Genomic DNA, 144179 nt, shown 5'->3' with positions numbered 1-144179 from the left:
TACCTAGTATAATAACTAGTATAAAAATTGAAAAAACCTTCAATTTCCGCCAAAAAATATTACGATTTGGCCTAATTCGGTCCATGCGCATGCGCGGGCCAGTTTATGACGGTGCGTCCGCGTTTACTACGCGCGACTCGCTTTCGCCTGCAGACGCACGTCACTAGCTTCTGTAGACCGCTTTATTACGTAATGATCTATTCTTTGACCGCCTAGATTTTTGAAGTGTTTCTTTTCTTTTTTTGGGTAAGCATACCGATGGACAATCTTCGTTATATCTCCACGGAAATTAAGGGTGTCCTTGGGATCGATGATTCTGACTTTTTTTATTAAAGTTTGAAAAAAACGATGATGAACGCATTTTTCGGAGCTGGCTTGCTGTTGAGTAAGAGCATTGAAGTCCATTGAATTGGACGTAGTAGTAGATCTTAGGACAGAAATTGGTCGTGGTGTTGCAATCAAAGGAATTTCTATTTCATTGAAAGTCAAGTCCATGTTGTCATCATCCATAAAAATGCCTAACGGCGATGTGGATGATGAAGGGTCTTCTTCCGTTTGATATAACTCTCGTTGTTTGTTCGCAGACTCTCTTTGTTTATGTTTCGTGCAGGCAAGTCCGCGCGGACTTGTTTACCTTTTTACACGCAGGCCCAAGCCGTGTGGGCCGTGCGCAAAACAACACAAGCGTCGCCTCTCACGTACACATTTGTGTTCGAATTCGCCGAAATTGACTCCGTATTCTGCGCTCACAATAGAACGGCAGGTTCGAACGCGCGACTGCCTCGACCGTTCTATTTACTTTCTGTCGAGCTATCGGGCTTGGGCGCCTATCGCCGCATACCACGGATAACCGACCGTCGATTTTCGGAAGCAAGCGGTATTCGGATAAATTAGCAAATTTAGCTAAGTAAAATTGGAACGAACTCACCTTGTTGATGCAAGTTCCAACCTCCCCCACACCTAAGATGCCGTACACCTCGGCTAGATCGAGCTAGACCGAAATTTTTGACTACTGTTTGCAGGATAAAAAATTTTTATCCTGTTTTCCGGGAAAACTACCCGATGAAATTGGCTGAAATTTGGTGCACTTGTTCACAGCAACTATATGGAGGGCTTCACAGAGCCGTTTTTAGAAAATCGGCCTAGTATAAAAGTTATTTGAATTTATACTTATAATGCTCGGTCGGTAAAAATCGGGGCTTCGGCATCACCTTAAAGAATTAAAAATTCAATGTTAAATGAAATAAAAGCAAGAAAATTGATCAATCAAATAAGTGATAATAAAAAAGTCAAATAAGTAAAAAATTTAAAAAAACCAAAAACACGAATCAATAGTCAAAACAAAAAAACCAAACTAGAAACTAAAAAAATCAAGAAACAAGAAAAAAAACTCATAAATCCCAACACAAGCATCGATGTTTCACATCTGGTGCAATTATGCTCAAGAAACTACTCTGATTTTAAGAGTAAGCACTCATTTATTATGCACCAGATGTGGAACATCGATGCTCGTGTTGGAATTTTCTGAGTTTTTTTCTCTCGAACTCGACGAGTCGAGTTTTTTCGAGTACTCGCACAGCCCTAGTTGTTTGCCCTTTGAAAACAGAAAAAGTTAGAAAATCGTATTTGGAAAATCATTTGATTCTAAAGGAACACACAAAAACCCTTAGGAATTATCAAAGAAAAAATAAAAATGTTTGTTCCTTAGCGGAAATTTTTTTTTAAATAAAGTACATAATAATGTTGTGAACTGTAATAAAAAGTAAAAAAGTGTACAAAAATGTAAGATTACTAACGATTTCGGACATGTGATATGTTTTTCTACACTTTTTTACTTTTTATTACAGTTTATTAGATTTGTTTACCTATAATTTGTTTACCTAAAAAAGTAAAAAAGTGTAAAAAAACATAAAATTCTGTAATAATAATTTTAAATGTTACAATTTTTACGTATGAGTTTAAAATTCCAGTCAAGCCCGCATGTAATCGAATTGACCGCAACAAGTAATTTTCGTGAAAAAAGTGAACTCACTCTAATGCAATAGAAAGCCTTATAACATCATCATAGATGTACTGAGGAGTACTGAGATGACTGAATTTGGTTTATATACATATGGCCAATTCTCTGTGAAATCGATTGGTCAAAAAAATTTTTTTTCTGTAAATATGAAAAACTTGTTGTATTTGATGTCAGAAATGTCCCCAAATTTTATTAGAATTTTTGGGGCCTTCTATGACACTTTTTCAGAGGCCCAAAGTTGGCCATTTTAGGGTTTTTTTGAAATTCATGAAAAATCACAAATATTAAAATAATTCCTGGATTAAAGTAGAATGATTCAAAAGTAAAAGTGCCCAGCAACTTTTTTGTTGGAAATTGTCCAAATTTTCAGAAAAAAAATATGCCAAAGTGATTGGAACAATCTAGGTAAATGTAAAGCAAAAAAACTGCAAAAAAAACATAAAACAAGAAATCTACTCGAGTTCGAACCGGACTTTCATTTCCTAAACTATGTAAAAAGCTTCCCAAAGATGTCAACTACTGCCTGATAAAGTTTTGTAATGGGTCTTAAAGTTTAACTCAATGTAGACAACAATGTGTGGCGAAAAACGTGCAAAAAAGGTCAAAAATGGGCCTAAAATGCCTAAAATCACCAAAAACAGCCATTTTCAGTCCTTTTTTGCACGTTTTTCGCCATACATTATTGTCTACATTGAGTTAAACTTTAAGACCCATTACAAAACTTTATCAGGCAGTAGTTGACATCTTTGGGAAGCTTTTTACATAGTTTAGGAAATGAAAGTCCGGTTCGAACTCGAGTAGATTTCTTGTTTTATGTTTTTTTTGCAGTTTTTTTGCTTTACATTTACCTAGATTGTTCCAATCACTTTGGCATATTTTTTTTCTGAAAATTTGGACAATTTCCAACAAAAAAGTTGCTGGGCACTTTTACTTTTGAATCATTCTACTTTAATCCAGGAATTATTTTAATATTTGTGATTTTTCATGAATTTCAAAAAAACCCTAAAATGGCCAACTTTGGGCCTCTGAAAAAGTGTCATGGAAGGCCCCAAAAATTCTAATAAAATTTGGGGACATTTCTGACATCAAATACAACAAGTTTTTCATATTTGCAGAAAAAAAATTTTTTTGACCAATCGATTTCACAGAGAATCGGCCATATCCATCATAATTTGTCATAATTTATTCATAAAAATCAATACTTTTTTTAACGAAAATCACTTGCTGTGGTCGATGCGATCACGCGCGGATAGCATATTGAAGAAAATGTAAAAAAGTGTAAAAAAATGTGATTTCATGCTGCCTTTTTTAATGCATCGGCTGTCCGAAATCACTAGTAATTTTATATTTTTTTACATTTTATTACATTTTACAATTTAATATAATGGTTTCAGTAACTACTTTTACTTTTTTTTTGAACGATTTTTTTCCGTCGGGGTTTCATATAAATTCTTTTCATATGATTAAAAATCTATTCGCAAAATTACAATTTAGGGCGTTGAATCGTTAATACAAATGGTCTTGTACTTGCTCGAACGTGCTCAGGACTATGGTGCTTTAAATTAGTAAGATTGTATATCAGTGTGATGAAACAATTATATGCAGTTGGTAGTAGCATTAACCATTGTAATGACGAAAACGAAAAATTTTTTACCGAAAAATTTTTTATCGAGGGGATAGTTACTTTTGTTATGATAAATGTCAATTACAGATGTATCTTGTTGTTAAATTTTTATGTACGAGACAAGTATTTTAAAAAATGTATATATTTTGGAATTATTTACTATTCAAACAATATCTAAGTTGCATTATCTACAATTTTCTTCATTCTCATATTCGATAAGTACAATCTTTTGTGATTAGATTAATAGATAAATTTGATCTACGTGATCAATGTCTTATGAAATATATTCTTGCTTCGTATTTGATTCAAATGCACCGCATTTGTAGTCTTATAGTTATCGAATTAGGTACTCACAACCAAGAGTATAAAATTAATCATTGTTTGCGTATTATTTTTTGTAAGTGAATCGAAATGTTAAAGTTCTGGTTTATTTTTGGTGCTATAATTTTTACCTGCATTGATGCAAAATGTAAGTTCCAGTTTTAGAAATAATTAATTTAAAAAATAACTTTTTATTTTAAAATTGGTGCTACTTATCATAGCTCGTTCGAGGGGTCGAATGCTTCACGGAGTCGATGCGGAGAAAGATGAATTTCCATACATGGCATTCATAAAGCATCGCAAATACAATGAATTTATATGTGGCGCATCTATCATAGGAAAACGATTAATACTGACTGCAGCTCACTGTGTTGATGGGTAATTTAAAAATAACATTTTTAATTGGATGAAAAGTATTCAATAATAACTCGAGTTTGTCAGAGGAAGTCGAAAATCTTTTCAAGTTGTTGTTGGAACGCACAATCGTCAAGACGGAACTGCTGTTGCTCATAAAGTAAAAAAAATTTTCGTTCATGGAGATTACAAATCTAGCAGTGGTAATTTTATCGAGAACAATAACGTTTTTGAAAAAGATGAAAAGGTACCTTCATTTTCCACTTTTACCAGCCGTTTACTTCATCTTAAACTTTTGATGTTTCATATAAATTAATGCTTAATATGTCATTTTTATACTATCTGTAATTTCTTTTCTAGTTAGAAAGTGATATAGCTATACTATTATTGAAAGATGATGTTATTTTTAATGATAAAGTACAGCCAATCCGACTGGCACCCGCCGATTATAAAGTAAAAAACGTTACTGAAGCAGTAATTAGTGGTTGGGGTTATTATGTGAGTTCTTTTATTTGAAGTATACTTTATTCTTCACTACTAGTTCAAACAGTTTTATATGTCTTTATTCCAGTCCAAACGTGAAAAATTAGCAAAGACGTTACAAAAACTTAAAGTTACAATGGTACACCACGACATATGTAAGAGACAATGGGAAAAAATATTACCATCAACAATTGATGAGGGTATGATTTGCACAAGTAGTATTAATTCAGATTATTTAGAAGGAATTTGTAATGTAAGGATATCTCACAATTTTTGAATATCAAAAATGTATTCCATCTTTGATTTATAAACCACTGTACAACTTTTATCAAATAATTTTTTCACAGGGTGATTCAGGTGGTCCACTTGTAACGGATGATGGTTATCAAGTAGGCGTCGCAATAATATCTTACAAATGTGGATATTCTTATGTACTCCCAGATGTATACACAAGTGTTATGTATTATGCTCATTGGATCAATCGTATCCTCAATAAATATAGTTAATGTTAAAATTTTTTAAATCGAGTATAGCTAAGACAATTGTAATTCAATTATAATAAAAAAATTAAAAAAATATAATAAAAAAGGTGAATTGGTGTACAATTTTTCGCAAGAATGATGTTATATTTCTTTTTTTTTATTATTTCAAGTTTTTTTTTAATTTCATTGTATTTCTATTAACCTCTCATCTTTTTAATCAGATTTGATAAGATTTTTTCGAATACTTTTTTTTGTAATCATAAATATACGAGGAGAAACAATAGATCTCAGGTATCAAAATAACGAAGACAACAGTTTACAACATTTATAAATGTTTTAAATATATTTTAAACGACACTTCAGGTGGTTGAATGACAGATGACGAATATCGAATCGGTGTCGACTATCAGGCTTTTGAATGTGATCATTTTCACTCATTTTCAGATATCTATATTTGTGTTATCTACTACGCTAATTGGATAAATCAAACAAAACAATTAAATTCCACTCAAAAAATTCTACTATCGAAATCAACAGAAAATCAACAGAAAGTTGAACTTCAATTTGAGACATCGGGAAAATAAAAGCGGTTCTTTGTTTATTTTCCGAAATTTCAATTTTAGAGTTGTACAGAGTTTAAATGGTTTTTGTAACATATTTGTAGTGATTTTTAAAGATCAGTTAAAATTAAATTAAGTCAAAGAACTGTTAGGACTTGTTGATGAGTTTGAAAATAAAAATAAAAATTAATATTTTTTCGGTTTTTCATAATTTTCATAATAATGATTTTAAATACTGAATTGCGAATTATAAATTGAATAAAACCATATCGTTAAAATGAACTTAATTTATGTGAAGAGTGGAAAATAACCTTGTAAATTAATAAAAAAATTATTAAATCAGCATTTTTAACTATAAATAGGTTAATAGGTAATAATTTTATGATGAGGAAGCTCGTAGCCAATGAATCTGTCACAGTTATTATCTTCATCTATGTGCAAGTTGACACAAACACAAACATTAGCATTTGCGTATAAGTCGAAATTCTAATATCAATTAAATAGCTTTTTAATGAAAACATTTGATTTTAAGTTTTTGATTCATTAATTTAAAAGCTTATTTAACAAAAAATAAACTAAAAATTAAAATAAATGTGTAAACAAGTGGCAACAACTGTTGTTAAAGCTGAGCGAACAATTTATTTTAATAACTGTGATTAAATACTATACTTATATAACAAATGATAAATTAATTTAATCAACTTACGTATATTATTTGAAGCATATAGAAAAACAACATTTTCTCATCTTACCGAACATTTTTATAATCAAATTTTTTAGAATATAATAATTCCAAATAATTGTTTAATGAAACATAATATTATTAATTAATTTAAATAAATTAGTATATTTCAATCTATAAGTAATAACTATACAAATAATTTTTCTTGAATTTTTCAGTATTATCATTTTTAATTGTTTATCGCGTAAGATTTCATACAATTAAAACATAAGTGTTTACGATTGAGTTCAATATTTAGCACGTATTAAATATTAAATACACTTGATACAGGGATGATTATTATTTTTCAAGTAACCAAAAGCGTTTCTTATTCCCCAAATAACCCAGGATTTTTCACAAAAGAAGGAAGGTTTTACACAATTACGAAGAAATTAATAAGAGTTTGAAATACTTTATTTTTTAAAAATTGAATAATATTTATGTGAATGAATTTCCAAAATTATACAGGATGCTTTTGTAATAGCGTCCAAACGCATCGAAATCCAAATACAAATGATCTACAGTATCAGGTAACAAATTTCTGAAGACATTTTTGAAGACAATAACGGATGATAAAACTATCAACGCATTTTAAATCTTTTTGGTTCTTTGCATTTTTTTGTATAAGTGCTTCCAACTCGATCTAGATCTAGAGCATCATATAGATTTAAACACAATTCTGAAGACATTTCTGAAGATGTTAACGGATGATGAAACTGGTTTCTGATTGATTTGATAGTCCAGATACATCAATCATCATTTAGGTGTGGGTTGAATGTATTAATACAAAAATTCTGATGAATATATCGCGAGCATCCGCTAAAATAATTTAAGGGTTGGCAGAGGAGTTAAAAATGATCGTATCGATTCCAAAATTTATTCAGCACATCTTCGGGTCACTACCAAGGCATCATAAAAATTTAGACGCAATTGGTTGAACGGTTATTGAGATACCGTGTTTACAAGGCTTTTTCAATGTAAATTAAATCGCTGATTTTAAATATAATCTGTGCAACTTATAACGATTTGATTAGATAACAGAATTTTTATTTACAGAGAATTACCTATTTATATGAAAATGGAAAAGAAAAATTTGCAAAGTGTTATGGGAATCTACACATAAAATAGCTGGTCAATTGTCAACAAATTCAAGTTTTCTCTTCTTATTTGTGCCATAGCTGTACGATGCACGTATGCAAAACGTACTGAAAGCTTTTTCATGCATTAAAAACAAAAGTTTCAAATTACATGAAGTAAATTGAAAAAATTGTTTACTTTTTTAGCTCATGAAACAGCGCGTATGGTTAATGGTGTAGATGCAAAAATAGGTGAATTTCCATTCATGGCATACATAATCCATCAGAAATCTGGGAAGGATGAAGTTATTTGCGGGGCATCTATCATAGGAAAGCGAATGATTCTTATAGCTGCTCATTGTGTATACTTAGACTGATTATTACTCATTGTGTATTAGACTGATTCAAAAAAATCGAAGGTTTTTAATGTCTTCCATAAGCCATAAAAATGAAGCCCAAAAAAATTGTAACCCATTTAAATAATTTTTACTGGTCGCTCTACGAGCATTTTGATTTCAGATTTTAACAAGATTTGACAGTTAATTTTTTTTTTCTTTGAATGTCTGAGCCAACCCCAAAAAAATTGACAACTATTAGCGACACGTATTTCGATGCAAAATTTAATCACTCTTCAGAATCCGGCGTGAAAATTGAGATTGGTGCATTATTTCAGATGTTACGAGCAATTTAGTACCAAAAAACGTGGTTTTTATGTAAATCGAGAAAAGTGCATTTGTTTCTTTAAAAAAACGGCTCAGCCCGATAAACTGTTGAAAAAATGTCAATGCATTGTTTCATAGGTTTTTGTCTCACCTTTCCAACGCCGTATTCAGATTTTAAAACGACCTAAATTTGCCAAGATACAGCTGTTTAGTGTAGTAAATTTACGTTAATTTTTTGGAGTAACTTTTGCAAAATTTTGGCTTAAATTTCGTTTGGCTTAACTTTGCCGCTAATTTTAGGCTCTCGTAGGAAAAAATAGTATCATCAACTGGTGCAGGTATAGTTTTTTAACAAAACTTCATGCAGTACTCGCCTTCGGCTCGTTCTATAATCCCCATTTTTGCTAAAAACCCGTAGTGCACCCGTTAAGAAATATACTATTCCACACTTACTTATAAGTATATCCTGAAATGTTTCTCGAGAAATATAAAAGTAACTGAATAAATTTCATATAAAAATTAATCACTAAATAATGTAAAAAAGTATTTATGATCATCTGCATAAGTTCCTGTCAAATAACTATATGATTTCAAATATTAGAGTTATATTTTCTTAAAAAGGGTATTTTTAAAAAATTACAGATCAAAGTAATGTACTATTGTAATTAGTTTTTATTGTAATGTCATGCATAATACTATCGTTGCAATAAGCAATATACAAATAGTTAACGATTAGTATTTTGTTGATTTCATAATGAATATTAACAATTTCAGAGTTTTTCAATTTCGTTTTATCAATATTTTTGTTAACAAAGGAATTAATGTTAGCTAACATGTTTAAATTACAAATTTGTAGTATGTTTAGAAAAAAATGTTTGTTATTCTCTAATACTATTCACATGATTTTCTACTGATAAAAAATTTTTTTATTGTAGTGGAAACAGATATTTTTCAAGCATCATATATAGTGAACGATTTTAAAGTACGCTATCTGATTAAACCTAGTGCTTACTTTTAAATATTACCAAATATCACATATAATATTGTGCACTTACAATTTAATATAATTATAAGCGTTTCAAAATATCGATCCAAACCAACGTTACTGAATAATGCTTAACGAAGTCTTTTTGCATTTTTTATTCGCGTGTGCAAAATCTTTTCTTATTTACTTAAATTATTATTTCGAAAATTGACATTTTCAAGAACATTTTTCTCTTGTAGTTGTTTTGTCTCATAGTTTGAGTATCATTTAAGATGCGCATTTAAGAATGCATAAGATTCGATAAATCTTTCAAGTTTTACAAATAAAAAGAAAATACTAACGTCATATTATACAAAATTTATGTACAGTTATAATACTAATGTAAATACTATTATCAAACAATTAAAATTACAAAGCTAATTTTCGGTCAAATTTGAGTCTCCATATATATACAATCGATTATAATCATTAATGTTTTAAAAAGATTTAACATCTTGCAGGCAATATAATGCAATATGATCCCTTGCATTTTGGGTCGAGAAATCCAAGATTGCTCTCGTTCAAAAAATTTCGATTAAAGCCATAATTTTTTCAGGGGTACATATTCACAATATATGAACTTTACTTGACTATAAATGTTTTACTTACAAGAATTTCACAATTAAATGATAAAACAGTAGCAAGTATAAGAACATAGTAATTTTCCCTGCCATTAATCCTAACTGAATAAATGCATTTCATTTACCCGATTCAATTTATAAAAAAATAACTTAATTATTCTTTCAATGAGTTTACAAAAATGAAAAAGGCATTCTCTCATGAAAACCGAGATCGATTATCGCAATGAATCCGTCTATTTTCTTTTCGAAAATTTAAAAGCGGAGTTCAGGTGCGATCAACAATTCTCGGTGCTCGTGTCCTCAGCAAATCGTTTCCAATGGTACGGCTTTGGTGCTTGGATTCTGAGTAATACTATCTCCTATGCTGGGCATCCCATGACTCGTCGTGCTATGACCATTACCCTGTAAATTGGTATTGGTCCTGGGATTGCGAAACCAGCGCTTGGCTGTCGCTCGAACTTGTGGCTGGCAGCCAACGACGACGAAGATGAGGACGCCCTGAGCAGCGTTGCACAAGTCGGTTACGTACCAAAGGGCCTCTGGACCACCTGCCATCCACGAAATTACGTCAAATATCCACGGCACTCCCATGACGATGACAAGCTTTAGGCATACTTTGCCTAGGGCCGCTCTGCAACGTAATGATTACCCGAACTTCGATTAGTTTGGCAGTTTAATGAATGCATGAGGCATAATTCATGATGTAAAATTGGAAACTGTCAAAAGTTTTGTAAAGTCTATAATAGACTTGTCTTACAGTATAAGAAGATCGATAGTCTATTTGATAAACAAACTTTAACATCCTAAACAAATTATCTTCATAAATTTGAAGAGTACTTTTTTTAATTTGTATCATTTCATTTTATTACTTGCAATTCCGGTATCATATTATTCGAAAAGTTTTAAAAAAATTTTATTGTTCACGCAGTCAAAATCTTTCATTGACTCTGTAATCGAAAATAAAGCCAGTGTCAAGAAGCCAGTGTCGCAGAGTGCGTATATATGCGTCCCATCGTAAATTCAAGCGCGTGTCGTGAAAAGATTAATTCGCGTCAATGACCGAGGATAAAAATGACTTGAAATTAAACTCCACGATTACAAATTTTATTTGTTAATACAAGTTGAGCGTAAAAGTTCACTCAGTTTTTACATTTTGAAAATAGAACAACGATAAATATTCTGAAGAGCGCCAGCCAACTTACGTGAGAAAGAAAGAATCCACCATGCTCAAAGAATAATTAATCAAATGCGAGAAAATTGCTTGACAAATGAAAATTTTCTCTGCTCGTAATATAAAAATATGGAAGGCTGGTGCATCTTGTATATGTAAACGAGTGAATGACATTCAAAAGTATGATCGTGAAATAAAAATAATCAAAGATGAATGAAATTCCCAGGATATTAAAGTATTTTATTTTTAATAGCGTATTTTTGTGAATCTATCAATTTCGCATTGATTAAAAAACTTAAAACAAATCTCAAAGAATTAGCGACTATCTATTTAAAAGGTTTAAAAGGTTTCTGAACTTACCGCTCGGTAGTACTCTTAACGATTTCTCCTTTCCAAAGGCCACAGGTTAATTCGCGAGCCGTTGCGGCAAAAAATAGAAGATTGATGAGCAAAAGTAAACCAATAGGTCCAAAAAAGTAAGCCAGAATCTCCGCATTGCCTGAAAAAGTAAAAAAATTTATGATTTTAACACGTCTATATTAAAGTAGGTCAGAAAAGAGAGCAAAAAGAAGATCTCCACTAACTATCTCTGTACTTGAGAAGCAAGAAGATAGTTCTATGAAACCCCGAAAGAAAAGCGACTCATTTCATAAACAAATTAAGAAATGCTAAATCTCTCAGACTTTTTTCGTACGCCCTCCATCCGCAAACCATTAAAAAAAAACAAACAAAAGACAAAAGAGGCAAAATAAAATTACGCAGTTAACAGGCTCATTAGTTGGTTTTATGGATGATGTTCACAATAAACATGGTCAAAATACAGGGTGCACCAAAAGTATTGGAGTCCCTGAAAATATCACAGAGTAAGCTAAAAAGAAAAATCAAAAATCCTCTAAGTGTATTTTTGGACGAAGAAATTGGTGATATTGAATTTGGCCTTGAATTTGATTGAGATTTACTATGCGTAGAAAAGAACCAACCGATAAAAAACGATAAAAATCCAATGTTTTTCCCTTTTTTTTGTATGTTCGTATATTAAAATAAAATTTCTGAATGCTGATAGGCTTCTATAGCATACTTGACATTTAAACTACTATACTATAAAGCAACTTTTTACCATTTACTGATGAATAAAAAATGCTGAAATTAAACACTTGGTTATATAATGGGGTTTTTTCTCAAAATTACGATTTTGCTCTGGTGACACGAATGAGAATTTTTTTTTCAGATTTTCAACTACTGAGAGTATAGTTTTTCATAATACACTAACAATGTATAATGTCCTCTGCAAAAAAAATCGAACTCAAAAATTAAGAGACGCCTGAATGGTATCCATTCAGCATTAACTTTCATTTACGCTTTGCATTAGAGTATACTATCGCTTTATAATTGCATGATAATACCTACAACATTGAGATTATAATAAACCATTATTTTAAATATAAGTAAAGTTTGTTTCGAAATATTAGTTTATTTCTCAGAATAAAATTTTTATTTACAATAACAAATTTACCGTAAAACCAGCACTGCTTCTCTCCAAAACCTGGGCGTAGAAAATTGTATTCTGGTGAAATAGGCAAATGATCAAGTACAGCCGCTAGTCCAGCGACAACAAGTGGCCCTCCCCAAGCATAAGCACCGTAGAATTTCAGACGTAGCATTTCTTGTCCTTTTTCAAGACTCGCTGGTCGTAGATCTCTGGAAAAGAAAATTCCTGTGAGAAACTTTTCAATATCACATTTATCAAGCAGTAGAATTAGGATCTAAAAAAATAAATACAAAAAAACGTGGAGTTTTCTATTATTTTAGAAAAAAACGTTTTATCATTCATTTGTCGCACAACATTAAAGGCTAATTAAAGTTAGAAAAAATGTCAGTAAAAGATTAATAAATTTTTTTTGCAAATGAAAATTCATATAAAAATGAGTCAAGCTAATGCAGAAAAAATTTTCCAGGACACTATAAAAATGAAATTGCTGAGGTGATTCTAACTTGACTCGAGCGCTCTCTTCTACGTAGGACTAAGAATAGCGAATAGTTCTCGTTTAACGTCTCGCTGAAGTATCTCGGAAAAAACGTCACGTGCCACAAACACTAAAAGGCTTTGTAAAAAGTATCCCTGCGAGTATGTATCGCTAACCTCGACACATACGCACAATTAGCTTCGGCAAATGGAAAATTCCAGGTCGATCACTTTGGCATTCGGAGCAGCGTATAAGATGCTGTATAAGCTCAATTTCTCTCTCTCTCTCTCTCTCTCTCTCTCTCTCTTTCTCCCACAACGTGACACATTTACCTTTTTACGAACTACCTCATAATTACAGAGGTGTTTTTTATTCAAAGAAATGCATTTTCTTCAACGCATTTAATCCGATCTCGCATAATTTTTTTTCAATTAAAATTCAATCTAATGAATTTGTATTCCAAATATACAGGAACTCGGCTGCTTTGTCACGCACAGGGTACAAGATGTTTACCAATGGGCTGCATTGGGAGAGCTCGTTAGTGCCGTATGTATATATTAACTTATACGGGTTACATATACGTATATAATCATGAGAATGATCTGCGTTCACGTCATTGATTGACTACCTGATGAATGAGTGAGTCAATATTATCGGTGCGCTATGGCAAATTCTGATTAAATGACGACTGTGCACACACGTAATGTGCAATCAACGAAGTGTAGTAAGAGACATTTTTTTAATTATATTTTTCTTGTAGAGATTTTTTGACAACATAATTAGAAGAACAAATGTTTTACCATTTTGAATAGTCGCTTCTTTGAAGTAATAAAAAATTAAAAATAAAACAGGACAATAGCTAACTAATTTACGGACTGTTTGCATGAACCGAACAGAGAAAATGCTTCAAAAACAAAAGGTCACTCTTCGCAATGGGTGATAACGTGCGTGAAACAATATTTCGAATTTAGTTGGAGGAATTCTCACTATCGTTTCCTCGTAACTTTGCTCATAAAATCCGCACTATGCGCGCACGCCAAAACGAAGTTAAAGTTCATGCAATTCATGCAAAGATCCTTTCTCTCTTTTACGGAATTCAATCGTCGCTAGTTTATGAATGAAGTTTTCGAGCAATTTTGATAAAACTTTCAAAGAAATATGTGTCACCACCTCGTCTAGTCGGATATTTTATACTCGTTCAAGAAGATTTTTTTCGAAATTTCGTGTAGATTAAGGATTTGCCTTCAAATGAATGGAAATGGCAAAAGTTAAGGCATTGAAGATTATTTATTGAAGGAAAAAACATAGCTTCAAATGTAAATATTGGAAGTCTGCAAGCTGGATGTAGAACATTTTTTTCCAGCACGTAAGTTGCGAGCAAAAAATTAAAAAAACAATGTGTAAAAAAATTGTATGAGAGCATAATACAAAAGTCGATCAGCGAGTACTACTACAAGCAGGGCAAAGCTGTTCTGGCCTAATCGAGTTAACTTTTAACGGGACACATGCCAACGATGATCGAGAGCAGAAAGAAACAAACGAACGCATTCTCGCTCTGTGCAGAGTAAAAATACAGTCGAGTATCGATTGTTGATTTACAGCGGAACTCTACATATGCTAGCTCAGTTGCCGTACGCAGGTATGTATGCAGCTATTTCACGCGTACTTTTTCCGTACGTGTGCGCTCGACACATAATATGCAATACGAATACGAACAAGCGTCTGAACTTTTGTGGAGACGCAATGTTCTACTCTTGTCAAGATCGCGAGGAAAGAAGGTATAGGTGTACTCGTGCAATGACAAAAAACGTCACGCTTAGATGAGAATTGCGCGCACACAGCGCAGCGATGCGGACTGAATAGCGGAAAAAAACAACGATGATGAGAAGAAAGTCAAGGTTTGTGAGTTCATTGACAGAACAGCAGTAGTGTCACGCAGTATGTTGGTATGCAAACTGCCTTTAATTTTAGATGAAAAAATAGAGAAAAGAAGAGGGAGTGAGAGTAAAAAAGGGAGAGAGAGAGAGAAGTGGCACGTGTTTGAAAAAAAAGAGTATATTGTTCAAAGGCCCCCAAGAGGAAATGTCGATTTTCAGCTGGTGGCAATTGACGCTCGCTCAGCAGCGGCCCGACAGAGATCCCTTTCAGAGGCGGTAATTAAACGACATCCCTCGGCTCGCGATGCTGCGCACAGCCATAGATGCGCGTAACGCACCCCGTTAATTTGCCATCGTCGTCGGCGGCGGTGGCACGACGTAACGGCAAAGCGACGTCGTCGTCGTCGTTTCTCATGCGCAGCGTTTTCAAAGGCACCTCCTCGCACCTTCCTAGGCAACAATAGCGACAAAGGATTTCTGATACATAAAGAGAGACAAGAGTATATCGTATCAGTGGCGTTACAGCGTCGTACTCTCTTAGACTTCGTTTGTAATGGCGAAAATTCAAGTAGGAAATCAAATTTCCAAACTGAATAAAGTCTCTAAAGAGAATATAGTCAAGGTAAATTACACATGCATAGCCTAGTGTTATCGAATTAGTCTGTAGGCAAGTTAGAAATAATCAAAATGTTCATACTGGCAGGGAGTCGGTGAAAGTATAATATTTGAAATATAGTTGCCATCCTAATTGTTCACAACTCAAATGGTACCAAGTTGGCAAAGCCTTTTGCTATAACTGCGACGTACAGAAGCCATACGTACAGAAGTTGTGCGAGTAAAGAAACTGACCCCTTTTCATGTGAAAAGAAAAAAAATCGCTGGAAATAAAAAGCAACTCTTTCTCTGACATTCTCATTCAGATGCAAAGATGGCTTTTATAAGTAGAGAAAGAATGAGAGAGAGAGAGAGAGGAGGAGAGAAACTTTCTATGCAGCCGCGAAGAATATAAATCCCGGCCTTCGATTCCTAGCAGCGGTGCGTAGATATGAATGGTGGCCGTACCGCCCGGCGCTATACAACCCTCCAGGCTAAATTCTCCAAGCTCGTTGCCAGACGTTATATATAGCTAGGCGCGCACCTATTGAGCGATTCTATAGAATATATGGTTCAATCAAAGCTAAAACTAAGACGACCGTCAGCGGCTAAGATAGAGAGCCGAGATGCTTTAATAATCCCGCAATGTTTGTTGTGTCTGTACACCGAGAACTGCTGCTGTTGCAACCTTTGATGCGTGCTAAGATGTCTTGTACACGAGTTTACGAAGATGGTATTTGTACGATGTATAAACACGAGGACCGGTTTATTTGGATGGCCCTACACACATTTTTGATTACAAATGCTTGGTTAATCGTAGACGATTGTCTCATTTGGAAGCTTTGATATAAAGCGAATCGTCAAAATATGTATTTATATGGACTGTATTCGTAGAAATGTATTTGTTTTCAAAATATTCACAAAGAAAGTTTTACAAAGGTACATATGATGAGCAATCGTAGGAATCATAGCAAAACAAAGCAGTTACTAAATATTATTTATTTTGTTTTTGTGGAGTACATGATCAAATTATTTTGATTTTTTAATGATAGCAATGCGTCAACACTAACATTCGAAATAAATCATCAAACAATTTATAAACTAAAATCCATACAACATTTTACCTTCATAGCTGTTACGTAAGAATATGATGGTAGATTTCGAAAATTTGTTTTGCAAATCCCATACAAAATGTTAGCTTCAATATTTTTTAAACGAATAATTGACGAAACTTCAATTTACGATTATGCTTTGAAAGTGACGAAATAATCGAAGAAGCAAGCTCATAAAAGTTACTATAAAAGTATTTCGCCTTCACAAAAACCGATCTTTTCATTTTATTCCATGGAAATCACAAAGTGTTTTATGGTCCAAGTATATCTTTACATCAAATTTCATCATGGTCAGGCTGTTTGACTAGAGGCCATGCATAAAGGGTCAAACTCATTAATGCAAACTACTGGAGAAAATCAGCGCTAACGTAACCCAGTTTGAAATTCAATTTATCGCATGAAATTGTCAAGTCAATCATTCAAGAAGCTGCTCTGGTGGAATTCATAAATCTACTGCTCTTCGTATAGAGAAACACTTTTAAATTGGAAAGCAAATTGAATAGTAAATTTTTTGGAATTAAATCGAGACTGAAGCTAGCTTGCGAAGGATCGTTAAAAATCAAGACGCACATCCAGTCGCGTACAGCTTTTACGATACCGCAGCGGGTGCAGTACGCAACTCTAACTAGACGATGAACTTATTCTTCAAATTTTCTTTACACTCGTATACACGCACATAACGATGGAAATTCCTGAAAATGTCCAAAGCCACGGATGAGAGCGAGTCGCGCATTGTCACAGATCGATCGAGGCGCATCGATAGAGCGATTACTCGCAGCTCGCTCGAGACGCGAGTTGGTCGCAACACTTACAAACGATCCCTCGTCGCAGCATGTAAAAGGCGCATCGCCAGAAGCGCGTCTCAAATAGCTATGCACGGCTAGGCTCTGTACACGCATAATGTACGCGTGTACTCGAGATAAGAATTTTCATGCTGCTGCAGCGAACGCGCGTCTATAGGATATGATGGGGCGCGCGAGCATAACATTGATCGATTATACAGGAACTCTGGTTTTATAGATGCTCATGATATCGAGGTGCAGATTACGAAGATAAGCGTATAGGCTCGAACCTCGCGCGTCGGTACAATTGCGAGTCTTATGTAACAGTGCAATGTACTCTTCTAGTCTCTCTCTCTCTCTCTCTCTCGTTCTCAAACCGGTTGGTATTTGCCAGCGTACACAAGCATCGTGATTTTTTTCACGACGAAAAACTACTGTTGCTGGCTTTATGCGAGCGGAGAGATCACTCGTCTATCATCGCGCATAGTGCGTTATGCTGCATATACGCGCGGATATGCTCAGCATGTATACGAAGCTGGTATTAATACTATACACTCATACAGACAACTAGAGACTCGGTGCGTATGTATGCTGGTCGTTAAACGTTTTCTTTCGCCGTGGCAATGTACGCTTTGCTGAGCCATATACACCATATGAAAAAGCCAAGCGCGTTCGTGTTGTAGCGAGGTGCAAAAAATGTATAATAATCTAGCGCGCGCGCCAGATGCGAGATGGGCACTGCGCATATATACGAGCGCGCATCAGCCTGGCCTCTATGTATAAGCAATTATACCATCGACGTGTTTGTGTATATGTCGCTCATCTCTCCTTCTCTCTCTCTCTCTCTTTCTGTGGCCAACGATGATCGCGCGAGCACAAAAAGCTCGCGCTTGTGTGTGCGTAGTTCATACGCGGCCAACACTGCCTGCGTGTATTTCTCGCACGTCGATGCGAGCTTTTCCCGCGGGTACATATCGATTGAGAAAAACTTGGTTGTTATTCCGCGTGCGCGAATAATTGAAATTTGTAATGGGACTAATGCTTTTTAATTGAAGGCGACGCGACGCGCTACATAAAAGCTATTCTCGCAAGTTATACAAGATTGAGAAGAAAAAAAAGGAGTAAGCGGTGGCCGTATACTTTTATACGGAGTGGCTTGTACATCGCGCCGTTTATCGGAACGAGCGCAATCTTTTATCCGCCTATCCGTGCAGCATCTGCAAGAGGGAAAGAGAGAGAGAGAGAGAGACGATAACGGCGAGCGAACGTGTAAGATGACGTTGACCATGAACTTTAGAATAAGATAGCGTAAGTATACACGAGACTGCCTTGTACAGTCGACGTGCAAGTGAGAAAGCGAGAGAGGAAGAGGAGAGGGAGAGAGAAAGGATAACTGGTCATTAGCGGTAATTATACACGTATGACATCGATAAGAAAAAATTCCATCGAACTATTTCTCGCAACTGCAGTATAACAGATAAGCTGAGCGAGACGACCGTTACAGTTTCTCGTCGACGACTCATCTGCCTCGTGTATTATACATACTCATTTCTTTCGTTCTTTCTTTTTGCTTGCTTCGTAAGAGCTAAATCACTCCGTGCTTACGTTATAGAGTACTGAGAAAATTCGCGGTTAGAATAAACTTGAACGTATAATTTTAGGTCGAATTAAAATTTTTATTGCAAAAGTGTCTCAAGGTTCACCAAAATTATGCGAATAAAAATTAAGCGTCAATCGTGGCTGAAATTACGCTCCCACGTAGTGGCCCATCTCTCACGCGTCATGATCTAATCATAGAAATCGGAGGCCGGTAGTAGATTTCGTAAATAACTCATCAAAATAATTCATCCACTCGAGGAATTTTATAAGGCGCATTGTTATGAAATTATGATAAATATCGCACAGCTCTGTGGTCAATATGAAAAAATTTTCGATTTCACGATTGTGTACCGATGCCATAAACTTTGCTAATAAAAGCACTATAAAATGGAGGAATTCATCGGGATATTAATAAATAAACGAATCGCTAAACCACGGGTATAGATATTCAACCGGTTGTATTTTTACCAATATACTGTAGAGGAGTTTTGTTCAACTTTCACCGTACCGACCGTCTGATCCCGATCAAGAGCACTGCGGCTTTTATTATTATCAAGTCCACAAGGTCATTGCGTTTTGTTCTCGTTTTACTGTAATACCAAATCAGGAAATGCAGTAGAGCTCGATATAGCAATGCTAATGTGAAGCAAAGAAGTCCAAACGACAATTTTAAGCGACGTTGATAAATTAGTGACTTACCTAAATGTCCACCAAATGTTGAAGCACATCGTGTTCAGCCAGAAAAACGTTGCCAAGAAAAAGAAGTGAGCCATGATTGCTGCAACAGAGAATATTTAACCTTACAGTTTTTTTAAAATTGACTGATAAATTCGAATTTTTAGGTTGTCGAATTTTAATAAAATTATGATAAGTCGTCACCGTGAAATATTAAAATTTTTTCGCAATTACGTTTATAATTCGTCCGCACGAAATTTGCTTGCATATCTTTTTGATAAAATATCAGCATTCAACAGAATTTAATCTAATGCCCATAACGCGCAAAATGTGTTTGGAATTATGAGGCGCTCGAAATTCTCATTTAAAATTTTGAATTGCTTATGTGTGCCGCTGTTGTGCACAAGTGGATAACATGCACTGGTTCGAGTAAAATACTCGAAATATACACAATTATTACACGATGCACACGCACGCGGCCAAATAATTGTATAAATGCGGTATGTGAATTATTTGTAATTTCAACGCACTCGAACGCATCATCGAAAGCAAATGTACGCGCGAAAATAATTCTATGGCCGCATGAAGCTTTACGATCTCTCGAATGGTACTGTTAGCTCGTTGTATGGGGCTTCACATAATCGATCCTCATGACCCTTTTGCGTAACGGCGCTGAGTAAGGGTTGTTATGTATTACATGTACGAGTGAGAGTACTCTCTTCTACAGCACGCTGCCAATTACGTTCTTCTGTCTCACCTTAGCGATATATGCATTATATTTTAAGTTTAAATCTGTTTCGACGCGTGCATATAAGCCTGCAAGTTGAAGCATAACGATTGATACTTGCCATCAGGTACACATAGTTCGGATTTCGTTTTGACGTTCGACTGGCTGGACAATATTGTTATTACCGAATTATTCGATATGCACAGATGTGGAAAATCACGAAATTCGCAATTATCAAAGGTACGGCAGATTATTGCGCTGCGGCGCGACAAATTTTCATTAATTATAAACGTAAAAGCCAAGTGTGTGTATGATACGATACAGGGGCGACTTTTTTATGGCTGCATCGGTGCCCGGAGGAAGCTCCGAAAATCGAAAGGGGAGTATCCCACGCGGACACTGCTGTCTTCAGCAGCTGTGGCTTAAATATGTATACGCAGGACTTTACCGAGAGGGTTAGAGAAATTAGATATCCCGTATATACCGCACGACTGAAATTAACGCCTCGTATACTGCGTCTATGCAACTTTTGCTATTTTTGCCCCTGTCGCGTTCATATATATATACGCATTCTCATGAGTGCTATTAAAGTGCTTTATTGCTTTCACAGAGATGAGGATATCTCATCATAAAGTTTCTTTCTCTCGCGGCATATTAAAAATATTTTCAAGCCTTACGGTGATAACTTTTACATTTTCTAGCATCTCGGGAACTTTTGGACACAAAGACATTTTCAGATTGCACGGACCATATTATCTATTTTAAACTTTTCTATTTTTACCGCTGGAAGTAAAATACGACCAATAAACAATGTCATAATAAAGTAATATAAAAAATGCTTTAGAAATATTCTCGATCATTGTTTACTCGATTTTCGATTTTATTTTGCTTTTTCAATTCGTCGACTATTAAAAAAACCTTAAACAAGAGAGACACAGATAGCATATTTTTCGTAAATGTATATAAAATTTATTTTTTGAAATACCTCTGAAAATTATAGACATTATTTGCGTCTAATTTCACTTAAACTGTCGGATAAATATGAGCCTCCCAAATTACTCATATAAAGACAAATTTTAGTCTCACATATTCAATCAAACTATTGAGGAGGTCAGATTTTCAAGTGACATCGCCGTAACGTAATCTGTGAACTCGTGAAACTGCTCTCTCACTCAGCAAAGAGCTGCATGATATTGACAAAAACAGCAGTTGTGCTGCTGAAGCGCGCACGGCACCAAGCATATTACACGCGCGACATATGAGTCAGAGATCAGAGATTTTTCGTGGATTTTGATGCTGCGGAGATGACTCTCTCGCGCGCGCTCGTGAACATAATACGAAATTTTAAACGCAGCCGATACATCTCATGGCTGTATAATATTCGGAAATGAAATGCAAAAGGGCGTGGTATGTATGTACGCAGTAACGTCTGCGAAACTCATGGGATTAAAATTAAGTTCAAGATTGACAAGTATGAATAATTCAGTAACTCGATGTATTATACGCACGTCCGCGCACGTTCGAGAACAAAATACAAGCCGCAATTGATTTTTCCGTGCATAAACGGAAGCTTTGACGAGTAGAACCTCATCCAATATAACAGCAGCACGCTCGTATCAGACACAAAAATTATTAAGAATTTTGAAATTTTAATGTAAAAATTCATGTAAAACGACTCCCTCAATTTTGTCAATATGCTATTGAGTTATGTAAATGCCGTTCGCCTTTGATGTTCAATTGACATTTTGTACGAGTTGAGAGTACAAAAATCAAAACAGTATCGATCCCAACTCCAATTGCTCGTAGAAAACTGATCCACAGCTGACAAAGTTACACTATACATGTTGGTTTGGTTGCTTCGGCACAATTTTCGATCGCGACATAACAAATAGTTTTCATTTTTTGTCCGACCAGGGCATCGTTTAATTGCAACACGCTCGCTGTTTGCTCAGTTGTCAAGGATCGAACGGCAGACAGAGTCATCGTTAGAAAAAAAACAAGTTATGAACAAAAAACTGTTTTATTTCATGCTTGTATACACGTTTGTTTGCGTATGTTGTATACTGTGTGTCTGTGTGGGTTGCGGGTTTGGTCTACACGCATTAGAAAGCTCTCAGCGGAAGTAGATGAAGGAGTAGAGGAGCAACAAAAGCATCTACAGAACGAAATAAAATTGCATCCAACGCGCACACATATATATGGATGACTCTCTGTGAAATAGAATGACCAAAAATAATAGTTTACTGATACCATGAAAAACTTGATGATTTTGTTGCCATACATCACTTTCATCACTTTTTTTTTAAGCCAAAAGTTGACATTTTTCCAAAATTTAAATTTTCTTTTATATAAAAAAATCACTCGGTCAATCCACTTCTTACTATAGAGAGAAACACAAAAGGCAAAATCCAATAAAGTTCAGACATTAATCTCAAATAATTCTCAGAGCTTCCTTCGAATATCGGTGAACATCTCGTAAATTTTTCTAATGAGTCACAAAAAATCGAATATTGATAAAATATCCCTTTTTCGACGTTCTTCCCTGCACCAAGCTAGGCAATATTTTTTTTAATATTCGTAACAAACATAAAATTAGAAAAAATGCTAATTTCCCGCTATCAAAAGGCCTCTTAAAATGGATGACGTATGGTCCCAAAAACACACCAAAATGTTGGGACATATTTAACACCAGCAAAAAGTTTTTCATGGCAGTAGAAAAAACATTTTGTTTTATTCGATTTCATATAGATTTGGCTGTATACACCTACGCACAACGGGTTACTCGTGGCGTGACGATAAAAAGAAGGGAGAAAAAAAAGCGCGAATGATACACGAAGAAAAAAGTTAGCAGCCGGGCTACATGACTCGCAATAAAAACATCCCGTAAAAACGAGCATGATACAACTACATACAGCGCGCGCTTTCCATACACATGCGGATGTTTTATTTTACCAGCTCGTAGTTGTTTCTTCTCTACCCCCTTTTTTATTTGTTAAAGAATTTTGTCTGGCAATTTTCCTTTCGAATTCAAATCCGAAAAAGTTTATTACATTTAACAAAAAGTAGTTTAAGCTCTGTGGTCAAGCTATTGCGATAAAATGTTGATGTATGCGCACTAGTTAGAGTGCCGAGAGCAGAGTCAAGTCAAATAGTGATAAAACAAGCAAATTTGAAGTATCTGTTCACAAATGCCGTTATATATATATTATACGTACGTTTTTCAGATGCTTGTATAGTCGTATTCAGCAAACTTGAATAATGTTGAATTTGGTGAAGCGATTTGACCCATGGAGAAAATACATTTTACACTTTCGGGCTTCTTTGTCACAATATTTGTTTTGAATTTTGAACAATTACGTGAGATAGAACGAAACGAAATAGGATTAGACAACGATGTGCCCTACATACGAAGCAATTTTCGACACAAAGGATCTTAAGGATAGCTCAGATGGATGAGAGTGTGCAACTATGTGTGTGTTATTCAATGTATTTCAAGTATTTCAAGTATTATTACTTGAAATTTATCAAGGAAAGAGACATAAGTTTCAATGCGAACAAATTGTAGCAATAATTCATTATTAATAATCTCATTAGAACTAACTTGGGCATAAATAAATTTTAAAAAATGATAAAACGAATTTAGCATTAATATACGGATTGAAAACTACAAAATCATGCATTTGTATTACAATTGTACAATTAATGGCATCTCTGAAATTTGAGCATGCCAAAAATAAGCCAAGTTAAGAACGTATTTAACAGAAACTGTACACATCCGATTTATGTTTGAATTATTCACGTTCTAAAATACCGTAGAAAAATAAACGCAGTTAAGTGCAAAGATGTATCAATATATAATCAACGTGCAGTATATTTGAATTAAAGATTTTCGGTCATTTCGAATCGATTGATCATTAAATGAGATCTGATCAACTGGTTCAAAGCAAATATCCTGCTACTGATAAGCTTTACGACAAAATTGCCCTACAAGAAAAAGTTTCATACATGTCAAGTTCAAGTTAACAATAGAAGGCCAAAAACCAAGCGAATTTTACCTCAGTCGTTTAATTGCTCAAGTCTGAGCGCATTTAACCACATCGGAAAACGCAACGTGACGGTTTCGGTAACCGCTACTATCTCCAAAATTCGATTTTTCTACTCCAAGCCTGATAAACCGCGAATCAATCCTAAATTCTCTTTTTTCGTATTACGTTTTGATTAATTGAGTGTAAGGATTTACAGACTGAATTAATCACTCGATGTTAGAAACACCAGACGGTATAATGGGGTGGGTTTTTTTTTGAGAACAAAAGTGCAGAAGATTTAAGGTTTATAATCCAATGCGAAACTTTTCTCTGACGAAATGCCAATATTTTTTGAACTTTAGCTGGCATCTTCTGTGACACATTTTTCAGTTTCAATACATAAAAAAGCTGAAAAATGCACAAGGAAACGTATCCATGGCAAAAGGTGATAAAGTATTTGCTCGCCCTCGTTGGAGCCAACAAAACGTCGATTGCATATAATTTTCCCAGTGGCAGAGAAATTCAGATTACAAAAACGCACGTTGGATCTGGTGCCAAAATAAAAACGATGTTTTTACCCTCTGGCTACATATATTTTTTTCTCTCTCTCTCTAGAAAAAAGCACACTAGAGTAACGAGTACGAGTTAGCTTTTTGTTACTTTGTTACTGTATTGCAAAAAAAGTAAAATCGAAACAAGAGCTAGAGAAGAATATTTTCAAAAATTGAAATAAACTGCCAAAATTTGCATGCCTGTTGTATAAGATATGGCTGCATGTATGTGCTTCGGCAGCAGAGCAAAAAGTAGGATGAACTGGCAAATATTCTCTCTTTGTGTGTATTTGTGTCTTACAGTGGCAAGCCATCATTTCATCCTGTATACCCTTCTTTCTTTTTACTTTTCTTGTTTATATATGATCAATACCCTGTGAAATAGAATGACCCAATTTTTTTGTGTTGTCACGAAAAACAATCAGTTTTTTGTCAGCTTTGACCATAATAATATGCATAAATAAAAAGATACCGCATTACAAAAAATTTAAATGCACGTGATTAGTAATTGGAATGAGAAAATGATATATAAAATTAAAGACAAATGTCAAAATTTCTAAGATTTCAATTGTAAAATTAAAACAATTTTGTTTTTCATCGTAATGCTATGCTAAATTTCTCAGTTGATTACGGCTGCTATTTGGAAATTAATTTGTTTTTTACCATTTTTCAAAGGTGAAATAAATTTAATTTACAATTCAGTATAAAAGCAAATCTACTTCTGCAATAGATATTTAACTATCATAGATCTTTTTTGACAAGCACGCACACAATAAGATATGGTGTAGATATTCGTGTTTCATGAAAACGAAAACGTACTTACATGAAATTATCTAGTCTTAATTTAAAATCTGTAAGTTTATAATTGCATTTCTTTCTCTTATTAAAGTGATGAGTATTCGACGATTTTTCATTGCTTTATTTAGGTTTATCCAATGGACCACATGAAAAGACAAAAAAAGAGAGGGCGCATTCTATCCACACGTGTTTAAAAATAAACTTCTCTGGAAAGAACGATCTCCTTTTTTCTTGCTCTCTCTTTCTCTCTTCCTTTCTCTTGAAAGTTATATATGTGGCGCCTTTAAAGCACTGTGCGAAAAGTTGCATGACGAAAACTTATTCCGGCGCGAGCTGGCGCGCAAGAGTTTGCAACTAAAAAATCGTATGGGCGATGTTTCACCAGGCAGACCAAGTTGGCTAAGGAGAAGAAAAAAACTATATGTATATACGTGCAAAGGCGATAGAAAACGACTTTTGCGGATGGAGGTAGCGTCTGAGAGGAAGCTTACCTAATGCCTCATACTCTTCTTATTGCCCTAAATGACCGATTCTCTACAAAATCGAATTTATATCGATATTATAAAATTTTAATCGATATTGATAATATGGAAAAAATCAAAGAGTATTGAAAAACATGAAAATAACTTTGAAAAATAACAAAAATAGCAAAATTAAAAAAATCAGCTTGTTTTCTGGTTTTTGATTGAGCTAGTAATTTTGAACACATTTTTTCTGAAAGTTTAGAACATTTTCAGTGGGTAAGTGGAGATTTAATGTTAAGTCACACTACGGCGAATATCGTTCAGTACCTTCTTACCCAAATCGAAATGGTTTAATCTTTCTATTAAATTTTAAATTAAAACTTTTACTTTTATCTCGCACCATACTAATGCATAGTATAAGTCTTTGTTCTCTCGAACACCCACCGTATATCCGGATGTTGAAATTGAAGAGGCTGAACGTATATTATATTTCAAGGCAGATATAGTATAATAGTTGCAGCTCATTCAAGGCACATAGTGAGATATTTTACATCGTGCAGGTCCTGCGTGTGAATTTTAAAATGTTTCCAGAGTAATCCCGTATAACATGGCCAGCCACTTGCAATGGTATTTACTTTCAAAAGATTCGCTCGTTTACTTTGCTTTTGTTTCTCTCGTTATAACGAAGAAGAACAAGGATTTTTTGTTTTAGCTGGTCGTGGTAAATTTGTAGCAGAGATGAATAATTTTATACGGACTGATTGTAGAGTAAACAATGTTTCTTTAGTTCAAATATTGTTGTGTCCAATTAAAAGATAATAATTTTTTTATTATAAATCTAAATTCATTTTTTGTTCATAGCATTTGAACAATACCGAACTAAAATTCAATAACATGAAAAATGTACCACTTTTTTGTGAAAGAATCGATAAAGTAAAACCCAGAAACGATTGCTTACTTTTTCCAAGCTTTTACCGTCCGAGAGATGTAAGCCAATAATACGAGATTGAGTACACTGCACTAACATTTTTTACCCTTCAGAAGCTGATAGAGGAGTATATACAGCAATAGTCAAATTGAATTATGGCAGCTCTCTAAGCTGAAATTTAATCTTATATTGTTAAAGCCGTTCAAATTGTTTGTGTAGACCAGAGTAATATTTTCATTATTTTGGGTTTTGTATCGAACAAAATTGTCAGCATCGATAATTATCATCATTTGAAAGCAGCTAAGTTCAATTTGGGCCTATTAATGTAATAAATCGAAGAGAACGCGACAAGTCGGTAGTCCGAGTGATAGGCAATCGAGAAAACAAACGTGCCGTACGTCACGAATTCAACGGCGTAACTGACGGTGTCGCTGCTACTGTTGCTGTCGTATAAAAGCTCAAAGTCCGAGGCCCTAGATTGTTACCAGTGTTCATATACGCAGAGTATCCGTATATCTCGTAAATAAATACATGCGGCGGTGCGATTAAGACACTGCAAGCTGTTACGCAGGCTGGAAATAACGATAAAGCGACGTTGGTAAACATAGTTGTGTACTAGAAGAGAGCGAGACTGTATAATAATAGGATATCGATGCTCCATTTAACTCCTCCTGCAAGTTCGGAGCTTTTAATGGGCAAACTATCGATTTGTTGTGCCCACCTTAAAAACGTCGTGGCAGTTGCATACGTATATTCGGCATTGCGCTCGATTCGCTAAAAGGCTATGCAGATGTTAAATGTTCAGCTTCGCACCGTAGTTGGCGTCAAATGTCGCGCGGACTTGTTCCGTGTCAGCGTCATCGATCGATAATTTCAAGCTCTCGTCGACGTTTATTCACAATTCATCGCTTGTCGCATTATTTCAGCTATAGCAACGAGCTCGCGTCAGGATCAGAAAGAAAAAAAATATAATTGATGGAGTTGAAAAAAAAAGCTGAAATATAATCGAGCGCGAGAAATTCCATCAAGTACCTGTCAATGTATAGTTATATATACGGGAGTATAACTGGGAGTAAAATAACTTGACTACAATATATATAGTAGTGCCAAATACCATTCACTGAGCTGCTCCACGAGGACACGTATGTAATTGCAATTAGAGTCTCTAATTAAAGGTAATTCACACACAGCAGTAGCAGCAGCAACAGCAGCAGCAGCAGCGGCGGCTTGACGACTTGGCCTCGTCGCGCGGATAGAGGTTCTCACAGCTTCGAATATACGGGATAAAGGGTAGATAATTCGAGAGCTTGACGTTCGCGTTGTTTCTGCTCACGAATCAGCAGCAATAGTATAGTAGAAGTAGTAGCAGCAGCAGCATCAGCAGTAGCGGTGGCGAGTATTCATACGTTCGTGTACATATACGGACAGAACGAAGTCGAGAGAAGTTTGAATGTCTGGGCAAATACATACATCTCGCCATGTACGCAAGTCTATAGATGTATAGGTCTCGGGACACCTTCTCGCTTCTCCTAGTCTCTGGCTACAACTGCACGCACACGTGTGCCATCGATATATATGCTCTTCCGATGTATACGCGTGCACACGCGGTGTTTGTGCAGCTACAGAGAGAAATGATATAGAGAAGCTGGGGGGGAGAGAGAGCAGATGTATAGTATAGCTTGCGCAGTCGGAGTCGCTGCGTACGGCACGCACACACGTGTGTTCAACAGCCAAAGTGCCTATACGTATCTGACGCGCAGTTGCTCTCTCGGCGTATATACAGCATACGCATAGGTATGGTGTACATGTAGGTACTCGACGGCAGAGAGATGCGAGGGTGAACTCGAGCATGAACGCAACAGCAGTTCGATAAGGCAATACGACAAACAGGACCTAGCATAAATGCCGTAGAGCAACGCCGGGTGCGCGCGGAAAATATTTATGCACTAGACGACGACCAAGACGACTTTGGAGCGAGCGTGAAATTCGGCACGTGTGTAGGAGGCAGTTCGTCGTATAATAAGCCGGCCATTAGCCGTGTATAAACGACCTCGTTAAATCAAAACAATGCGCGCGGCTACCACAAATCGGCTCGGATACATGCACACAATTCACACGCATAACGCTTCGAAGCGTTAACGGCGAGTGCATAGCGCGACTGCGCCGGAATTTCGAGCAACCATGATTACTTCGATATTTGTCTTTGCCCATTGGTATTCGATCATAGATCACATCAGCTCGTGTGTAAGAGTGTGTATAGAGGAACGTATCACGTATATAAAGCTGCGCGTAATAATCACGTCGTTCGCACGACCTGTGTACCGCGTACACGTATACCACGTTTTGTTATTTATCTCTGCCCCTTCCTCTACCACTGCGGCTTCGGATTAATCTCGACGCGTTTTGGCAGCTGAAGATTTATGGACTGGGTGTATGCGTGCGTGTGCGCGTACATTTCCACCGTGGATGTATGCGCACTAAAAGCTGCGTCGCGCTCAATAATATAAAGGAAAACAAAAAAATCCCCAGGCGGATGCATTGTGCAGTGTGAGTAACCTCGACGCGAAGACCAACGGCTGCGAGGACTAAAAAATACCGGATAAACTTTTGAACGGGAATTCACGTTGTAAATAGTACACCGCGGATCTGTATCCCGCGTGTCGTACGTGTATCGTTGCAGTCCTATGATCAGCTTTGGATAGAATAACGATTCCCGAAACAGCCTTTAGCTGCGTACAACAATTGGACACTTGCTAAACTGATGTCTGTGCTTTGATACGTGTTTCGTTCCTTCGATTCACTTTTTCTTGCGCTTCGCGTTATATATAGCTGTACCTATTTACACGATGTTTCCACATTCCTTACTTACATATACCAAAGTATATATCACGAGAATTTTTCTGGAGTCTTTCTCATACTGCCCGTTACTTTCCAAAAAATATAATCAAGATGACACTTGAATAAGAAAATAAAAAAAAGAACGAGACGCAGCGGCGTGATAAGTACATCTCTTGATTTCTTTCATCGAGTTTACACGAGTGAAAGAGACGCAGGGAAAAAACGAAAAAAAAACGACCGCTGCAGCGAGCGGCATATATGGGTAGGCGTCTCCACTCGGTCTTGCTCGAATAAACAAGAGAGCTGCAGAGAGCAAGATAATATATGGAGAGCGAGGGTCAATGACATATAATACTTTCGGTTTCACGCATTATATACGTATTATGTGCTTCCTTGTGTCTTAAAAATCCCACACAAGGCTACATACATCCGTGCATACGAGCTTAAAATGCACATTCCTTTGGTTTCAACCAGTGATAAGTACTATCGCGAGCATGTTGAGGCTTTTTTAAGTGAAAACCGTGAAATATTTGATCGATTTCCGCTCTCGACGCACTCAACGCCGATAATGGCAGTTCGGTCGAGTTTGAATTTTTTTCAATTAGGAGTTTGCTTACATTTGGAATGGGTTTTCCCTTAATTATACACGTTACCTCACTTACGTATCATCTAATCAAAAGAGAAGGAGAGAGAGGAGGTTGTGTTACGTAAAATGATAAAACTTGTCAATTGTATATTGAGATACTTTTGCAGTAGTGTAATGCGAGAGAAATGTATTACTCATTTTCGTGAAAATGCTCCATCAGCTTAGTCTTATAATTGTAATAACCATACAATAGAAAGCCTACGCAATTAAAACTTTTTCGACATTCGTTGTCAAAGTTTTTAGCCGACATGTGAAATAAGTTTCGTTAAATGAGTGGCGAATAGTGCAGAGCAACTATATATACAGCCTGTATCGTCGAGCATACAAGAAGGACTTGGCTGAAAAAAATGCAATAAGCACGTGAGCTCATAACGGACGCTTGGCAAGAGATGTATAAAGGGTAGGAAAGAGCCTCTATGCGCACTCCCTTCACACGAGACGGGGCTTATACGAATCTCTCTCTCTCTCTCATGCCCTATGCATGCAATAAGACCATGTGACGTTTAGTTTTTATTTTGTTTTTTCGCACCATTTCCCGGAGTAGTGCACAGAACTTTGCTTTTTATTTTATTGCTTTTCAGTTTCAAGAGTTGCAAGTATAGTTGAGTCACAAAAAAAAAAGAAGAAGTGAAAAATTTACCCAGAGCACGGCAGAACTCGCCCTGAAGTGACGTTCCGCCCAACTGAATGATGGCCATGGTAATGTCGCCGAGCATGAGGCAGGTAACGTGGTACGTTTGGCATCGCCAGTGCAGTAGGTGATGCGAGCTCGGCAGCAGCCATCCACTTGCCAGAGTCGCTGCTAGAAATACTGCACTAATGATGAAGCCGACCGGATATAGAGTGAATCTTATGTCTCGTACTGCGACTCCCATTCTGTAAGAGCATGTGTAATTTTTATTTACTTTTTTTTCGTTAGGTTTCAAAGCGTCAAATACATGTTTGACAAACTTGACATTTTGTAACTTTCTATTGAAGTTGACACATAGGAAACATAAAAATTTTTAAAAAACAAATGGAATGATTAGGAAACATGTTGTTACGCATTGTCATATTGTAAATGATTATAAATCGATGGTTCTTGTATTTTTTACCACGTTTTTGAGGACAAAAAGAGACGAAACTTGGCGTTCATTTGATGGTGTGCCCGTACGTTAAAAAAATGTCCAAGTAAATACGTCATTCGTTACGCTCACAATCCAACATAAGCTCCGGTTCTAAACATGTCATTATTTATATTATGAATTACGTCAGATGAAACCAGTTTGATTCTTTATATACCGTGAGTTTTTCACGAGCACAGGATTCTTTGGCTATGTCCGGCTTCGCCTTCGTACGTAAGTACACCGTGTACACATTTTGTATATCTATATGAATGAAGCGACTGGCGCGCGGAATTCGGGTCAGAGAAAGTTTCTTGGGGATATATAGACTGCGTCGAGAGAGCAGGCGTACGCGCGTCTGCAAGCGGCGAAAGCGATATTTTTCAAACAAACGCGCCAGCCTCGCGCATATATATAATGCATGCGCGTTAGAGCCTGCTCCTCTCTGCACAAGTTTTAATTTTCCCAGCTTGACGTCAATAGGACACGCGCACGCGATTTCTCCGCGCTGATCTGCGCTCTGTAAGATCATTTCGTGGACTGAATTTTAGAGCAATGATTCGAATCGCGAGCGCTGACCATGAGGCTTGGAATGCAGATACTTATGTTAGTTACTTGTTTCTAATGGTGATTGTACCTTTAGCATCAATTCGAACTATTTCAAATTTATTACGATGATGATCGTACAATTTGTAAGAGTACGATTTCTTTTATAGATAATTTAATTAATAGAATATTCAAGAACTCTCGTTAATTGCTGTGAAGAATCATTTTTAAAATAAATATTCAAGTTTTTAATTAAAGTTTTTTTCGTTCGCGAAAATGCGCATTGTTATACAAAATTTAATTAACGCAACAAGTAAATGTATTAATGAAAATATGAAAAGGAACTGGTTATTTACATGAATTAATATTTAACAGGAAAAAAATAACGTTACGGAATAAAAGTAACCGAACTTTTGCTGAACCGATGGACTTTGTCTCGACTAAAACCTTCACGACGAGATTCTCTTTGTCACGGCTTTATTAATTTACTTTGTTTCTTATGCAGCATTACAGTAAGAAAATCCGTTTTCATAAAAATTAATTAGCAAGCGATTGTGAGCACTAAGCCGACAGAATAAAAAGTCATAAGGCAGCTGGGGGTACTTTTGAAAAGAGGATCATCAACTGCAGCAAGTACCTGTCATCCAAAATTCATATAATCGGGAAAAGTTGGCGGCAAGCGTTTCGCCAGCCACAAGTTGGGACTCGCGCGCGATGTGCCCCCCGCTGAAAATTAATAATTCAAAGTTGCGCGCGTGCGAGCGGTATATATGCGGACTATGGCAATGAAAGTTTGATCGCTTATCCGCTCGGCCGGCGCGTGTGCGGCACGGCAAAAGATCGCAATGTTTGGACTCTCTCTCTCGACTTTTTGGACATGTATTTTTGCAAAGTTGCTTGGCAAACTTCCGAAACGAGAGGCGAACGATTTTATGTGCGTTTTCTGTGCGAATACACCGCTTACCTTTCAGCCGCGTGCTCCGAGCAAGCGAACACTTTGACCGGCAACAGATGCTCGCTGTCCACAGCTTGAACGCTCTCGATGCAGAACTCCTCGGCCGGCACCAACTTGTGTTTGACTTGGAGACTGCCATCCGCCTGGAGCTCGGACGCGTACAGCTCGTCGATCAGGGTGTAATCGTTGGGGCATTTGGTCGGGAAGCCGCCGACCATCTCGACGATCGCCGCCATTTTTCGGTTGTTTTCGTTGCTGCCTACGAGCAGGGTCTGCTCGGTGATTATCGACGTTTTCCCATCGTGGAAGCAGGACTGCCTGAAAATCGCAGACATCAAAATAAGCAAACGGCTTCGTCGTACTTTCCACTCCGACTTTTCAATTTATTGTTATTGCGGCTTGAGATATGAGTTTTTCGCTTTTAATTGGCGTCGCACGCCCGCGCATTCATTCGTCGCGGCAAATAGCAAAAATATTTGTTTGAAAATAAACAATGATTTCAGCACGGCATAGCCGCTAATTTTGGCCGGCAGTGCGGCGATCCGCAACTTGATAAAGTAAAGCGACGATTTTTTCAAGGTTAAAAATATTAGCGGTGGGGAAGAATTCAGTACTATTTCTGTATCGCGTGAATAGCACTGTCATAAACTTGCATTTAATTTAAAATCGATTTCAACATTTATTCGCTATTGAAAATTCTGATTTTTACACATCCGTAGGTTTGGCTAATGTTTATTATTGATCGGATTGTGCAAAAAACATTTATAAAATCGTTAAAAAGCATAATAACTTCGGAACTTGACATTTTCGTTAAGTTGTGTTCCTCGTTCAGTTATTAATATTATATGTCATCCGCGCAGTTCTACAAAAATTGAGCGAAATCTTCAGAATATAAGTTTAGAAAAAAATAGTTATTGTATGCTCCTTAAAACTCATTGATGCATCGATAATAAAAAGTTCGAAGATGGGACAATTCAAAAATATGTTTTGACCAAAGTTCGACGAGAATGTGCTAAAGCCAAGTGAGATAAAAAAACTGAAAATAAACGTAAAAGACAAATAACTGTTGATTTATGAATTTTTTAACCCTTCCAGGTTCAATTAAAAAGTGCCGTATAAATTTGGCAAAGATTACAAGAATTAGTGATGCATTAGTCCTTTTACCGCAGTTTTTAATTCGACACATATCGGTTGATTCATAATTTTAAATAAAAACACGATGGAGATTAAAAGTCATCACTTGCGAAAATCCACAAACAGATCGTCTGACATAAATAAGGGATTTGTTTGGCGAAAGCCACAATATGAAGCGGCGACAGCGAAGAGCCAAGCGAACGTTCTCATACGCGAACTCGTCCCCGGAGTATTTAAACTCATTAGTATAAGCTGCGGAAACTTAATTGTTTGCAGCATTGCGGGCCAGGCGCTCGCGTGCGTAAGTTAAGGAGCTGAAACACCTGTCACTCGACGCGCCGTCCCAAATTGCAGGATGTATAATAACAGCCAAGACGACTCGGCAGTTCCATCGCGATTCTCGACTCACCTCTCGACGTCGTAAATGGCGTTCTCGCCGCAGCACTTCCTTATTTTGGGCCGCATGGTGGCAGCTGCCTGGAGGCTCTCGTTCTTTCTCGGCATGCAGGCCAGCAGAGTTCTCGAGCCCAGGCAGTATTCGTCGGGCGCTAGGCTCGTCTCGCTACCCACTTCGACGTAGACGTTGCCGGACGACAGCAGCACGAAGGGATTGAATTTGTTGCGCGGAATGAAGCGCAACTGCTGGGTCGGCCGGCAGACGGGCCTCGTGTTCTCGAGGAATCGCCAGGAGATCGGGGGCTGGGGCAAGAAGTTGCCGATCTCCGGCGAGTAGACCTCGGGATTGAAGGGCTCGGGGCTGGGCACGCATCGCGGCAGGCCGTCCGCGAGCTTGCCCGGATCCTCGAGGTCCTCTTGGAGGCGACAGCAGCGGCGTATCTCGAGCGGCTTGTCGCTCGCCGCGTCGGAGTCGTTGACCTCGACGGCGCGACCGCAGCTCGCTAAAAGCTGCGCCAGCACGAGCAGCAGGATCGTCGTCCACGCCATGGTTCTCATTCTGCGGCGGCACACTAGTTAACGTTTTCACACTCTGTCGCACACAGTACACAGCACAGCACAGCACACACACACGCACGCACGAGCACGAGCACGAGGCGCACTAAGAGCGCACTTGGGAAACTGCACGCATCACTTTTGGAAGCACGCACTAAGCAGCAAGAAGCATAACGAATCCACTCTCGCGCAAAAACGATGTTCCAGTTGGAATTGGTCGGTCGCGCGCACTCGCGATGCGCCTACGAGAGACTGCACGGGGCGGCAAACGCCAGACTATTAATAGATCGAATGTCGAAAAGTGCGGGCTCGAAGCGCTCAGAGCCGCGGTGGAGGCATCACTGGAGGCTCGGCGCGCTCGGCTCGCTCACGGAGCCGACAAGTTGCCGCGCACGCGGTTCGCCGTTGCTCCCCTCGCCTCTCTCTTTCTCTCTCTTTTTCTCTCTTACTCTCTCTCGCATGCGAACGACTCTCTTCGCCATATGCAGTGCAGCAGCAGCAGCAGCAGTTGCGCACGCATCGAGCGCGCCGCGTGCCTTTGCCTCTCTCTTTCTCCTCTTTCTCTCTCTCTCTCCCTCGTCGTTCCCCTTTTGTACGGATGCTGCTGCAAAAGCCGTCTAAGCTACATCCACACGGAAGGCACCTGCGCTCGAGTCTACACACGTAAGACTTGGGCCGGCAGCACCGGTGTGTAATACATAATTATATGTTTGCCCTTCGCCCGTGCGATAATGGCCTCCGCGCAGCCAGTTACATTCCAGCTTTGATTCCTCGAATTGGCAAATTAACTGCGTCTTTAATGAATAGCTAAGAATATATTTACAAAAACTCGCCCAAAAATCTTCCAGCTTACGTTTTTTTTTCATCAGAAGTTATTGCGTTCCCATGGCTTTTTACCTTGACATAGGCTTGCTCTCTAATATAAGTGTATCATAATACGTATATTACTTTTTGCGGTATTCGTATCATTGTAAATTTTAACCGCGAATAAGTGACTTTCTTTCTCTCTCTCTTGCACGAAAGCTTAGCATTCGAGTTGTGCAGTTTAAAATTTCCAGCCGACACGGATGCGTGACTCTCTCTCTCTCTCTCTCTCACACACACACACACTAACTGCCTTCGATATAAAGAGCACGAAAATGCGGGAGAAAATGCAGTGTGTTGTGTGCAGTAGCGCGCTGCCACCCGAGCTATGTATATAAGGTAGTTTTATTATGCTCGCGAGTCTTTTGTCTGCGCGACAAAAAAAGAAACTTTCGGCATTTTTCAAGAGGCATATAGCGCTGGAATAACCCTGTGCGCACACTCAAGTGAATTTCGAGCCAAGAGTGTGTATATAAGAAATATGATTTGCATTTAAGAAAACATAAATTTTTACTCGCGCGATGCATTGACGTTTGCATGGGCATATATTGGTCATTGAAAAAATATAAATCATGCGTTTAATAAGCTGCAGTAGGCGATGCTGCGACGAGCGCCGAAAAAAAAGAAAGTGAGATCAATTGCCGCAACTTATATACGTATTTTTGTGGGTTGCATAACTTTAGTGTTCACCCGCGTGTAACCAATTAATGCGTGCATTTATTTTTTACGAAATTGAAGATGATGTTTTCGAAAGATGACATTTCTGATGATTTTAAATACGTTGTAAGCAACTGATTTTCTCTGCAGCAGCCTTCGCGTATTTTTCGTTGGGCACTGATTTACATAAATACGACTGTACGTCAAAAAGTGTCTCAGAAAAAGTGAAAGTTGGGCTCTCGAAGCCATTAACGGCGTTTACGAATCGCCCGCTCACAATGCATTCAAGTTCATCTTCTTTGGACCCTCTTTCTTTTTCTTCGTTTTTATTCTGACTCTCGGTCTTTCCGCGAACCTTTAAGCAGTCGATGAAAAAATGATAAATGCAGAATATTAACTTCCAAGAAGCTTACACAAGATTCGATAACAATGAGCGCACTAATCAAGAGAAACCCCTCGTCGATGACTATCTTGCTATTTTTTCTTCTAACTCTCTCTTTCTTTAATCTGAGATGCAGCAGTGCCTGTACAGTGCGCTCAGCGTGTAATAACGTATAGGATAAAACCTTTTTCTCTATCCTTAACATGCACGTAGATATATCTTTGGGAGCGCAGCAGCAACAGCAGCAGCAGTATAGACTTGGCAACTTTGTTGAATACAGTCCCCCTTTTCTTAGCCGAGCTGCTAGCTGCAGAGTCTACCTCTCGAGCTCGCTCTTCCTCTTTGCCATTATTCCTTTTTATTTCAGCAAATACGCCTCTGACTATTATACGTTATATAGCGCAACAAAGCCTATATAGGCTCACGCGAAGGCACATCGTACATACGGCCTTAAACCTACCTTTATAACTACACACACTGGCACAGACACACTCATACAGACCCACACACAGCTATATAAAACCCCATAGAAAAGGGCTTCGAGATAAAATCATTCAGAGCCATGCGCTCGCGCGTTGCAACCCATTGGGCTGTACGCTCGCGCACGTGATGCAGACAGTATTTCGTGACTCGTATAAAGCCATAGCTTTAAGATGGAACATCGCAAGTTGTGGAATGATGCGGCTTTTTAGTTTGCTTGGATGCTTTAGCAATACTCTATAAAGCTCTATTTTTTCGGTGCTTTCGTGAGTTGCGTGCTTGAAGGTCAAGGCTGCAAAAGCACCCAACCTTGCCGAAAAAAAATACTCGCGAAAGCGAAACTTTGAGCAAGAAAATGTACTAATCGATCGATTGTTGTACAAACTTTTAAGAGTTCCAGATGACATCACATTCTTCTCGTACGCGATAATATTTAAAATTTTTACCTAAATATAGCCATGCTAATATAAGAACAATTTATAAATAATATTTTCATCAATAATTTTTAATAATTTCGACGGCATTCTTCTGTCTTATTCAAATACTTCATTTTGCTCTCCAATTGTATCAACTTATTTCAATGTCAATAATAAATACACCATCGGGTCCAAAGGCTAAAACCCAAAAAGTTGAGTTTATAATGTAAGCTTAATGGCACGTCTGCATAATTAAAAGCTTCGTTTAAAATTCTACAGGATATTAAAAAATTGTTTCACAGCTACATAAGCGGATTTCGTTAAACATTTAATAGTGACTACTTTTGATTTTTATGAATTTTATACGAATTTTTTTTCATATATTGCAAGAGCTCTCAATTTTTGACGCTTTACTCATTCGTCCATTGAACAAAAATGTTCGATCAATGAAAAAATTTTATTTTTCGTTAAATATTTAAATTCCATTGTTGCAATGCAGATTTCGAATGAAAAAAAAAAATAACGAATTCGAAAAGAAATGCATGATTCTGCCGATATATTATTAAGAACTAGTGATTGTGCACCACGTAAAAGACCTACCAGTGCATGGACCATTTAAAAACAAGGTGTGCTTAAATACGTCAGAGCGCTTGTGACATAACATTATCTATGTAAATTAAAAACACCAACTCCAAAATTCATCTTGCTCCAAACAGATAAATCCATAAAAACATTAAAATTGTTGATAAAAATTTATTTCGAGATTTTTTTGCTACATTATCGTAAAAAATTCATGATATAGCATGATCAGGGGCAGTAATAAACTAAAGTAATTGTATTTTAAAAAAAACAAATGATTTCCGAGAAAACATTTATACAATAAAAATATCTAAGAATTAGTACAAAATTCTTCTTATTTGTTTAATCGTTTCGATGGTCGAAACGGACGATATTTCTATCAGTGCATATAAACATGTTTAACAAATTTGCATCTTATTTGATTATTGGTATTAAGTTTTGATCCTATCTAAAAAATTCAAAGTTGAGTGAAATAGGGACAGACTTTTTATCACAGAAAGCAGGAAATCGATTTTAAGATTTTCCCACACGCTGATAATATATGAGGTTTCTTTTCCATCACCATAAAATAATAAAATCAGTCCTTGATTACTCAATGCCATCATAATAAGGCATTTATAATAACATTTACCGCAATGAATTATTATTATTGCACGCCGATATTATGTATATAACTCATGTAATAATAAACAACCAAGTTTCGTCAAATGATCAATACCGCAAAAAGCAATCAATATACAAGGGGTTGAGTTTGAAGCTCGAATCGATCTCTCGCGGCGGTAGCTCGTTGCTCGCGAGGACGACGACGAGTTCATCAATCTCGAGCGTGTATAGTTGCGAACTTTCTCGATTGCTTTCCGCGCTCTTTGCTAGACACCGTACATACATACGTATAAAACCCATATGCAACTGAGGCAAAATAATTTCAAAGCTTGGTGCAGTGGTTTTTCTTTATTTTTCGCAATCATGTGCAGCTTAATGTTAGAGCGCAGCTTTCTGTATTCCCTATACGTTCGAGTCATATGTGTTTTATAGGGGAGCAAAAAGACACAAGGTAGATTTAAACTTTTGCGATCATGGCTATACGTTATCGCAGCTGTCTAATTATATTTTCTTGCTTTTCTCATGTAATATAACCAACCAGCAGTTCGTGGTTTTTTTCGAGTCAAAGAGATATGTTTTCGTGAATTGGCTTGCGACAGCTGCGATGTGCGTGTACGCACAAATTTAACTTGCATATTCAAATGAACCAACCGGATCTGGCTTTGTAAGTCAGTAATTTGAAACATTTTAAACGAACAATTCTCAATTAAAAATTGTTTTCTGAAAAAAATTAACAAATGACAAATAATAATTGTTGTAAAATATGCACTTGTATGCCATCTCTGAAATTACTATTCATTTATTCCGTAGCAATGCCATAGCTTTCCAATCGGCAGGGATTTCAAATTTGAGGGAGAAAATGAAGCTTTTTCTACCCTTGGCAAGAATACACACTTCTGCAAGAGTCACGTGCAGCATTGCGAGCATACACGAAGGGTCAAAATTCAGGCATGGCACGCAGTTGCACCGTACATACATCGGTTTGAGATACAGAGGCGATGACACAGATAAAGCACGTCTATTCCCCAACGTGGATCCCCGCACGGGTACGATCAACAAAAATATAATTAAACGGCCCAACGTATCACCCTTACCAAAATTTGCTTTGCTCTAACTTCGGACGCGAGCTCGCGTGAGCAGCTGCATCCTATTCCAAAGGCTGCCGTTGATGCAACTCAGCTGCGGCTCGTTATTTACATACGTGCGTTTCTCTACGTAACGTGTATAGTACACTTGTAAGCATTGTTTTAAACCAGGAGTTTGGAGTGAATCACCTTCTTTTTCAAATATAGTTAATGAAGCGTTTGATTGATCGTGATTTTTTCAGATATTCATTGTTCATGGGGGAGTTATTGTTGCATGCATATGCCTACCCCATATTTGATACTCGTACACTGCTATATCGATTTTTTTCTTCACTGAGACAAAGCTTTTGTCCGAGATAATATTCACAAAGCATAAAGAAGCGTGTGAATGATTAAAATGTCGTTACAGCTTTGACTTTCATTATTCTTGGCTCTTGAAAAAGCCTGTAGCTTTTGGGCTCAGGCGTTTTGTCTTCAAAGGAATAACAAAAAACAATGTGACCCGGAAAAATAGATATGAATTTTCGATTAATAACATTTCAGAATTCATTTTTTTTTTAATTTTTTGTAATAATTTGATTTTTCACTGTAACAAGCCGTGTTCTAAATTGTACGTGTCTTTCATTTCTTAATATGTTTGAACTACATGACAACCTTGTAAACTACCATTTGATTGTATTATACAATTGAACGTTAATGCGTATCAATAAAGAAATTATTAGTAAATTAGGTGCAAGTCACAATGCAACACATACGATGTATCAAAATTTCAGATAAAATACATTCGAATGATCGGACTTCTAAATATCTCCATCGCATGAATTAAGCCAAAGGGACGAGTTCGAGAAAGGAGACGATGCTATGTAATGCAATATCCAAATGCTTGTAAAAAAATTGTTCATCAATCAAGTATCGCAATTATTAGCATATTATTGAGGTTTTTTTATGCACCCATACATAGTTACAAACAATCCTCGTAAGGGTTTGAAAACATCATAGAATCCAACTAACTCGTAACATGTTGTTTCATTTCACCCCAAAAGCTCAAACACAGCGTTTAATACTTATTTTTACTATTATTATCATTATCATCATTGAAAATTTCCGTAAAATTATAGTTTAGACCGTCAACGTCGCCCTAATTAAAATGGTTTAATTAAGCCTTATAAATTTAGTAACAAGAGTAGTAGACAATAACCATCAGCTCATCAGTCACGATCCCTTGACACTCCATTTTATATTGGTGTAAGCCTACAGTACAAGTTTCAGGGGTAATGAGGCAATACCAAATATTGGCACGTTGATATAATAGAAAAACAACATTTGACGATCAAGAAAGTTATGTTTAAGAAATTTGTTTAGAAAATGAAATTTTATTGCTAAAAATCTAGAAAATTCATGTATATTGATTAAATAATAATGTCATTAATCATACTCATTAAAAATATAAAAATAGAATATATACAATCTGTCAGTTTTTCAGAGATTGATGTGTTTTCAACAAAAGTCGTCACACCTCCAAGATGAGTTCAATTTTTTTTATATGGATATTTCATGAAGGTTGGAAACCAATTATATTCTTACTAAATGATTTCAAAGTTCGATTACTTCGCTCGATTACTCGATAAGTCGTTGTATCCAGACCCAATGATAATCGAAAAAAGTTTGTGGTGCTGTGTTCGAAAAACCATTTTAAGAATAAAGGTTTTTGAGTACTGAGAAAAATTTAGAAAGAACAATACAATTTTTCAATATTAATCATTATATTATTTTTTATTTAAAAGTACTTTTGAAGTACTTTAAACATATCTAGATAATCACAGAACTGTAAAATCTGTGATACAACTTTGAAAATCGAATAGTTTCAAGTTGTATAAAAATTATAATATTCTACAAAATTTTTTGTAGAACGCTTCAATTCACTTTCAGCGTAACTAAGCTTTTTATTAACTGTTGATAACTGTTTCTATTGACTATTGACCATTGATATTGATAAACATTAGAAAAGCAAATTTATAAACTGTTGTTTAAGCTAAAATTGAAACTGAAAATCATCCACTAGATACAAGAAAATGTTTTATGATACTAAGTATTTAAATTTAAGCTGGTTCTTCTTACACCATTTCCTAACAAAATAATTGCTCTCGAGATTTTAAAAGTTGACTATAAAAGACAGACCTTACAGAAATAGTGCTTCTTTTAAGATAACAGAGCAAGCAAGAGTAAACAGCGTCTACTCTCTCGCGGAAATTCGGTTGTTAGTGGTAAATTGAGGAAGGTATGAAGAGGAAAGTCTACCATCCAACCTTGGCCAAATTCCTTCTTGCTTGTTCTAAATGATTGTACAGCTTGATAATGAACTTACGTTCATCAGCTTTTAATGAGTTTACAGCGAATAATGCGTTTAATACGCAAATCTAATTGTAACCATTAGACGTGCTTTGCGATACAGTATTTATTGAAACTAAAGTGACATTACGTATGATTTAATTATTATTTTTATAGTAAACAGTTTAATCAAAATTAGTAAAATTTTTTAATTGGTGTTCACAAACAAAATTAAAAATGTTCTTAAAATAAAACAATATCCTGCAATTCAAGACAATATCCACAGCTCATAAAATTATTAATGCTGTGATGAAATGAAAGTATCTGTTGTAAAAATTTGAAACAAATAATAAGATTTTGTGAAGAAACTTGTATAAGATATATATATTTGGCCATTAATAATTAAACTTATACATACTAATAGACTTCTCAGGTCAACAGAAACATTGATTTTGGTGGCTTTACTGATGTACGTAAAATTTAATAACATTATTAGCATACTTGTTTGTTACGCTTCCAAACATGTTTTGTGACATTATTGTTTATTAGTTATCAGTACTCATTATACCGATCAGCAAATTTAAAAATTTCCAACATTACATAAAAATATTTCAACCAATATGAAAATTTGAAAATTAAACACAAAGCTTTTAAAAATGAAACTATTTTATTGAAGAGATATATCTTCAGTTTCTATGACGATCGATTCCCCTTTTACAAGTAAAGGAACTTTTGTATAATAGTCAATGTTAAAATCGAAAGTGAGATGACGGTGATGTTGATGATCATTACCGTAAAATTCGAAAATGTCTTTCGATTTTTCTGAAATTTCTGGTTCAACAATAATAACCACTGGATCTTTTCTGGTTTCCGATCTTTTTTGATAATTTCGATCATTTTCCTTGTCAGAATCTGTATCACTGAAATAGGAATGATCAGAATCATTTTCAATTATCCTTCGTGGTATATAATCTATGCCATTATGAGAATTCACGCCACCCTTATTTTGATCATTTAATTGGTCTGATTTCGTGTGTTGTTTATTGAGATGCATTTTGAGAGCAGATGAGTGTTGAAATTCTTCTTTGCATGTTTTGCATGAGTATATTCTGCTATCGCAATCATGGTCATGGTCCATATTGAATATTTAATAGAATTCACTGACAGAAAATGGACTTAATGTTCGTTGTTTTACGTATTCGCCTTTCTTTAACTTTGTAATGGACACAATGAGTTACAAAAATGATTAAAATATCAATGCCAGCGGTAGCACCTAGCCGGCAAAGTATAAAGAAAACAATTATAAAAAAATTATTTTCAAAAAAAATATGTTATTACTTCTGAGATAAATTTAGTACTAATATTAATACCATTCACATAATTCTTTCAGATGATTCGAGGGCAGCAAATACAATAACAAATTTAATGTTTACATTTTATTATAAGTTATACTTTGTTATTGTCTTTGAAAAATTAGATTATATTACGATAAACTATTAAATTATGTAGTATTTACTGTGAAAGTTTTATAAATTAAGTTTCAGAACTTTAAAAAAATAATTTTTCAAAAAATAGTAACTAATTTTAAACTCAAAATTGGTCAATTTTTCATGATTTTTATATATACGATGAAAATATGAATCAATAATGATACTTTCATATACATTTTTAGATTAAATTAAATTATTTTAATTACTTTGCTGTCACATATTTCGACCATAATGAATAGTATGGGAGAGTCATGCAACAAATTGAATTCCGTCTTTGACAAACAAACTTGAGAATAATAAACAACCGAGTTCGTTTTTTATACTAACGTCATGATGTTCTTATTCTTTCACGGGGTACACAGGTTTTATTCGATATTCCCCCTCAAAAATATGTGTCTTGACGGGTAAGGCTTTTCAATCCTACCGAATTGATTTTGCCAACTTATACTGTGTATGCACATCAAATAGAGTGTACGTTTTTGTTTGGCATTGCATTTGTGTATGCTCATGCCAAGCTTCGAACCCGCTTATGTCCTAAGATAGTATTTCACTTTTTTCGAGGCTCTGCCCATTGTATACGGTTCGCTATATCTCTACGAGTGTGCTCAAGCTGCTTACGTAATTGATGTAATAATTCTAAAGTATGTAATCAAGCTTCTTTTCGTCGTATATATTGTAAAAATGTTACTTCAATCATGAAAAATTTATCGAACATTTCTTATAGAGTTTAATTTTCATAGCTCGGATAGAGTTAAAACAGAATTTACTTAATTTCTTCCTAATTTTTAAACGAGATTTTAATCTTATTATTGATTATTATTTCATTAATAAATTATTTGATAATTTTTCGTAGAGATTTGATAAATATGGTGAAGTATATCAGGCTACATGTTATGACACGGATATTTAAAAAGATTTTACTAGTGGATCGGTTAAAAATGGTATCTTATAAAGTTAATAAGATTAACATTATTTTGCATGAATCAAAAAAGTTTGTATTTATGCATGCAAAATAGAAATACGATTTTTTTAAGTCTATCTCGTGCAGCTTCATCTAATGAAAAAATTGTTTTATCAGTTGCTACAATATGATTTTGGATAAGAACTGAGCTGTACAATGACAAGTGATCAAAAAAAGTTCTTACAAAATAATTTATTCATAACATCATTTATTAACTTGTATATGATAGATTTGAGGAATAAATATACAATTATTATGACATATATTTACACTTACAATTGTAATAATTTTTAAGAGGTTAAAATCTAACAAATATGTACCAAATACATAATACAGCGTTTACTTAACATCGGACTATAAAGTAGAATCTACTTTAATTTTTCTGAAAATATTTTTCAATTGTTCAGATACATTATAGAATAATTTTAAAATGTTAACTTTTCTATGATTACACTGTAATAATTTGCACGTAATATAATTGCCATTTACGTTTCCCTGAAAGTAATGGCCAAATTATTGGATTGTGCATTATTTGATTTTGGTATTAAAAATGGCGTCAAAGCTATTACGATTAACGCACTATACCATTCATTCATTAATCCGTATGGATTCATAAGATGTATGTAGAAGTATCCAAAGTAAACGTAAACTATCATAGAGATAACTATGCAATAAATTTGCTTCGTAGAGGGCTCACGAGGCCACTTTCGTACCTTTTCTTTTTTAGCTTCTGGACGATAAAAAGTTTGATTCGATAACACTATTTCTTCATCCTCCATATATGAGATGATTCTTTGACCACAATGAATGGGCATCAGTTCGGCAAAGGTTTCCTCTAACCTATACTTCATCGATTTTAAAATTATGCTTTTGGCCATGTGACCTTTTATAAAAGGACCGAGAAATTTAAATTTTCGATCGAAGGCTAATTTCCGAACCAGCTGATGGTAGTACGTGTCATGAAGAATATTGTATGTATCTTCGTAGTTCATTTTACAAATATCATACAACGAATATTGGCTGCTAATTTTTATTCTTTTAGCAAGTTTAATTTCTTTGTCGAGAATATAATTCTCTTTGTCTGGAAAAAAATAATTTATGTTTTCTTTTGGGGGATTGTTGACTTCATAAAATTGACACTTGTTGACGATATAATCTGTCGTTTCTCGACACGAGTGAAACTCCACACAATCCAATATTTTCTTATACATGTGCATGTCGTAAATATAAGATGGCCATTTTTCCAATGAATCGAATATCGATGTGTTTTTGAAGATTAAGTCAATATTGTACTTGATTTGCTTGTTATAACCTAGTGAAAAAATGTCGTCATTGATTATTATTATGTATTTTGCTATTGAAAAAAAAAAAAAATTAAAATGTTTATATGGCAAAATGTCTTACAGCCATGCAAGATGCCCTTCATTAGGTCGCAATTTTTATGCGAGAGAGATCCAAGCAAAAGATCCATCATCATCGGGTATGGAGTAAAGTCAACGAGTTCTGTTTTAGAAGATACCATCCTTAAAATTTGATCAATTGCTAGAACATTCATTGCAAATTCTGGCAAAAAGAGCGAATTAATTGGAAATTTGGTGAATCGTCTCAAGTGTCTGCGGGTGGCTTTATATTTCAAAAGAGTTTCTGTTATTTCCAAGTTGTAAGCACATAGTGCAGTCTGTAAAGCGTTTTTATTCCAGGGGCTTTTCATGTTAACATATATTCCTTTTTCCAAAATTAGTTTGATCATGTCAGATCCTATCTTATCGCCAAAGATCATGTATACAAAATTGCCATCGGGAGTGCACGAGCCAATTATTACATCAAATATATTTTGATGGTGATTGTTGAGTTCAGTTATTTGAAGTTCTTCTTGCCTTGTCAGCAACATTTCTAGGAGAGTCAATTGAATATGTCGAATGTGGTCCGTGTGACCGGCGGTGTATCGCTCGAAATGCTTATAATTAAATAAGTAGGCCAACGGCGTATCGCCGTGTTTGTCCTTTGCATTGATATCGCATTTAGATTCAATAAGAATTTTCGCAATGTCACACTTTTCAAAGTGAGGCGATCTTATTACCGTAGGAAATAAGTTATCAATAAGCAGATGCAAAGGTGTTTTGCCATCCACGTCTGCTAAATTCACGTCAGCTTTATGTTGTAATAGCAATCTTACAATGTTCTTTTGACCATATTTAACCGCTTTGTGCAGAGGCGTCTGTAGATTATCACAAGTATGGTTAACGTCGATACCCTTTTCTATGAAGCCAATCACCGAGTCCAATTCACCAAGTGCGCAAGCTATGTGAAAATGCGAGACTCCGTTCATATCGACGAAATTGACCGAAGGGTAAATTTGGAACAAAGAATCGAAGGGCGCATCCATGCCATTTTTAAATGCCACATGAATTGGCGACTCACTTCGTATCCGAAATTTCAATGGTGCTACTACTTCAAGAGCTGCTATATAATCAATTACAAAATATAATTTTTGTCTCAAAGCTTCGAGTAATATGAACTGAACTAGATAAGATTCTTCTGTCATCTTTTTTTTTATTTGCTGGGCTACTGATGCTTTAAAATTCATATCTTTATCACTTGTCTTTTCACGATTTATCGTATTAACAAGATTTTTTATTTTTGCCTCTTCCACGAACAGACTCTTCCACGCATTTCGCAGCCTCGAAAACATCTTGTGACAAAACGGTATTTTTCATAAAATTCACTTTAAATTTTTATAAACTAATTGTTTCTTAATATTTGTCAAATTTTTTTAAATAAAGATTTTCACCAAAATCCTAACTGTTCACTATGATCTGTAAATTTCTTCAAAGATCAGTGTGAACGCACGTAGACAAACTCATGATTGTAACTGTACGTATAAATAGGCAACCTACAAATTTGAATGTTGTCTGGTTGATTTGTTTACATTATAAATTAAAAGTAACTTACATATTTCCATTCATTTGTATGGGTATAGATTACTTTCCAATACTATACTTTTCAGTTTTAGCAATAATCATGATAAAAAATATATTTAACAAAATTTATAATTTTTAAAATATATTTTTAAAGAAAGTCATTATTCTATTCTCATATAGATATACTGTAATACCCAAAAATTTATTATGAGTTCATTATTACTAATTGCCAACCTGTACATAGTACTTAATTGGAAAAAGTAATTTTTTTAATGTAACAAAAACTATGGAATGCTAAATTATTTTGATTGATAATTAAAGTACACTCATTCTATCCGACTAACTCTATTCACATCGTTTTATTATTGATCGGAGAAAATACGATTAAAGTTATTGATTCTGTAAGTTAAACAATTCCATAAATGTATTTAAAGTCTAAAATATACATTAGAACATTCATGAACACTTTGGTAGCTGTAAATATATCAATCTTTATGTTCAAAGTATTTTCTCCTTTATTAGTTTAATTGATGGGAAGACATTGTCAGAGCAACGATGCGACCTTAAAAAGTAAAAATCGAAAGAGCCGAGGAAATTAAGGTACTCGCTTATGGAATTAGAATATACTCACTTGTCACAGAAATAGTTTAGTTTCGCGTATGTACTTGAATGACAGCATCCTGATTATACACCGTTGCATCTTTCTCTTGTTTCTAAGCTGTTGACAATTAAGTAATTATCTGAAACAGTGTGGTAGGTCTCTAACTTCCGTTTAAAACATTAATACACTCGTTTTAGAGTAGTTCATTATATAAAAATAGAATTGAGTTGAACATCGCTCGATCCTCTTTAAATAAGTCACCGTCAAAAAACAATCCTTAAGCTTTATCAACCATTTCAAAAATGAACATGAGTGAAAAATCTATTAAAAACCCTGCATCCAAAGATCTTTCTTTTTTTCGTCAAATCAAGTGGATAAACTTAAAATGATCTTGGTTCGTCTACTGCTTTTGTCGTTTTCTTTGATACGTCTTTACATTGCAAAAATTAAAACATAAAAAGAGTAAAAGGCGGGTTAAAAACTCGTAGGGGGTGAGCATTACATGATAAAAACAAACAGATTGAGTCTTGCTCGCATTCTGTTGGCAAAGTTATAGGCTACACCAAACCTACCTAAGTTTATTTATCGTTTCTATGTGTTTTTTTTTATTTATAAGTCAATGTTTATTGCTCCAATAAAAGTTGTTTTACAAGTAGTAATAAACAAGAATAAAAAATACTTTTACACGAAAATTTCGGTATGAACCAGAATGGTTCTGATGGACGCTGGCCGGCTAACAAATATGTGTATGCTACTTTGGTTTAAATGTTATTAAAGTATTACAAAAAATTTTATGATGCCTCTTCAAAAAATGAGTTTTAAAACTAAGAATTTGCTTACATGTTACTTTACAAGGAAAATATAGTAAGTAACTGATGAGGGATATCGCTTTTGCATACGAGAGTAGCTCACATGAATACTCCTCGCTCGTTGAACAATATTCAGCGAAAGGAACATAATTTTAAGTCATATTAATATATTATACAACGGGTATAAATATGTTTTTTCTGAAAAACTAGGGATGCAACACGAGTTTTGTTGAAAAAAACTTACAAACACAAGTTGCATACAATATTTTATAGCACAGGAGCTTAAAAGTACGGCAAAATTATATATTAAATTTCAGATCAGAATGAATTATTTCTTTTTTAAATGTTGTCAAAGAATATATTATCCACAAAAAGTTAACTCCACAAAGCACATACATTTAACATAATTTAAAAAATTGAAAACATAGGGTTGAAACATAATTTAAAGACAAGCAGCAGTCCCGAGAATTTCAAATTATGCGACTTCTACATTGAAGTATGTATTGTAATTTTATGTATTGTAGTTTTATGACATTCAGTGCTTAGCAAGCCAAACACTTTTTTAATGGTGCACTCGCCTTACGTCTGCATATTGTCAACTACCTATTAAAAATGAAAAATTACTCAATAGCGACGATTTTTAATAATTAATACAAGTCGGTCTAAGATTCGTCACAGAGCTTCCTTGTGGATGAAGCAATTCTTCGATTATATTGATTTATTGGTAGAAAATACCGATAGTAAGTGTTCAAACTGTCAATACTTCCTTTTATTTTCATAAAATGAATGTATCTTCATTTATAATTAGTACGCAACTAAATAATATTTGAACATTTCGTTCTGCAGGATTTTTTCAAAGGATTAAAAAAATTTTCCTCGGAACTTTAGTAACATCTATTATAAATCAAAGATGCCTTAGGGTGTGTTGGTATGGGCAATGCATATCCATAAAAGCAGCACGTACAAAAAAATCCATATGTGTTAATGAGTCGGAAAAAAACTGAAAAGGATTTACGGGAAATAATAAATATTAGTACAGCTTATGTAGATTCGATGGGTGTGTACATGTATTCAAGTATGTACTATGTAGTCGTGTTCGCTAACCTCACATCAAAAGGATCGATAATATTCTCTCTTTTAAAATGCAGTCAACGGGAGTTGGTGCTCTTTTGCTTCGAGAGATTTACTTGAAATATCTATACATCTAAGCATATTTTTATGCTCTTGCAAATGCAAAAGCTAGCTGCTTAATGAATTTCATAAATCGTGATCTTTATTTATTTATTTCGTAACGGTATATGAAGACAAAAAATTTTATTCGCAGAAGATGAAATGTGCTTGTTACACTCAGACAGTGTTCGTATATAGTAATTGTTGTCTTTTGAATTTCTGCGTGCGATTTTCTACCTCAATGCATATTGATACAGAGTCACTTTGCTCTCTTGAGTAAGTGACTCTGTGTATCGCATAATGAGTTACAATTTAATGATTGAAGTGGTTGATTAACTTCTTCTATCCAGTGTAAGGCTACAAATAACTCAATAAATTGAATCGGTCTATTTCGTCAAAGGAATCATTAATATCGGAGTGTACTTTTAACAAGAAATTTTTGTACCAATATACTGAAAAAAAATGTCTGTAGGAGTAAAGTTTCAACTTATTGAAAAAAACTGCACTATAAATCGTTTTAGTATATTTAGTTATCAAAAATTCAAAAAAATGTCATTTACCTATTACTAACGGTGATGAATAGATTTTGGTATATTATATTATGCTAAAATAATATTAGATAAAATGAGTAAATCACATAATTGAACTTGAAAAAATACGCAAATGTCAAAAATATAATTTCTGTTTCTTGCTGTAAACTATCACTTCAGCGCTTACCATTGCTAAACTCATGTCGGCTTCTAAATGTTAGTGTATTGTTACATAGCTGGTTGTAACATTTCCTGGCATATAGTTGCAGAATGTACAGCAAGCTGTAAGAATGTTAGGTATTCAGATATAAGTTGGATTTACAGCAATGAAATTAGCTATGAATGCTATGTAATTATACCCGTATTGCAGAATATAAAATACCTGTAAAAAAACAAAGCCAAATGATAATTAAATTTTTACAATAAAAGTCATCAAACTTCATTAGAACTTGATCAACGTTTTTATTGGCTTTTATGTTCAGCAACCGAAGATGTCACGATTTTTCGTAAAATTAACATATTGAATAAATAATTTTCTTCAAGTAACAAAGCACCTCGTTGTTCCCGATAAAATCTCATAGCTTTAAGGACTATAAAGAGACAAATCGTTTTCTCTAGTTTTTAAAGAAAATCGGCTATGTAATTTTAAGACTGCGTGAAGATGGATATAATTTATAGACTGCGTGCATAAGCAGTCACATAATGTGCTTTCTTTTAGAGTAATCGATTATAAGAACAGAAGAAAAAGATATACGTACATTACATGTCAACGACACCGTGTAATACTTGATACACGGCAGCTCAGCTCTGACAATGCGTTATCTGTTATACGTAGGTCTTTTCCTGTCAAAGGACACGTATGTGCGAATGCAAGTAGACTTTGTAGGTGTTTACACTTTGTTATTTATTTATATTTTTTACAACTCTTGTATTTTATTTTCAAATATCTGAGTTACGGATAAAATAATATTCTACAAATACGATTGCGTATTGCATTTCATAAATGCGTAATTCATACATGCATGAATGTCAGTATTACATTGATATTGATATTGTTAGATATTGGAGTTGCACATATAATTTACCCTTGTTTGTTTTCTTTCACGTGTTGACGCTTTCCAAATACGAGCTCTGTTATTATACAGCAATTATTTTCATTGGTATACATTTACCTGAATCCAATAATAAATACCGATAAAGTACATATTTGCTTTGATTTGAACACATATAGCGAAATTTATTTACATTTCAAAGTGTTTTTAATTAATCTGTGCGTAAAACAACTCTTCGCCTGTATGCATTGAAGCTATTTGAACATTAATTTTGCATTATGATAATTAATAATATTCGATTGAACTAAAGGTAGTTTTATTATGATTGATAAATTGATATGCAGAGGCGCATGCATTGGGTGCAAATTTTATGTAGATGTGAATGCATATTTGAGCAAAAAATTTTTTTTTTAATATTATCCAAACCCTTGTACAAAATTGAATTTGTTCCGTATAATCAGAATAATCAATATGCTTAAAAGCAAAAGGAATATTCAATAGTGTCAGCGTAAATGAGTGTCTATTATATGGTTTCGAAAATAATTCCAAGTACTTACAATGCCTGTTCAGTAAATGAAAAATTCTATTATTATCTGGCAATAATTAAAATGAAACTTACAAAAATTAGCGACTTAAGCGGGGATAAAATAAGACTAAGAAACTTGATTCTCTGCAATTTTCTACTGAATTTTCAGCTATGATAGAGTATTACTCATATTCAATTATTATCATTTCCTTCAGAAAATTTTATTAATAAACCGATGCGGGAATATCTTAAGTTTCTTACTTCATTCTTCTCCTACATTATTTTCATAAAGTAAAAGGTTATCGGGGAAAGAGGGTTGAAACAAATATGAAATGCTTGTGAGAGTTTTACGATAAGGCTCGGATACGTGTATAATGAAGTCTTGTCGTGTATAAAGTTCCCCGACAAAGCAGCAAATACAAAGACAATATTTAATTTTGCTTCTACAAAGCACGTTTTTTTTTAGGAAAAAACTAGAGAAAAAACGACTTGAAGAGTGAGCAATGTTATTCAAGAAATTTTATTTTCAAACCTTCTAAAAATTACTCGAATACTTTATTATTTGAAGGGGATGAATTAATCAAATATCATGTAGTATCAATAAAAACGCAATGAACACATTTTTTCATGCCCAGTGCCGCCTAAAATACCAGCTCCTTTACATTACTGAAGACGACTGAGAATATTTCTTTCGTCAAGATTGGCACACCAATAATAAACACGATGAGAAATTGTCAACGCGAGCGAACCATCTGAATTTTTTATATTATGCGCGACCCTTTGTAGAGTCGGTATTTTTTATAAAATCTCAAGATATATTAGTAGAGTACAAGCGACGCGTAGAGTCTTGAAATTCGCTACAATCTCCACGTGCTTTTCATTGTGAGATTCAAAGTAATTTGCAAAGAACTTCTGACTGCTGTCCCAAGAATGTCACTCATAATCACTTCAACTCTTGGTATTTTACGTAAACTTGCTCTCGATATTAATTCAATTATTTATTCAAGGAAAAGAATTTCTAGTTAAGAAAACTTAAACGTTCTATTGCTAAATAGAGTTTCTATGATCAAAAGTATTAGAGGTGTGCTCAAATTTAACACTGAATACGAATAAAATGCGTTTTAGTGGTAAGATGGTTGACAAACAACAAAGTAAAATTTTTTTCTGATCATTCAGTCAGTGGGCAGTGCTAATTCATTAGGGTTACCCACTAAATTTTTTTTTAACTAGAAATATCGTTTATAATTGAAAATTGTTTATTTCAGCAATTTGATCAATTTAAACGTGTGACTCATCAAATTTTTGATCGTGAAAGTGACATCGATCTTGTACATTTGGAGCGTAAATATATTTGAAGGTTGACATTGAAGGGGGATCCAAAACAAGTTCAGAAAACTGGTTTAAGAGGATGCAATAGAGCAGACGGTGCGCTCCCAAAGGAAGAAAATGTCACGAACGATATTATACTCTATATCAACGACGCTCGGTTTTAACGATATAGCGAAAAATTCACTTGTTAAAAATGCATTTCGAAAGACAATCACACAAACCATTAATTTACTGTTTAGTTAATTTTTTTTTTTATTTTTCAAAGACTTTATATAGAAATTGTAAATACTAAATGTATGATTTTTAAATAAGGGTTGGTGAAAATTTTCAGAATTTTAGGGTTAAATAAATATAACCGGGCAAATTCATCATTATGGCTAATTCTATCAAGGAATTTTAAAAGGGTCTTACGTAGAAGATTACTATCAATCGTTATCACATTCCTCACCTATAATAAATTGGATGAGAAATTTTGCCACGATTTTATTATTTAAATATACTATTGAGTCCTTTTTTCATACATATTTTACTCTTGCTCATTTTTCATTTTCATTTTATCTATATTGGTCAATTGGGGGGGGGGGGGGGGGGGGGGNGGGGGGGGGGGCGGATCCCCCCTAGTAAGTATATACGATAAAAATATTTAATTAAATAAAACAAGTTTTAAATATCAATTATAACAGAAAATGGGGCTATCTAACTATCTATCTATCAAGGGCTTAGTACTCTATGGGGTTATACGCGCCGATCCAAATAAAATAATCTAAAATATCTATTTTTATATATAAGCAAACAAGTGATGCGATTTTCAGCGTAAGCAATTTATAAGTGCTGATTGGTCGTTCAGTAGCGTGCTACAAGATGTTTAATAGCGTGCGATTGTGAGTATTGGGTGAGTGGTAAGTATGACATGAGTATGATTTGGTCTACTTATTGGCGGTTTAAAGTTGAAATTTTTTTATTGAATTTGAATTTTTTTTATTGAATTGAATTTATTTTAAATTAAAAAATGACGAAATTGAAAAGACCAACGAGGGCACGTATAGTTATACATAGTGCAGTATAATTGTGAGAACTGTAGAAAAAAATTGATGTTAAATGAAAAAATTCATTTTTATGAAAATATATAGGCCTAGAAGTGACCACTTGCGAACGATAATTAATTTTTTAATAAACTTCAACAATCACGCATTTCAAAACTTTTGAGTGAAAGCTGTACGTATGTCGTAAAAACTTTTCATTCTTTTTCTTGAATTGGCATTAGAGATAATATAAATCATAATTTTTATTTTCTAAGAATATTTTTCATTGTGAAAATTTCTGAAGTTGAAAAATGAATTGACAAAGCAAACGAATAAAAGCAAAATTCATGGAAGAATTGAGAGAAAGAAATTCAAGACCGACGTAATGAGGGTAAAGAACCCAGAGTGCTAAAAGGTCTTTGCAACGCGTTTATTTCTTTGTCTCATGATTTGGCTGTGTCTTATGTACAAAACAAAAAATGGAGTTCTGCTGGATGCAAATGAACAATATCACAGTAAAATGAAAAATTTTTAAAGGAGTTTTATGGGGAAAGATGGTCTTAGAAGTCCAAATTTAAGCCTTTTTTCGAAGTAGAGGCAATAATTGATGAAGATTAAAATTAATAGAAAAATAATAGGTTATTTTTTTTCTCAATTATATGAAAATACAATCTTGAAAAATTATCGATTATTTTAATCATCATTGTATTCCTTCATTTTATTCGTGTTTGGAAATTAATCTGTGAGTTTTTTTAAATAAAAGTTTTATAAAATATATATCAGATATTATGAGGTAAAAATATGCAAGGTATTGTTAACAGCGGCCTTGCGACTGAATTTATAGGTGTGACATGCAGAGGCCGCAAATCTTTCCAAAAACTAACATATCACATTTTTTATTTTTTAAACATACTTTTCTTTGATATGAATATGTTTTAAATGTAAATTGAAAAAATAAGAACATTTGAAAAGAGTTGGTCATCTAGATTTTTTCTCTATTTGCGAGCAAGAAAAAAATCTTTATCTATTTTTTGCTGTAAGTTCATATCAAAATGATTTTTTTGACCCCTCTAAATCTATAGTAAATATTCAATAAAGAATTTGGGTAATGAACACGATGGGAAGTGGATAAATTTAATATGAGTGCGATAACAGTCTTACAGCTTTAGATTGTTAGTTAAAATTGGTGCCCGGAAGTTGACAATTGACAGAATCCAGGGTTTACATTATGACTTCGTGCTTGCTTTAGCTGCATAATCTGAAGAAATTTTCACGTACGCATTATATCGTCACTTAATGTGAGAAGTTCAACAATACAAGAGAGAATTACACGAATGACTGGTAAACTTTTCAGACTGTATTACTTCATTTCTTTGTTATATTATTGCAATTGGAAAACATGCATAATCGGATTTAAATGAAGCTTCATTGATTGTATATTACTTCTTTCTACTGTCATTTTTTTCCGAATATTAAGTTTAGTTTAAGTATGACCAGCATCGCCAAAATGTAAAACTCCAAAGTTACCAAAGAAACGAGGACTTGACAAAATCCGATCCGTTGCTCCGGCAACCGAGTTAAAAACTTTCGAACAATACTTTTCAAGTTAGCTTTGCAGTCGAGAACAAAATTCCTCGCGCGTGACTTAAAAACCAAGACTTATACGAAGTTGATGAATATTTATATTGGACCGCACAAAAACAAAACAAAGCAGTAGCCTTTAAAAACACACAGACTCTAGCGGCTGGGTGATGTAGCATGGAGCAGGGGGACGCAATTTTGTACAATAAGGATTTTTGTCATCTATAAAGTTGTTAGAGTCAACTGGCGTGTCGGACCAGTGGCGGGCTCTCTTCACTTACTTGACTCGTAGCTCTCTCATATAATACCACACAGTCGAGTGTCAAAGTTATATTCGTGCAGCTGAGCGATATCGTGCAGAAGCATATAATATATACGAGCTGTAAAGGAGCCAATCGTTCCTGCGGTCTCGCAGTTAAACTATATGTTGGTACTCTCTCTCTATCCTTGCCACTGCTCTATCCCCGTCGACCAAGAGTCACTTTTGCGATCAAGTAAATTTCTAGATGAATCACCGATTGTTCGTCGTTTGAAAGACTCTTATAGTTGTTTCATAGTGATTTTATCGAAGATATTTGTGGTTTTACTAACTTGCGAAAAGAAATCTTCTACAGGTCCAACTGCGAAATTGCAAATTGAAATTTCACTTCTTTTGAAACCAGGTATTTTTTAATATTTTATCTCTTTACTCAACAATTTGCAATATAACTAAATGTATCGCCATATTACATACTATTGTTTGACATAAAAGTCTTTGACTAACTGCTAGAATTGAATAATACATTGCGGATTAGAACAAGGACTTCAATAGGGTATAAAAAACTTATTACTTACTAAGATTACCCCTAACAAATTTAGCTTGAATTTCGTTCAGTGGCGGCTAACATGACAAAAGAGCGCCAACGACCAAACACGAATTTTGTCGCCGAATAGACGGTTGGTGCAAAAGAGATGGACGATGAAAGTAAACAATACCGCATGCAAATGTGCGGTCAGTCAAACAGGCATAATGATACATCAGTGAGCTGCAATCGCAGGCGCACGAAAACAGCTATACATTCCACATTCGTCTATATTGTTTAACAGCGTGCCTTGTATTACTATGAGGTTATAAAGTGCAGAGTTTTGAACGAAAATTCGACAAGGATTGTTTAATCGAGTGCTAAAATATGTCTACGTCTCCCGTAGCAAAGAAAAGAACCTACGCTGATCTATCCGATGATGAGATCCTCAAAAAGCGTCAGAAAATTCAGGAAAATACAGAGACTCGATGCTGTCGCAACTACAGAAATCCGGTGATCTTACTCAAGCAGTTCATCAACACCGTCGAGTTGTCAAACTGGGTGCTGTTACGCGTCATCGAAAAAAGCAACTACCTAATCATACGCAGCCTCGTGAAGTCGGGCATCAAGATCGAACCCATCGACAAGTCTGGCAGGAAGATACACGACCCTTTATGACAAATGGATCACAACCTGCACTTAGCCGTAGACAACAAGGAAGTCTAAGTCGTGAGGTACTTGCTCGAAAATGGCGTAATCCAAACGCCCTTCGCTATGGAAACACTTTGTTGCACGAAATTTGTAGCGATCTGGCCAAAGATTGCGAATATTTTATTGATAAAAAAAATCATTCGACTGCTCAACAAACACAACAGCAATCTTAACGCAGCCAACGGTATAGTACGAGGGCGAGAAGCACCACGCACACGAGTCAGATATTAGTACATTACGTCTATTTTTTATCACGAGTTGCGGGAAGTTTTTATTTCCCGCACGCTCAACCGTGAGGGAAGTATGTAATTGCGAGAAGTATTGTTATTAAAATACAACAACAATACAATACAATACAACAAAAAAGAAAATACACCATTGTTTTCATTGTTCGACCAATTCAGAAATGATGGCGTTCAAAACCTTGCCGTAATTTCTCTCTTGAGCAAAGGTGTGATGCAACACTCGTCAACAATATTGGCCAATAGTCAATTTCGTGACTCAGGCGGAGGGTTTTCTATCTCGCAAGAGTCTCAGTTTGCAGCCCGAGCAAAGCGAGGGTTTGTGTTGTGCCTTGATTAAATGGTATAGACCATCCTCTAAACGGATCGTGCCGGTGAATGGTAGACCATCCTCTAAACGGATCGTGCCGGTGAATGGTAGACCATCCTATAAACGGATCGTGTCAGTGAATAGTGTGTGATAAGGCATTCCTATAAACAGATCGTGCCTTGCGTGTAGTAGGCAGATCGTGCCTTGCATGTAGTAGGTAATAGTAGACCATCCTATAAATGGATCGTGTCAGTGAAAGGTGGACCATCTTATAAACGGATCGTGTCAGTGAATAGTGCGTGATAAGGTCCTCCTATAAACGGATCGTGCCTTGCATGTATGTGATGGCCTTCCTATAAACGGATCGTGCCCTGCGTGAATGGTAGACCATCCTATAAACAGATCGTATCGTGAATGGTAACTCCGCTACGACGGTCCCAAGCCCGGAGCTCAGTCTCCCAGAGACAGAGAAGGAGGAGGGAAAGTGAATTATAGACCATCCTATTAACGGATCGTGCCTTGCGTGAATAGTAGACCATCCTATAACCGAATCGTGTCAGTTAATGGTAACTCCGCTACGTCGGTTCCAAGCCCGGAGATCAGTCTCCCAGGGACAAAGAAGGAGGAGGGAGAGTGAATGATAGACCATCCTATAAATGGATCGTGTCGGTGAATGGTAGACCATCCTATCAACCGATGGTGTCAGTGAATGGTATGTGATAAAGTCATTCTATAAACTGATCATTTCTTGCATGTATGTGATGGCCTTCCTATAAACGGATCGTGCCTTGCGTGAATGGTAGACCATTCTATAACCGGATCGTGTCAGTTAGTGGTAACTCCGCTACGTCGGTTCCAAGCCCGGAGATCAGTCTCCCAGGGACAAAGAAGGAGGAGGGAGAGTGAATGATAAACCATCCTATAAACAGATCGTATCAGTGAATGGTAACTCCGCTACGCCGGTTCCAAGCCCGGAGATCAGTCTTGCAGAGACAGAGAAGGAGGAGGGAGAGTGAATGATAGACCATCCTATAAACGGATCGTGTCGGTGAATGGTAGACCATCCTATAAACGGATTATGTCAGTGAATGGTGGACCGTCCTATAAACGGATAGTGTCAGTGAATAGTGTGTGATAAGGCCGTCCTATATACAGATCGTGCCTTGCGTGAATGCTAGACCTTCCTGTAAACGGATCGTGCCTTGCGTGAATGTTAGACCATTCGATAAACAGATCGTATCAGTGAATGGTAACTCCACTACGACGGTACCAAGCCCGGAGCTCAGTCTCCCAGAGACAAAGAAGGAGGAGGGAGAGTGAATGGTAGACCGTCCTATAAACGGATCGGGCCTTGCATGTATGTGATGGCCGTCCTATGAACGGATCGTGCCTTGCGTGAATAGTGACATCCTATAAACGGATCGTGCCTTGCGTGAATAGTAACATCCTATAAACGGATTGGGCCTTGCATGTATGTGAAGGCCGTCCTATGAACGGATCATGCCTTGCGTGAATGATAGACCATCCTATAAACGGATCGTGTCGGTGAATGGTAGACCATCCTATAAACGGATCATGTCAGTGAATGGTGGACCGTCCTATAAACGGATAGTGTCAGTGAATAGTGTGTGATAAGGCCTTCCTATAAACGGATTGGGCCTTCTGTGAATGGTAGACCATCCTGTAAACGGATCGTGTCAGTGAATGGTGGACCGTCTTATAAACGAATAGTGTCAGTCAATGGTGTGTGATAAGGCCTTCCTATAAACGGATCGTGCCTTGTGCGAATGGTAGACCATCCTATAACCGGATCGTGTCAGTGCATAATAGCGTGCGATTGTTAGTATTGGGTGAGTGGTAAGTATGACATGAGTTGCGCGATGGTGTAAGATAAGGCCTTCCTAGAAACGGATCGTGCCTTGCGTAAATGGTAGACCGTCCTATAAACGGATCGGGCCTTGCATGTATGTGATGGCCGTCCTATAAACGGATCGTGCCTTGCGTGAATGGTAGACCATCCTATAAACGGATCGTGTCAGTGAATGGTAACTCCGCTACGACGGTCCCAAGCCCGGAGCTCAGTCTCCCAGAGACAGAGAAGGAGGAGGGAGAGTGAATGATAGGCCGCCCTATAAACGAATTGTGCCTTGATTGAATGGTATAGACCATCCTATAAACGGATCGTGCCTTCGGTGAATGGTAGACCATCCTATAAACGGATCGTGTCAGTGAATGGTGGACCGTCCTATGAACGGATCGTGTCAGTGAATGGTGTATTATAAGGTCTTCCTATAAACGGAACGTGCTTTGCATGTATGTTTTTTTTTTTTTTTTATATTATAGTGTGTTAGGATCCGTCTAGGGGTATTCACACTTACTTTATTGCATTTGAGTTACAGTTATTCTACAAATAGTATTACATGAGATTATATATCTGTGGTGGAAAGGCATAACGACTTAAGTCCATTTTTCGTGTTTTCGAGAAAAACGCGTTTTAAGTTGATTGTGCCAGCCTAACTAGACGCGGACGAGTTGAGGTCTGAACCTATGATGTTTTAAGCTACTATGAGGTAGCTTTTGAACTATGTATGTATGAAATTGAAAGGCGCATCATAGCGATGATACCGACCAAAAATATGGACTTAAGTTGTTTTGCCTTTCCACGCTTTGCACTTAAGTCCACTTTCGCAGGCAAACTTTTTCCAATTAGAATAATTTGGTTCACTTTAGAACCATAAACTAATTAATTGATTTTTTAATGAAATATTAGAGCTCTTATCATATTAAAGTAAGGTCAACTCTCAAGTATAACGAAAAAGGATAAATACAAAAAAGATACAGGATAAATAAAAGATGAAAATACACTTACATTTATTTATAAAACTATATTCATTATTTATTATATTACATATAAAATAGAAAATTTTATTTCCTATTTTGAATAAATATATTTTATTTCAATTACATCTGAATTTTTTATAATTTGATATTTTTATAATTTTTATATAACTAGTATACAAAATCAGGATTTAAATGTTTTTTGGTACGTCTCGAATTTCTCGCTGGAAGTTTTGAAGTTGATGCTACATTATTTATTTCATTTTTCATATGTGATTGATTGACATCTTCTTCGTTTTCTTCAATGAAATTTGTCTCATTTTCAGGTACATAGAGATCATTTTGATCTAATTGATTTTCTGGATCAATTTCATTAAGATTTAATTGACCTTCAAGATCCTCAAGATCAGTTAAATCAAAATCAATTGTGTTGACTGTTTCATCGGTAGGTAATTTTTTATAGAACTGTCTAAATTCTGGGCGAATGAGATTTAATACACTCTCTAAATCTTTTTTTTTCTACGCTTATAGGAAGAGGATGCAGATAACACTGTTTTAAATTTTTTAATGAGTAGCTGGTCTTGCCTTTCTTGCGAATACTTAAACTTGAAAATTTCTCCTCTTCATTAAAACTTTTCTTGTAAAAAATTTTACCAACTTGTGATTTATCATATCTAATCCATTTTACATCCTTCCAAATGAATTTTTCTTTTGCTTCATTGGTTTCTCTTGGTAAACATAGTCTTGAATAATTCATTGAAATCATAGAAATCCGTTTGCATCATTTCTATTACTTCAAATTCTTTTCCTTGTTTCGTGTTGGCAGTTTTTACTAGGTTATACCAATCATCTGGGTGATGAATTTGGATTTGATATCGCTTCTTTGCCTTCTCAATTAAAGCATGATCTGAGTAACACTCCATGTGTGTATGACCAGGCTCCAAAAATTTATGATCTATACACTGAACAGACTGTTGTGTTATAATAAAAGCTGCTACCATGGCCAATATTATTTTATTTTTATTTTGCCCAGGGCAGCAATCAGAATACATTGTGATATTTTTCACATCAGCATCAATCTGTCTGAAATATTTATAAAGACAAGAAGCAATTTCATTACCTCCACGATTGGCAGTACATTCATACCACATATAGCACTTTGTATTTGAAGTTGGACTGTTGATAGTCAGATTAAAAGTCCATAATGGTCGCTTGTAAAACGAAACTGAAGTTTCTAGTTTAGGCGTTGGTAAATATTGCTGGAGATCAAAAGTTAGCATTTTATGACTATTTCTTGATTCTAAGCATAACTTTTTATCTTTTCTTTTCTCTGCGTATGATTGTTCTGCTAGTAGTTGATGTGCTTGTCTCGAAGCTTCAATTTCATTTTTCTTCTCCAAGTCTGTTTCATATTTCAAGGCATTAGCAAATAAATCACATTTGTTACATGTATCAAGCTGAGGAGGCTTAAACTTTAAGCCAGTTTTCTTGAAAACTGAATAATATATTTTACGTACCACAGGCCCGAAAGTAGCATTTCCCGGCCGCTGCGCTAAACGGGATATTGCTATTTTCAGGCCCGGGGTACGTAATAGTATATTACTGCCCTAGGCGGGAAAAATAGAAAAGTCCCAGGGCACGTGAAATAAGCAACCGAGGCGAAGCCGAGGTCAATTAGCACGTGCACTGAGGCTTTCTTTTTTTCCCGGTATAGGCCAGTATACGATTTTACATACCCCGGGCCCGAAAATAGCAATATCCCGTTTAGCGCAGCGGCCGGGAAGTGCTACTTTCGGGCCGCTGACGACTTCCCCAAGAAGTGAGCGCGCTCGCGCAGCGATGGTAGTTTTGATTCCGCGAGAAGAATATTGGTGGGAGTGCTTTGCCTGTATCCAAGGCAGAGTCTTATAGCTGCGTACTGAATTCTTTCTAGTTTTAATTGGAGCGTGGAGATGCTGGGGTAGTAAACGTAGCAGGCGTAATCGAGAATCGAGCGGATGTAGCACTTGTACATGGTAGTCAGCGTCTCTGGGTGAGAGCCCCACCACGTGCCTCGCAGAAATCTAATCATGTTCATTGCTGATGAGCATCTGGTATGAATGTGGTTGACGTGAGCTTTGAAAGAGAGCTCGTAGTCGAAAATTATTCCGAGGAATTTATAATTATTTCCGGATTTTATTGTGGAGTCGCGAACCCTGATCGCTTTACTCCCTGGTTTGGTTTTTTTGTTGTTGATGTGTATAAATTTGGTTTTATGAGGGGCGATGTTGAGGCCGAGCTTGTTCAAATTGCGATCGATGATTTGTAGTGAGTTCTCAAGGGTGGAGATGCTGCAGACGGAGTCTCCGGAGATGGTGTACACTGCCAGGTCGTCCGCAAATTGGGAGATGTAGACGTGAGCTGGCAGGTCCTCGATGATGGAAGCTTCGTAGATGGAGTAGAGGAGCAGACTTAGCACGGAGGCTTGAGGAACCCCTTTACGATCGTCGTGTTGTGTCGTTGTTAGTGGTGTGAATGATTCTCTCATGAGTGATGAATTTAATGAATTTGAACGGACACGATGAGCAACCGAGTCTCGAGAGACTGTCCATGAGTATATCAATATTCACGTTGTCGAAAGCACCCTCGACGTCGAGAAAAAAGCATGCAGGTATGTGATGGCCGTCCTATAAACGATTCGTGCTTTGCGTGAATGGTAGACCATCCTATAAACGGATTGTGTCAGTGCATAATAGCGTGCGATTGTGAGTATTGGGTGAGTGGTAAGTATGACATGAGTTGCGTAATGGTGTGAGATAAGGCCTTTCTATAAACGGATCGTGCCTTGATTGAATGGTAGGCCGTCCTATAAACAGATTGTTCCTTGAACGAATGGTCAGCCACTGTAAATTTTACTTTTATATGAAAATTATATTGATATTTTCTTGAAAACTATTTTCAATTTTTTCGATTTCACAATTGAAATTGTATTTTGAATTTTATTCATTTTTAAATATGTACTTTTTTATTTTCTATGATGGCATTTTTTGGGCAGTGGGGGGATTGCGTCTCTGCACACCCTCCTCGTCTTACCTTACATACCTAACTCCTTCCATTCTCACATCAAATGGAAACATTTATGGTATCCTTCAGAAGGTGTGAATTTGAGGGTGAGTCCAAAACACATAAAGGGTGCTAAATGCAATTAGGTGAAGTTTAAAAATATTTTATGATCATATATCATCAAGTTTTAGCGCCCTTTGTCGGAATTCATCATAATCTGGCGGTGCCACGGATATCGTCATCTCCCCTGTTTTGGGCTTTAAGAATTGGTGTAGATGTATTGATTTTTGTGATAGAATTTTCTATCGTATAGTTTTTTAGCTGGGCTTTAAAACTTCTTTTTTTAGTTGAGTATAGAAGGCACTGAAAAAGGATGTGATCAATGTCTTGGATTTCAAACCTGCATTGACAGTTCTATCAGTCTATTATATTTTTCCTATGCAGGCTTTCTGCTAGTGAGTGGTGGTCGGCTCTTAGTCTGTTGATCGTGCGTGATGTGGTATCCTTCGTACCTTGACTTGGCGAACCATGGCTTATTTTTAGTGTCTGTAAAGTAATTTGTGGAGAACTGAGTACCTTCAAATGTGGCTTCGTTAAATAGTTTTTGTTTATTTTCTTGGTTGACTTTTTTTAAAATTGCTTCATTCAAGTCTGAGTGGTGCAAGTCAAGTATCAGTTGTGTTTCTGTATCAGTTGCTACCTCTGCCAATGGGTCTACTGCTTCATTGTGTGTCATGTTGACATGAGCTGGAATCTACATTAGCCTGATGTTTATACCCTTGTTCTTTGCTAAAAAGAGTAGTGATGTAACATCCAGGATAATGTAAGATGTGTCAGTTTTTTTTACTGGGGAGTAGTTGTTAATGTCTGTCAGAGCGCTTTGACAGTCTGTGCATATGATGGCTTTTTTAATATTATTAGATAGAATGTACCCTATAGCCATGAGAATTGCTAGAGATTCTGCTGCGAATATGGAAGCTTTGTTGTTGATTTTGAATTGTTGGTGAAAGTTTAATTGTGGGCATAGCATTGCCAGACCCACGTTCTCTGCACCTTCCTTTTTTGACCCATCAGTGTAAATACCAACGTAATTTTCAAATTTATTTTTAGGGAAGTGTTCAAATGTTTCTTGAGGGTTGTTTGTTTTTTTTATTATTTTTCCTGTTGAAGTGTCTACTGATGGTTTGGGTGTTAGTGCTGTGTATTGTATTCGTTGTAGTTGGTTTAGGGTTTCCATTAATAGGTAATTATTTTTTATTTGGTATTTGTCTGATCGAGTTATATCATTTTTTAGTTCTTTGATGTCTCTTATCAGAGTGTTATTGCAGATAGAGGACGCTTTTAATCGGAATTTGAGAACTAATTATCTATTCCAGGTCTTTAGATGTAGTATGTTTGTTTCTGCATGGATGACGGTTAATGCTGTGGAAACTGTAACCAGCAGCTAGTATTATGCTGTGGTTTTGGATTTTTTGCAGCTTTTCAGCCAGTGAGTGTTTGTGGCTATTTGTAATGAAGCTGTTATATTCGATGATATTCCTTACAAGAGACTAGTAGATAGTTAAAAACAAATGGGGGTTTCCACCCCACCAAGTGGTTCTTAGTGCTTTTAAGACATTTGTAATTTTAGATGCTTTTCCTATTATGTTATTTATGTGTGGTGTCCATGTTAGTTTATGATCCATGGTCATTCCCAAATATTTGATCATTGTTAGAGGTTTTTTTTCTATGCGTGGGTAATTTTCTTTTGAAAAAATAATAAATTTTGTCTTTTCTGGGAAAAGTTCAAGTTTAAGGTTATTAAAGAATTGTTCTATTTTTTACAGTACTGCTCGGGAATTACGTACTTCCTGCACGGCTGAGCGTGCGGGAAATCGCACTTCCCGCACGCTGTGATAAAAAAAAAGTTACCATCACCTTAAGATTTTTTTCCAGAATTTTTATACCCTGATCTATATTCTTTGTTTTGCAGAGAATCATGGTGTTATCTGCATATCGTACGATACTCATGCCATGGGGACACGTTTCGGTCCAGCTATTACGACCCTCGCTGCGCTCAGGCCCCAAACTACGCCGTGCCAAAAAGTGTTACTTATGTCACTTCTATCGTAATAGTACTTTATGCAACGGGTACGGATATACTTTTTCAGCGAAACGAGGGGTTGCAGCACGAGCCGAAGGCGAGGGCTGTAACGAGTTTCGTTGGAAAAGCATATCCGTATCAGTTGCATACAATATTTTATGGTACAAAAGCCTAAAAGTAGCGGCGAAGTTGCGATTTTTAGGTTAGCGTGCCATAAAGTACTATTTGCTACCATTTCTTCATCGAGGAGCGTGTGTCACTCACCAGCTAGCAAGTTAATTGTACTTACATTTGTTTATATTTTTTTTAATGTAATTTTTAATTTACTATATTAATAGGGTATTTGCATAAAAAAAAGTAATGATATTTTTGAAATCAACATTTATGAATTATCAATAAATATTTTTTTTTTAATTTTTCATTGCGTTTTTACTTAAAAATTTATCGTTTCAAAAATTACAACTCTTCAAACGGCCGAAAACGCGCCGAAAGCGCCCGAAGCTGTGCGAGCGGACCGCGACGTCATACTTATCAGTAGACGCATATATGTATATAGGTATACAAATTACATACAGCAGCCGACTTAGGTTATAAGTATGATGTCACAGTTATGCGGACCAATCAAAATCGTTTGTGGAGTTCAAAATAATTTTCGAATTTTTTTGATTTTTATTCTCGTATTAAAAATTACCTGACTGTTCAAAATTGTTTATTTTTTTACTCCCACATTCCTTGATACGTATATTTTACTATAACGTAATTATTTCAATGATTTTTTTTTCATGCAAATACTCTTATAGAATTTACAAAATCAAAAATTCTTAATACAGCAAAAAGTTTTGCGTCTTAAGCACTACCATTATTTAATAATAATTATTTTATGCTACTGATCTTAACTGTGAAGAATAAACGTTTCTCTCACACTTTGAAATGCACTTTTTTGTGTTATATATTAATAATGTGTCTTCCATATTTTGAAATTTTGATATGTTATGAATTCAGTTATGATTTTCACGTTTACACATTTTTAGAGTATATCAGGCTATTCATACTTTTATGAAGAAATCTTAAAAATAATTTGTTTTATTATCAAGTGATGCAATTCAAGTAAAATATAATACAAGTTAAGTTTTTTTCTTTTCAACTTACTAAAATAAATTAAGTTTGACTGCATAAGCTTATGAAATATTGATCAAGCAAATTAGAAAAAGTAAAAACTTCTGATGTGAGATAAATACTTGAGTAAATGAAGTTATAACATTCAAGTTACAGATAATTAAACAAAAAGTAAAATGATGCAAAATGGTTATATTTTGCTTTAATCATGTAGCTTCATTTCTGTCTGAAAATGTAAGAGTAAGTTGAGTTTTATTTTTATGGTTACTAAGATATTGTAACTGTTTTTCTTAATTAGTTGTACGTAAATTAATACTTATATATGTGAGTTAATTACGTACGTTCTCTATACTCCATACTTACAAATTGGGATAACTACAAATTTTAGCTTTTATTAAGGAATTAAATTATCTTAGTTATTTATTCAGTTGATTAAACAATGCATTTTATTGAAAAATACTTGAAATCGTGTATTTACTAAATCATCCAAATACATTGACTCATCCGTAAAAACGTTAAAATCTATAATTTTCCTACATGTAAAAATTATAATATATATCACAGCAATAAGTACACGTTTAATATTTATCAGTGCAAAATCTACAGCTATTACGTTATAGATAATAATAAAATGGTAACATTAGGTCCTATCATTTCTCTAAAATACTTTACAGTTTTCATCAAACATTGACAAGAAGTGTTGCTTTTCAGTCATCTTAACAAACAAAAGCAGCATATTAAATACTTACTCAAACCAGTGAACTCAGTAAAATTACATTGGATTATGCTATTTTGAAATAACTCTTAACATTATTCTAGTAATAAACAACAACAAACTATTCCAGAAACGTTTTAGATCTAGAAAAAATTGGCTATCTAGGACTCGATAATGATTCTTTGTTCCCTCAACAAATAGTCTCGATTCCTTCGAGTTTGGTGCTCGCACCGCGCGTCATGCTATCGTCGACAGCGCTGGGATTCCCATGGCTCGTCATGCTCACAGCGTTAACTTTGCTACTGAAGTGGGTTTGAGGTTTTTTCACAAAGAGCCGCTTGAACGCCGCCCAAAGCTGTGGACGGCAGCCCACGACGCTGAAAATCAGCACGCCCTGGGCTGCGTTACATAGGTCCGTCACGTACCAAAAATAGTTGGGTCCTCCCGCCATCCACGAAATCACGTCGAATATCCATGGAACGCCCATGAGGATGACTAGCTTCAAGCAAACTTTGCCCAATTTGGCTCTGCTATGCAAAATACATGGTTTAATTAGAAATATGTACAAAATATAAAATAAGCATATGAAGAAAGATTAAAAACGTACCGTTCAGATGTACTTTTGATAATATCTCCTTTCCACAGACCACAAGTCAATTCATGAGCAGTCGAAAGGAAAAATAAAACATTAATCATCAGCAACAAACCAATTGGACCAAAGAAGTAAGCAAGGATCTCCATGTTTCCTGTAAAAAAATATAATCATTATAAAAATTACCTATCGAAAGTAACGTGATAATCATAAGTAAAAGATACATTATCAATAGCATTTTCGAGTATGCTAACATTTAAAAGTGCATGTTTATACACACAACAGAAGTACAGAAGATACCTAGTATCTTATCAGAAATTCAGTCGTAAAGGAAAAAGATCGTCGTCGAACGAAACCACCCTGGAAATACCTCTATGCTCATGGCAGAAATTCTTTTTGCAGCAGCGATTACATAAAAGTCGTTTTGAACGCGAAAAAACATTAACCTAGTGGTGCTCTGCCAATGGTGACAATAATAGACCCGAATCAGACATTGAAGTCAGCGTTTTTTTATCCGCAGTATATCGGCAGGGCGAGCTTCTACCAGTAAAATTACCATTTTTAGAGGCCATAATAAAGATCAAATGAGCCAACGAGGTATAAGATGTCGCGCAAACGATAAAAGCTCCGCACCCCATATTCGTTGAATTAATAAAGTGAGAAAGAACATTTCAATATTGAACGTTAGCAAGTGTTCATGTGCATGTCGCGAAGAAACTTTGAACTCTTGTACAATGTTTTCTTTCTTTTAAAGCACCTCGGTAGTAATAGTAAATTTCTGCTTGATAGTTTTATAGATTCGTATCGGCGCGGGGTGAAACAGTTTTCTTTCAAAGGTCATAATACAAAAATTTGATACGTCATCGTATGAAGATATCTTTTCGATGTTTCAGACCTAGTTAATTGTTTTACTGAAAAAACTGACTGAAGATACTGACTTTTAATGAAGAACAAGCCAATTAGCCACGGAACGATCTGTATCCGTAATAATGAGCTTCTATTAGCAAGTTCACACGAATGCGGCAAACAATTTATGTAAAACCATAACCGAAGTCTTGGCGAGTGGTGTATAATAAATGTGCGCGTCTCTGTATACGAAATACCTAATGGTCGTCTTCCACAAATATTAACGTACCGCCACCGTTGCAGCAGTGTCAGCTCGCGGACTCGTAACGCTCCATTCCAACGCCAGAACTATCGGTACATTTACTTCGAAGCTGCTTTTGGCACGGAGCCAACAGAAGCTATTTCGCTCTCTTAATTCCGCGCTGCCACCGCGAGTATACAACCGACTACTGCTCTGCCTGTACTGTACTACGAGACTACCACCGACGTAGTTTTCCAATTATTTTTGTATTAATACTCGAGGCCATCCTTGACAGATATATGTTTTTACAGCGTGCTGGTGTATTATTACAGAGACAGAGCTTTAGATGCGCGAGGCTACATCGCTTTGTGAATAATTAGGAATCGAAGAATTTTTCCACTTTTCTATGTTACTTACCGTAAAACCAGCACTGCTTATCACCAAAACGTGGCCGAAGGAAGTCGTAATCGTACGAGATTGACAATTGATCCAGCATAGCGCCAAGCGCTACAATTAAAAATGGACAGCCAAAAGCATAGACTACATAATACTTGAGACGACGTACTTCTTGATGTTTAGCGAAACTCGTTGGTCTCAAATCTCTAAAAAAGAAAATTTATTGTTTATTAGGTATCTATGCATTACTCGTACAATTTCGATTTAAATTATATAAGAGCCTTTTTTGTGGTGCATATCAACGAATTAAAATTGAGAAATATTAATTAGAAACAGTAAATAAGTGTTGTCTGTTTGAAAAACACTGATTGAAAATAGTGACATCAACGATTTTCAATAAATTTCATTTAGACTTGGACAGAAAAATTGCTACTGGTACAGAGTCTTCAAAATGTTCAAGTTCGGAATGTATAATTGCATTTTTTGTAACGTCTGTATCATGGCTAGACGTGACGGAACTTGAGGCTTATGCGCGTGATTGGTTTCTCTCGGTGGATTTCGATTTTCCTCCGAAAAGCTTCACCCCTGAATGCTTAACCATCCATCGAAACTTTCGCTTCGTGTACGTGATGTGTTTTAAGTTCAATAAACTCATTTTCAATGCGTACGTGAAAAAGATCACGTTCGTCGCGGTTTTCTTGTTATTTTGTTACTCTTTTACAAAGTTGTATGTTATAATTGTTTTATACTCATAAAACGAGTTAATTTAGTCCTTAAAGTGTGTGCTTACACAATTCTGCCCGTATCTGATTGAGGAAAAATTAAGATTCTCGATACTTGCTCTATCTTTGCTAAACTTTACTCAAGTTATTAGAAGTATGTAGAATATGAAATTGATGATCATGTATGAAAATTTAATGTAGTAAGCCTAATTTTCTAATCAAATTTCATTAAAACTAAATACATCAATAGGCTAAAGGAAACCTCGTTACATTTTAATGATTCCAATCCACATGCTAATTTATTTACTTTTTATTGTACAGAAAATGAAATTCCTTGAAATTATTTTCTTTGCAATCGGCTCGAATTCCCACAGCTACATCTATATGCTTTAGTCTTGAGTTACCCCCTACTTGCTAAGTAACGATCGATACCTCTCGGATATGAAATCGAAACTCTTATGGCGTAAGAAAAAAAGCTTTTACTCCCTCATCTACTCAATGATAAAAAGATCAAACAAGGCATTGATACCTCAAAGTAAAAGCAAATATAGCTCGTATAGCAAGTTATTATAAGTTGCGGAAAAAGTTTTACGAAAGACAATTTTTGATTATAAAAAAATTACTAGCAGTGGTGAATAATGAGATAATCCGTCTGAATTTTTCCAATATACTTTTTTCTAAAATTTTGAAACAAAGTGAGACATAATTTTTACTCGATTAAACGTGAATAATTTAATAAATGAGCTTATTTAAAGAATCGAAAGCACATTGAATAATGAACATGCAGAACAGTCAAAGTTAGCAAGCTCCAAACGTTTGTAAGGATTATTGTGCGTGATAATCATTAGTTTTTGCATTACATGTCAACTGTATTGGGATGCACTTTCAGGTCATCGATAAGATGGCTCACGTTTGAAACATATCATCATTGTCGAGTCATAGAATTTCAATCCAATGATTGATACATAAATAATTCGTGACATGCGAATAGAAAATGTGGTTTTCTTTATGCTCACTAATGTTTTGACAACTTTGGTAAAGACGTATTACGTTGTAAAAATATACAAGTTTGACATCGGATTCAAATATAAAGCGTAGTGAAATTTTTTTGAATATTTTCGGATCGGCAATTTTTTTTACATAATTGCACAATATCGTTTTACTGACTCATCTACGTTCCAATGCGGCTATACTTCGGGCGTTTTTTGACGAATCTTTCATGCTATGTTTGTTATTTTTTCATTTCTTTTTTTCTTTCATTGGCCAATTTTCATGTACATTAAGTATTGGCTCAGCGCAGCCGGGGACTCCAGGCGGAAGAAATATTCGAGCCCTCGAAATTTTTGCCTCTTGTCAAGTTCGTAACAGGTTTGCATGGTAATATAAAAATCGTGCAAAATGAATTACTTATTCACGCATACCATAATAAGGATTAAATAGAAAAATATAAAAAATAAGACAAAAAAAGTCGATGTTTGTGAGTTCATTGACTGGACAAGCAAGTAGCAGCAGTGACAGCACACCGTGTGTTGGTATGCAAACTGCCTTTAATTTTAGATGAAAAAATAGAGAAAAGAAGAGGGAGTGAGAGCAAAAGAGGGAGAGAGAGAGAGAAGTAGCACGTGTTTGAAAAAAAAGAGTATATTGTTCAAAGCCCCCCAAGAGGAAACGTCGATTTTCAGCTGGTGGCAATTGACGCTCGCACAGCAGCGGCCCGACAGAGATCCCTTTCAGAGGCGGTAATTAAACGACATCCCTCGGCTCGCGATGCTGCGCACAGCCATAGATGCGCGTAACGCACCCCGTTAATTTGCCATCGTCGTCGGCGGCGGTGGCACGGCGTAAGGACAAAGCGACGTCATCTGCTCGCGCTTACCTAGAGAACAATGTAGTTACATAATGCCGCAATTTCAAGTGACATTGTCGTAGACGGTGTCGGGGCAATCGCTAACTTTTACGTAAATTTAAGTTTTTACCGAGATCAATCCAGGCGATATCAATATAACATTCGAGAAAAATTGATAATTAGCAGTCATTATATAGTTACAACGAGTTGATAATAATTCCTCATATCGCAGAATGGTACTCGCTGCCGCGCACTGTGTTCTATGGAATCAATCGAGTAAACGCATTTCCTACGTAACAACCTAAGTAAACATTCCAGCGCGCGAGCGTTGATATGATACCACATGAATAATTCACGTACGCGCGTCTAGGGCTCGCACACAGCGGCGCGCGAGGGAGCGAGAGAGATGAGCTCATATACATAATTCAATTAGTTCCTCACGGTAGATTCTTCAGGACGCGGATAGATTTCTCAGCTCCGACTTCTAACATTTGTTCTCAGTTTCGATGCTCTTGCGCGCACATAGCTCGTGGAATGTACGCTCGTAACGTAAGCGCGAGTATACGCAACTGCGTCTTCTTCTCCTATTTACTTGGTCGGTTTTGCGCAGAGTTAATCAGTTGTATAATAAAGAAGATGCGCTAGATCGGCCTGGCTTTTTTACGAAACTCTTTCGCATGCAGGCGTGCAACGGATATCGAGGCAAGCAGACGCGACCGAGAGAGACGCCACCGCGAGAATCATCGCCCCTAACGGTACAATCGTTTCTTTTGGGCTTTAGAAAACTGGTTTAAGCGCGTGGCTCGTCATTCTTCCGCGTCGTCTATACTAAATGGACTAACTTCATTCACTCGCTCTATATCTATGCTCTTGCTTCATCTCTCATAGACAGCTTGTTTAGCATTACATGTGTATTTTACACATTACATATTCATGTAGAATGTCTGATATTTCACAAAGGTTTATAATGCGTCGCATTTTTCATTGCCTTGTTGCAGCTCAGACACAGTTGTGTAAAAAAGGACATTATTAATTCACGGTCGTGAAGTTACGGTAAACGACTCGCGGAGGATAATGTTTATAAATCACGGAGACAAGCAAAAAATGATGCATGAATTAAAAGCGTGAATAATTTCAATCCATTTTTCGATACTTATTTTTGACTTGCCAATTAATTTTTACAACGCCATCTGCGTTTAATATTTAGTAATTTAGTGCTTTATCGACGGCAACGTTAATTGCTCGCTAGTGTACAGTAAGTGCAACGGTGTCCATGAACTTTTATTACACTCGTATAATTGCTAGACAAGATAAAAAAAAATCTCGCGCTCGATGCACTCCTTCGCGGCAATCGATGTTTCTGCCGACGTTAAAAAAGTTTAACGCTTCATTCGCATCAACTATTTGAAATTGACTACAAGTGAATCTAACAACTATATTTCTAGAACTGCGCACAAATTCAGTGGAGCGACGAATTGATGTAGTCAATTTCCACAGAACAATTTGTAATTATTCTTGAGCATCGCAAGTTTTTTAAAACTATACCGAGACAGCTACTGCTCCGCTTATACAATTTGCAGTGAGAGCTTTTAAGCTTACTTTGATGACTTGTATACATTATGCTAAACAGAATGTAAATAAAGAAAAGAATCTGCGCTGGGAACATTGCCAATGTAAGCTTGAGCTGTTACGGACATTGCAATTTCACGGATGATCTATTCGTAAGACTTTTAGGAATTTTGAAAAAAAAAAGAAAGAAAGAAAGAAAGAGCCAAGAAAATTTTTTTACTTGTCTGAAATTACAGATAAAAAAATTGCGCTTCTAGATGTTATGAAGTTTTATTTCGTATTTCTTATAACAAATAAATGCAAAAGTGATTTATTTAAAAAAATAGAAAATCTTGCTACTAAAAATAAAAAGGTTTTTAATAAAGTAAATTTTTTATTTCAAACGGTTGATAAAAAATGTTTATAGAGCAATACGTGTGCATTCCGCAAGCTGCGAGAGAAATAAAAAGAAGAAACCGTTACGGAATCGCGCGACCGATGCATTGCATTAACCAGTCGACCGACTGATCTTGATCTCGTCATGTAACTTAACTGCAATGGTATAATACTGGATCACATTGTGTCTGCGTCTGGCAAATTTTTTTATTGCTTACGTGCGTACGTTTTACGAAGAAAGGTGTGAACTAAGTCAAAAGGCTATTCATTCTTTCGCTCGAGAGGCCGCGTAAGTATAATCGGGTTGCAAAGGTATTAAAAATATTGATAATAAGCGAAGCTTACTAACCTGAATGTCCACCAAATGTTGAAGCACATCGTGTTCAGCCAGAAAAATGTCGATAAAAAGAAGAAATGAGCCAAGGTTGCTGAAACAGAATCAAACATATCAAATTACTAGAGATATTTTTCCATATATTTTTACTATAAAACTAATCAGTATATTATTTAACAAATTTCTTATTTATAATAGCATTGAACGCTAATTTTTTTTTCTTATGACAACAGATACTTATAACTTTTTTGTCACTTTATTACCGATCTAAATAGTAATCAAATCCAAAAATATTCAAATCAATGCTGGTCCATCATGTAATGATACCCTTAAGCGCCATATAAAATGAACTTGAATTTATGGTCATGGCTGCGAGCGCTCGAACTTTTTATGGCAACGTTGAGAAGGCAAAGTTGGTATTTGGTAGCGGCGGTGGGTACATGAATTTACCGAAATAGGATTTAAGAAACGAGATACTCGTCGCGCAATCAAAATTTACGTGTCAAATGGCAATGAGAGCTGTGCCACAGCTGTAAACGCATACTTGTGTGTCTAGTATGGAATTCTCTAGAGGGACGTCGACTGCCTGCTATTATATCTTTTACTAAAGCAGGAATTCCTACTCCCATATCTAGACTCTAATTGATTTGCTTGTTTACTAAGTTAATGATAAAAATATTCTTCAGCTGTGCCGAGACAAACTTTCGGGATCGCAATTACATAGTAGGGAGGGCATAGAAAATCAATATCAAAAAACTCTACAAAACATCTTTTTCAATAAGTAATGGGATGAAATTTATAGATAACTTTTTGACTTACGATTTGTGGATAATATTGAAAACATTTATGCAGAAAGGAAAAGTTACAATAAGTGCATTACAATAATGTATGGCCAGACAACAACAAACGACGTGTAGTATTTTTTTTTTTCTTCAAGTTTTTGAATATACATTACATGTTGCTCAAGTCAATTCACGACAATAATCGAAGCAAAGGAAAATTTCAATCATCTCGGCGCAAACATAGATATATACAGTGTACTCTGTGTATGAAAAGTGTAGAAAAATAGGAGTTAAATAAAGCGAGATAAAAACATTTGATACGATAGATTGAATGATAGGAGATATCCTCTAATAGGTGATGCACATCCTTATCATTGTTTGATAATAACAAAAAATGATACGTTGATAAAAATAGTTGAGATTTACATTAGATAATACTTTTTCAAGTACTTTCATTAATTGCATGAGTGAGTTACATTTTTCAAATTTAAATTTTGTTTTTTTACTATTTTTATTCTCTTAAATCCACTTTTTGTGTTTTCGAAAAAAACGCGTTTTGAGTTGCTTGTGAGTACTTGGGAAATATACTTAAGTAGTGATGAACGATGCTGAAACTTATGATAGAAGCTATACTCGTCTATTCTGACCCTTGTAACTTAAAGATTATATAGGTGTTTTTCATCATAACATCGATTTTCAAAAAATTGTCTTAAATCGTTATGCCTTTCCACCACAGAGTTGAACTCTTTTATAATAATGAAAATATTTTTTTTTTACAAAATATGTAAAAATTTTTAGATAAATTTTTTTTACGAAAATTTTTTCGAATTATCAATAAAATAGAAATCGATTCTGTTGGCATCAAAAATCCTATACCTATACTGTTGGTTTCAAAAATATAATAAAAAATTATATTTTAGTAATCAGTATCTATAGATATTAGTCGTGATATTGGCTCATTCAGTAAAGCCATTTAGTACGGATTAATAATTGATTAGAAAAACTGGTGATAAAATCAGACATTTGAAGACTGTATTTGGAAAGGCTAAAATTTAAAATTGTAAATCGAATTTCGAATTCTTACTATACAGGACGACGTAATTGACTCCACTCAAGGGGGATCAACTATGAAAGCCGCAGATGTATAGCTAAATATAAAAATACATATCATCTATTTGTGCCATACATAGCGCATTAAACTATGTGAGTGAACTGCAAATGCTCAAAAGTTTTTTTCGAAAAACCTCATTGAATCCGGTATTCATATTTCAACAACTGGAAAAACGCTCAAGATAAGAACTCATTCCTAGTGATCAAAAGGGAAAAGAAGAAAAAATAGAAATTCGAAAAACAGGCGAGTTTACGCTTTCTTGACGAGCAATCATGAAATAGAAAAAACGTCACCAGATGTAGGAAGTTATGGAGCCTGTATCTTATTCTTTTTCGATATCTACTCTGTTTGTCGTGAAGTGTAAATACTCATGCGTATGATAACATTGACATATTTTGAATGCATACTTTCTCGAGCTAAATCTAAAAAACAATCATTATTTTTATCGATGTAATCTTTTTTGCAATTACATATTTTTACAATGACATAATTCAAAACCAAAGGTGTAACATAAGCAAGTAAAGTCAATGTCGCAATATAATTTTTGAATTTGAAGGTAATTTCCTTTCAATACGTAGAGCATTCGACTGTGCTTAGATAACAGTATCACGATAGCGGAGAAAGCATATCTAAATTTTAAGTTTATATATTTGTTCCTTTTGCCTTGGCGCATAGAGAAAAATTCTAACACACATCGTATTTCGTTTGACTAGTGAAATTTTAATTCTCTATACTACTTTACTGCGTAACACAGAATCGATTCGATTTTCTAGTAGGTACAAGTTTCCAAAGCTAATTTTATTCAGCACGTTGACTTTTAATTTTAACGTCGATATTTTACCATTTTATGAGCCCCTTCTTTTTTGTAGATCAAAACATTTTCAAGGATCTGAATTATATCAAAATTATTCAAATTAACAACTCAACTGTTTGACAAATCAATTTACGTAATTTGTGTTTTTACGCTTTGGTTTCCGTTCCTATATCGAGAAGTTTACTGAACTTTTTATTAAATTATACCCTCAATGGTGTACTGAGATCGTGTATTTTCACGATGAGCAGGAAAAAAAATCCAATTCGCGTAATACTCGCGATTGGAGAAATTGTCTCCTTGACTAATTATACCGACATGTCGAGACCAGACAAGATCTACTATGATGACACGAAACTTATATTGAAACATATAACGGGCATCGAACTCACCTAAGACGCGGCAGAATTCGTCATTTATCGACGTTCCTCCCAGCTGGATCATTGCCATGGTAATATCACCGAGCATGAGGCACATGACATGATACGTCTGACATCTCCAGTGCAGCAGATGATGCGAGTTGGATTGAAACCAGCCGCTGACCAATGTCGCCGCCAAGAATATGGCGCTAATGATTAAGCAAACTGGATACAATTTGAATCGTATGTCTTGTTTTACGACTTTAGACCTGCAAATGTACAGTACACGTTATAACATATTAATTGTAAATGAAAATAAGTTTCGCGGTCGTTTCAAATGTATTCGGAAACTTAGTCGGAAATTTCTGCGTTGCGCAACTCGTTTCGCAACACTGCCAGTGGCTTGCGCGTAAAACGTTCACGTGTTATTGTATATATGAATTACATCAGGTAAGAAATCGGCAGAAGGCGGACTTGCACGAGGCAGGAAAAAAGGCTCGCGCAAAATTTGGGCCAGAGAAAGTCCCGTCCAAGACACGGTGAAAGCCATATTTCGCGATTGCGAAAATAAGCGCTGAGCCATGAAGAGCTGCTCCAAACAAGTCCCCTTGTGTGCTCGAAGCTGCGCGTCACTAACTCTATAAAAGCTGACATCGACTCAAGAGTGCGCTTTCACTCGAGCAGATCGCCACAACATTTATTTGCAAGGGGGTATTTTGCAACGCGCGACGGGGTTTCAAATTTAGTCAAGCTTTAGACGCAAATGAATCTCGTATTGAATGTTTAAGCTTTATCGTCAGAAATCAAGAAAAATTCAATTATTTAAACGTAATTTTCAAGCAATACGATGAATCAAGGTTATAAAAATTAGATAATTCTTACTCTCTTTCATCGGGCTGGAAACACCCAAAGATTTTGACCAGCTTCCACGGGTCGTTCGAGATCTCTGAATCCTGTTGAATGACGTCGAGGCAAAATTCCTCGGGGGGTATACTTTTTCCTGGCATCTGGAGTCCCCCATTCTCCTGAAGGAATGTCGCATTATAATCACCCACGATCGTGTAACCCATTTCGCAGTTGGTCGGGAAACCGCTGATCAGGTCGACCTTTGGGTACATTTCCATGGCGAAGATATAGTTAGCCACCATCAAGACCTCGTCTTCGTGAGCTACGTGAACACACGAAGATCTGCAAAACAAACAAAACTGCTATGTATCATCGAGAATTGATTTTTTCCGTTTCTTCATAGAAAAAAAGGGTTGCGAAAGTTCGATTTCATATTGGCAAAAATGATTCATACACACGCGAGTAAATATCTATAACATGTGTCCCAGTACAAACGAGAAAATAATCAATTGAAGAGTGTGACTTTTCACTGAGCTAAATCGTTTAGCAAAACCATTTCCCTCGTAATGCGAAGCGAATACCCATACGGTAGCCGGGCGCGTCGTATTACATTTCACCGGGTTTGTCAAAACAATATCACTGCTTGTAATCTTGCGCGCTGGATCGAGTATCAAAAAATAATACAAAAATCTTTGATTATTTTTTTCCCCGACCTAATTCTTACATTAGATTTTTTGGGCTCTGGAAAAGCGTGTTATAAGACGCGTTAGCAGCACGTGTACCGTTTGCTTATATCCAGGATATTTTAAATATTATTTAGTTAATCATGTCGAGAGTATCTAGAGAATACCATGACAAACAAAGACGTTTGTTTTTTTCTAAATTGCCAATCAACGATTACAACATTCAAATATTTAAGAGCCGAAGAAAATAAAAATTCCGCGTGAATAACTTCAGAAGTATGCGTAGCGTTAAAGAGTTGCAAGATTCAATAACAATCTCACATCCGTGCAATAGCAATGAAAAATTCATCAATAAGAGCTATAAGAACGTATGTAATATAAAAACAAGCGATGAAACCGGATGCAGAAAAAAATAACATTACCAAGAAAGTCGTTTGATCGCATGCAGTTCGAACATATGTCCACTACATGAGATGCTACGTATGACTTTTGTATATACCTTGAGTAAGTGGCATCGGGACCGCAGCACTTCCTTAATTTCGGCTTCATGGTGGCAGCTGCCTGGAGGCTCTCGTTCCTTCTTGGCACGCAGGCCAGGAACTTCTGCGAGCCGACGCAGTATTGCGAGGGATCGAGGCTCGTCTCGCTACCGACCTCGATGATAAGCATGCCGGAATCCATCAACGGATACTGAGTGTACGGGGTGGAGCCAAAGTATTGCAATTGCTCGTGATCGGCGCAAACCGGCCTCCTGTTCTCGAGGAATCGCCAGGAGATCGGGGGTTCGGGCAAATAGTCGGCCGTCTCCGGCGAGAAGATGTCGAGCTTTAAGGGCTCGCGACTGGGTACACAGTGCAACGAGCCGTCCGCGTATTTGCCTGGATCCTGGAAGTCCTCGTTCTCTCGACAGCATCGTTGAATATCCACTTGTTTATGGTCATCGTCGTCGGCACTGCTGAGCCGAAGGTCGCAAGCTAGCATCAGCAGTGCCAGAAGCACCAACCGCTTATTCATTATCATTGTAAACAAATCAATCACTGGGGCACAATAGTTATCACCAACACTAGACACTGTATAATTCACGAACACGAAGGATGCCCCATCAACTTTTATAAACAATCACCAAGGCAAACTGTTTTTTTTTCGTAAAGAAAAATAGACTCGCGCTTCGAGTGGAGGCACGTTCATACTCCGTGTCGCGACGAGTCCACGGTCAAAACATTACTGACTGATGCTGGGCTGCAGATGAATGAACCGACAAGTTGCCACACGCGGTAAGCTGCTGAGAGCCCCTCTCTCTCTTTTACCCAAACCAATCTGATACAGTATATACACACAAGCGCTATGATGTATATATGTATACAGCAGCAGCGGCACGTATAAGGCCTGCCTAGCATAGCTGCTGGCGCGTGCGGCATTATATATTACGCGGCATAGAGCATTCGCTAGCACGACGTAGGGACTATGGTGTGTGCGCGCGCATCCGACCGCGTGCTTCTCCTGAGCGCACATGCCGTGTGCTACGATGACACAGAGATGATAGCTGCGTAGATTAGGCTTCTTCTCGTGCCTATGCCGCGAGACGACGAGAGATGGGCTGCCTGACACTGAAATCGTGCGCAAAAATAGATCGTCAAGTTTTGCGCTATTTTTACAAACGATCTAGTCTTATTAGGAGTATCAATCGGTTTTTTCATCTCGTTTATGAATTTATGGCGATCCCATCGACTGATTAGCGACTCTATATTTACAAGTGTTAGTGAATGAAGAAAGCGTGCAAAAGTGTCAACACGCATGCATTCGATTGACTTCTTCATTAATCGATGTTCAAACTCATACTGCATGATTTTTTATTAATATACCTGCGATTTCACCTGGATATTTTGTTTTTCAACATAGACACTTCTGTCAGCGGATAATATAGTTATATAAAAATTTGCTTAAGCAAAATTACGTCCAATGAAACAGTACACTTCATAACACGGCAAAAAAATGAAAGTTAAGCTTTTGTCTGTCTTGACCACAAGTACTTTCAGCTCACGTATACATTTTTACTATACATGTACTAATCAATTCAGTATGAATGAATTTAACTTCTTACACGAGCGCACGGTGAAAAAAATGTACACAAAACATGTTTTCAAGTAACTTTCAGCCACAAAAATGAGCAAACCCAATAGTTCAAGAACCTTTAATTTTTTTCTATACGCCTTTTCTTTTCTTTCACACAAGCACAAGCCTGCCATGAATATACGCAGGTGCTAATGTATATTTCAAAACGTACAAACTAGTCGCTGCTAGTTTGATGAATATAACTTCCTTCCAATCGTACAGTCAACGACGTCTTGTTTTTCTTTCCTATGACCATCATTTTTATTTTCGCAGTTATACATCTATTTTTATTTCAAAATATGTTAAATAACTTATAAACAGTGTTAAAACTATTTCCTTAAGTTTATTATCGAGCACCTATAATTACAGGAAATAAAATGATATGGTAAAAAGGATTGAGTTTGTCTTATTGCAATATAATATAAACAAATAATTATTTGAGCATAAAAAACTAACTATAATTAATATATTATTGTCCTAGGCTGCAAAAAACGGAAGTCCCGTAGTAAGTGTAATTAGCGGTCGATGAACACGTGCTCTGGGGCGTTCCTTTTTCGCGGCATAAGCCTGTATGCTATTTTTCGTACTCAGTGTCCCGAAAATCGCTTTTCCTACTTTGTGCAGCGGCAGGAAAGTAGTCACTTTCGGGCATGAAAAGGTATCTTTAACATTTGCATTAGAATTTTCGATTAAATACCTAATGTTGAAGGTTGATTATAAAATTCTAAACGCACTATCATTCGAGCTAATACTTGTAAATAGTAATAACAGACGGATAATATCAGTAGAAAAAGATACTTTAAGTATAGTGTTTTGAAAAAGTTATACATCCATTATAGTAATGTACAAGGTGAGAGAAATTATGAATCATTATGTCATTGACCTGCCAGAAAGAAATTGATCTCATTTGGTAAGTGAATCCATCGTTAGCTAAAAGTTTCGTATCATCAGGATAGTGATATTTATTAATTTCTAGCCGTAAAACAATACTTTTGTACTATCAATACTCCTTATAAAGTTTCATATTAAATTCCAAAAATTTTCCTCTAAGTGCACGCGTATGTAATAGTAGTGCCTTAAATGTATAATCATCCCATTAACGTCCAGAATTACGAAATTTTGTTCCATGTTTTGGGTCTTGAAAAGACTTCGTACGTACATAATTTTATGCTAAGTTCGATGTCCTTTCAGAATTTGGGCTCAAATTGAAGATTTCGTGCTTCGTTTAAAAGTTATTATTGTCTAAACAAAAAAAAAACGGAACAATTTGTGCGAAACATTGACTTTGAGAATTTTTTTCAAAGTGTTAAGGTGAAAAACTTAAAATATAAATATCATCAGAGGTGAACATGGACGTAGTAAAAGTAACTAAAGAAATTTTTACAGATTCGCCCTGTAAGCTTTAGTTTTTTGAACCAGTTATTTCTGCCCATTTGGATAAATCTTATTTTACACGATAAAAATTGTTATACACAAACTGAAAAAAAAAATTGAATCTTTTCTAAGCATAGTCAACCAAGTTTACGTTTTATTACAAGTTCTGATTGGTTTTTAAAGAACAAAACAAAATTTTACTAGTTAAATTCAATATTTATTTTTGAATTTCGATTCAACTTGTGCATTATTCTTTAACAGAGTTTTAAAAGAAAAAAAATAATATTACCCGTTTATCGAGCAAATATATAAAATACACTACTACATGCCTACAATACTCATGAATGTAACGTTAATGTATAATGTAAAAAAATCAGCAGTGTACATAATTTAATTCATGTTTATGTCTGAGAGCTTTGCCACGTATTCACATATGAACTATGTTCGATTCATACATTCATTTTGGCAATTTCAATACCGAGATGCGCCTTACATCTTAGAAGCTGTAACCGTATTTCAAAAAAATGACCGGATTTTCTTGAATCTTTGTTTATTATCACGGTGTATTTAAGAATGGGTTCATTTTTCAATTGTATTTATAAAACGAATTTGTCTTCGTTTTACTTCTTGCTATGAAGTAATAGCAGAAAAAATTTAAGAAGCAGTTTCAGTTGAGATACATTTACAAGATAAATTATTTCAATGTAGGTAAACAAATAAAATTATCCCTCAAGCTGAAGTAAAAATTATTAATTTCTTGCCAACTCGCACTCATTGTTCAAAGTACTACAGAAATTTGATTTGCTATATAAATTACAGCCCACTACAATTAATTTTAGATTAGAGTCGAAGATCTCGCCTGTATATAATATAAAATTCTACGTGAGAAACTCTCTCTTGCAGTTCTCTTAAGCAGTACAAGCTAAGAACTCCAAGAGGAAAGAAAGAGCGGGAGAAAGGTGTACCTAAGCGCAATGCTGCGCGCGCAATTATTCGGACGGAGAAGGAAGCGCGCGGCAAGCGACCGCGTGCGTGCAGACTGCAACTGCAGCAACTTGTCGGCTTGCAGACTCGTCTTTGCCGAGCTGCATCAGTAGTGCTCCGACCGGCTAAGCCGCAACGAGCTGCAGTTTTGTGCGCGTCTATTTTCTCATTTTAAATCTTTGCACATGCCGCTTGTTTACATCGAAGAATCAATGAGAAATTAGTCGCGATGTGTATAGTGACAGTGATGTGAGAGTTATTTTCAAATGTTCATTTTTTTTTAAGTGATCGTAATTGGTAGTGAATAGATAAAATGGCCGGAATCTGGCTAATCGTGCTGCTGGTGCAGTTTTTCGGCGAGAATCGCGCCGCGGAAGTCAACGATTCCGCGACGAGCGAGCAGCTGTTGCAGATCAAACGATGCTGTCGTTTCGGCGAGGACCTCGAGGCCGCGAGCAAGGCATCGTCCGGCGAGGCGCACCGATGCGTCCCGACGAGCATGAGCGACGTCGAGGCCCTTCGCTTCGGCGACATATACTCGCCGGAGATAAACAATTTTTTGTCCGAGCCACCGGCCCATTGGCGAGTCTTGGAGAACGCGAGGCCAATTTGCCCGGAACCGCAAATGCACCTGCGCTACATTCCGCGAAACCAATTCAATCCGTACGTGGTGTTCGTCAGCGGCGATGTGCTAATCGAGGCAAGCAGCGACGTGATTCTCTCGCTCGAGCAGTTCTGTTTGGGCTCCAAGGCCCTGCTCGCTTGTCTACCCCGCAATAACGAGAGTCTTCAGGCCGCCTCGACTATAATGCCTCAGATCAGGAAGTGCTGCGGCGAACTGGCTGCCTACAATATCGAGAAGTAAGCATCACCCATGCATCTGCAGTCCATAAATGATTCATAAATTAACTTTATATCTTGCTCCGCTATGCTAGATACATAAAGTCCGGAAACGTATTTTTTTAAGGAATCTCGAGTTATTTTCGTTCAAAATATCATGCTATAACGTCTAAGAATGTAATCGTTCTCTCGAAATCAGCAGATCGTAACAGCTGACCGATCATCCATCTGTTATTAAAAAGTTAATTATAAAATAACGTCTAAAACAACAGCAGTATTTTATCATAAAAATTTGTTATGTATAGATGGCATGATTATTTGCAATAAGTTAAGCAAAAAAAGCTTAATTTATGACGATCGTTTCAGGAATTCTTGCGTGGAAACAGGTGACAAAGTCACCCTCGAAGACGAGCAAATTCTGCTGCTCAATAGCAACGAGAACAACGGCAAAGTGGCCGCTGCCATGAAAATGGTCAGTGGTTCTCCGAAAAGCGTATGCGAGGGCAATCTCACGATAATCGGTGAGGTGCGCTTCTCCGAACTTCAAAACGACGGCAGCATAATCGTCGCCGAGCACAACATACCAGCCGAGGAGTTTTGTATCGAGCGCATTCAGGCGAAAAAAAGTAACGATCTATGGCCGGTCAAAGTTTTTGCCTGCTTCGAGCACGCCACTAAAATGTAAGTGAGATTATTGTTTATCGATACTTTACATACACCGAGTAAAAAAATACTACAGCATTTTAATTTGGACAAATGGAAATAATCCTCCAATCATTGTACCTAAAAAATTAAGACACATGGGACATGATATTTATAATTGTCAAAGTTGCACGTTTTGATGAGGAATTAAAAACTTTAGGGTATAAACTCGTTTGCTCTTAATTGAAGATTTAAAATTCACCCAAGTTCTCCTCGAGTGCCCTTGAAGCCACTCCTGCTACTACCTGTCCTGAATATACCTGATGATCACACTATAGCTGTTTCATTCAAAGGCCAGATAAAATTATAGGTCGCAACCTGTTTTACGCGTATGGTCGGGCCTTATACTCCATCTCGCATACAATGGGATGCTCTGTGCGGTATGAACGTATTCATGAGTATTGAATGCATGCTCTGTACACGAAATCGTGTGAAAAAGCCAAAAATGTTAGCTCTTTTCTCAAAAATCGTTAACGTTTCTATAAAAAAAAGTACATTTTCTTATTCTGAATTATCGCGTTGAATTAATTTTTTTATTCACAATTGAAAATATCATTACTTTTATAAACTAAGAGACAATACTTTTACTCCAGAAAATGTGGTTGAAGTTTTATCGATTATGGAGACTTCTTTGGAAACGAATAATTTTCTTTTCCCGGTAAATTTAGCAAATAAAGAAGGAGAAAAATAAAAGTGTCACTTTGCCGGATGAAATGATTATCCAAGTTCCCATGAAAGGAATACAACCTTCACGTGTCACCCTTCTTTTATTTTTTTGCTTCCCTGGATATTCGCTATTGAACATATGTGATGATCAATTTTACGCATTTATCGGTTCGTTTTTTACCTCTTTATATATAAAATACTGATTGAATCGTAATCAATTTTGAATTAAAAGCCCAATTATGAAATAATGAATTTTTAAAAGGAATTTCTAAAAAAATCACAGATTTGAAAATACTTTCATTTGATACTCACACAAGCAAATTGGAATGATACGCTTAAAATTCGAGTTACAATGCGGGAATCGAAATAAGCCAAATGGATATCTTATTGTACAACATAAACCTTGTGGAGCCTCTAAAAAAATTATATGAAACGGGTTTTCGTTTACGGCAAAACTAGCTATAAGGGCAAACGATTGGTCACCGAGATTTTTATTTCGCGTACTCCAATTATCATCTGAATTGATCTTCCTTCGAGTATAAAAACTGGACGATAATGTGTCACTGTTGAAACTTGATCAACTCGTATTATTCCAATGACCTCATTATTTTGTGCAACAAACAAGCGATTCAACGATCACAATGACTTACCGTTCAAAATCTTTTTTTTGGCAAACATCTGAATTAATTGAATTTTTTTACTCGACAACATCATTTTCAACAAAAAAAATTGAAATTTGATTATGTGGATGGGACGCTATTCATAAGTAAGAAAAATAGTTTGAGTCTATTTGATGGGTTCGTTAAATGATTACCTGGGTAACAGCGGTTAAGAGTTTTTTCGGGTTGGCCGTAAAACACTTATCATTTTAATTATATACTTTTTCTTTAAAAGCATCTATACCAACTAAAATGTCTTGATTGGTTTTAAAAAAGATATTACAAAAATGTCCGCGGAGGAAGCTCTACCTCAGCGATAAACCAAAATTTTGGGATTCAAAAAATGCAATGTAAATAGGAAGAAAAATCCTTACATTTCTGAATAGAAAAATATTTGTTCAAGATGTATATTAGCATTCAATTAACTCATTACATTTGTGGCAATCAGTTATTATTTACAATAAAAAAGTTTAGTTTTCATTGTAAACATTTTTTGGTCCGCTGATAGTATTTCATATTTTTTAGGAAATGAATTCTTGCTACGTCAATTTATAGAAATTATCGCTTCTCCTTGTTGATTCACAAATAGAAAACATGTAGCCGAAGCTAATTATAACGAATCTTATTCGCGCTCTAGTAATTTTTCCTTTGGTTGAACAGTAAAAGGCTGTATTGTAATGGCTTTAATATAGTCCGAACTCATGGAGAAAACAGCGTGCGTTCGCAAAAATGAGCGCGCGTCAAAACATATACGACTAGGCATATCCATGCTACACTGATAGTAAAGTAACTGCACATTCTGAAGTATCGCTTTCGTTGCTGTATACGAGCGCTTTTACGACTTTCTCTTACCCGAATTTTTCATATCTTTTTCTCTTTCTCTCTCTGGTGCAACTGAAAACAGTAAAATAGTTTAATAATGCCTCGTCTTGTTGAGAATACGCAGGTAGAGGCACTTGCATGGCTTAATTTCCGATCCTCGATTTTATGACCGAGCACTGGTTTTATGTACAAAACAATTGAAAACAAGAACAAATATGTTGATTGCCGTAAAAAAGGTTCGCCTGGGGGTGAAAAATCAAGCATCCATACGTGTATTCCAACCCTCTTCAGTTGCTTATATTCGTGGAGCTAAAAAACTTTTTTATTCGAGGCTTGTTGGGCTGAATACTCCGAAAGTACGTTCTGCGTTAATAACACGTTTCTCTTGTTGCGTTTATGTAGCATTACTCTTTTATGCGAAAGGACCGACAAATTTCATGTCCGGTTATCATTCAATTTTTTTTTTAAATTTACTCAACCATAAAATAGAAAGCTAAAAATTACGATCGATCAGATATAAGTTTGAAGAGCATAAATACAAGTCACAACATACGTTAAAATACTCATTTACATTATTATGACAATAAAAATGTCTATATAGCTAATGAATTTCTCTCTGTGTGTCACTCGCAGATCAGGAGTCCCCGTTCGAGACATTCGCTTTACGCTGTACCCGGTGGGCTTCATCGTTAGCGCCGTGTTCCTTGCGGCGACTCTGGCCACGAGCTGGCTACTGCCTGCTTCGCATCACATGCTGCACTGGAGATGCCAGACTTACCATGTCGCCTGCCTCATGCTCGGTGACATCGCCATGGCAATCATCCAGCTCGGCGGCACGTCTCTGCAGGGCGAATTTTGCCGAGTCCTAGGTAAGTCCTTTTGTTTGAGAATTCATCTCAATACGGGTTTAAATTGACGGAGGAGAGAAAACAGCAAATCAATTACGTATTATTTCAAATTCTATTTGAATAAAAGTTAGCTAATTAGCTACCGTATGTAATCGAGAAACTTGTCCAGTAGCTTCAATAATCTCTTTCACTTTCTCAAATAAAACGATGGAATTATAATTGGAAACAAACCAACCGATTCAATTTTTTCAATTTCGACTAGCGAAGTGTGAGCAAAAAATTGGAAAAATGGAATTTAATATTATATACGCATTTGATGTTATTCGATCTTCGGCAATTTGATGCTTGATTTTTTACTACGGTCAATATTTAATAAGAGCCGGGCCGAAATTTTTCAATATCCACCGAGCAGCCGTCATAAATATACGTATATTATAGTTTGGCAGGGTGCCGTTATCGCCCATTTGCGTATATATAAATCAAGCTGAACGTCTAAAAATATAATTTCCGCTCAATTTTGAATCGGGTATTCTTTTGTCCTGTCAAGTTTTAATCCGGTCTATTGTTTTTTTTTTTCACTATATTTTGACTGAATTTTATTATAAAGTTATATTACGATCGAAGCGCTAGGTAGTCTTATCGAAAATTAATCCTGCCTACAGTACTCTCAAATATGACGAGCTAAAAAGCCACTATTCGACTGTAAGTTAGATATAACAGAGTACGTGCTTGTGCGTAAACCGGTTAGAAGGTACACACAGACGTGCCGAAGTGAGCGAGAGAGTCAGCCAGCCAGCACACGCACGCGGCTAATGTAGCATCGAGCCCTCGTTCACATATATATAGAGTAGGCACATTCGCGCACCGAAATTCGTCCGTGCAGAGCTCGAGCCTAATTATTTGGATAATTCGACGGGAGCGTCGTAGTGTAGTGCGCGCGCCTCTGTGTACAGTCTGTGTGTCAAGGGTACACGGATGCGTGCAAAAGGTCCGCATGTGTATGCGTACGAGCGGCGAATCGTAGCGAGCGCTCTTGTGTGTACAGTCGGAATTTGCTTAGATCAACGCGCTATGATTGGGAGCAGCCGTGCGCCGAGATTTCCGGGCCACTCAAAAGCCACAGTCTCTATATGCAGTCTGTGTATACCGACGAGAGGAGGTGAAAGAAGCCCATATATGGGGCAAATTTCCTGAAGTGTCCTAGCGCTCTGCCGCACGGCATTTTTTGGCCGAATCACTCAATTTCTAACTCGCTGTAAAAGTATCAAAACGCCCCTCAAAAAAATAACTAACTAATGATTTCGATAGGAAATTTCCTCAGCTTTCCGATGGTGAGGTCCAATTTCCTGGAATTTTCCATTTTCACCCGGAAAATTGTCATTAAACATTCAGATCTCAATATCTCGAAAAACGCCACTTTTTTGCTTTTTTTATTGTTTCAATCGAAAGATGAGGTCTTTTTACATCGGATATGGTAGTTTTCAGAGTGTATTTTTGATGAAAACTAAGGAAAATACGAGAGGTTTTAGTTAGCGCTCGGCCGCTCGGCGCGATTTTCAGCCTTGCGCGGCTCGCTATAACTTGTAACTCGCTCTTATGACATAGTGATTTGGCTGGAAAAATAAATAAACATAGGTTGTCGATAGGAAATTTTCTCAGCTTTCTCATGGTGCAGTTGGATTTTCCGATAATTTACATTTTCACCAGAAAAAATGGACTTAAAGGTTTATTTTCTACTTTTTCTAATGAAAATGTAAATTATCGGAAAATCTGACTACACCATGAGAAAGCTGAGAAAATTTCCTATCGACAACCTATGTTTATTTATTTTTCCAGCCAAATCACTATGTCATAAGAGCGAGTTACAAGTTATAGCGAGCCGCGCAAGGCTGAAAATCGCGCCGAGCGGCTGAGCGCTAACTAAAACCTCTCGTATTTTCCTTAGTTTTCATCAAAAATACACTCTGTAAACTACCATATCCGATGTAAAAAGACCTCATCTTTCGATTGAAACAATAAAAAAAGCAAAAAAAGTGGCGTTTTTCGAGATATTGAGCTCTGAATGTTTAATGACAATTTTCCGGGTGAAAATGGAAAATTCCAGGAAATTGGACCTCACCATCGGAAAGCTGAGGAAATTTCCTATCGAAATCATTAGTTAGTTATTTTTTTGAGGGGTGTTTTGATACTTTTACAGCGAGTTAGAAATTGAGTGATTCGGCCAAAAAATGCCGTGCGGCAGAGCGCTAGGACAGTTCAGGAAATTTGCCCCATATAACATCAGAATGTTACTAATGCGATTAATTATGCAACAACGATTATGGTCCATGCTGCCTGGCTACTCACCATCTCAACCAATGAAATATACGTATCTTAGTTATTTACTTTCAAATTATATCATCTCTTTCGCTCCTATCGAGTTGACTCATGGCGATGTAACGCTTAATTTTATACGCAATCAGTGAAAATTATTCAATACGATCAAAGTCAACGAAATAAAAATCAAGCCGATATACATTAAGTCTCTTTTTGAAATATTTAGCTGAAAGTTGTGCGTCGATCATTTTGTAGTAATATTTTTCATTAAACACTCGAAGACTCATACGCTCGAATAAGATTGCAATTTCATCCTTTACGAACGTAAAAGAAATTTATAGATGCCTATTAGCTGAGTGTTCCTGAAATTTCATCGGAAGCCAAGTTTAAAAGCGATCGGTCGCTGAAACAATCGTTCCGGCGAACTCGTATAGTCGCTGCGAGACGTGCGCTCAGCCTTTTTGCGATTGGAAATATTTTAAACCACTGAACCATAAATACACATCATTCATGAAAGTTAGGGTATAGATACGGCAAGAAAGAAGGCAAAGGGGTGCACTCACGCGCAATCACACGTGCATCATAAATGCAACTGAGATGAAAATTCCGCACGCACAAGAGAGATCGACAGGCTTGCAGACGCGCGAGACCGAAGCACCGCAGGCTTTAGCTTTGACCGATGTTTTTATGCTTTGCTGAGATACGTTCGCTCGCGCCCGCGTAGCGTACATGTGCGAGTGCTTTTATTTTTATAAAGAAACTGCGTACTCTAGGCTACTCTTGAGCCTTTTGATGCAACGCGAGCGCATCAAGTACGTTTCGCAAAAGAGCCGATGTGGCTGCTGCTGCTGCTGCTGTGCGCGAGAGTTCGATTTATCATCTGGATACACTTTTTCACTATCATTTTTCGCTTTGAATTCAAGTGAGACTATACATCATACGCACGCGTGCGTTAGAGTCATAGGCGAAAATTGATTCTTTCCGCCGATTGTTTCTACTACGGCGACTACACGTTTATCATATGGGAAAAATATCAAGCACTTTGAAAATCATGCATGTTGTGCACTTGTATGGATATAAAACACAATCCAATACAGACATCAATGGCAGGTTCGATGAAAGGACTAGTAAGCTCTCGCGGCGCTTCCGCGAACGAATTCCTTTGTGTCAACAAAGAAATGGTCCGAACGCGCGCCAAGAGCTTGCACGTAACCGTCTTGTCGTGTCGCGCGTATAAACAAATATTTATGGGCCTCATAGTGCATAGTGGCCTTTTTTAGATCTAGCCATAAAATCATTCTTTAGAGCTCGCAGAGCAATGTTAAGGCGCACGAGACACGCAAAAGATTTCTAGACTGCAGCGAGCCTGTCGTCGTGTTTATCTGCGCGCGCTACATGACAAGCATTACGGGCCGCATAAAACGGCGCATATAAAAGATATAAAATTTGAATACGCTCGTGTGCAGGCGGGCGAAAATATATCGTTAAACGTCAGACCGGAGTCTTGTTCTTCGAGAGATAAAGTTGTAAAAATGTCCTCTTAACGTCTTCATTTTTTTACCGATCAATTTACATCGATTTAAGGTTTCGCTTCGTGCGGTAATTAACTCTCCAAATAACTGTGAAGCACTGTAACGTAGAAATAAAAATGCCAATGCATCTTAAAATAGATTTTGATTGATGTCAATTATGCGTAATGTTGCTTTATATCGAGACCCATAAATGACATTGACAGCCTTTGTAAGCTCTTACAAAGTTATATCAGCTGTTTGCATTGTATCAGAAAATTACATAAATCAAACTGTAAGTGAGAGAAAAAAAATGAGATTTCTTGAATAAAAAAGCAAGGAGTAAATCATTAGGAATAAAGTGAGGCACAAAAATTTTTTCGGTCGATTTGCAAAATTGACGAGTTCAAAGATACGTGACATTAGAAATCGTGTGCATGGCACCTTGTATACACCCACGCTGGCGACTTGTCATCGTCTAGTCCTTCAACTTGGAGCATGGAGCAGCAAAGCCAGCACTCGTACATTTTATATATATAAAAATACACGGCGCCGGCGGACACCGTCGCGTCACATGTACGTAGACTTTTTTCTCTTTGCCTCGCACGCGCGCGCGTTATTTGTTTTTACGCATGAACTCATTTCGAACTTTTTTTCAAACGTTTATTGCCTTTTTCTGTGCTGTGCGGCTCTTCAAGCTTAGCAAAGCAGCAGCAAAAGTTCGGCAGCATCTTCGGAACGTCGCGCGTGTACAGGGCGTTGTCGATCTTCTTGGACACAGAGCCAACGAGCGAGTGCAAAAACAGATAGATGGTATTTATTTTTCTGCCCGATTTTTCGGACTCGAGTAAACACGCTTTTGGCTAGCTTTTGTGCTGCCTGCGTCTATATTTGTATACTACCTCTTTTCATTCGACTCATTAACTCATTATTTTTACACGACCATTCGTAATTTATTCAGCGCAATTCATCGAAACTGGTTTGCCTCTCAATATATGCGAGAAATTGATTTAATATGGCCATAACACGTGTTTTGGTGCAGGTCAACGAACTATCCTCCTTTCCTCTGTCATTCTCGCGTTGCGTATTAAGTAAACAGTCCCAGCGACTCTCGATGTATACAATATATATGTACATTAGCTTTCACCCGAAGATGATGTTGCGTAATCAGAAGCAGCAATTGGTCTACTTCTCGCGCATTTAGCGGTCATTATGCACAGTAAACGAATAATTGATGGGTTTTCCACAGATACTGCTCACGATGATACTGGTTATAAGTTCGTTAATTTCTACCCATATTTATATGTGCCATGAAGTTCTACGCTATAGACCCGGAAGATCATATTTTTATCGATTTATGAGAATTATAGTGACGTCTTTGTAGTTGATTCGCTGACGAGCTCTTATTGCCATTCTCATCGTACTGGAGAATTCCTAGAATTTTCACAGCATTGGTCAATGACATATTGTGGGTTTTAATACTAACATACTTGAAAACTCTTGTTTATTCTTCATAGAAAGTCAATTGCGTTATAACCTCAGGCAAAAAAAGTGGATGTTGTAACGAAGTTGTCACTAGTTCGACATTTCAACAATATACCGCAGTAGATTAGAAAAAACTATGCCATAATTTAAAAATTTAAAAAGCTTTTTGATAAATGTCAACCCACTGAAAGACGCATTCAGAACTGGGTTGACTTTGAAAGCATTTTAAATTTACCAAACTATGTCGTTCTATGAAAACAAACAAAGATGACCTCATCTGCTAGAAAATTTTTAAACTTTTTCGATTGTGAATGAATCTTTAAATAATATCAATCTACGTGGTAGGAAAATTTAATAAAAATTTTTCAAAAATTCAAACTAACTTAATTCAAGAGGCTCATCATATAATTTCTTTAAATTGCTTAAAGCATTTAAAGTGTGCATGTTCCGAGACTCCTTTTAAGCCTCTTCAACGGGATTTCCCTATTTTTCGCCATAAGCCAGTGATTCGTGTGGCTCATTTAAAGCAAGTGAGACGGAGTAGGATGCAGCGTAATCACACGTTGAAGATTAATTGTACTCGACCGCGACACTGTTACGGCTCGTGCGGCTGTTCTTTTACTTTACGAACTGTGTACTTTAGCTGCTATGTATGTACGTAGCAGATATAAGCTTTACTCGCCACGGGAGGTACGAGGACACTCTTGGTGGATTCATGGAGCAGCTCGCATTGCAATATGTATGTCGACGAAAAATACGAGTGAGTTTTTCTTAATATTTATCGCACGAATAAAAATGAGAGCGTTTTTGGGGTTTCACATTGCTTTTAATTGTATACATGCTCTTGGAGATTTTGTCAGTTTTTTCTAAACGATCTCGCAGTTTTGTGTAAACAAGCATTATAAACTTTAACAATAAATTTCAAAGTGGTTATCGCCAAAGAGTCATGTACGATCTTTCAGATTGCAGACTTGAATTTTAGAGGCAATTTTCTATATTCAAGATGATTAATATCAGTGAGAATAATTTTAAAATGGTTTTTATTTTTTAAATTTATTAAATAGCTAACGAAACAACTGATTTTAATATCGAACTAAATTAAATATTATGATACGCACTCATCTGTTCATCAATGCTGTATTCTCGCGCCAAAATAATCATCGATTTTGTAGCTGCAAAATTTTTTCAAACCTCAAACAGTAACAAAATCAATATCACAACGACTCTTTAATTTTATTATACTCATTCAATAGAGTTATACAGAACCCAGAAGTGTACATCTGCACGTAGCTTGAAATTCACTAAGCTTCCTTTAAATCACCGAGTCCTTCCTCAAATTCATCGAATAGTAAAAGCGATAAAACAATGGATATCTTGAAAATTCTTTTATCTGTTTTATATAAAAAATATCAAGCCTTTAGAATATAAAATGTATATTATACATAAGCGACCCACCATTGCGGAAGAAAGACGTTGCATCTTGCGTTACCGGCAGTAGTTTTTTTTTTCTTTTTCTTCAAGACCGTTTTATGCGCGGAAAGTTGCACATAGATTGTTTTGAAGAGATACCGTAGCAGAGAAGCTACCTCACGGCTAATGATGATTATCTAAATTATCGCTGAAGCTATAAAATATGACGAGTATACGGTCCTGTTCGCTCTTTTACTAAGGCATATGCACAGACACGAAAGCGTACGTGTGTATATTATGTGTATGTAACACTAGATACCTTATCTCTCTCTTTCTCTCTCTATGCTTTTGCTGCATCGTCTGTATAGGTGTCGTCTTCGTGTAAATGTATACTTCGCACGCGCTTCTCAGCAAGACATCGTATGGCAAAGGTGTTCTTGGGATATGTTCTAAAATCTTGATATTTTATGATTTACATTCTTTATGCTTGCCCATATGATGTTGTATGCTTCATTCAGGCATTATGTTCAGCGATAACTTCATTATGGCGCTTCTCTACTTGGAGCATGGTCTTACTGTTGGTATTTATTTAGCAAATTACAGATGTTTTGCCATTAACAGCTCATTAAAGTGCTCACGGTTAAGACTATTGGCGGCCAAGTCTTGAAATGCTTATTCGACGTTATTGATTTTGTTGGAAAGTTGTCAAAAACCCGACGTAAATTACTCGCGGCAATAGATACTATATCATATTTAAGATTTTTTCAAGATTATTCAGTAATCAAAAAGAGAAAATTATTTTTCAAGTGTGGTTCATTCTCCATGCAGATCATCCATCCAGTGATTTACTAGACATATAAATAAGATAAAAATTCAAATATAGTACAAAAAAGTCTAAAACTAGACAAACAGCATATATTATAAGTACGTTCTCTGCACATTTCTAACTATTTACTTGAAATATCATAATTGTGTTTTTACGCTTTTCGCATTATAATGAACTGAAGTCAACCTTTGTTATATTGTCAGAAATTTACTCATTGGTAAGATCAGCCAATTTACATACCCCCCCCCCCCTTNCCCCCCCCCCCCCCTTCTCCCAAAATAGAGATCTTTAAACTTCTCATAAACTTTAAAGTTTAAATAATTTAACGCTAAAATTAGATTAATCATTTCACAAGGGCGTGATACTGACATGGTACCGTTTTGGATATTTCATTATTTTTAGCAAAAAGTTTGTAGTTCCGAGATAAAAGTATACTCATTTACATTTTCATAATGTGTACTGCATGCTTATTCGCCATTGGGATAAAAGAGATCTATGCAGACTTTTAGTTTATACGCTCTTAGGCGAGCCTCGCAGAGTACATACTTACACTCTATATCGAATGCATTAATTACTATGCTTTATGTATTCTGTTACCGAAATAATTGTGTTAATAGGATATTACTTTCGAGTGAATAATCCTAATGCAGCATCAGCAACAGCACTACTAGCAGCGGTAAGTCACTGTCAAAAGCTTTTTACACTGTCAGAGTAATGCGGAAGAAAAAGAGTGTTGCATTACGAAGGCTTACTCTTTTTTGCTCTAATGCACTTGCCATACACGCGCGAGTACTCAAACGAGATATTAAATAATCTTATTCGGGGAAATAAAAAGGCAGCTGTCCCGAATATTTGAATAAAAAAAAGAATAGTGAAATTCAAATATAACGATGTTACTTTGTTGCATAGTCGAATTTTCCTCTTTCATCCTTGTACTTTGTTGGATACAAATATTTATTATTTTATGCGTGTCGAATAATTTCGAAGTTCACCCCATTTTTTCCACTTGATAAATTTGAATGTTTAAAATATATTTTTTAATACATTGTAAAACTTTGGCAATTAAATTTGGTTACTCCGTTCATTCGGGATATTAATAAAGGAATTTTTATTAATTTTTTTCGAGATAGCTTACAAATGAAATTTAGCTTCATATTTTAATTCGAATTTTCATAAATTTTGCTGTTGTCTGTATTTAATTTCAGTTCGATAAATTTTACATTTTAACAATGAATGATAAAAGATATTTTTAATAAAATGGGATTTAAAAATATGCAGAGCTAAGAACAAAACCAATGGAATTTTGTTTCTTCACGTAGTCAACTTATTTTAACGAATATCGATGAATGATCTGAGAAACCATTCCGCACAGGATGAACTCCTACGCAATCAAACCATCCTACTAGTCCAGCCTACCTTTAATTAACAAGTCTGCTTACTAACAAATGAGTCGACTGTAGCCGACCGACTAAATAGATGGTTGGCACTATGTATACACGTACAAGCTCATGCGCACGAAAGCCCCTAGTCATCGTTTTGTTTTTGTTTAAGAGTGACATTTTCACGAGATACTCACGTCCGCGAGCAGTCGTTGTCGGGATGAAGCAGCTTTTCTATTATGTCTCGCTGACTCGGGTCTCGTGCGTGCCTCGTTTCGCAAAACTATTATGCACTTTCTTTTGAAGTCTTCTTGCGCGCGACACTGTGCATACACATGTTCGCGAGCGTGTCTATGGTAAACGGCATACTGTTTTATGCACGTGCATTTTTTGGGGGAAAATAATTCTTGAAAACGAGGCAGTCGGTGTAAATAAGCTTTCACAAGTTGGCTTGTAAGAGAAGATTTTGAGTAAATATTACATACTGATGGTGCCGCAATGTTTTCTTGTTCATTGCTCGTAAAATATTTACACTCGAAGAGAAATCACGTAAGTCAACGCTACTTCAAGAGAATGGCCCTTTACCATTTTTTCAATTGGTTTCAAATAGTTGAAAATAAATCTGAAGAAGTACGTCACATGAAAATAAAAACCTTCCCAGTTTTTATATACTATTGTGGCATCTTGCAACAAGCAAACTGGTTATACATAAAAGTTTTTCATAGCCAAGATCAGGTGTTATCAGCTATGTGCTCAAATACTGATAAATAGGAAAAAAGAAAATGGGCAAAAAAATTAAAAATCGAACTTGGCAAATAGAAGTTTGTCAAGCGATATAGCATGCGATTCGCTGCGTTTGACCCGATTTTCCAATATTTTCCGGACAATCCTCTACGATTATCACTTTTTCTTGTTACCTCCCGAACCATATCCGTAAACTCCGAGTGCGCTCGAAGGCAGAGAGATAAAATAATCGCGTGCCTATATTGTCCTAAGGTGGCTCGAGACTGGTTTTCTTTCGATTACGAGGAATGCACATGGTCGCCTCTCCCTTTGAATGGGTACCCTCTCTTTCGCAGTCGTTCGCAGACCCATAAAAATATCTTAAACACGCACCTATATACACCGACCGTAGCTCATGCAGGAGAAAAGCTTTTCTCTATCTGATCGAGCACAAATTGATAATCTGTTTAGTTGCGCACCCTTACGACGCGTGGTGACGTGTAAATCTTTCTTCATTAATCTTCGACTTCATAAACGGATATTTATATATACACTCGATGCAATTAAGCACGCGGAAATTATACGGTTGATATTGAAAAGAAATTTTTATTCTGCTACGAGAGAAATAGATTTTACGCGAGAGACGTGCCGCGGTTAGTCCGTAGAAACGAAACTATGGATTTATAGCTTGTTCGAGTTGAAAGATTAGCCGATAAATTGTGAATTATTGTGTGCCGGTGTATATACAGACAGTAAGGCGCGAGAATTAATTTGAAGCATAGCATAATCTCAGTTAGTCACGATTCATGTAGTTATTTGCCGTTTAAACTTAGCAACATTGTGCGCTCCGTTCATCATTGAACTTGACATTGAAAATCTATTGCAGATGATAAATAGATACTTTTTAAATTATTTTTATATATTTATTCATTTATCTATTGAATCTACGCACCTTTTTCACATTAATCTACTTTTTTTATGGAAAAAAGTATAATCACAGGAATTATTATTATTATCTCTGAAAATTCAGATTTCTCATTATTATTTAACTTGGTTCAATTTTGTGCCAAAGGATTCAAATCAGGCCTTTGTCTGGTCTCCTTTGCTTCATTATTGGTGTCTGTCAATGACTGACATAGTTCGATTGTAGAATACCAACCACTTATAAAGATCAAACATCTAAAAGCATATGAGAACACCAAGCTCAGTGCCAAAAAGGGAAGAACACAATTTGAGTTTTCTCTCTCACTCTTCCCTAAGATATCATTAAAGTATTGATTTCATCAATCAGTTTCTTACTATAATAAGTGCGCTTTTATACCCTAAGATATATAAAAAAAAGTACGTGATAATTTTGTAGCAACGATAATAACTATATATACACATACACGTACGCTATATCTGTAAATGCAAAACATACGCATTACGATAAAATTTTGTTTGATTTGTGAAGTTATAGGTACATTAGAAGCATCGCAAATGTATACATTAAGATTTTAACGTATAATATATATTCGAGCAGTTTTCGATAAATAATTTTTTCTTAAAAACCATAAATTATTTGTAATACCCTTGCTTTGTACATAAATACAGACTCACTATATGAATAGTTTAGCTCGGCTTTTCCGATGCTAGAGTTTTGCGAATATGATGCAGTGTGCGCACGAAAGGGATCCCAGTATTGACTATATACCAATGCACGTCGGGAATGATAGAACCCAAAGTGGCAAAATAAAATACCAAAAGTATATTATAGGTACTGCCGGGGATAATGCACAACACATTCCTCAGTTCTCTAGCCCTCACTCTCTCTCTCTCTCTCTCTCTCTCTTTCTGCAAGGGTAAAAGGATTGCATCTTCGTGTGCATAAATTATATATTACTCTTTAATAGAGCTACTGAAGTTATGTACCATACATTAACAGTGGTACACGAACGATCGTAACAAAAGGTATACACAGTCGGGGAACTGCCCAAGACTGTTGTGGCTACTACAATTCTGCGCATTGAGCTCTCGAGCAAAGGTGTACGACCCGATCACGTTTCGATAAGTAGAGCACAAAGCATGAAATAGAAATCGCTCGTGCCAGCCAAGTGCACGCAAACTTATACGTATATCCGGTCGTAACGAGGTGAACTCGGACTTTTGTGTTCGTCATATTATACAAGCGGGTGAGCACTATTGTTTTTATTCAATAACTGCTCGGATGATTCGCGATGTCTGAATGATTTTTCAAGTCCGTAAAATTCGAGCGATTAAAGTCAACATGTACTATATTTAGATTATTTATTATTTATTACTATTTCACTGCAAATTAAAATAGTATAACCACATACATTTTTTAGAATTTTGAAAAAACCTCATTTTACGTAATCAATGAAATTGTAAAAAAAATGTCTCATGATACAAAAAGTAAACTACGATATTGTATCATGCGCGTATACATAAACGATGTTACGCACTCGTTGTGAATGAAGAAGAAAAGTCAAATAGAAAGGAAGCGCACCTGAAAATCAGCAATGTGAACCTTACAAAACAAAATCGGCTTTTTATTTTAATTCCGTGTAGATGGAAAGATAAAAACGAAAGGAAATACGAGAGAAAAAGCTGCAAGTGTAGGTTGGAGAAGTTCGAAGTATAATCGTGTACATTAGGGTGTCCGTTATTTCCCGACTTTTTTATATTCAAGGTCAAATTCAAGGTCATCAATCGATTGCTCATCAAAAAATTCATAAAATACATGGGCTTGTGAATTTTTTCATCACTTTTATTGCTAAGAATCAAATGTTTAAGCTTTTCCCATTTAAAATACATGTAAGCTTCAAGCCGCGTGGGGGGCACCTTAAAATCTTATTTACGAACTCTATATATCGGCTTCCTCATTTTCTAATCAAATAGAAGACATCTAGGTGGGGGGAGAAGCATACAAAAAAGTCGGGCAATAACGGACACCCTAATGTACATGCCTACACGAGCATTATCACGTCTTGGATATGGATAAGAAGCCCGAAAAATATTGAATATGAAAGCTCCTCAAGAATGAAATACGTAAATATCCTTCTAAACAATGCAAAGAAGGTGCAGAAGCAAGTCTCAAGATAGCTGCTTGACTTAACTGAACGAAGAAAAAAAGTTATATATTTTTTTAAAATAAAAGAGAAGATAAAATAGCGAACATCTAGGCGTTTGCGGATGTACACGCCCAACTTTTAAAAAAAGTCGACGTATCTTCAGGCCAGAGACTTGACACTAGCTATTTTCAACGTCTCCAAAATGTTTTGTCTTTCAAAAATATATTCGTTGCAATAAAAAAAACTTCAAAATTTTTTGATTTTTTCCCCGCCAAAATTTTTTAATTTACCCACTCCACTCAAAAGTACAAATATGAATCAACATGCAAACAGCGAAATGGCAAGAGATATATATTCGTCTGGTGCAGTCGCAGGAGCTTGATCCGACGGCGAGTCCGATAAGCGTTTCCATGCCAGCCCCTCTTTGCTCTGCCCCGATCCACATGGAATCGCTCGTGGATTTAGATTCACCTGGTCGAACACTCGAGTGCATCGCTACTGCCGCTGCTTGGCATCTCGAGGGGATGATTGTTTGGCGGAAAATCGACCTGGCGCCCGACTCCGAATCAGTCGTGGATGCTGCAAAAAAATAGAGAGACACGTTGCCGCCGACTCTGGCAATTTATTTCGGATTATGCCGTGGAGCTTGGGACTGTACATCGAGCACTGCATCCATGTAAATTTGTCAATCCTTGCGTGTTTACGCACCCACTCGTTGCTGCTGCTCGATATGTACGAGGGGAAATCCAACGACGACGACGACGCCGAGTGGCCTAATGAACATATCTCATAATTCGCTATTCTTACATCGTTGTTCTTATGCTTAAGTAAACGTATATGTATTTATTGTTACTTTGATAGCATAATTGAAAAATAAGATTTTAAGATCAATCGAACAAACGACGTTATCTATGTTTTAACTATTCTTTAATTCGATGAAACTTCCACATTGTTCGGGAATATGAAATTGTACCTGACAGCTTGTATTGACTACTACAGTTTTTTATATATGCAGGACAGCATATTGTCCTTAAGGAGATTGTAGTTGATGTTTTATGATATATAAATTTATTGTTAAAATAAATTGCGAGATAGAAAGACTAACTCAAGAAATTTTTTTCAACATTTGTTGAGAAATGAGACCCACCCTATTTGATAGATTAAATCACGCTGAATCTAATGGTATATTTTTTTATTGGGCTTACGCTTCAAAATCTCGACTTATTTTATCTCAAAGTATGAAATTTTTTACATATTAGCCTTATGGGGCGACCTCCGGAATGAAGCATTCATAAGGTATCTATAAACAAAAAGTAATTCGTTCGGGCATCAGAGTATATAAAAAAAAATTGAACTTAAAGAACCTCCTTAATTGATGATTTTTTTAATTATTGATCCACAAGTTTTTTGTGCTTGCTTTATTCGCTTTATTGTCTTTGCCCTTTCCAAAGAGTACCGTAGGCGTAGATATTGGTTTTCATTGCAAACCGCCTTGAGGGAGGTTTTTTAGCAGTAGTAAGGAGATAATTATTTCCTGCACTACAAAAGAGCCTCGCTTGACAGAATCGTTCAAGGCCCGATCTTGACTAATTTATTTACTCAATGTCCTCGACGCCCATCGCAATCTATCCTGTGTTCCCCTATTTTATGTTCTGTTTAGGATTTTTGCAATTACATTTCTCATCGGAAACGCTACAAAGAAGATAAAAAAAAATTAGTTCACACAATAAGCTACGCTTGCAACGACTTTCTCAATTTTCATTTGTTTTTATCGGAATTTGTGGGCATATTGAGCAATGATCTTTTTTTAATACTTTACGAATTTAATTATTACTTAATATTTTAAATATGCTTATCATTTTTTTTCTATCTCTATATATATCCTCCATTTTTCTTATTACTTTTTGCGTCAGCTATATAAAATAATCAAAATACCTATCTCTGTACATGTTGATAATTATTTTACATTTCTGATTTATCCTGCATATTGTAAACGTTTTATACTGAGTATTATTATTGGCTGCGACCGTACCGAATCGGTAAATCTTAGAGAGACATTAGTATAGCTAGTAACCTTGGAAAATAGTACTCATAAAAATAAATGGATCTAAAAATACTACTACTCAGTATTGTCGCTCATGAAGGGATGAATTTTTTGCCCGACAACGTGAAATTAAGTCAATAGCATTAATTGAAGTATACGAAATTAGACTTGCTTTAGAAAAATAACGTTTACTACCTACAACATGATTATTTATGCAACGATTTATGCGATACGCACTGATGCCTGTGCAACCAATAAAAGTTTATGCTTGAAATCCTTGTAATTTTTGTACGCCTTGCGACTGGTGGGTGTTGTACATAAGATATTAATATGGACTCGAATCCCTATAACTGAAAGAGAGTATTGGTATTTTACCAATAATCATTCATTTAATAATATAAAAAAAATTCAATCATAAAAACTTTTAGATCGTCCAAAAAGTGTATATTATTTTAATGCTTGCAAGTATAGTCACTAGTGATATTTTAAAGTGCTCCTATTGAATTTTGTATATTATAATGTTTCCAAAAGAAAGCTGCTGATGTTTCTGCAATTTTTGTGTTGGTGTATAGTAGTGATAACTGGTATTTCATTCAGTTGAAAGCTTTTACTTATTGATAATGGGTACGCTACTAAATTATCCATAATACTTTAAAAATAATGGAGTTGTAACGCTTTTGCTCATTTATTTATACTTGCAAAATATGTGGCTTTATTTTTGTAATTTTGATGAGATTACACGAATTATTAACTTGAATTATGGTGCACTACGAAATAGAAAGCTATAGTTCAAAAAAGGAATTGATAAAATTATTCTAAATGTTCAAGCATGAAGTTATCTTTCGTGCATGTTCAGTCATTTAAATAGATTTGTAGTCATACAAGTGATTGATTGCATGAACTGTAATCGACATCGTGATTTTTAACTAGACAAAAACTGATAGAGCAGATAGAGTGATTCGATTTTGCATAAATATATCTGACTCGATGCGTGGCACTTTTACCGCGTACAAACAAAGGCTGGCTATTAATCATGTGGTTGTGATCGCTTAAAAGCTCCCATTCATGGGCGCGCAATCGGTCGCGAGCGATGCTGATTTATCGCGATGAGCTTTTAAAAATCTCGAATTGAGCTTGCAAGCTCGAAACACGAGCGAGACTCATCGCTCATCTTTGCTCGTCGGCTCGTCGGCTGAGGCTCTCTGGGCAACGAACGATACATCGGTACATCGATCGAATTTCATATTTGTGTGTCCGAAATTGCGTGATTGTGCACCGATTTCGATTAGTGTATTAGGCTTAGGTTTGGCTCGCTGCAAGCTCGTATCTGCGCGCGCAGGACGATGTGTTGTAGCACGTGTGTCTCGGCTGCGACAGAAGCTCGTCCAACTTTCGGCCCGTCTACTGACAAGTGATTTTGATTGATCATCAGGCCTGCCTGATGCCACTGCTGCTTCTATCGTGTTTGTTCTCTACGCTATGGTTCGCACAAGGCAAATCTTTTTTTAAACACCAATCAATTAACAGTCAGTAGTTTTTACCATAAAAATACTGATTAATGAATTCGAAGAAATCAAACATTTCAAATATTTTTCCGTAGTCATTTCGTAAAACAGAATGCCATTTAAAAATGAAAATCCAACTTTGAACCAATGTTTTTTTTTAGTATGTCACTCTTTATGCAGAATAGTCCATATACATGTGTGTAAGGCTTAGAATTTAAAGAAAATACTTTATAAATAATAACACCATGTCCAAGAAAGTAAATCGATGACACCTAATATTCTACTAATTATACAAATTTCAATCGGTACAGAATATGCGACACAGATGTTTATGACCACAAGAGCTTTAAACGTCACTATGCATTTTGACTTCTAACTTAGATGTTATTTTAAGTCTTAATGTTCATTATGCGTGTGTGTGTGAGTGAGTGTGCTGTTGATGAAAATAGAAATGAGCTTAGTTCTAGGTGAATCGTCAGCTTTTGATTTCCGTATTGTGAACATTTTGCACTTGTCGAATTTCTTTTTGAATTTTGTGAATGGCAAACTCATTTGTATTAATGGAATTATGTGTATGTGTATATTAAACTTTCAATATTTGAATGAATTTTATAGCGCCATCTCATTCTACCCTACTTGTTAATTAAAATATTTCATAAAACTTGAAATATAAAAGTAACACCAATCATTAATAAAATAAAAAAATTGTATACCCGTACGTGAAAAGCGCCAGATTAGTCTATTTCGTCTCAATCTCTATAAGTAGCCGCTGCCAAGTACGTCAAGACTTTCAATTTCAGATGACAAGAGGTCAACGCGACCCTTGCTTTATTCTTCATCGTCTCCTGCATGAAGCGTGAAAAGCTGAAATGTGAAAAGGTCAATATCAAGAACGGAAAAAAGTGTGAACGTGCCAACGATCGTGTAGTCCCAGTTAGTAGCAAAATCTCTGACACGTTCTTTCATCATGAGCCGTAAATAATAAGTAACTGAGTTACCATTGCTCGGAGGAATTATTGTAGGGGATTTGATTAGTTTCTATATACTTGAAAAAATTGGGAAAGCAAGTGTTACGTATAAAAATGGCAGTAGGTGATGAATTATATGTGATTAAGAAAGTGAGAAGAATTTATTTGAATTTTGAAATTCATTCAATACCACGTGTCTAAATTGCTCATAGGTATCAATATATTTCATGAAAAAATACTGTTTATTACTAGAGCAAATATACTTATTTAAATATATCATAACAGATAGTCTTCTTTATTACTAACTTTGCTGTATAAAATGTTTGAAAATGATATTGAGAAAAAAATAAAATAATTAGGTGAAGGAAGTACATTTTGCCAATTTTGTATTTCTTCAATGGCATTATTTGAAGGTATATCTTAAAGTCGATGTTGACCTTTCTATTAAAATAGTCTTTTACCTGATGGAGATTGATGAATTAACATAGCAACTGACAGAATCTGCTACAATTCTTTCTCACTGACTGCAATGGTGAGATTCATTATTTCTCTAGCTTCAAACATTCTATGGAACCACTAAGACGGCGACAGCGCTTAATGGCTTCCTTCAAAAATTCATACTTGCAGCTTTAGCACCTGAACTCCTCATCATTTGACAAATCATTAACTCTACGTTAACGCATAATGCAAAGTTGCTTCTTCTTACGGCTGCAACAACTAAGACCATACACGGCTGTCTTATCGAGTTCGACTACTACAAATTTCATGAAGACTGTTTAGAAAATATATATGGCATGTACCTACATTTCACATATTATAGCCTTACAGCTCCATTTAATAACTTTGTCTAAGATTACTTATGTGCGTGGTATATAGAGGGCAGGCCAAGTTTAAAAATTCATACATTGCCGTTCGTCGAGGAGACACGCAGTAGCAGCAGCAGTGTATAAGCAAAGTTTTCACTAAATCCGCTCGATGAAGTCTCGCGTTTGTTGAGATGAGAACAAACTTGCTTTCTAGCGCGCGGTTCAACTCGTCTTCGCTATCGAGAGTAAACTTGCTTTTTGACTTTAATCTCTGATGGTCCGTTTTAGACCGCATTGCTCTCAGAAGATTGGCTATGTGCCTGCCACGAGTAAAACTTTTTGAAATAAGGGTGCGGAGAAAAAAAATTGCCCCAAGATCCATGTAGTAGCCGTACATTTTATAACAAATTGTTTATAAATTTCTTATCAAAATTTTACGATGACAAAAATATAAATAATTCATGAGTTTCTATTTTTCATTGCAGCAATATTAGCACACTTTTTTTTCTTGGCTACATTCTTTTGGCTAAACACAATGTGCTTCAATATCTGGTGGACCTTTAGGTGAGTTTTATTTTTTCTTACTCTATTGTTATTAGACATTGTCACACATTTATTCCATTAATTCATAATAACAATTACGCTTCGCATTTAAAAAACTGACAAGCTTATAAATAAAATATACCATTTTAATGCGTTATTATGATAAAAAGACCAAAAAATTGCGAGTACATGCTACTTTTGCTCCTGAACGAAGATAACAATCTCCACTGGATTGAACGCGTATCGGGAAATCATCGAACAGGCACATAGGCGAGAGTCGGAGTACATGTTCCAATCTACTCCGATATTACGCGCACGTTTTGAAGTTGAGAGAAAAAAGGCGTGTTACGCGGTGAAAGAGAAATAGAGAGCAAACGCGCCTAGAGGATGTTTTTTACATAATTTCATTTACACGAACGCATACGAGCTCGCACGCAAGTGTACGCATCAAACGTGTCGGATCGCTTGTAGAAGGAATTTTTGATGATGTGCAGTATCAAACGTTTGATGTTCAACACCTTGTTTGAACGACAGGTTTGCGTTTCGGTCTGGTGGCTTTTTTTTAATAATATCGTTACGTAAAAAAGTATGATTCTCGAATAGGATTTAATTAATTTGGTGATTTGCAAATCAAAATATTCAAAATAATTTAATTATATATCAATAATAAGTCAATATGTTAAAATGCCTAATCATGCACTTTTTTAATGTCAATTTTCATTGTTAATTTTCAGGAGCATTAAACTTTGATGATTCGTAAATTGTTTATATAACTGAAAAATTCAGCCTGAAACGTTTATGAACAAAATGACAGATAATATAGGTAATAATGAACTTTACGTTGGTTTTTCATTGTGAGTGAAAACGTTGAAAAATTAGATAAAGTTGCTCTCGTTAAAGCATTCCATCCTTTGTCGTGCGTCGTAAAGCGACGCGGGAAAAAATAAAAAAGTAGTTGGTAGTACTGTGTAATGCTCGCAATGTATACGTATTAGTCTCCTAGGAATTGAAGCCTCTAGGAACAATTTTGTAGCTTCATTCTTCTTGCACGTCTATCCGTCTGTGTATGTATGCGCCGCTACAACTCGCATGAAACGCTCGTCCTCAAAATCTCCAGAGGGTCGAACGCCGCGTACATATGACGCAGCGACAAGCAGCCGACAATCAGCGTCTAGCCATTGTTGTATCCTATATAATGTGTCAGAATGCCATGGGAAGTTTCGCGCCCCAGTTTTAGAAATGATCGCGCGCACGAGCCGAGCGATGCAGCCGCAGCATACGTTATATATATACGAGCGCGCGCGGCTTGTTGCAACTTCTGCACCACTGCATTCTTCCTCTGCCTGAATCCCTAATTGACAACGAGCGCCTCACGAGTGCATCCAGCGAATTGAAAGCTGATGCTAATTAAACATCGCCGCGCGCGCACCAAGCGTTGAAAACTTTATTATGTTCGTTGCCGCACTGCCACGTTGTGAAGCAGTTCACGAATATAACTTCATAATTTCACAGTTTCTTATAATTTACTTGAATCTACGAAGAAGTGACGATGTCAGTCGTTATTATTAAATTCATTTCATTGCCTACGATAGGTCAGCAATTACTTGAACGCATATTTACGATGTCGGTGTTCGAAAGTTTCGGATGCATTGAAAATGTTCACTATCTTATCTTTATATATAAAATGTTCTCTAACCTTAGTAAAAAATAAAGATTATGATGTTGGACAATTTATGTATTATCATTTAGATAAATCGATAAAGGTGAGCTTGAATCTTATTCTCGTAGCTTGCATTCGAAGTCATGAGTATACGTGCGCGTGCACTTATATATTGAAATCAATATGAATTTACAACTCCAAGTGTGAAATTAGCATTCATATGTATTTTTTGAAGTGTTCGTAACAAAAAAATTCTTTATAAATATGATTTTTCAACCTTTGAATTAATAGTAGAATTAAAAAAAAATTGTATCCAATTTTAATCGATACCCATTTTATTCAGAAAGTAAAATAACATTTTGCGACCGAATCCGGCGAAAACTTTGCGCTCAATCTTCGTCACAGTAAAATGCATTCGAAACAACAGAGCGTTCCCCGGTGACGAAACGAGCGGATAGTTTTTGCGTCAAAGTGCGCTTGCCAACGGAATTGGAAGAAAATACACACAGAGTGCAGCAGCAGTATTTTTCGGTTGTATATATAGCAAGCGGCAACTTATATAGAAGACGTAGAGTAGCTTTGGTCGTACCGCTGCCCCAGTGAACCGGTGCCTCGATGCTGTTCCAATCATGGAATTCTCCTTTGAGGACGGCAGCTTGTAGACTTAATAGGCTTTGCGGATTTCGAACATATCTCACTGCTGCGCTATATACATGAGCTGTTTACAAACTTGCGCTAGCTATCTCTGGTAAAATCCATCGCCAATCGATAATCAACGAGCTTTTATGTGCACTGTTTAGACGGTCGACATTTTTAACTATTTATATATAATTCATTAATGTGATAGCTTTACGAATGTTTTCCTTTGTCATCTTCATTCCACAGAATTAAAATAAAAAAATATAAAAAGACTCACTGAATTGGTACTTCTCTAGTTTTATAAAGCTTTATTGATAATAGTAAAAAGTAAGGCGCTAATTCATACCATCAACTGTCCAACATAGTTAAAGCGACAAATTTAATAATTATACTATTTATAATGACGTATATATCTCTTAATCGCATAGGATTATCAGGTTTTTTGGCATAGTTACTCCTCAAGTATTTTTGATTTTATTACATCAGCTCCTACAGAAATCATGCATCTTTTAATTTCACTATGAATAAAGCTAGCGGAGACAGTTGTTAATTAAAAGTGTCACGAACGAAGTTGAAAATATTTTGATCTATTTTGGTAAATAGTGTGATAGACCTGATCTCGTAAAGATGCATATAACTGTTGAATAAATGTCGGGAATCTGAAAAAATCATAAAAGCATTGATGAAAAACTTGAGAAATGCATTGTCGTCATCTTGTAACTTTTATACGAAGAGGTAGTATAGATGTTTTTTTTTTGAACGAATAAAATATATTGGGCGATAATTGAATGCGGTAGGTCCACTAAGTCGTTCGTAATCACGCATTAGCAGAAAAGGGAAATAACATTCTAGGGTATTTTTTTAAGATCGAGCAGAGCTACACAAGCGCAGAGATCAACGTACTTCTAGCGGTTGTTTTCCATCTTTGATCCCGAGCAAGTCGACACGTACACGAAGCCGAGAAAGATGGTATAAGAAACAGAGAAAAAGCTTAGACTTGGTCAATGTCATAGCATTCCTGCACGTTGTATCATGCGTTCAGCCAGTAAACTAGCTCTCAAGCGGCGCATGATATAGCTCTCGGGAGGCATAACCGCGCCCTAGAACGTCGGAAATGAGCTTTATAACATACGGAATGGCTCGTTTCTGATTATCCTTCGTGCGTCAGTTTGCTTGACATTTTTCTAGCTTGATTTAGATCACCTGTAACTGTGTTCTGATGTTCAAATTAACTTGACTTGCGACATCAGGGAAAATATTCTGGTAAATGTGAGACACACACAAGTACGGTACTGAAAATGAATAAAATATTAAATAATCTAGTAAAATAGTGCATTTTTTTCATCATAAATTAGTAATAATGATTTTTTTTAAAGATTTTTCATGGGCGTGCAATAAAAATAACCAACAATAACTAAAAAATAAAACATTGAATGATTTCATCTGGCATTCGTTCGAAATTGTTCATTGTTCACCGTAACATTAAAATGAATAACAAGTGAAACTCGGAAAAAAACTGCGGCGTTAGTGAGCGCACCTGCCAGAGGTATACCGGCATAAACGGTTTTTACTCCACTACAGGTAATGGCTAGGAGCGAAATTTTGCGGTACATTCAATGCATTTTTGCTACGAAAATAAAAAAATGTGACGAGCATCTGGTATACAGAACAGACACTGCATTCCAATTGTTTTCTTTTTGATTTGCAAAAAAATATTTTGTTCTAAAACTTTATTGTGCTGATATTTTTATGAAATATTTTTACTCTCAATAAAAAAATTCTTCGGAAATGTTTATATAGCATTTTCAAAACCTTATTCGTAATGAAATGGTTTTTACGTGGATGAATGATGAATTTTAGTAATGCATCAAGTGCAATTGTCACTCTTGTTTTACAAATCGTATATTCACTGCAAACTCTCCGATAACTCAATTTGGCTATACATGTGAGTTGCTTAAAATTAAAAAATTTTCGAGAATTCATCATATAACAAATTCAATGACTTCCAAAAAGCAAGATAGATCATATATGTTAAACATAGAACTTCAAAGCTTTCAAATAATAGTACAGAGGATTTGCTATCAGAGATTTTGAGAAAGCTAACTTGTTTGTAAAATATGTTCGTTTCCAGGCGAGAAATTCAAATTTATTTTGCAATATATCATTATGCAGCTTTGAAGTAAATATTAATAAACCCAAAGTACTTTAATGCTCAAAGCGTGCCGCAAGTGTAAAATGATTCTATAATGTATAAAAAAATTATTGGTATTAAAATATGAATTACGTGAATTTTACCATTAAGCAATTACTACGCTTGCATAAAGGTCGATTCGATATGTAGCTCCGCCAACATATTATACATACGAGGCTCGAGAGCCCCGACGTCGGGATCGTTAAAGCAGACATTGTCGCTCATAAACATTCGATCGATCTCTCGCCCTAAAGGTTTGCAACGCGGCCGCCTCTGAGCTATCGCCCGTTTGCACATAGCCGCCGGCGAGCTAATGGGAATTTCGCCGACTTCTGGCCTTGCCGCTGAGATCTGTTCATTCGAGTCGCAGCTCTGCGCGCAATATGTATGTACACCGCGGCCGAATATTCATTCAGGCTACGGCTATACACACGGCGCTCGCAGTCGAAATCTCGACGCCAGTCGTACCTTACAGCTTCGTGTATAGATATATGACTTATTCGGTTGGCATGGAAATTTCATGCAAGTAGGAACAGCTTTTGGCGTGCCTGCAATAACGTGACTTGCCGAGCAGAGAGAGAGAGAGAGAGAGAGAGAGAGAGAGATCGGCTAGCAAGGAGGGAAAGAGCTCCCTGTATAGAGGGAGAGAAAGAGGAAGTTCGGCGCCACTTTTGTCTCGAGCAATTTCATTGCCTCTCTGCGCGAACGGACTATTTAATCAAAAGCCACGAGGAAGAATTATTTTCCGAGCTCGAGCGAAATATATACGAGCTCTTTGTTTTTCAGCGATACATAAAGGTGGAATCGTAAAAGAATGATCTATGCCTCGGAGCGAAAGAAAAATAGTAAAAAGTCGCATATTACGCTTCGATCGTTTCTTGGCGCGCGCCTGGAAACAGTTGAGCGCGCATTTGGTTAATTTGCGAGCTGCGGTTCGGCGTTACATGTACCAGCGTGAAGATTGCAAATAGAATTCTCAAACTATCCACGCACGCGGGAGAGGATCCTCGACGAGCGAGGCAACAGCAACGCTCCACGTGGAGGAGGTTTTCAATATGCGCACTGAGAGTATACGAGCGAATCCACATTTTATCTTGAAAACCAACGCATGAAATCGGGTCTTACAATTTTCCCTTAGTTTGCGTGTAACGACTATGGAAGATTGTATTTATAGATTCCAGGAACATAGCAAAAATAGTAAACAAGCGTTATTTTCGTAATGATTTTCTTCATATGCATTCTATGCATGGAATATGACAAATCACGCTTTCAAGTTTTTGTTTATAAGTTCTGAGTTACAGTTATTAGTCGTCACATCAATGATATCGTACGATTGAACGCCTCTCTCTGAAGACTTGATTGCTCATATTCTGTACATAAAAGTGCCTACAAAAAATATACTCAAAATATCGGTGAAAGCATTTTTCCATATTCCTGGGACCTGTGGATTTGCTCATATAGGCGAGCTACGCACGCAACGAATGCATTATGTATATTTCGGAGCGCAGCAGCAGCTGCCACCATAGCTATACGCACGAGCTTTGCTCGAGAGATGCTGGGATCCACCAAGCTATAGAGGCATATAGTGCGCACCGCCACATGCAAATACTAACTACGATTAAAGCCACTTGCAAAGTAAATTTAAGCCAAGGAAATACGATCCCCGGTTATTCTTAGAGCTCGTGCGTGAGCTACGCGCACAGGGATACATCCGATAATGGATTAAGGTGTGCCGCCGCCCGCACCGCCGCAACTTGCGCGCCATGTATTTGTCAGTGTGAGATTCATCCTCATCCGCGTCTCAACCTCTCTCGCAAGCTGCGCGTTTAATACAGCTTCGCCCGCGTAAAACCATCTCGTGTTGCGTCTCGCGTGTAACTGCCTTTCCCCTTTTTTTCTTCCTGCTCCTTCGATGATTCCGCAGCTTTCTCTCGCGCGATACGACGTACGCACGCCAATCCTCGAGAGGAAATTAAGTTTTATTATGCAATCCGATAATTCCCCGCAAAGGAATCGCGCGCGGCATCTGCGTAATGCGATTCTTATTGAAATCGAAAACTTGTTCGTCTTCCTTCTTGACTTATCGTTACAACAACGTAATTCACAATTACGTCCCAATGTATAAATGCGCTTTAATTCGGCACCGAATGACGTCTTGATTATTTTCACTCGCTCTTCACTTGCGATGTTTATTTTAGCTGCCATCTTTGTTTTCGTTGCGTCAACGCTGTACGACATTGAAAGCTTCGCATGACTTATACTTCTTTCTACAACTGAAATCGTGAAAAGAGTTAGTCCTGCTCTTCCAAATTAATATTCGCCTCGTTGCAGCGGATTAAAAATTCTGACGCGATTCTTTTCGTTTACTTTCACTCAGCTTACGGAGATTCCGTAATACCGGTGCGCCCTTGAACTTGACTTGGCTGCCGAGCTTGATCGAGTTGCGTCGCGCAGTTGTCGGCTAATTTCCGCAGTACGATACGTGACGTTGAAAGATCTCTCTCGCTCTCTAGCTTGTGCCAGGAAATTCGATTAGCAAGTGAATCGTGATGCTCTTTAACTTTGCTTGCTCGATGCGCTAAGCTCTTGCTTGGATCTATAATCTATTTATTCAACGTTGTATATTTTACCATTGTAAATAATACACTGCATGGGGTTTGTGTTGTGTTTTTGTTGACAAGACAAATCACTCGAATTTACTTTTCACCGCAGCATTCGATGCTTAAAATTACGTTATAAACACATACTCTTGCATCCTCAAATTCATTACGGTTCAGAATCATTTACAGTCTATAAATATTTTGAAAGGTATTTATTACATCACATAATTGTCGCATCGTCTGCCGACGCTCCCGGAAAATTGCAATTATTTCAAGTATCGCTTACGCGCGTATACATATATCGGTGTGCGACAGCAGTGCCAATGCCACTTTAACTGGATATAAAAAGTAGCCAAAGTCGTGACAATGAGCAGATAAAATCGCTATTTTACCATCGTAATGACAGAAATACGCCAGCCACCGTCCAACGGTAAAATGGCGAGCAAACGCATGGCTTTGACATGAAACAAAACTGTATTTGTACGTTCCAAAAGCTCAAGTTAATGACTAAATTTTCACATTGAGGACATTTGCTCGTCAATAAATACAAAGGCCGCTTTTCTTGGGCCTGTGCGTATGCAGTCCATAGTGCTAGCAGATATGACCAGGAGAGGAGATTTATATTATAATATATGGGTGTAAAAAGGATTCGAGCTTGTTTTTCCTTCGTTGCGTCGCGTGAGATGTCTGCATAAAATACAGCATCTGCGCGACTCTGTTTTTCGTGAGAAACTGCCATTGTAGCAGCATCAGTTTTTCTTTTTCTTTGTACCCTTTCTGTTTTTTTTTAAAAGAGCATCGAAAAGGATTGTCTCGTATCCCTTAAAACAATCCTTATACCGATGACGGGGTTCACCCGCACAATGTAGCACGTTTGCTGACACGCGAACAAAGATCTATTGATCTTCGCGATTGAGCTTCAAGAGTCTCTACTGAAACATGTATTTCCAGAGTAACAATGCATTTTATAAATTTATGAAAAAAATCACCGTTTGTACTTTTCATCCGTTTACTGAAAAATGATTCAGCGGCTTTATAGTACAAAGACTTCATTAATTATGCAGGCTCGATTTCGCACCACACGCGCACGTTAACTCTGTCGAATGCGTAGGTGGGCGACTCTCGCACTTCCTCGCCATTCATCAATCCTCGCACTGGCCATCGTACGCAAGTGCTCAACTCGCGTAAATCGCAGACGAACTTGGCGGGCATTTTGCCGTAACTGCAACAGCAACACCAGACGTTTACGGTAACCGAATCCCGCGGAATGCTGCTGCGACCTCACGCATTACACACACTGACTCACACACTCACTCATTCACTCACACACAAAAAAATGTGACAACTCGGATATACATACTTATGCGCGTGTGCAATACTTATGCATGGGAAAAAGAGTGAATGTGTGCTTACGTGTAGGTTGCGTAACTTAAACATTTTTTTACTTCTTTTTTTACTCCTTTTTTTACCCCATTTAAAAATTTTGTACACGGCCAAAAACTAATCGCTAAACATTTTGTTTGGCCAAAAGTTTACCGCAGCTATCTGAAATATACGCTAATTCTATCTTCAAAACTAGGCATAAACTATGGTGTATTTATTTCCTATCACACCATCGAATAAAAATTTTTTCCACTTTAATCCTTATCTTCAACGGTAATAACGCGATGAAAAGAAAAAAGTTAAATCTTTTAAATAGTTTTGAGCAAAAAGTATTTATAACCGATCTCGCCTCGCAGCCATTTTCCTCTGGAGTGATGTAATAAATCATCGCATGCGCTGAAAGTCCTGAGGTCTGCAATTACCACGCCATAGGATAACCCATGGGTCTATACATATATATAATTTGAAAGATTCTTCCGTGTTTGCGGATATACTTTAGGGTACATTACGCGCGTGCGCCGCGATAATTGAATTTTCGGCCGGCCCGGAACTTTTTACTTCATCTCGTGTGTGTGTGTGTGTGTGTATACATATACTGCGTCCCCCATGTGAAAGTGAGCTAATTGCCTTCTTCGTACGCGAGAAGATTTCCACCCGCGATATTACTTTATACTTTCCGGATTTCCAATGTCATAATGTTCGGTTGTTTTTTTCTTCATTATCGTTTCAATCGTGGAGGATTCTTATCTTAATTAAACGCTGCAGAAGTACATTCGTTAAAGTCCATTAACTACTGCCTTGGATGACGATCTACAATACAATTTATTGCACGGAAGCTTCGCGCGCTTCTTACGGCTCTGTTGCAGCGTATTCGACTCACGTTACTGCTCGGCGCACAGATCGATTAAATCATTTTATCCCCCAAGCCTAAAAAGACTGGCCCGATAAAATCGAGCGAGCTCACTACATCGTAGATATGAAAGTGCTGTCGTCGCACTCGTATGCGGCGCGCGAGCTTGCGAAAGACATGTACGTGTAGCTTCTATGTACGAAAATTAAAAGTAAGCAAAAGCGACACGTGCTCGGTGTTGGCAAATATTAATTTTAGCAAATTTCCCAAGTCAACAAAAGACTAGATTATATTACATCTTCATTTTAATCAAGAACAAATATCACCCACAAAGGCATGCGAACGCGCTCCTAACTCGTTCTCGGATGTAAATGAAGTTGGAGCTTGAACATTTGAAAACCATATCCTCCTATAGGCTTGTACGGATCCGGTGATGTTTCGCTTTCTATATCAAAAGGCGGACGTGCCAATGCTGAAAAACATGGCCCCACGCTGTGCGCGTGCGTGTCAACTCGAATGTATCATCAAGGTGCATTACATCGAAAAATAGAAAATACAAAGGACGAGACGATTACGTTGCGTGTGCATTCGCGTGCACGTGAACACGTTGACGGCGTATCGAGTCTCGTCGCCGCGGACTCGTCATATTTTTTGTGTCTGCATGCCACGTCTTGAAAAGATCAATGTGATACAATGATTATTAAGGACCAATTTCATGCAGTGATTATGATACTCTTGCGACAAAAGAAAGTGAAAAACGTGGAAATTAATTATTTAAAGTACGGGGAGAAGTGAAATGCAAGATTAGTACAAATATGGACAGTCATACTTATAAATGCACTTGCATGACTTGGCTAATTAACCATTATGTTAAATAATAATGAATAAAATTTGAAGCAAAAAAAAATGAAGTAATATACTCGACGCAGACACGTCGGCGCAAGGCTGATCGAATATCCATTACACAACGTGCAGTGCCACTTGGTCAAGGCGCACGCGCGTTCGGTGCAATTAGGCGCTTCTCCTCTAGTACGATTGAACATGTGCACATAATTTGAGATATGCCAAAGCGAATTGAACGTGAATGCGTTACAGATAACGAGCTGGTAATAATCGGCGTAAGCGCGTCGTTATATGAGGTTGTACATTGCCAATCAAATCATGGCTGCGCAGAAATTCAATGAGTGCTGCCGCTGTGCGCCCCTCGTCAAACTCTCTCTCCACTGAGCTGATCATCGTTAATAACGATTATCAAAGTTGCAACGTGGATGGCTTTAAATAGGTTTACAAGTACGCGTGTTTCTTTTTTTCCTCTCTTTCTTTCTCTCTCTTTGTTATAAATACAGTTCAGCATTGCTCGTTGTGGAGTTCCTCAAAAGGGCTTGCATTAAATTAAACAGAAAGTAAAACCGAAAACTTTTATTATACCAAGAAATAACATTACCTTAAAGACTTCTTGAATTTTGTATAGCAAAGAAAAAATTCAAATGCTTTTTCTATAATGCTTGACTTAATTATCAAAGGGTGAAATGCAGAAATCATATTCTTTATTCGCTTTAATACGCTTTGGTCCACGAAAAAGAGACAAACAAAAAATTACGCATTCTCAAAGGGAAGTGCTAAAGCGTTTATACGCGCAAAGCTCGCTCGCGTTTATATTTATGTATAATGCAACGACCGTGCTGTAGCCTCTTTCTCACTCGTGGAAATGGCAATTAATTATATTTTCCTTTAGCGCCGTGTATAGCAGCTGTACGAAGCAGCAGCTACCGATCCAATTTCTTCTAATTACGAGCGACGATTCAGTTGATTGCAAACGAGAGGAGCCTCTAGTGTTAGAAAAACATGGTATTACCATGGTACTTCCGACTTTTTTTTCGCCTTCTATCAGTACAGCGCGTTTGCGCCTCTTCGGTTTTCCATCGCTTTTCTTTATTTATTTTTCTGTCTTTCCTTCGTTTGCTTTCTCATTCTCCTTCTTTTGACTTCTCGCAGATACACCAGCTTTTACCTCATCTTTATTAGATATATATCAAAGCTTCTGTCCAATTTGCACTTTTTTAATACAGGTTTTTTTCTTGTTGAATGTCAAATAGTGGCAAGCGCAGTGAACATGTATCTTCAAATGAATTTTCTGTAAAACAAAATTATACCAATTTTTTTTAACATAAAATTAACGAGAAAAAAATTCAGCTACTGTACTCATTTACACAGGCGTATCTCCCAATACGAAAAAATTATTTAAACTCAAAAGTTCTCGTGTCCCAAAAGATTTTTTATTTACTAAAAATACGAACAAATATAATACTGATGAGAACGAATAACTTTTGCAGGTCTTAAAATTCTACATTTTCCAAAGTTAATCTGAATAATTCAAGCAAGAATTTTGTTGTACGTTTGATTCTTTTAAAAAAATGGATTTCGAAAGAAAAGAAACTGAATAAATATTGCCAGTTACCACAGACAATCTGCATTCAGAGCGTAATAAAAGGACGAAGATGTTCCTTGAAGGACAGAGAGTTGGTGGGTATCTCGTTAGCAGCATAACTTAGCGCGATTTTCAATCTTAATCTCGAGTCCGACTGTGAATGACGTCCTCCGCTTGGTCTCATTATCCTGCACTGTGTGTGCGCAGTACTTTAGTCTTGCCTCGCTTCTTTTTATTGTTTACCTCTTTTTATTTTCGTAAGACACATCTTTGGATGGTGCAGCCCAACGAACAAAGCATCTTATAAATGTTACCGGACACACTAAGTTATTTAATAAAATAATTACACTGTCACAGATGCAATCTTATTTCTAATAATATTTATCATTTTGTGACCAGAAAAGTAGTGCAGATACTTCAACAACGCAATAAAAACGTCTATCCATCATTTTGGCGATTTTTATCAAAAGCGAGTGATACTCATTACTCTTAGCGTTGTGCGGGCGCCCAAGCACACAAGCGTCAACGAAATAAAAGAAGAAAAAGAAGAAGCAGTTAAACGCATGAAGCTTTCGTGAAACAAATAAAAGGCGAGACTCGTACGCGTGAACTTGTGTGTTTGTGTCCGTGCCGAAAAAAAGCAAAATACGACGTGTTGGAAAAAAGATAACCGGATTGCAGCACACTCTTATTACTATCTGCGAGGTCGAGGCTTGCCTGAAATTGTCAGTTTCATTGTTCCTCCCTTTCTCGCTGCTTCTCGTTTGCCACGCCAACCTCCTTCGGGCTGGTCGCGCCTTCTCATCGCCTGTTTTTCCAGATTTACGCGCGGGGGCTGTGTAATTATTCCGTAGCCAACAGCCAAGGCGTGCAGCACACTGCTTGTGCGCAGAAAGAGAGACTGAAAATTCCAACGAGAAAAAGGTATACCGTTGTAACTGCAATCGGATTTTTTCACGATCACTCCTGCCTCTTGACTGTACTTTTGTACGCGCGACAGTAAAACCGTGTGAAATTGATCACGGGGTTGTTGTCACCGAGTTCGCAAGTCCTAATTAATGTTGTTATGCGGCAGACAAGCACTGACAATATGAAATTAACCGTTCTCCATAGCGGATATGTACTTTACCCTGATTATTGACATTTCTTTATTTATTTTTTTATGAAATTTTTCATACCTCGGGTTTTTATAATTGACCTTAATTTGCTTCATTGCATTTTTAAAAGTTTGTACATTGCGTAAGTATGGGATAGTCCATATCTGTGTTTATAACATTTCTATAGCTTCTATACTCAGTTCAGCCGGAAATATTGATTTTTGGAAAATTTCATTTGCACTAATGAGGGTGGAGGGTCATTGGTCGTTAATTGATTGAGCTATTTTTCCTCATTAGAATCAGACTTTGGCTTTCAAGTTTTTCTTTGCCAGCAAAATTTTAAAGCTCTAATGCCATGTCATTAAGTACTATAGAGAAGAAAGACAAAATGCTCTAACTCAATACATTAATTGATATTCGATAGTTATTACTTTAAAGTTTTATTATGACATTTTTGAAAATAATTGCAACACTTTCGTTTACCAAAACGAAAAATTTGATAAATATTTTACTTTTCAACGTTTTGAAAAAGATGCTTCTAAAAAATTAAATTCCATGAATTCTTGTATGTACAAGAATGAGCAAAACATATATTTTCCTAATAAAATGTTTTGAGAGAAAACAAACGTACGTATATGCAAAGCTTTCGTGAATGATAGTGATCAACCGTCGTTGCAAATCATATATGCAATGACATTTTAATTTTTTTGGTGCAGCTCTATTGTAAAAGATTAAAAACTCAAAAGAATGGATAAATACAAAATAATCTCATTTGTATACGATTCAGAAACACGAATGAAGACTAAACGAGTTTGAAAAATACAAAGAACAAATTACAATAAAATATACGATGTTAAACAAAAAGCATATCAAAAACAAAAATATATAGACTGCTGCTATTAAAAAAATAATCAAAAATAAAATAAAACTTGAAAGAACAGTTAGTTTTTAGTAAAGCAAAACTTTTTTACGAAATACCTTACGCAATTACTCATTGAAAAAAAGCTATTTACTTTCAGACGTATCTTAACCTGCAACCAATGGTAAATCACGGTTTTCTTTTTCTCAACAAATAGAACGGAGACCATTAGATTATATTGAATGTGAAATTTAAACAAAAATTGAGGGAATTAGGACTGAAATTAGAAAAAATTCGATTCTTGTAAAATAACTCATGCATTTGAGTCAAATATTGAAAATATAAAAATGATTAATTCCAAAAAGCTACTTTTTTCAATATTGTCTTTATTACCATGTTTCTTCTTTAAAAAGTTTGATCGTCTGTCATGATTTTTTCTTGAATATAATTGTTAAAAGAATAAATAATATATATTAATGAAGTGTCCAAATACCTTCATAATGACTGATTGTTTTTTAAAATGAACTATTTTACCTTTATTATTATTACTGTTTTAGTTATGAGCTTTCAATGTCTGTACTCTGTATGACTTTTGAAAGTAAATATAATGAGCTAGTGTTTGTTAGTCCATAGAACTTTTACCGAACAATTATTCGTATGAATTTCTGTTCGCAATACACGAAAAATTTTTTTCGCATTTTCTTGCAAGTACAATTGCCGTCCAACAAAGCGCTGGCTCCATTTTATACATAGAAAAACCACAAAAAGTATGTGAAACTTATGCTTTTTTAGTAACACTCGTATATAAACATAAAAGAAACAAATTCGGAGCTTTTTCACAAATAGAATAATACAAAGACCTAAAAAAGTGGCAATATTCAATTCACAGATAGTTTTCCTCGTCGTTTCCATTTATTTTCAAATTTCATATGAACATAGTTTTGAAAACTTATAAAGATCATACAAAACAGCATTTTCATTAATTTAATGTGCATCAGTTATTGATGTGCATATTAACACTGTGGTCAAAGGTGATACTTATTTATTGATAAATATGTCTTCTCGTTCAACGTGGATCCGAAACCATAATCCATAAGATTTAACATAGTTATTAGTATGTCATTGGGTATTAAATGCCGCACATGAAGAGAGCTCATGTGCATAAATAAGCTCGGGGCTGTTATTCGAAAGCCATTTTCCGCAGTGGTCAGTCAAAGAGGAAGAAAAAGAAACTACCTAGAATTTTACTAAGGAGCTGATTTGCAAGCGTGTGCTTGTATTGACCATTGTGCTTTAGGCTTGATTGTTGAAGGTGCCTCGTTCGCTCGCTGCCTCGCTCTTGACTTTCTGCATTCCTATCTTGCTCGCGAGCAGTAACGAACAAGTAAGAGTGAAAAACCAAGTGCAGGCACAATCGGTTATTTCGAGATGATCTTATTCACTTGTAATACTTATGATAAATCCTATTGAATTTTCGCTCGGCTCATTTCTCAGAATATGGTCATTCGAATAATTGTTAAATATTGTTAAAATCCTTTCGTCAAAATGGATCAAAAGTAAATTTATTGCTTAAAAATACTCATTTTATATTCATATACATAGTCTGAAAAGTGTGTAGTTGTCGCGCGAAGTATCTCACGTTGAATGAAAAGTCAAGATAGAATCCTATCTAGAATTTCGCCGCACACAATAACCTCGTTATTGAGATCTCAGTGAGTATTAAATCTTGGAAATAAACCGTTTGCGTATTATGTTGTCAACGTTCGTTTGGCTGTGCCTAAAATATTCGCGAAAGCGCTCATTGTCCGGCCAAACTAACTGCTTGGAGTTTCGTATTTTCTGCGGTTTCCTTTGCATTCAGCTTGTGACGCAAGTAGTCGACGCTGCGTGCGACACAATATGGTTGAAATATAGTATATGCATCCACATACGAGATGGAAATTTTAATTTAATATGAAGTAAATAAGAAAAATAAAAAGAGGAGTACTTATAAAAGTACTTATCTCAGTACAGATAGGGAATAATTCAATTTACGATACTCAAAAAATTGAGTTTTAACAAACCTATTTAGACTGTATTCGAGCTTTTTACACTTGAAAGAGATGTAGCACTTTAACCGCTGTCAAATTTTATTATTTGATCAGTGAAATTATTAAAAAAAAAATTGCATGCGAAGCACACCTAGTTTATAAAATTAGCGTTAATATAATTACCAACTTTACTTAATGGCTTTTGTCTCTGGTACTTTGTACGCCTCTTGCTCATATTTGCCTCTTTAATCATTTATGAACTCTTAATAGCAAAAAGAGGATGCGAACGCTGTACCTCTTTCTTCAATCTTTATATACGCTTGATTTTATTATATTCTTTCTTAATTTCGTTTTATAACATGTCCAATAAATTACATGAATATTCATTTGAATAATATAACTTTAAGTAAATCATTTTTTATAGCTAGAATTCGTAATTTATACGTCAAATAAAGCGAATAACATAATATATGATGAATATTAAGCTATCTAAGGGAAAATATACGGACGCATGAATTTCGATGCAGTGGTTTCGAGTAGCGGAACAACGATTAGCATTTAAAATCCAAAAGCGAAAGTTAGCAGCGACGATGACTGAGGACGTCCGTTGTTGGTCGAAATTGAATTAGTCTCTTACAGGCCAATTTAATTAGAAGTTGATGAAACCGAGCCCTCCGAAGCGTTGTCTGCTCGCTGTACTTCGTGAAGAATAGGCACTAGACACCCGTAGCAGCTCATGTACACCGAAAGCGATCTCTCGGTATTGCGCCCATCTCTCGCATCAAGTTTGACCATCTGTTACCCAGAGTGGGAAGAGATAAAGTATGGTAACGGAGAAAGATGCAAAATTCCACGTTGCGCACGGGACATTGAATCTTTCGCTTGAATATAAAGCAGCGCTCTTACTCGTCCGAGCCAAGGGTCAACTTGTGCACTGTGACTGAGTGGTCGTAATTAAAACGACCGGAGCTATTCGATTCAGCGCAATAAAAATAGTTGACATTGCATACTGATGTATCATTAAATTTAACAAATATAATCTGAGAGACTCTCTCGTAAAACCATTTTTTTTTAAAGTTTTCATCTATGGAAAGCACAGCTTTGAATATTTAACTAGGAAGAGCTTAGGAACGACCAGTTCATGAATAATTTTCATTGAAATTTTTGTTTCAAATTTATTTTTTCCCTTTTAGAACCACACGGCACATCCTCAAGATTAAAATGCATAATTAAGGAACTTCTCTCACTCTAATTGTGCCTCGGATCATTTGTTTCCTTATGCAGATACAACAAATGTTCTCCCGGGTACGAGAGCTAGTATAGTGGCTCTTAGCCGCACTGATTTACCGATAGTAGATATTAATTAGAATGAACGAACGTGAACTCTCGCGCGGCCGCCCGAGCTCTCAAAAGAATTATGCGCGTGGACCTGTTAGAAATGGCCTCACACCATATAGCGATTCTATAAATTCGTGTGGGCAGACAAAGCGACGCCTGTCGCGCCACATAAATATACTCTCTGCACGAGCCATGGCGTCGAGCGAGTGCGGCAATTATTTTTTAAAAAATACTCTCGTCTGCGATTTATCGCCGCATCGTTCTGCTGTACGACAACATTTTTCGCATACATTAGCTGGAAATCATTATTTGCCTAATTCAGGTATCGACGATTTCGAAATAAATTTCAACGACTTGTACGACAACCTTTATCTTTTTAATTCTCTCAAGTGGCGACCATAGTACTTTCTTTACGCCATGTCTTGCAGACATTTATGCGTCGGAGCTTGCTGCTAAACGACCCTTAAATCTGTGGATTATAACACTCGAAATTTGAACAACACACTTACGTCGGCTGCCCCACGCGCGAGCTTGCACGCATGTACTGCAGGGCTTACCTCTAAACACGCACTTCTATTAAAAGCCCGGCGTCACCCAAACACGATGCAGCCTCGTTGCCGCTGAACTGCGTGTTTTCATTAATTAGTTGCTCTCCTATTAACAAAGTTTGCGTTACATGCCCAGTTTGAATCAGCAACATCTGTACGTGCTTATACCACTGTGCATTTCCCGAATATGTGGGCAGTGCATTATTATATGTAATACGCTGCAAGCATTTGGTGCATACCTCACTGACTCTGGCTTCGTTTGAAATAACTTATTGCCTATCTAAATACACGATAGTAATGAGTATTGATGCAACAGTAAAATTTTCAGAAATTCTAACGATTTCTGATTCCCAATGGTTCAAACATTGACTTTTCAAATTTTTACATGAGTGAACTTAAAAAAATTCTTTCATTTTGTATTTTGCAGAGATTTGAGACCAGCCAACCTCGAAAAAGGCCAGGAGATGATACGGCTGAGATTCTACAGCGCATACGCCTGGGGCGGTCCGCTTATCGTCGCCGGACTCGCAGCGTTCCTCGATCATCTGCCCGAGACACCCGGCCAGACCTTCCTCAGGCCGAGATTTGGAGAGAAGCAGTGCTGGTTTTACGGTAAGTTAATAGATAACATTGACATGACGATTAAAAACGGCTCGTTTGATCATTCGTCTATTCTTATCTATGTTCAATTTAATTTATGAATTAAAATTATTAAGGGCTCAAAGGGGGCTTAAAATCGAAAAAAAATTTTATTTCATTTTCGAATAGGATTTTTTGTCCCCTTTCCATTGCTTTTTTCAAAACTTCAAAATTTTGATCCTTCTGTGAGATACAGCTGTTTCCGTGAGCCATTTTCGTATACTTTGCGTGTTAAATTTTTTCTTCTTTTGCGTTTTCTGGCGTTTTACGTTTTTACAAAATGCAGGTCACTTGTCATAACATTCAGAGCGTACCGATTGAGTAACAGCACCAGGGTCGCGTATACTTCTTCAGAACATCAATGGTTACGGTCACAACCTCGGGCAGGCCGATCCGACCTTTGGGTCACCCTGCACAAACACTGAAGCACAATTTTTTTTTCATTTTATGTTTTTTTTTGTGACCTCCATCATGAATCTACTGATTAAAAGTGACCTATGAGTTCGATCACCTCGCCCGAGGTTGTGACCGTAACCATTGATGTTCTGAAGAAGTATACACGACCCTGGTGCTATAACTCAATCGGTACGCTCTGAATGTTACGACAAGTGACCTGTACTTTGTAAAAACGTAAAACGCCAGAAAACGCAAAAGAAGAAAAAATTTAACACGCAAAATATACGAAAATGGCTCACGGAAACAGCTGTATCTCACAGAATGATCAAAATTTTGAAGTTTCGAAAAAAGCAATGGAAAGGGGACAAAAAATTCTATTCGAAAATGAAATAAAAATTTTTTCGATTTTAAGCTACCTTTGAGCCCTTAAGCGATTTTAAAAATACAAATAATTATTCCAGAGCTAGAGTATTACATTTATACACTAAAATTATTTTTAACTGCAATTATTTGAAAACTAGTACATAAATAAGAATTAAGTCATATATTAATGTATTATGTATGGAGAGTACATAGGAGAGTACATAAGAGTACATAAATGAATTATGTATGGAGGTTTAAGTAAAAAATTAATTCTTTCTTTACAACAACTAGTGAAATATAAAAATAATCAATTTCAGGCCTATAGTAAAAAAAAACCAAAATGTTATTTTCTGTTAGCAGACTCGAGAATAGTAGTATACGCAACATGTGATCTGACGAATTCTTTTTTAACTGCGCTGGTGCCGCAATCTATTATTTTCTATTGATCTATTGAACACGCTTTCTCAAAAATAGTTAATTTTAAATAAATAATGATATAGAACTTTAAAAAATACACTCTTTATCGTAACATTCTTCAGATACTTAAAAAAAAGTGTTGTTGCTAACTCGCTGGTATACTGTTATTGATCGTTTCGTTTTACAAAAGTACAAATGAATCAACATGCAAACAGCGAAATGGCAAGAGATATATATTCGTCTGGTACAGTCGCAGGAGCTTGATCCGACGGCGAGTCCGATAAGCGTTTCCATGCCAGCCCCTCTTTGCCCTGCCCCGACCCACATGGAATCGCTCGTAGATTTAGATTCACCTGGTCGAACACTCGAGTGCATCGCTACTGCCGCTGCTTGGCATCTCGAGGGGATGATTGTTTGGCGGAAAATCGACCTGGCGCCCGACTCCGAGTCAGTCGTGGATGCTGCAAAAAAATAGAGAGACGCGTCGCCGCTGACTCTGGCAATTTATTTCGGATTATGCCGTGGAGCTTGGGACTGTACATCGAGCACTGCATCCATGTAAATTTGTCAATCCTTGCGTGTTTACGCACCCACTCGTTGCTGCTGCTCGATATGTACGAGGGGAAATCCAACGACGACGACGACGCCGAGTGGCCTAATGAACATATCTCATAATTCGCTATTCTTACATCGTTGTTCTTATGTTTAATTGACACATTATTTTTTTTCGAATACATCAAGACCAAAGAAATTTTAGTTTGATTCGTTTTGGAATATTCAATCATAAAGCTTGAACTATTCAAGAATTAAATAAAATTAATGTACTTTTCTATGAGTAATAATCTTAAGCGTAGAAGACATGATCCTTAATTAGATACTATTTGATGAAAACAATAAAATGATTTAATATTCTTCAAATAAACTGAAATTTCTGGCTTAAATAATAACAATACAAACAAAATTTATAGTAGGGGTTCATAAATATTTTTATTTATAAAATAAAATTAATGTGTGGATTTCGAAAAATTTATTCATCAATACCCAAAAATACCCCTTTAATTAAATATATGAAAGTGATTTATTTAACTTTTTGGGATATTAGGGTCTATAATTAAAAAGAAATTGCAAAAAAATTTGTATGATAAAAAAATAAAATTTGACCATTGACCTAATTCAACAAATTAGATACTTTTTTACTGGATTATACTTTATAAGACTAATGTTGCAATTTTGTTTCTTTGTATCAATGGTGAACATTTCTTTAGAAAAAGTGTCGAACGACTATTTTAGTACATTGGCACCCGTTATATAATGCATTTCTTATTTGAAATAAAAACTATTTCATAATTGAAAGCAAAAAAATAGTCCAACAACAAAAGCATCAAAAACAATTTTTTGCAATTTAGTTGATTAATTTTCATTGAAATCGTAAGTTTGCTCTCATTCTATAAGCTCCAATTAGAAACTTTTAATTCAACATAAAATAAATAAACTTGTTATACTTAATAATACCACAGTGTAGCAATGAAAACAATACGGACTAAGAGTAGGGACATTGTTGATACTTGAATCTGTATCAGACAATCAACCATTGATTGATTCAACAATCTGCTTCTGAAGTGAATACTCGGACTCAAATTATTCTAAGAACATTTTATCGCGTTTTGGTGAGCCTAATTTTATACATTTTTTGTCCAAAACGTGATTTATTTCATTTTCTTTGTGATGAAGTAGTCATTAATTCTAACATTGAGTCATAGGTGTTTGAGCGTTTTAAAATCGTTTTTGTATCAAATAGATTCATCATTCATGAAAAATACTATAAGCCATATAATCAATATAAAATCTCTGTCAAATAGCAATTTAAGCATCCTGCAAATTAAAAAAACCAATTTACTAATAATCGACGCTGTTAAGAAAGAGTCGAACGTTTCTATACATATTTAAATGTTAACGTGCTAGTTTTCCTTAACAGCATCGTAATGGATAATAAAATTTCGTTTTTACATTTCAAACTATCATTTTTACTCACTAGCAAGTTTCCAATCTTTAAACTTGTATCGGCAATCAAGCAATTAACAATTTTTTGCCTACTGACAAATTTTTAACTGTCGTTTTAAATCGCAATCTCCTTTTCACGATGTGGTGACATCTAACTTATTTTTATTTAAATTTTTAAAATGAAAGAACTTTTATCATGTAATTTTGAAATACTAAAAAATCCAAGTGGTTTATTCTCATAGTTTTTTGAATGATTTTTTAAATGACTGTTCTTAAAAATTTATCAATTCATTATATTCTCATTATAAATTCATTATAAATAAATTTGTGTGATTCAACAGTACTGATATATTTTTTCTTTCACATGTGTACTAACGCAGTATTCAATTTTTCAAAATGGAAACGGGCGGAACAAGATAAATTTTCTTTGAGTCAATTAATCAACCTGATTAGTTTTATATTCATATATTGAAGAGTGGAAATATTGTCGAATTATTATTTGCTATTTTGAAGAAAAAAATATGAATGAAATAATTCAACCAACGTATTCAAGACAATCCCAAAAATTTAATCAAGCTATCTTAAAACATGAATGTGACGAATGTGGCATGCAATTTGGAAAGTTCGTTCAATTGCAAAAACATATCAATTTAATCCACGTAGCTACTAAAAAGTATGAATGCACAAAATGTGACAAAAGTTTTTTGACTGAGTTGAAGTTGTCTCAACATAATGTACTTATTCATTCTGCTCCTAAGATACATGAATGTCACGAGTGTCAAAAAATATTTAAAAGCAAATATTCTTTGAAGTTGCATTTAGATGCAGTTCACTTGAAGATTAAAGAATACAAATGCACTGAGTGTGACAAAACATTTGGATGGAACAGTACTTTAAGGAAGCACATGTCTGCCCACCTTGATTTGAAGCAACATAAATGTTCTAAATGCGACGAAATTTATAGGACTAAAGAAGAATTAAAAAAACATATTAACGACGTTCACATGAGTGAAGGAAAACACAAATGCAGTGAATGCCCGAAAGTATTTGGAAGGGGCGACAATTTGAAAAAACACATTGATTCAGTACATCGGTTTAATACCGAAAAAAAATCTGGACGAAATGAAAAACAATTTATTGATAGGAAATCTGAAATTACGCATATACAGGTGCCTCAAGAAGGTCTCCAAAAACAAGAATGTAAAGAGTGTCACAAACCATTTAGACTTGTATCACAATTAAAAAGACACATGGACTTAGTTCATTTGAAACTCCGTGATTTTGCTTGTGAACAATGTGGCAAAAAATTTGGCGCAAATGCCGCTTTAAAAAGACATGTAGATTTGGTCCACTTGGGTATAAAAAAATACGAATGTGAAAAATGTCATCAAAAATGTGCCACTTTATCAAGTCTTAAGCGACACATGCAGACAGCTCATCAAGATATAATACTATTGAATGATATAAGCATTATAGAATCGTGTTTAGAATTACAAATTTGTTCTTACGAAGATCAACAAGTGATCAGAATTCAATAAAATCTATAGGGGACAACGTACAGTCCTTATTTTTCCTCGACGAGTTACTTACATAAAACATGATTATAACAACTACTTTCAATAGAAACTATTAATGTTGGAATTATCGTTTTCTAAGATGAAATTATTAAACAACTTTTAAACAATATTATTATGTACTTTTTAATCTGTAAATAAATTATTTTTAATTTTAAATAATTATTCAATTAATTAATAATTTTTCGTCCTAAAAATAATTTGAACTTTGATGCGTAAGATCAAATAGTTAGAAATTTTACGTTCTTTATATTCTAAAAAAATATTATTATGTTATGCTACAATATAAAAACATATTTTCCTTCATTATTAAAGATAGTATTTAAAAGATATTATTTAACTGAATGTTGCAATCATGTAGATAGTCTTAAAATAATTTTTTTTTATTATAAATATTTGTTCCTTTTTTGTTTAAGGTGATATGGAAATCTTTGCTTACTTTTTTGGACCGATTGGCGTACTGCTAGCGATTAATCTCCTTTTCTTTGCGGCAACGGCTCACGAGCTGACTTGTGGGTTATGGAAGGGAGAGTTAGTAAAAAGCACGACTGAAAGGTAAGTCGAGATTTCTTTGAAGAGTTTTTGATGAAGGAAGTTATACGACGCTGGGCTAAAGTTTTCTTTGTTTTTGAAATCCAACTAAATATAAATCATAAAACATTTCTCAGGAAAATCTGAATTAGGGTAATGATTTATATTTATTTTTAAGTATCGATTCAAATTCGTTTTTGTTGCATTAATTCGGTTTTCGATTAAATTGGCATTCTTGATTTTGAATTATTTAACATATACAACCTTTGTAATTAAAATGATGTTCATAACTATTTTTTATTATCATAAACCCCTCAAGAAAGACGAGAGTTTATAAGATTGCAATTTATCCAACCTTACGTCGAATCGATAATTATAGACGTAATTCGAATAAATTGAGTGAAAATCGATCAAGCTATAATACCAGCAAGTTAGTACATCACAATAATGACTTTCGCTAATCGACTCTGCGGCTTAGGTATCAACAAACTATTTCTGTCAATGCTAATCGTATCAGAATAATTTCCAAACTGATACGCATAAAGCGATGCACGATTATTCACGTAGATCTACCATGAATAATACGTTTCCCCGAACAAGTTTGTAAAAATTTGTCGGTATCAACATAATTCGGTATAACATATTGCTTAAAAAAGATTTTTATTAATTTTTTTAACATTTTATAAATCTGAAAAAAGATCATCATAATTTTAAGTCCAGGTAAGCGTAAAAAATTCTATTTTCGTTTTTCTCTCTTACTGAAAAGCTGTTAGACTTTAGTGCCACATTAAATCTCACACGTATACATACACTTTTTTGCAAATATCAAAAATTATACTTAAAATTACACGCGTCATTTTACCTATTCTTTTATCATTCACTGTATAGCACCTTCCATAAGTATAGACGTCCTGGAATAGCGTAAGATTTTTTCTGCGTCCTTTGCAAGGTTTTGTTCTTGAGTTTATGCGCGGTACAGAAGCTCGTTCAATCAATTAAAACGGTACTAGCGGCTCGAGCCGCCGACTTGGCTGCTTCTGTTGTTTCTAAAGTACAACACGTTGATCAATCATTTTGGAAAAGTTTACGCCTGTATTAATGCGAATAAGCTAAAATTCGGTACTTTATTAATCAAATATCCTTTCGATACTTTTTTCTTAGTATACACGCGACAGTAAACATTTCTTCTGGGTCCTCAGTCTACTGGTTACATGCGCATCGTAATTGAGTCTTTTTGCATAAACCTTAATTTACAGCTTGCTAATTGCCTTTAAAGCCAGTTGAGATCATTAACGCGATAATTTACGTAAGTGTTTACCAGCAGTGAGTTCCTGCTTCCGATAAATTTTAACACACTTTATTTATGATACCTCCACCTTTCATTTCTATCCTCCTTCGCATTTATCATTTGACCGCTGTTTGGTTTTTTATTCTTTCTTTGCCTTGCGATCCAGCGGAAGGCGTTGTTTATGTGCCCTGGAGGACATTTTTCAACTCTTGGTCAGACGGCAATGTCAGTGTAGCGAGGGGACGACACTAACGAGTGTCACACTAATTGCCCTTCGTCTTCCAAGAGTACACCAGGCCACGTGGGGGAGAAAAAATCCGTTTAGCCAGGGCAAATAGGTGGTAACTTGAGAAATAATTAGTGTGCGTATACCTGAGAGCTCATAGCTAAGAAATGATCTCTGTGCGCGCAGTTATTTTTCTTCATCATCCTCGAGATCATGTGAGCTGAGTACAGTCGTATATAACATTCTTGTTAATGAATTAGCGACGAATATGCGCGCACAGCTCGTTTTGCACTCGCGCGCTGCGGTTTTGTATTTCACTTTTCGTTTTGCGAATTGCTCAATTTGGCGCGCGCGGCGTGGCCGTTTTATGTAACGGGTTTCGATTTCGCGCGATATCCCGTACGCCTTCGGCATCCACAATGCAAGATCGGCTGCGTGTAATCGCGTGTGTGTCCGAATTATGATGCAATAATGAACGGAGAGGAAAGAGAAGAGGCGCAGGTGTTTCCTCCTCCTTCATCCGCGCGCCATCATCGGCTTCGCGTATAACTGTACAATTTTCTTCAAATGCATTTTTATTTCAACTTTGCAATCAACTTTTGTGTATATCGAGTACAGTTGGATGTCTGTTATATCTTTATGCACGTATCGGGTGCACGGAAATCGACGGGACATCGTAAGACGTCGATTTTATTGCAAGTTTACCGATGCATCTTCGAATCATAGCAGGCGTACGTAAAAATTATGCGATTACAACAGCGTCGGGCGAACGAAAATGTCGAAATTTTGCCTCATCTTTTCTCTCAGTTGATCTCTTCATCCTCTTTTTCTGCTTATTGAACAATTCAAATATGCTTTACGCACGTGAAAATGACTTGGAAGCAAACGGACGTGATTTATTCAGCAATTGACTATTGCAACTATAAAATTTTGATAAAATAGTAACACCAAATTCAACAATTACCAATTACAATTAATATAATACAATAACAAGTAGAAAAACCAACGTCAAAAATTTTTTTTTCAACCCCATTATTTTCGTAATCACATTATGGAATTTTCAACTTGTCAGATACTTTCACCTACGTGCTTGAAGCTCCAAGACGTAAAATATGAAAAAAAAAATTGACACCGTTGCCACGATATGTTACCTCGATTTTTTTTTTCGTTCTGCAACGACAGAACAAACTCTTTGCAGCTGAGCGTGCAGCAAAAGAGATTCCGACAAGCGTGCAAGCAAGCACAATTAGTGTCAAAATTAAGCGGTCGGCTGCTCGACAGACGAAGGCGTCTGTAACCCATTTTTCCATCGCGCGCGCGTTCCGGCACTCTATGAATATCCATGGCGCTATTTGCAACGCAGCATACCAACCCGAGAGCAAGAGCGTGAGCGAGACAGTGAGCGAGTGACAAGATTTGATCTGAATCGCAGTAGCGACTGACGCAGAGGAATCGTTAATAAAATCTCGCACATATATACAGTCATGCGGTAACTGCAACCGGTGTAGCATGTCGCATTGATTTTAAGATAAAATAACGCAAAATACATTTCTTGAATTATCTTGAAAAAATACATGATATATATTAAAATAATTCGATAAGCGAACTATTTGGAAGTAATCGTCAAGAGTCAGTTTATTTTGTCGGTTGTTGCTACGCACGAGCCATAAAGTCGGGTATTCTTTATGTACCATTAAATATAGTTTTATCATTTAACTTACTAATTTTATCATTGCAAAAAATTAACTTAAAAATATTATGTTTCAGAGCGGCACTAGGTAAAGTGTGTCTAAAGCTGGTCATAGTCATGGGAGTCCCCTGGATCTTCGACGTGCTTTCGTGGATGGCAGGTGGGCCCGATTTCCTGTGGTACGTGACGGACCTCTGCAACGCAGCTCAGGGCGTTCTCATCTTCCTCGTGGTCGGCTGCCAGCCTCAGGTCCGAGCGGCCCTCAAACGGCTCTGGTCGCGCAATCCTCGGGCCAATTCCAATCGTCAAGGCAACGGCCTGAGCACGACGAGCCACGGCATGCCCAGCATGGGCGACAGCTTCACCCAGAACCCGAGCACCAAGTCGGTGCCCCTCGAAACCATCTGCTGAGAATACGAGACTAGAGAATCTCTCATCGCGGCGGAAATTGTACTCTGAACCACTTCAAGAAAGAGTAAGTATTTGAAAAACACGCTGAAACGGGTATGATTCTCTAGAGAATAAGATGTAATAAAAATAGAAATTTGTAATATCAATCAAATTGAAATTGAACATTTGTGTTACTGTTAATATTTTTTTCATTCTGTAAAAGACAAAAGAACCGCTGTAAAAAAATAATCGCTTCCGTGCAATTGTTAGCAACAACTAGAATATACGTATAGAAATCATTTCTTAGTATAAATAAGCTCGAATATTTTTATTTTGATTAATATGTTTGCATTACAATAATGTCTTAAAATTAAAAACTCTTTAAAGGACAATAAATTATAATTTCCGAATATTTAAGAAAAGTGGATTAGATCAAGTAAATAATTCATTAGAAAACTTACAATACAAGTTGATTTGTTTTTAAAATGAACTCACATTTTTTAAAGATAATTTTATTAATACAAATACGAAAAATTCGCGCCTACTTCAACTTTGACTAATTAACAATAAATTCACATAAATGAAATTAGAACTACTTTTCAATCGTTTTAATTTTAATAGTATATAGCCAATGTGCATTTTATTACAATCAAAATTAAACTAGAATTATAAGAATTGCAGATTGATGTACCAAGAATGAGCTTTTACAGGGTATTTCTGTATTTTATTTTTACAATGAAAAATGTGAGACATTAGTTAGAACACGATGGATTATAAGCATTTATTGTCTGAAAAACTTTACGTTTTCGTGATTAATAATAGTAATGAAAATAATAATAATAAAGATGAATTCTAATTTATTTTTATAATATTTATGATGCATTTAAATGTGCGAAAAATGCGCATGAGATGCGATAAAAATGTTCATTCAATGCCAATAATTAAGTCAAAAATAAGCTTAAAGTTTTTGTATTATCTTATAAAAAATATGTACTCTGTCGTTTGTATTGTACACAATGAAATGCTAATTAAAAATTAAAAAAAATTAACTGTAAAAAAGTCAAAAGAGCAATTTATGTTGGTACATATTTTATTCGAAATTTCTCATATGAAACATTTTCGAAAAATACGTTTGTACATTATGATATTGTAATATATGTTTACATTACGTATTTAGTACTCATGTGCATAACATTCTCATTTTTTATAACTTTTATAATAAGAATCGCCTTTTTAAATCAGTCATATTTTAAATCACGAAGTTTTTTCGTATTTCATTGGTCTTTTTTACTGTAAATACAAACATGATATAAAGGCATTTTCATATTATCAACATTTATTTATGTAGAATGGGCATTGCTTAAATGTAAAACTAAAAGTAAGGACATAAGACTTTTATTAAAAAATTCTAATGGAAAACAGAATTTCTAGTCAAAAATGTAAAAAAACAAATAATTAAAAAATAATAATATTGATGTAACTGTAAAAGAAACCGCTGTTAATGATAATGTTATTTAATTAGTATTAGTATTTCAGCAATGTATTGTGGGCCCTCTTCGAATTGTATATTATTATTTAATGAAAAAGTATTGCTGATATAGTATTTGAGAAATAAATTTCTGTTATAAATAAAAGATAGTTTGCGTTTTACTTCTTTAATTCTTATCACCTTTCAAATAATATTGAATTATCTAGTAAAATAATCTGTACACTCATAAATCGATGCGTACGACGAAAAGTGGACATTTTCAGTTGTAAAGAAAAAACATTATTTAAATTGAAATAAGCATGGATCGTACTGAGCACATTATTGCAATAATGCTTCATAATCAATAGATTCGAAGCCCATCTCGAAAAATTAAATTTTTTAGTTTAATTTTATATGTTAAGTAAAAAAGTTACTTCTAAACACTGATTGTTCGAAAAAATACAAATAATAGTATTTGAAGAAATTTGACAAGTTTCTTTTTAAAATCAATCTTAACATTTTATCTTTCAATTTCAATCTAAATCACACTTCTTTTTTTCTCTGCCTCAAAATATTGTTTATAATTTTGTTGGAACAGTGATGAGGTATGATGGGATGCAGAGCAGCTGAAGTAAGCAAGTACACTCGGCAACAAAATTATCGCAACAAAAAAATTCATCGAAATTTTGTCGATTTTCAAATGCTTCTATCTTGGGCTAGATTTATCGTATGAACACGCTTTTTTTTTTAATTTCTTGGAAATTTTGTCCTCTTTAAATCCATATAAATTAAGATAAGATTTGAGTTAATGTTGAGTTACCAGTAGTATTTGAGCGTGACCCTAAAAATTACTGAAAAAAAAATGACTGTTTGAACGTGTACCAGTACCACAGTGATTTTTTTATCGAAATCTAACATACGCCATCGCAAAGTGCTCTTTTTAACGAGTAATTTAAAAAAAAAAAGACTTCTCTACGATTTTTTTAACGCCCTGTAGGTCGATTTGAAGGTACGGTTTATGTACGCAAAATGCCCAGAAAATCGTCTTGATTTCAGGTAAACGGGGGATTTTACGTACTTTAAATGGTATCTTCAAAACGACCTACAGAGCGTTAAAAAAATCGTAAAGAGGTCTTTTTTTTTTCAAATTACTCGTTAAGAAGAGCACTTTGCGATGGTGTATGTTAGATTTCGATAAAAAAATCACTGTGGTACTGGTACACGTTCAAACAGTCATTTTTTTTCAGTAATTTTTAGGGTCACGCTCAAATACTACTGGTAACTCAACATTAACTCAAATCTTATCTTAATTTATATGGATTTAAAGAGGACAAAATTTCCAAGAAATTAAAAAAAAAGGCGTGTCGATACGATAAATCTAGCCCAAGATAGAAGCATTGGAAAATCGACAAAATTTCGATGAATTTTTTTGTTGCGATAATTTTGTTGCCGAGTGTACATTGTATATAGTTGTGTGAAACAGACGGTAAAATTACATTATTCACGGTAGCATTTGCAAACGCGTCCTCTCAAAGTTTGACAAAGCCCTATGCTAATTCGATTGGCCAAGTTTTGTCCTAAGTAATTTTGAGAACATTCCTGAGCCTCTTCGTCAGCATCGGCTTATGCCTCTGGTTTACCAGTTCAATAGTTTGTACCACGCTAAACAACAGAATTATTAACTTACGGTCTATGCTGCATAACACTAAAGCAGATGAAGCGAATGAAAACCAGATCATCGTCATAATTAGAAAAGTGTAATTTTATTTTAATTTGTTTTTTAAAAACCATTTGTTTGTTTTGCTTTTTTCATACATAATAAAAATGTGCACATTCATGTGTTATTATAGATCGTTGTTAAAATACTTCCCTTTTTATTTTTATTAAAAAATCGAGTATTCAAAATATTAGTCACGAATATTATGGTGTAAAATGTATACCATATCCAGAGGTTATAAACAAGTGAGTATGAAAAAATTATCGAAACGTCGAGCGCAGCTATTAAAGAAATTTTATTTCCAGCAGTTGCACACCGTGCATCTCACTCGTATTATTGTTTCAAACGTTCCAGGAATATGGCTACACGAATATAAATACTCTCGACAACGATTAATAGCATCGAATGCACACAGTGCGCTGCACACTATGCACATGCAGTTTGTGACCAGTACACCGAATAATAATCCCCCACCCACGCGGAGCATAAATAAATGACACTCGGGCAAAGAATTTTAAAATTCATATTGCGCGCACGACGTGACATCTGAAGCAGTATTATATTGTGCTTTCGAATAATCTGCAAAAACTTGCGAGGCTCGAAACGCGCGTACATCGCGTCACTTTGGTGACAAGCGTGCAAAATTTTTTGTTCATACACGCACGGTCGTGACACTATGAAGTTTATAGTTGCAAAATTTACATTACCTGGACGAGCGTAATATTTTTGTGTTGGGCTGCAGCTCCGCATGTCATGGCCAATCGGTTCGGTGTTCGTGTTCAGCGTATCTCTGCGCGTTGGACTATCGATGTTTATATATCGTGTGCGCAGGAGGGCAATTTTTGCGCGACGTGTACACTTACATTACAGCTGTAGTGCACAGATTCGATGCAAGCTGATTTATTATGTTCCTATGTGTGTGCGCACGTGTGTGTACATGGGTGGCGTACACCACTCGCTGCGTGAATAAATCAAGCCGCTAATTATAGCGTGAATTATTTCTAGCCTTTTGGCCATTGTTATGATTAAGAGGCTTATTATCCTCCAAACGAATTCAACGAGATGGTATTTTATTTTAAAAAATGTCAACCTGAAGTGTTACTTTTCCATATATTATATAATCTCAAGTTTTCCTTGTTCGACACGCACATTTTTCCAACCTGCAGGTGCGATTATGAGTCCTGACTAAAAAAAATGAGGCTCATTAATGACAGAATGATGAGATTAATTAATCTTTAAAATGATTTCATGTATTATATGGATGGATCAATTTGCGCGTACAGCTCTCATTACGGTGGGCTTTAATCTCTTAAATCTCAAATTTAACATTGTTAATGTGTAATTTCTTTAAGTAACGCAATAAAGAAGAAATGTTTACTTTTATTTTAATTCCTTCAAAAGGAAAAATATAATAATAATAATAATAATAAGATTCGTAGCCGCTCCGAGTCATTTAACAACAGCAACAACTATATAACATATACCTGCCACCCTATGGTGCAGCTCGTCATCTGTTTGATACGCTTCTGAAACGAGCGAAAGTCATACTGTATGTTTATAATGGATAAAATAAAACTCGTGCCCATGTGCTCGCGCGCACGGATAAGAAAGATGAAACGAAGGAGATATATGCGTGTGCATTTGTGTGTAATGTGCACGCGCGCCAAGGCAGTAAAACCAGCAGGAAAAAAACAAAGCGCATCTCCTGGCGTACTGTGGCTCGCGAACATTTATTTATCTATATGCTACGTGCTTTTCTCTCTCCTGTGTTAGACGATCGTATCGTTCGCACCCTCCACACGATTTTTTGTTTCCTCTTTACTTTTTGTTTTTTTCGTGTTTTCAGTTTTCAGCTGCCTCGACCACGGATAAATTATAATTATTCGCGCTTATATACGGCCAACACGTACTATATTACATATAGGCCCAAGCGTACGCGAAGCAAACAAAGAAGAAAATATAGCGCAGAGCACAATATAATGCGTCCGAACTCAACTGGCCGATGAGAGCTTTATTTATATGAATTATTAGTGCAAGCCACATTTGCATTTAATGCGCGCTGCACTCGACTAGTAACGTAGTTTGCATACACACGGCAGACGAGAGAAAGAGAGAATGTGCACTGGAGAATATCGCGATCGAAACCTTGAACTTGCCACGTACTTTATATAACTAGAGGGTTAGCAGAGCCGCGCGCAAAGAACAAAACTATCGGCCGCTTAGAGCTATTAAAATTACTTTACGCGCTGTATAGTCTGTGTATCGCGGCTCAGCCACTGAAATATCATTTAAAACTTATGCAAATTTCGTTGCCGCTTATTTAAATCGTACGATATTGATCAATTTCTATAAATGTGTTGTACCTATCGTGTTTGATATTATATTGATTTAGCGTGTAACATTGTGTTATTAATCAGATTGCAGCTCACAGCATGTAAACACAGCGGCATAATTGTGTAAAACGAGCAAAATGTGCACTGTACACACACGCGTAACGTAACGTGCACGAGGTTCGAAATACTAAAACACAGGGGCAGCCAACTATCGGTACATTCGTTCCGTCGCCTTTGGCGTTTCGCCAATAAAAGCTATTTCGCTTGCCGTGCATATACATGTTATACGGCAGAGACATGTATATATTTTTGCCGCCTGCACCGCTGGGCAGCTGCCCTGTAACGTGGATTTTGCCTGCGATGCTCGTGCACTGGCACGGCTATACTCGCGTAACACACAGCGAGCGACATGAATCATCCCGCTTACGAGATGGAGTCATTTAATGCTTTCGTGAGCCTAAACGAATGCATTATTATGCGTTGTTTCGACCAGCGGTATTTCGTACGTATTATAGCAAGTTTATACAAGTTGCTACGAGCAGGAGCTTTTAATATCCTGAAAATTGGATAATTCAAAACGGCTTATCTCGGGAAAAATTTCGCAGTCTTTTTTAAACCTGGAGCTTTCACAAGTCTTTATAAAGTTGAAACGTTTTATGGGTCACGACTGTTACTTCAACAGTTATATAATTTTTATGGTAATTATGAAAAGTTCAATAATGAGGGAAGTTGACCCGCGGAAATGAATAACGAGAGCAAACTTGAGACACTTACAGGCCTTGGCTTCTTCCGAAGTTACGGCTCGTGATGAGCAAGGGTCACAAAAATTAATTAAATTACAGACGGGTTAATTTATCTATATATCGAATTAAGGTATTGTTACCAAAGAATTTCAGTTGAAAGCATTAATGCAGATGGAATTTAATTCAATTGATTAGCATAGTTAACCGGTCGCAGAGATAAAGAAATTGTTTTTATCAACCGCATAAATCATTCATTTTAATCCAATAAAATCTTCTTTTTATTAAGCTGAAACTTATTTATGAGCTTAATCAATATGCATGTGAGCCAAAAGTGAACATATCAATGAATTCGGTAAAATTTTAATGCCAAAAATTTTATAATTGCATTTTCCCTCTGTCAATGTGTTAGACGTCGTTGATCGGTGCAACGAAGCTCGCAAATTTCTCGCGTGATCGATTTCTCTCACTGGATTACGAATTTCCACTGAAAAGCTACACGCTCGTCGCACGAAGGCTCAAGCATCGATCGAAACTTACGTTACGTGTACGAGAAGTGTTCAAAGTTCGACACTTTTTACTGTCCGTATCTCTAAAAAAGGTTTCAGTGAATTTTTGACGTGTAACTTTCGTTTTCGAATTTTAATCGCCACATGGTTGATGTGTTCAAGTTGAATTGTTTGGGAAAAAAATTTTTTCATTTAGAAGTAATAAAATGTTTTAAAACAAGTTTGAACTGAGTTTCATAATCATTTCAGTAGGAATTTTTTAGCTCGTGTCATAGAGGAAATAACAAAAAGCTACAAAACGCAGCATACATTTCAGTGTTATTTTCAAATAACACAATATTAGATATTAAAATAATAATACAACATTTATAATAAAATAAGTCAATAAAAATTTAATTTAAATGTGTTTTTTATATACAAAACGGATTACCAGAAATAAATTCAGTCGTTTGTACATTGAAAGTGTTTGCCAGTCACCGCAAGTCACCGAGAGAGAAGTAGCTGCTGACTGCGCACGAGATAAGTTCGTGTGCATTTGTGTTTGTATGTATTCGCGCTTGCAAGTGTGCAAACGCGTTTATGCCTGCGCCACCTTCTTGGCACTTCTACTTGCCGCCTACAAATGCACGCACACATGTGCTCTCGAAACATATGCAAGGTTGTGGCCGCGGGAGCAAATGCACACACATAATGCCACGCGCGCTTATCGATCCACTCTTGCTGAAGAATACTCTTTTCTTACCCGATATTTCATTATAATAAAATCGAATTTTAAGGAATTAATGAGAGATCCCCTACGATTTTTTATTAAAAATTTTGATCTGGCACTGATGTATTAATTTTTACGATTATTTTTTGCTTTTATATTTTTCCTACTTTATCTACGTCCTTGGATTTTACTTTATAATACCCACTCATGTGAAATAAACTCATGCTAAAATAAATCCTTCCCTCACAGAAAAATATTTCTTTTCATGAGGTGAAAAAAATTCGTAATGCTACCTAGCCTCAACATTGTATTACTACGTATCTGCAGAGCATTGAAAGGGAAAAACTTAGCTGTTGCACAGCTGCACCGATGTATGCTGCGTGTGGATTTTTCTATTCCGCCTTTTTCTCTGTCAATAAAAAAAAGTAAAGTGGTTTTTTTGAGTATTTGAGTTCAACAAACTTGCGCCGAAATTCGTTCTACTTTTAAATAAATATTAGATATCCAATGAACTTGCAAAAAAAGATAAAATCACAAAATTGATATCAGAACGAGATTCGAAATAGGATAAACCAGTGTACACTTGCAATAAATCGTATCAATATATTCTTTATTTGAAAGTAAATGTTTTTTTCATTCAATTTGTATAATAGTGAAACAAATTAAAATTATAAAATGTGCTACCTAATTTAAAAAATGGTATATTTTTCAAATTACTTGATAAAATACCTGCTTCAAATCCAAATCAGCTTTTAAAGAAGTCACTTGTCATTTTTCCAATTAGTACGCTCTGCTTTAAAATTTTTCACAAGAATACGAAAGAAAAATTTTAATTTTTTACTTTATAATTTTCCATGCGTTTGATCTAAACCAAGCTTTGTTGTAGTTATAATTATCACGCTCAAAATTAAATTTACTTTTAAAATGTAAAAATTAGTAATTAAGAGATGGGTATTGTTGAAAATATGAAAATTGCACGTCAACTTTTTTCCTTTGTGCCACTCACAAAAGTAATTTTTAAAATCACTCGTTTAATATTTTATCGAGTAAGAAAATTTCAACATCGGAACGATTTAAAATTGTTTGTTGACAACCTTATTTTATTTTAAACTCGAGTAAGTTTTATTTTTGCATATACACAGCTGAGAAAAAACACATCCGGCGGGATCCGCTTGACATAGATGTTAGTCGGCAATCATATGGGATCCTGTCGACCCTCACTTTTTCTTTTCTCAAATTTATACGTGTTTACCATTCAGTTGCCGAATATCTAACTATGTTTTTATGTTTGCTAAACCAGTACCTCGTGGCTTTGGAGTCATAAAAGTTTTCTCTCGAGCATTGCGCGTCGCGATAATTTCTCGTGCTTTGATTTTCCACACGCGTATAACTCAAACGAACGAGTAATTCCTTAGTTTGCCGGATTTTACATTCAACTTGCTTCAAAACAGATCAAATTTGCGAAATTTATGTTTGTCACACAGTCTGCATAAAATAACTATTTAAATGAGTCAAAATAACTCTGTGAAACGTTGAAAGTATAAGACAGGCGTTGCGTAAAAGACATAGGAATTTCCCGTTATTTGAGACCTTTCGTGTACTCGTATATTAATAATAATGTAATGACATTGCCAGCTGCAGGCTGGGGGTAAAGCATAAAGGCAAAAACGGCTTCTTTTTTTCACACACATAAGTTTGCACCCTCCCGTAGTTCGATCCCCCAGGAACTATGATCAATATAAAAATATTTAAATGGTCCAGCGCTTTGCCCTCGTCAAAGATTTTTCATACACATGAGCTGTGCATATGCGTGTACACGTGTAGATGCATAATATATACATATGGGCTTGCAACAGATCGAATCGAGCATTTCTCTGACTTATTATTT

General features: G+C 36.0%; 6 protein-coding genes across 6 annotated transcripts; 3 read left to right on the top strand and 3 right to left on the bottom strand.

Annotated features, from left to right (window-relative positions):
- Positions 1-4055: 4055 nt before the first annotated feature.
- LOC106649941 (chymotrypsin-1) lies at positions 4056-5308 on the top strand. The gene is made up of 6 exons (XM_014367671.1): positions 4056-4113; positions 4187-4343; positions 4413-4566; positions 4680-4817; positions 4891-5055; positions 5150-5308. Exons 1-6 carry the CDS (start codon positions 4056-4058, stop codon positions 5306-5308), a joined length of 831 nt encoding a protein of 276 aa, XP_014223157.1.
- A 4704-nt stretch (positions 5309-10012) lies between these two features.
- On the bottom strand, positions 10013-35342 carry LOC106649940 (probable G-protein coupled receptor Mth-like 1). Its single transcript, XM_014367670.2, has 7 exons — positions 34807-35342; positions 33273-33581; positions 31300-31535; positions 19707-19785; positions 12593-12777; positions 11440-11578; positions 10013-10539 (listed from the first exon to the last, which is right to left on the bottom strand). The coding sequence occupies exons 1-7, from the start codon at positions 35340-35342 to the stop codon at positions 10209-10211; spliced, it is 1815 nt and encodes a 604-aa protein (XP_014223156.1). The 3' UTR covers positions 10013-10208.
- Positions 35343-45384: 10042 nt separating this feature from the next.
- LOC106650034 (alpha-latrotoxin-Lt1a-like) lies at positions 45385-48051 on the bottom strand. Its single transcript, XM_014367813.2, has 2 exons — positions 46598-48051; positions 45385-46505 (listed from the first exon to the last, which is right to left on the bottom strand). Exons 1-2 carry the CDS (start codon positions 47883-47885, stop codon positions 45679-45681), a joined length of 2115 nt encoding a protein of 704 aa, XP_014223299.1. The 5' UTR covers positions 47886-48051; the 3' UTR covers positions 45385-45678.
- Positions 48052-68281: 20230 nt separating this feature from the next.
- On the bottom strand, positions 68282-81447 carry LOC106649992 (probable G-protein coupled receptor Mth-like 1). The gene is made up of 7 exons (XM_014367753.2): positions 80586-81447; positions 79440-79745; positions 78591-78826; positions 75510-75588; positions 70670-70854; positions 69181-69319; positions 68282-69100 (listed from the first exon to the last, which is right to left on the bottom strand). Exons 1-7 carry the CDS (start codon positions 81104-81106, stop codon positions 68764-68766), a joined length of 1803 nt encoding a protein of 600 aa, XP_014223239.2. The 5' UTR covers positions 81107-81447; the 3' UTR covers positions 68282-68763.
- A 3422-nt stretch (positions 81448-84869) lies between these two features.
- Positions 84870-135157, top strand: LOC106649991 (probable G-protein coupled receptor Mth-like 1). Its single transcript, XM_014367752.2, has 7 exons — positions 84870-85417; positions 85763-86077; positions 88879-89114; positions 107620-107698; positions 125728-125912; positions 131107-131245; positions 134503-135157. The coding sequence occupies exons 1-7, from the start codon at positions 84870-84872 to the stop codon at positions 134834-134836; spliced, it is 1836 nt and encodes a 611-aa protein (XP_014223238.2). The 3' UTR covers positions 134837-135157.
- LOC106649993 (zinc finger protein 154-like) lies at positions 128668-130846 on the top strand. Its single transcript, XM_014367754.2, has 2 exons — positions 128668-128782; positions 129497-130846. The coding sequence occupies exon 2, from the start codon at positions 129638-129640 to the stop codon at positions 130652-130654; it is 1017 nt and encodes a 338-aa protein (XP_014223240.1). The 5' UTR covers positions 128668-128782; positions 129497-129637; the 3' UTR covers positions 130655-130846.
- Positions 135158-144179: the final 9022 nt, after the last annotated feature.

The sequence above is a fragment of the Trichogramma pretiosum genome, unplaced genomic scaffold (assembly GCF_000599845.2).
Source record: "Trichogramma pretiosum strain Unisexual culture from Peru unplaced genomic scaffold, Tpre_2.0 scaffold97, whole genome shotgun sequence".
Classification (NCBI taxonomy): Eukaryota; Metazoa; Arthropoda; class Insecta; order Hymenoptera; family Trichogrammatidae; genus Trichogramma; species Trichogramma pretiosum.
This window is presented reverse-complemented; position numbering and strand designations above follow the sequence as displayed.

What these genes read in the sequence shown, in the direction of transcription:
- LOC106649940 (XM_014367670.2), bottom strand. Translation starts at nt 35,342, where the DNA reads ATGGCGTGGACGACGATCCTGCTGCTCGTGCTGGCGCAGCTTTTAGCG. An exon ending in GCCATTTACGACGTCGAGAG is followed by an intron (nt 33,582 to 34,806) that starts GTGAGTCGAGAA and finishes TGCGATTTTCAG; the next exon opens with GCAGTCCTGCTTCCACGATG. An exon ending in AACATTTGGTGGACATTTAG is followed by an intron (nt 12,778 to 19,706) that starts GTAAGTCACTAA and finishes TTTCTTTTCCAG; the next exon opens with AGATCTACGACCAGCGAGTC.
- LOC106649941 (XM_014367671.1), top strand. Translation starts at nt 4,056, where the DNA reads ATGTTAAAGTTCTGGTTTATTTTTGGTGCTATAATTTTTACCTGCATT. An exon ending in TACCTGCATTGATGCAAAAT is followed by an intron (nt 4,114 to 4,186) that starts GTAAGTTCCAGT and finishes TACTTATCATAG; the next exon opens with CTCGTTCGAGGGGTCGAATG. An exon ending in TTTTTGAAAAAGATGAAAAG is followed by an intron (nt 4,567 to 4,679) that starts GTACCTTCATTT and finishes TTTCTTTTCTAG; the next exon opens with TTAGAAAGTGATATAGCTAT.
- LOC106649992 (XM_014367753.2), bottom strand. Translation starts at nt 81,106, where the DNA reads ATGATAATGAATAAGCGGTTGGTGCTTCTGGCACTGCTGATGCTAGCT. An exon ending in CGAATTCTGCCGCGTCTTAG is followed by an intron (nt 75,589 to 78,590) that starts GTGAGTTCGATG and finishes ATTCTGTTTCAG; the next exon opens with CAACCTTGGCTCATTTCTTC. An exon ending in ATCAAAAGTACATCTGAACG is followed by an intron (nt 69,101 to 69,180) that starts GTACGTTTTTAA and finishes TTTGCATAGCAG; the next exon opens with AGCCAAATTGGGCAAAGTTT.
- LOC106650034 (XM_014367813.2), bottom strand. Translation starts at nt 47,885, where the DNA reads ATGTTTTCGAGGCTGCGAAATGCGTGGAAGAGTCTGTTCGTGGAAGAG. An exon ending in GAAGGGCATCTTGCATGGCT is followed by an intron (nt 46,506 to 46,597) that starts GTAAGACATTTT and finishes TTTTTTCACTAG; the next exon opens with GTTATAACAAGCAAATCAAG.
- LOC106649993 (XM_014367754.2), top strand. Translation starts at nt 129,638, where the DNA reads ATGAATGAAATAATTCAACCAACGTATTCAAGACAATCCCAAAAATTT.
- LOC106649991 (XM_014367752.2), top strand. Translation starts at nt 84,870, where the DNA reads ATGGCCGGAATCTGGCTAATCGTGCTGCTGGTGCAGTTTTTCGGCGAG. An exon ending in TTCGAGCACGCCACTAAAAT is followed by an intron (nt 86,078 to 88,878) that starts GTAAGTGAGATT and finishes TGTCACTCGCAG; the next exon opens with ATCAGGAGTCCCCGTTCGAG. An exon ending in CGAATTTTGCCGAGTCCTAG is followed by an intron (nt 89,115 to 107,619) that starts GTAAGTCCTTTT and finishes TTTTCATTGCAG; the next exon opens with CAATATTAGCACACTTTTTT.